Raw genomic sequence first — 127197 nt, forward strand, 5'->3', positions numbered from 1 at the left:
ATAATCCTATTTTTGTACTAAACAGCTTACCTATAAAATCCTTTTCTTTGAAGTACATCACGTGACACAGAGGCAGAGTAGTTACTATGTGGGTTATAGGCCACCTTCAGGTGATGGACACTGGCACGCCCTAAATTAAACGGTGCACTCCCTATATAACCCCTCCCACTGGTGGGAGTACATCAGTTTTGTAGCAAAGCAATACACGTATTTGTCAAGAAGAGAGGGACCTCTGTATCCCGTGATGTACTTTAACCACTTCCCGACCAGCGCACGACGATGTACGTCGACAGAATGGCACGGGCAGGCATATTGGCGTACAGGTAAGTCCAATATTCGATGGCGCGCTCCCGCGCTGGTCGGGACCCCCGTGAGTCCGTTCGCGGGACTCGATCGCCGCGGGCATCCCCGCGATCGTCTCACGGAGCGGCCGAATGGAGGAAATGCTGTGTAAACAACATTTTTCCATTCTGCCTAGCAACTAGTGACGCTGATCTCTGCTCCATGTGATTGGAGCAGAGATCAGTGTACACTAAATGAAAGCCCAACCCCCCCACAGTTAGTAACACACCCCTAGGAACACTTAACCCCTACACTGCCACCCACTGGTTAACCCTTTCACTGCCAGTGTCATTTACACAGGAATCACTGCATTTATATAGCAGTGATTACTGTATAAATGACAATGGTCCCAAAAATGTGTCAAAAATGTCCGATGGGTCCCCCACAATGTTGCAGTCACAATAAAAATCGCAGATCGCCACCATTACTAGTAAAAAAAAAAAAAAAATAATAAAAAATTATTAATAAAAATGCTATAAAACTATCCCTATTTTGTAAACGCTATAACTTTTGCGCAAACCAATCGCTTATCGCGATTTTTTTTTACCAAAAATATGTAGAAGAATACGTATCGGCCTAAACTGAGGGAAAAAAAATGTTTTTTTATATATTTTTGGGGGATATTTATTATAACAAAAAGTAAAAAATAATGCGTTTTTTTCAAAATTGTCGCTCTATTTTTGTTTATAGAGCAAAAACTAAAAACCGCAGGGGTGATCAAATACCACCAAAAGAAAGCTCTATTTGTGGGAAAAAAAGGACGTCAATTTTGTTTGGGAGCCACGTCGCACAACCGCGCAATTGTCAGTTAAAGCGACACAGTGCCGAATCGCAAAAAGTAGTCTGGTCTTTGACCAGCAAATTGGTCCGGTCTGAAAGTGGGTAAAGAAAAAGGATTTTACAGGTAAGCTGTTTTAAAAATCCTATTTTCTCATCATACATCACGGGACACAGAGCCATAGTAATTACTATGTGGGATGTCCCATGGCAATGCCAACTGAAGGGAGGGAGACAACAAAAGCAGGGCACCAAAAAACTAAAGGATTCATACTGCAACCTGCCTTTTACATCTATTTGATAGAATCTGGTAAATGTATGGACTAAAGACCAAGTTGCGGCCTTGCAGATTTAAGCCATGGAGGCTTGGTGATGCACTACCCAAGAAGCACCAACAGCCTTGGTGGAGTGCGCTTTAATATGAAAGAGGAGGAACTTTCCTCTCAAAACCATAATTTTGAACAATCACTTGATGAATCCATTTAGAAACAGTAGATTTCGATGCTGCCTGCCCTCTTTTAGGACCATCTGGCAACACAAACAAAACCTTTGTTTACGAATAGGAGCGGTCACTTTCAATAGACCCTGACCGCTCTCACCACATCAAGAAAATGTAGTGACTTTTTCCACAGAAACGAAGTTCTGGAAAAAAAAAAAAAAAAAAAAAGGCAGAATATCCTGGTTTAAATTGAAAATCTGATACTGCCTTCAGTACGCATCCTTATGAACAATCAATACAGCTCCTTACAAGAAAGAGCAGCCAACACCGATACTCTTCTTGCAGAATATATGGCAACCAAGAAAATAATTTTTCCTCCGTCAAGAGGACCAAAGGAATATCTCGCTCCGAAAAAAGACTGCTTCCATAAGGCGACAGGATTAAAATTAAGTCCCAAGGTTCAGGGGTGACCAAACTGGAGGATTAAGCCACGTTAGCGCCTGAATAAAGTTATGAACCAGAGAGAAGCAAGTGGTTGATGAAAAGATAGATGAGGCTGATCAGGCCATCGATGGTACTCAAGGCCAGCTTCAATTCTAATCCCATCTGTAGGAATTCAACGATCCTACCCATGACATATTTCCTGGGGTGCCAAGCCCTGGATCTACACCAGGCGACATATGCCTTCCAGATTCTTGACTCTGGAGGCTGGCTTCATAGCATTTACCAAATTAGAACTATTGAGGCCAATTGCCCACGCTCTTTCAGAATGTGGGTCTCAATAGCTGAATCGCTAAATTTTGCGTTTGAAAGGTAGGATGGAACAGTGGACCTAGCAAGAGAAGGTCTGGCCATAGTGGTAGGGTCCAAGGGTCCTCCATCGCCATCTTTCCAATCTCGGCAAACCAAGATCTTCTGGGCCACAAGAATCACCTCCTTCCCTTCTTGCTTGATCCTGTGAAGGCGCTGAAGCAGAACAGGAGGGAACGATGCTTTGGCATTGCCCTGCGTAGCTATAAATGTCAACGCATGGCTTGACAGGCTTTCGGGCCATGTCTTTAGAGGAAATAATTCCAAGGAAGTTATGGATTCTCTAGAAGTAATAAACAGGGCTGTAGCATATTTAGCTGATGCGACAGTGGAAGTGGTTAGGACCACTACTAACCACTTCCACTGTCCTGGCTTACATGTCGGAAGGCCCAAAATGTTCCGATTACCCTGGTGGAGAGGGCCGTGACCAGAAAGGGGGGCATGTGCCCCTTCAAGGCGTAGGCCTGTACTACACTGTCTGATCCACCTGGAAATGGTGGCTGAGACCGCCATGCCTTTTCTCGGACCAGCCACCGAAACCAACAAGGAGTCTGACTTCCGAAAGGGAGCCGAAGCAGAAAAACACACCCTCAGAACCTGAACCACGTCCAGGGAACGGAGGGCCACCTCCTTAGGATAAGTTGGTTTAGGACACAGATGGTAACACAATGTCTTCATTGATGTGGAATGCCGAAACCACCTTCAGCAGAAAAGGTTGCGAACGCAACACCACCTTTTCCTTATAGATAACCAGATAGAGCGACTTGCAAGCCAAGTTCGCCAGTTCTGAAACTCTCCTGGCCGGAGCAACTGCCACTAGAAAGACCACTTTCTGGAAAGAGTCAACAAGGGAATTTCCAGAATCTTCCTGGCCGATGTAACGGTCACTATAAAGACCACTGTCTGGAAGAGAGTCAACACCAGGATCAGATCCACGGGAGTAACGGTGGATGCACCAGAGGAATTCCGTGTCGGACCCCTTGAACAAAAGTGCTCACTCGAGAGTGAGACGCCAGGAGTCGCTGACAAAAAAGCAGCCTAGGCGGACATTTGGCCCTTAATGGTGCTTAAACCAGCCTCTGGTCTATTCCTCGCTGTAGAAACAGCAGGATCCTGGAAACTGAATAGGTGCACGGATGTCATCCTGTCTCCTTACACAGAGATGAATGCCTTCCAGGTACAACGGTATTTCTTCTGAGAAGAATTCCATGCTCTCAACCTAGTTGAGATCACCGAGTCCGATAGGTCTCGGTACCCTAGCACCTGGCTCACAGCAGCCACACCGAAAACCCAGCTATGGTAAAAAGATGGAGAATCAGACCTCGACACAGAAGGTCCTCTTGCAACAGCAATTGCCAGGGAGTCTTCGCAACCAGGCATACTAGGTCGGCGCGCCAGGGACGCCAAGACGATCCGGGGTATCAACATTACTGGAACCCCCTCGGCTTCCATTCTGCGGAACAGAAGTGGTAATAGCTTTTTTGGAGGAAACCGGAACTAATCCCATGAAGCCACCATCGCGATTGACACTTCCGTCTAAGGATCTCTTATCCTGGATACGATCTCGGCCCTCCCTGATAGAGATGGGAGCCAGGAGATCCACGTCTGGTGTGGCCGACAGGCACATAGCCTGAATATGTCTGGATGCAATGCCCATTCTCCAGGGCCCATCATCTGGCGACTTAGGTAGTCCACCTGCCAGATTCCTCCTCCCAAGATGAAATGGCCAACAAGGCTGGTACCTGCCTCTCTGTCCACTGAAGGACGTGAGCGACCTCCCGTGCTACAGCCAAGCTAATTGTTCCTTCTTGATGGTTGACATAGGCCATCACCGTGGCGTTGTCTGACTGGATCCAGATCGTACGCCCTCGTAGTCTCATTGACTGTGTGAAGAGGCAAGCCTAATTGCTCGGAGTTCGAGCACATGGATTGGCAACTTGGGCTCCTCACCCAACCAGAGACTCTGGGTCAACTGTACTCCCAGTACTCCACCCCAGCCAGTCAGGCTGGAGTCTGTTGTGATCACAGTCCAATGTAGCGATAGGAACGACTTAATGGACCGAAGTACTGGGGACCTCAGCCACCAGAGCAGGGGGTCCCTGACTGACTGGCTCACCTGAATCTGCTGATCCAGGGGTAACGGAGATATGTCCCATTGTGTCAATATCTCCTGCGAGACTCTGGTGGAATGTGGGCGTGCAGTACTGCCTCAAAGCAGGTCACGAGGTCCAGAACTTGCATGCAGAAACGCAGCGATGCCCACCTGCGGATCAGCGAAAGCTTTACTGCGGCTCAGAGTCTGCAGTTGTCTGAAGGAAGAAATTCTCGCTTCCATGGAGTCTAGCGATAAGCCTAGGAACTCCATCACTGAATTGGTAAGAACATCGACCTTTTAGGTGCAACAGTCACCCAATACCTGCAGGGTTGCATGGTGATCGGCACATCCTCAAATTCTGAGGCGGAACATGCTATCAGAAGGAAATCGCCCTAGTAGCTCACGAATGTGATCCCATGTTGTCCCAACAACGCCCAAATTGAAGTCAATACCTTGGTAAGGACTCGGGGTGCTGAAGTCAAACCAAAAAAGGGGGAGCCACAAACTGGTAGTAGGCTTCCCTGACTGCATTTCACAGAACCTCCTGATGCCAGAAGCATATGGGTATGTGTGGGTACGCATCCTGGATGTCCAAAGACGCCAAGGAGTCCCCCTGATGGAGTGCAGCGACAACTTGGCAAACTGGTTTCACACTGAGCCTTTGTACATAAAACAATTGAGGCTCTTTAGGCCCAAGATTGGATGTACTTCTTCCTTCTTTGGGGACTACAAACAGATTGGAGTAGAACCCCTGGCAACTTTCCGACACTGGAACAGACGCCATCACCCTGAGGTTTAGCAGGTCCCATACTGCCCCCATGGGGCCTCCCAGCGAGCCGGGAGTAAGGGTATGCTGGAAGGGAAGAATTGTTGTTGGCCAAGAGAGGAACTCTATTTTGCAGCCCAGGAAATCAGTTTGCAGACCCACTGGCCAGATAGCTGAGGCCCACTGGGCTGCAAACTCCTGAAGGCAACCTCCCCACCCGTATGACAGGCAGGGGCAAACCTTCACGCGGTAACACCTTTCTTGCAGGCATGTTAGGCTTGCGGTTCCAGGGACATTTCCACCTCCAAGGTTTGTCCTGCTGGACTGGGAGCGTTTTGCCGAAGTCCTGGACCGACGGAAAAACCTCTCCGAACGCAAAACGAGGGCCCTTGCCTGCCGCGTGGCTCCTCAGTCGTGCTGGTCTGTGGGAGCCAGGTACACTTCCCCTCTGTGACATTCTTAATAATGTCATTCAACGAGGTTCTAAAGAGCCGCTCACCGAAGGGTAAATCCGTCAAGGCTTTTTCCTAAAATGCCTGGTCTGCCGACCAGACTTTCAGCCAAATCCGGTGCCTCAGCACCACTGCTGACACTGAAACTCTGGATAACAGAGGACATGTATTCAGAGCCACCTTACAACGTATCTACGACAGTGCACTAACTGGTCTGCTAGTTCCACGCAGATGGGAGTAGCCTGCTGATTTGCAGTGCAAAATATTGCCCGTTCAGTAAGTGTCTGCGACACAAGTGCTGTGGTCAGTGCTGGTCGCATTGCTGACCCCCAAACTGTAAATAAGGAACAGGCCACTGCCTCGGTTCCTGCCCGTGGGGTCTTAAACACAGGAACCCCTTCTACCGTGATCGTGGTTACTTGTTTAACCTGGATACTGGGGGGTCCACGACCGGAGAAGCCGACCCTTATAAAAGGAAGGCTCTCCTCGAGGGGGAAAACACCGCCATGCATCTTGGGACCTAAAAATGTCCGGTGGTCCCCGTTTCTGTAAATGAACTTATCAAAATAAGTCAGATACGGAAACACCTTAGGTGTACGGCTGTCTTATGCTCCAACTAGCGCTTTGTCGCTCACGGACCTGGACGGGGACTCATCCACACTGTCCGATTGGTCCTGGTCAGCGTCGTCTGAAAGAAAGAACAGGGGTCACCAGCCTCAGCAGACCCAGAGTTTGCGTCAGAGCTCTACCCGGAGGACGGGGGGCAGGGGCCGTTTCTTTTACAACCTTACGCCCACGTGCCTCCATCTTGGCAACACACAATTAAGGACCGCCGCAAAGCGTCCAGAGGCACTGCACCGTCTGCAGATGAACGGTTGCAATTGCCTGGATTTCGGGGGAAGAAACATCAGTTTCTAAAGCCATGCTGACCCTACCGTCTGCCACCTGTTGGGGACTTTGGACAGTGATGGTCCCACCCTCCTAACTGCTGCTGGCTGAGGGGCTCCTCCCGCAGGACTCACCACCCTGAGTTCTGCACCGTCCATCTAGGTGTGCCTGTGTCAGCTCCCAGATGCATAAGAGACCAAACCACGCTGTGCTAAGCTGGTTTGAATAGCGCTGAAGCTGAAAAACTTGTTCAGGCTTCAAAAAAATGGCCACCAAGTGTCCAGTATAAAGGACATAATCACAGGGAATATGGCCGCCGGACTACAGGAAAATTGAGAGACCATGCTGCTCCCTGGTCACACCAAAATGGCCGCCGAGCACTGTATGCCATGGGGGACAGTGAAAAAACAGGCAGAGAAATGGCGATGAAACAGCGCTACAGCGATCAACAGACAGCCTCCAGACACCTCAGGGGAGAGACCTACAACACATCCAAGGCACAGCTATCCAGCGCAGTCCCCCCCAGGTGAAAGCCCCTGTCTACTGTACACTGCACAGCAGCCCATGCAGCATCCCCCACAGGGAAGGGGGAGGGAAGTTAGGGACAGGAAGAGAAGAGAGGGGAGGTGAGGGACCCCCCGAATTGACCTCCCAGGGAATGCTCAGCCCCACCGAGGCAGGGAGAGCTGTACTTAACAGTCCTGAAGAGCTGGGAGACATTCCATCACAGACCCACTCTCTGGTCAGTACGGGGTGGCTGCTGGACCGGCACATCGACACAGACATCTATAATAGGTGTGCCCAAAACTTAATGGATAGAGACCAACTTGCCCACATCTCTAATACATTGTGTAGAAAAACATTTTTCCTCTTGTGGGACTTTAAATAGGCAGTAGTCTCAAAAGAATTGTATTAAGTAGTAATAAGTAGTATTAAGTATAAATTTATTTCTACAAAAGTAAAGTAAAAAAATAAATAAAAAAAAAAATAAAAAAAACATAGATCACAGTAGTAACAAAAGGATGCACCATAGTTACCAGCTAATATGCACAAGATTACAGTACTATATACCAACAGCGAAAATTATTGCACCACATTTATAGATCCCAAATCAAGATTAGGACCAATAAGGCCCGACGCTTTTCAAGGCTATTAGCCAGTGGAACCTCTTCTTCAGGGGCTGATGGTGCATTCTATCCTCGTATGTAAACATTATAGAAAACAAACAACTATGAACAATATTCATATTTTTCCGATGTAAACAAATTATTGTATACTATAGTGGTATATAACCAACAGAGTATAAGGTATAGTGACTATACTATAGTCTAACCGTAAAATATTGTGTATCACTGTTCGAGGAGCATCCAAATAATAAAACATGTAGTGGAAGAATGTCTGCCCATAAAGATAAAATCCGTGAGCCCATGGGGAGAAACCAGGGAGATACTGCGGAGAAGACTTCCTAACTGCACACAAAGGGAGGGTCCTAACCAAAAAAATTCTACCCAGTATGATATCACCCAGTCGCTCTATATTCAAAGAAAAAAAGGAGATCAAAAAAATCGGTCAAAAAGGTCCTACTAGAAAAATATTGTTTAATATATATTAAAGGTGTAGCACTGAATAAACAGAAATTACAAATTGGGCAAAAAATATATCAAAATAGTAAGTATGATATAATATCCTGGCCACAGTGGCACATACCTATAATTCACTACATGCAGGCGTATTGCTTGACCAGCCGTACCACAGTTTGAAATGTGGTAAGACACCTGGGGGGGTGGCCTGGCACCAGAGGAAGATGGCAGCATAGTCTGAGAGCTACGCCGCCCAGGCATCCTACATAGCTATTATCAGCGGGAAGAACCTTCCTCTACATCTGAGAAAATGACCGGGAGAAGCTCCTCGACCTCCCGGTCGGCACAGGACCTGTCCACACAGCTCAGCTGCAACATCCCGGCAATGTTCCGCTCGCAAGCGGCGGACATGCAGGCCGCATCCCAGACCGAGGCAGGTACGCTCAACCCACTTGCACCCCCCCCTCTGAACCTAGCAGACCTACACCTGGTGGCCACGGACATTAAGAACACTCTCTTTGAGGCCATATCTGATCTCAGGTCAGACATCAGAGCAGTGGCTTCTAGAGTGGAGTGGGTGGAGGCCGCAGCCATGACACATGGAGCAGCCATACAAGTGCAGCAGGTCTCCAGTGTACATACCCAGCATCTCATGGACATGCATAGGCACATGGAAGACCTGGATAACAGGGAGCACAGGCGTAACCTACGTGTGCGAGGCATCCCTGAAACAGTGGAAGGACCCCAGTTGCAAGCTGCCATTTGGGCTATCTTTAACACATTACTGGGCAGGCCTCCTGATGCACCGGTGGAGATGGAGCAGTGCCACAGAGCGCTGAGGCCAAGGGGTAGGGATACGGACCCCCCCAGAGATGCGGTGTGCTGTTTAGTGAGTTTCACCCAAAAAGAAGACATACTGAGGCTCGCGCGCAACGATGATCGCCTGGAATACGAAGGGGCGCGCATACAGTTGTTCCAGGACTTATCAGCCATCACGCTACAACACAGGCGGGACCTTCGACCCTTGCTGCAAGCCCTGCGCGACAGACGCATTCCCTACAGGTGGAAGTTTTCCTTTTGCCTGCAAGCCTCAGCAGGAAATCGCACAGCTCACCTGAGTCTCCCGGCTGACTTGAGGCCTTTCTGCGATACCCTGGGCATCCCATTTGTGGAAGTCCCGGACTGGTACAGCGCTTTTTTGCAACCAGACCTATGGATACCTACCCAGCCTGACTCTACGCCACGTTCACAAAGACATCGACCGAGGAGAAGGAGAAATTCTACCACCTCCCCGCATAGGAGCCAAGGGGACATGGAAATGGAAGAAAGCCTGAGGGAATCCCCCTCATCTGTACGACGCAGAACCGACCATTGACTGAGTAATTGGGTGGGGGAGTAGTTTCATGCCACCCCTTTGTTGTTATCCTGATCATTGAACTTGACTGCATGCCTAGCCATCCGCGAGGGCCTTCTGGGCTGCGGTTTTCCCGGGAGATCTATATGGGACAGTGACCCTGTAAGAGCATAACATATCCTTAGATTGAGTTCACAGCAGAAGCAGACAGTAAGAACTTTCCCCCAGGCTTGGGGTTGAGAGCTGCAACATTACAATCTGACTGTCAGGGCATCTAAGGGACTCTTTGCTCAAAATGGATAGGCATGGCCCCTGGCTTTCAAGTTAGACCTTAAGTGCGCTGGGGTAAGTAGCCCCTCTCTGGTGGGAGCAACACTTTCTCAGACAGTGGACTGCGAACTGCTGACAGTGATTGCCCACTCTACCTGCCAGTGAGTGCCTTCAATGGATGATAGAGGGTCATAGCTGTGCTTCCCCAGCTGAGTTCATGGGTAACCCTGCCTATGCAGAGATGCCCTACACTGTTCTCATTGCAGTCCTGGCACCCGGCTTCTGCATCTTGAGCTGGCGCCTATGGCCTATATCCTCCTCGGGGGCCATTGGCGGCCCTCGAGATCGGCGGACAACACCACTTATACTAGAGGTCGACCGATATATCGGCCGATATTTGCCGTTTTTTAAATAATCGGCATCGGCCGATTTGAGCTGATAAAAAGCCGATTTAGAACTACAGCGGGACTTTTCTATTACAGAAGTCATTTCAGTCAGTGTAAGTTGCCTGAGTCGTCATAGCAACCCTTTCCTCCTCTCTGGGCAGGCTGCCAAGAAAAGAACTAAATGATACAATGTTTACACTTCAATGAATGAAGTCATCTCTGTGTGTAGAAGTTCTCAGTTTAACCATTTAAAGACTAAATCTTTTCTGACACTTGTTGCTTACAAGTAAAAATCCTGTATTTTCTGCCACAAAATCACTTAGACCCCCCAAAAATGATATATACTTTTTTAGCAGAGATCCTAGGGAATAAAATAGCGGTTGTTGCAATATTTTATGTCACACGGCATTTGCACAGAGGTCTTTCAAATGCATTTTTTTAGGAAAAAAATACACTATTTAAAAAATAAAAATAAAATAAAAACAGTAAAGTTAGCCCATTTTTTTTTTCGTCCAAAAGTTTTGACTACCTGTTTTTATTTAATATATAGTTTTTTTTTTTTTTATCTAAATCATACATACAAGTAAACTGATTGGGGGTTTTGTTTTGTTTAATAAATGTTTAAATGTAAGAAATTTTCTGTATCACTTATGAAGGCTGCTTTCACACTGGAGCGGGCAGGCATTGATGGTAAAACGCAAGTTTTAGCGGCTCTTTACCATCATTTTAGCGGTGCTATTTGGCTAGTGGGGCACATATAACCCAGCTAGCGGCCAAGGAAGAGGTTAAATGCGCCCATGAAGCACTGCTGCCAAATCGCATTGCATGCGCTTCGGCAGTGGTGCCCATTCATATCAATGGGCAGGAGTGGTGGAGGAGCGGTATACACCACTCCAAACGTGCTGCTTGCAGGACTTTTTTTTTAAGATCCTGCCAGCGCATCGCCTCAGTGTGAAAGCACTCTGTCTTTCACACAGACTGCAGGGGAGCCATTTTACAGGCGCTATTTTTAGCCCAAAAGCGCCTGAAAAACGCCCCAGTGGGAAAGGTGTGTTAGATCAAGGGGGATTAAAAAATAAAATAAAAAAGGAAAAAAATAAATAAATAAAATAAAATCGGCCTAACATATCGGCCCAAAAAAATCGGCATCATATATCGGCCGCCATGATTTCTAAATATCGGCATCGGCCAGAGAAAAACCCATATCGGTCGACCTCTAACTTATACATGCCTGCTGATCGGGAAGGCTACACAGGTTATCTTGTTAAACTGTTTATATTTCAGCATGTTTATGTTCCATGATTTGGATTGGTTGGTGTTCGGTTTAAGATGTGCTGATCTTCTGGTCCTTTACACATGTTTATTTTCGGGGACCGGGACTCCCTGGGCATTGCTTATTAAGTTTTTGCCCGGGGTTTCCCGGTAACCGAATTATTGCTCTCCGCTATGAGGGGACCTCGCTGTAGACTGCAGTGTCTTGCGTCCCCACTCTGACTCTTTAAATGTCTGGCCTATGGTCATGCAGTTTTGCAACCATCACTGGGACCGGTAACGCGGCTGGTTATGCATCACTGCTCTCCAGAGGCCGGGAACACTAGATTCGGGACCTTATAACTTGGTTTCTTTATTGTATGGTTTACCGTTTGTTCAATTTTAGATAAGGGTTACATCTAAGGATGAGGTGTGGAAAATTGTAACAGTTTTGCCTGTGGGCGCAGTTTTTCTCTCCCCCCCTTTATTATATGCAAGGCAGGAAAATGGCCCTACTGGAGCCTGGTTGGAGGGCCGAGTTGGGGTTAAGCGATTTCCAGCAGCCTTAGCCTCACAAGAGGGAGGTTCTTCCCATATTACTTGAGCCAGATAGGGAGTCTCCTGGCTGGGGATAGCTGTGTGACTCTCTCTAGTGTTAGAGCTTCGTTCTCACATCAAGGAGGCAGGTTTCCCCCTTGAACATACCCGGAAAAAGTTACCCTATTTTATTTACTCTTATCACGGAGTGCATAGGTGGGTTAGCAGGTCTATACCCATCTCTGGTGGTTCTATCCCTCGGGATACCCCTAGGGCACACGCCTTGCATCAGGTGGTGGTCCCAGCGACAGCTGGGACCCCTTCTGATAACTTCTAGGTAGAGGTTCCCCATCTCATTTGTTCTACTAGACCACATACTCTAAATTCCCCTTAATCCCCCCCTCTACCCGGGTTTACTCCCCTATTTGGATAACCCGCCCCCACTACCCCCCCTCTCTCCAGACCTGCCCTCTCCGTCTCGCTGTTGCAGGACTTGGGTAGGGAAGTATAATAGGTTAGCTGCATGACTATTGTGCTCTGCTCACGGTCTTCGCCTGCTTCTGAAGATGTCTTCCATAAAGCATATCTCAGCTCCTCTATCACTCAAAGTTTTCTTTCTGAATGCTAAGGGACTCAATGTACCGGAGAAACTGAGCAGTGTTTTGGCGGAAGCCCATCGGCATAGGGCGCAAATTATCTTTTTTTGAAAAAAACATTTTAAAACTGGTTCAGTTCCCCAGTTATCGGACAAACACTTTACGACAGTATTCCATGCGACCTCCCTTGACTCCAAAACTAAGGGTGTCTCCATCTTAGAAGCCAAGTCCCTGCAGTTTCTTTTGACTGATCAGCTAGCCGACCCTGAAGGCAGGTACCTTTTCCTGAAGGGAACCTGGAAAGACAAACCAGTGACACTGGCGAATGTGTACTGCCCCAACACTAATAGAATTCCATTCCTGAAAAACACACTCTTGAAGCTCACAACTTTCCAGGCAGGCCTCCTTATACTAGGGGGGGGGGGGGATTTCAACCTAGTGCTAGACCCTCTGCTAGATACCTCAACGGGAACATCCTCGCTTCCTTACTCGGCTTTGCGACAAGTTAAACTTCAACTAGCATCTCTCGCGCTTCACGATACGTGGCGTACGCTTCATCCCAGCGAGAAGGAATACACCACCTTTTCCCATCCACACAACCGCTACTCGCAGCTGGACTATCTTTTCATACAGCAGACTGACTTATCCCACCTAGCTAGCGCATCCATTGAAGCCATGACACTTTGACCATCACCCCATTACTCTGACTTTACAACTCCCCCAGAGAGAGAGAGAGACTAACAAGAATGTGGAGGCTGGATGCATCCACCTTGGTAGACTCCGTGGATTCAGACCGCATTAAACAGGCCATACGGGACTACTTTGACACGAATGATACACCGGATGTGACTCCCATGGTGCAATGGGAGGCACATAAGTGTGTGATTCGGGGACACCTTCTAGCGATCACAGCCAGGAAAAAAAAAGGGAACATCAAGAGCTGATAAGGACCCTTACCCAGAAAATCACCACTTTAGAATTACAGCACAAACGCACTGGAGCCAGGAATTGGCCGATACACAGGCTCTATTGGTGGAGGAACTTTTTAGGAGGGCACGTAAACGTCATATGCTATCGCAGAAATTGTTTTATGAACAAGGCAATAAACCTGGGAAGTTACTGGCGCGTTGCCTGCAGAAGCGCACCCTAGCCTCTACTGTCCACCATGTGACGGACAGTTCGGGACACTTCTTTGCAAAAAACAAGGATATTGCGCAACAATTTCTTCAATACTATAGCAAGCACTATAGTCTTGAGGGTGTCGTTCGTGACCCCGCAGAGGATAGGGCGCGCTCGACCTTAATTCGGGAGTTTTTAGACAAATATAACCCAAAAGCGTTGTCGGCTGACGATCGCATTGGTCTGGAGGCCCCTCTGTCCTCAGAGGAATGGGAGGCTGCCCTGAAGTCGATGAAGCCAGGTAAAAGCCCAGGTCCGGATGGCTTCACGGTACCATACTATAAAAATGATGCTGCTCTGCTGGCGCTACGATTCCTTAAAGCCTTCAACACGTTAGCTAAGGCCCCCAACCCCCCAGATACGCTTTTAGAAGCGTACATAACAGTGCTACCCAAAGACAACAAGGATCCTACCGATGTCACGAATTACCGGCCAATTTCACTCTTAAACGTAGACCTTAAGTTGTTTACGAAAATTATAGTGAACCGTCTGGCATACTACGTTCCCGCCTGGGTGGGGAAGGACCAAGTGGGCTTTGTCCGGGGGAGGGAAGCGAGGGACAATACTGTCAAGGCCTTAAACCTCCATCACTGGCTGACCTCCACCCAACAAGAGGGTTTCTTTTTAGCAATGGATGCGGAGAAGGCGTTCGACAGGGTGGCCTGGGACTACTTGCAGGCGGTGCTGAGAGCTCTGGGCCTGGGCAGCACCATGTGCGCCTTTATTGGGGCTTTATATTCCAACCCCAGGGCCAGGGTCAAGGTCAACGGCCACCTGTCGGACGCCTTCCCCATCCACAATGGTACCAGGCAGGGGTGCTCTCTTTCTCCCCTCCTGTACATCCTCACCCTGGAACCCCTTTTGCTCTGCATCAGACACAACCCGGACATTAAGAGCATCAGGGTGCGCCATAAGGAGTACAAGATCGCGGCCTTTGCGGATGACATCCTGCTTTTCCTCACATCCCCATTAACATCCCTAACAAATTTGATGCCAATATTAGAGCAATTTAAACGCATAGCCAATCTCAAAATTAATTATTCCAAATAGTTTGCGCTGAACGTCTCCCTGCCAAATTGTCTTGCACAGCAATGCCGAGCCAACTTTCCTTTTAATTGGAAGTCGGATTCTATCACATATCTTGGTATACAATTGCCTGGAAAGCTTAGTTCCCTTTATGAAAAAAACTTCCCCCTGAACTAAAAAGTATAAAACAGGAGCTACAGAGATGGGACGTCCCGACTATCTTGGTTTGGGCGGGCGGCTGCCCTTAAGATGACAGTTCTCCCATGACTCCTTTACAAAATGCAAACGCTCCCAATACGTTTACTGCCGACCTATTTTACGGCCTTTAAAAAGGAATGCAGATCCTTCCCCTGGGGCTCCAAATCAGCTTGTATCGGGTGGGCGACCCTAGTCCAAGGGAGGAATTGGTCTGCCAGACCTAAAGCGCTATTATTGGGCAGTGCACATGACCAGGGTAGTTGACTGGAAGATCCAAAGACTGGGTTGAACTAGAAAGGCTTACTGTGGGCCATGACTTGCAAGCGCTTCCCTGGTGTAACAAACAACCCAGTGGACCCCAGCTCTCTGTGCACCCTCTCGTTGGGGCGACCTTGCAAGAATTTACCAGGGCCTGCAAGGCGCTAGCTCTTTCCCACACGGAGTGCCCGATCACCCCTATTAGGGGTAACCCTGACTTCCCCCCGGGATTATCTGCCAGCTTTTTGGCTCGGGAATGGGCGTTTGCGGAGATGGTATCGAAACAGTTCTTTCAGAGGGGCAAATTTTTGAGCCATCGTGACTTGGCCACGTTATCCAACACAAAGGCTTTCCCGCACTGGTCCTATATGCAGCTGAAGCATTTCTTAGATGAGCCGAGGAGACCGGGGTACTTGACAAAGCCCACTGTGTTTGAAGCCCTGTGCTCCAGCACGACCTCCCAGAACCATGTGATCTCAACTTTGTATGCATCCATGTTTGGGACGCAGCATTCTGGCGTTTAGATCAGGCCTTCTGGGGGTCCGTGCTGGATCGAGAGGTAACGGATGGAGAGTGGGACCGCATACACTTATACATCCACAAAGGGTCCCTCAATGTAAGCACGCAAGAAAATAGATACAAACTGAAAATGAGATGGTACAAAACCCCAGATCTGCTCCATAGAATCTTTCTGGCAGTCTCTGATAAATGTTGGCGTTGTGGTGAGGAGCCAGGTACCCTTCTTCATATATGGTGGGGATGCTCTTTGATTCAGCCTTACTGGAGAGAAGTCCACGAGGTAACCACTGATATTTCGCCCCTAGCTTTGGAGTTCACCCCGGCACAATATCTACTACATCTATCTAAAGTTCCCCAAAAGTAGTATTTTAAGTCTCTGGCGATGCATACGATCAATGCCGCAAGGCTCTGCATTCCGGTATATTGGAAATCTATGTCCCCCCCCCCCCTCGATTAAAAGCTGGTTTCATCGCATTAACCACATAGAGGCAACGGAGGAGCTGATTCACACGGCACATGACAGGATAGCCAGCTTCTCGGCAGTCTGGGAAGCGTGGCTGACTTTCAAATCGTCCCAAAGATACCTTTGCTTTGATGCAAAATTAAGAAACAATAGAACCCTGGAAGAGGGATTTTCCCTGCCTGGCATTCCCCCAGTGGGCGGTGCATAAGGTACTGCCTATCTGGACATAGCTGATGCTCTGGAGTGTCCTGTTACTTCCCCCCTGGCTGCTTCATTGAGACGGAGAGGGTAGCTGGTGGGCGACCCCACCCCCATCCCGTCCGAGGGCTTTTCCAAGCCTTCCCCCCCTTTCCCCTAGCTCATTATCTTCCCCCTCTAAGTACCAGCTGGCCCCCCCTCCCCTTCTCACCTCCACCCCCCCGTCCTCTTTCCCCCCTTTTTTTCTCTCTCTTCTCTTCCCCCTCCCTCCCCTTCCTTTCTTACTATACAGCTCATATGCTGTACCAACCGCGTCCTAGGGTCATACAGGCATCCCTGATGGCGTTTACAGAGAGGTGGGTGGGGCTGGAGAGCCATGTCAGCGGGCATCACTCAAACCTGGGAGTCCTAGGGACAACTAACCGAATATTGTTGGAGCTCCCAGACCCCCCCCCCCCCCCCCCTCGCTATCTGGTAAGAGTTGCTAGCTAACATACGCGCCATTGACATCATGGGCGCAACGGATTGGAGCGCAAATAGGGTGCAATGCTACCTTAAGCAAGCTGGACTGAAGGCGTGTACCCAAGTGATACAATGTCTACAGTTACCTAACTGGAAACTTATTGTCTGTAATTTACTGTGTTTAATTGTTACAACTTTGGCTTGTTAATGAGAATATGTAAGGTCATGTTGACCGTTAAGTGTGCTCTGCACAGATTGAAGTTTTAATATTGCCTTGTATTTGCTTGCCGTTACTTTGAAAAAAATAAAAAATTTTGTGGAAAAAAACAAAAAACAAAAACACACCACCACATCCCCTAAAAAAAAAGGAAGACAAGGGAGTGTTAGAAATTTTTATCACATGGATACAGGGTGACCAATATCACTAAATATCCAAACAGGGTATAGGAGGAAGATTTTCAGACAGAGGCTGACTCTGAGGGACAGGCTCCCATCACACGGGTATTCTAAAAAATGCCTGAAGGAGGCCTTTAAACGAGCCAAGGCGAAAACCATACGGGAAATCTCGGCAAAATCAAACCAATCCAATTAGAATTATAACAAAATTCTCAAATCAGCAAAATGGTCTACAAAATATTGTGAAACGCTATTGGCATGTATTAAAAAAAGGGAATATTATATATATAATTAAAATATATATAACCCGTTAATCTCTTTATACTTTAAATGAGATTATTTGATATTTACCCTATACCCTGTTTGGATATTTAGTGATATTGATCACCCTGTATCCATGTGATAAATATTTCTAATGCTCCCCCTTTTTTTTTTGGATAACGTCAGCCATAAATACTCTGCACTCCCTCATCTTCCTTTTTTTTTTATAGGGGATGTGGCGTTTTACCACATTTCAAACTGTGGTACTGCTGGTCAAGCAATACGCCTGCATGTAGTGAATTACAGGTATGTTCGACTGTGGCCAGGATATTATATCATACTTTCTATTGTGATATATTTTTTAGTCATGGGCAATTTTTGCCCAATTTGTAATTTCTGTTATTCAGTGCTACACCTTTAATGTATATTATACAATATTGTTTTATTAGGACCTTTTTGACTGATTTCCTTTTGATCTCCTTTTTTTCTTTGAATATACAGCAACTGGGTGATATCACACTGGGTAGAATTTTTTTGGTTAGGACCCGCCCTTTGTGTGCAGTTGCGAAGTCTTCTCCGCAGTATCTCCCTGGTTTCTCCCCATGGGCTCACGGATTTGATCTTTATTGTCAGACATTCTTCCACTACAAGTTTTATTATTTGGATGCTCCTCGAACAGTGATGCACAGTATTTTACGGTTAGACTATACCTTATACTCTATTTGTTGGTTATATACCACTATAGTATACAATAATTTGTTTACATTACATCGGAAAATATGTATATTGTTCATAGTTGTTTGTTTTCTATAATGTTTGTTTATAGACGAGGATAGACTGCACCATCAGCCCCTGAAGAAGAGGTTCCACTCTCTAATAGCCTTGAAACTTGTCGGGCCTTATTGGTCCTAATCTTGATTTGGGATCTATAAATGTGGTGCAATGAGTTTCGCTGTTGTTGGTATATAGTACTGTAATCTTGTGCATATTAGCTGGTAACTATGGTGCATCCTTTTTTTCTTACTGTGATCTGTGGTTTATTTTCCCACAAATAATTTCATTTGACCCGAGAAGTAGCCAGTTTTTGACTTGCTTAAAAGAAGGTGTTTGGTCTCTTGGTGGTGAAGCGAGGCTTGAGCTGGCAACGCAGAACCCTATGTGGTAGAGGGATCTTGATCTTTGAGTCATGGAACTGCTTGATGGCAGGTCTGCAACACTTGTTGGCAGGAATCCCCTCAACCTTCATGATCTGAATAGCATGGGCATGAGCACGATGGCGTGCACCCATGTCACGGTAGCACTGTGTCACAGCTCCAGCTGTAGTCAAGTCTCTATACTCTCTGTACATATTGTGTGTAACACTACAGGAGTCATAGCGTAGCCAGATGCCAAAGTTCTTCACTTGAATACAATTCTTTGGAAACTACTGCCTATTTAAAGTCCCACAAGAGGAAAAAAAAATTTACGTGACACAGACATCAGTAGCCTGGTCATGTGTGCCCCGGAGCATTTACGCTCACCGACCACCCCTGGAGCTGGGGCATGTCATGGCCAACCCAGCGCGGAGCTCTGGTCTGCACACGCTCGGTGGGCAGGGTGGGGAGACTACAAGGATAAGAGTATTCAGCCTGTCACCCAGCCAGCTGTTGATAGCAGGTCACAGGATCCTAAATCTTGCACAAAAAGCAAAGCTTCTGCTGAAAAATGCATGGACCAATGGGCCCACAGGGTTCCTAGGTCCTTCTTCACTAGGCAGAAAAAAACTGGGGCTGCAGTAGCAGGCTTGGGGTTGTTACCTAAGGGACCGCTCCTTGGGCGAACTAGAAAGTTCTAATTTTATTATCGCATGTTATGCCTAGTCCTCTCCTGAAGATGGCGCAACAACCCAATGGTTTAAGAAAGGCGCTGTGTCAGTCAGTGAACGCAAGAGAAATATATATATATATATATATATATATAAAAAAAAAAAACTCCAACTTCTTATCTGTTGGACCCTTTAGAATAGGAGCATTGTCTACTGGACAAGTCAAATTTTTGTTTACAGAAGATATAGCAGCGTTAATCGCTGAAAAACCTTCCTCTGAAAAAAAAAAAAAAAGAACTTTTTCAGAGGAAAAAAAAAAAAAAAAAAAAAAGAAAACTGAGTGCTCTCACTCAGAATACATCATGCTTTTTCTATCCATTCATTGCTAAGAAAGCTGAACAGATTGGGGATTTTAGTGAACCCAAAGCAGAAGTGGGTCCATCGACTGACAGTAAAAATGTGGATCAGACCAATTCAATGAGTGACTGAAAACCTTTCCTGCGAGCTTGATACTTCGCATCAGGTTCTACGGAAGAAGAGGCATCAGACTTTTCCTTCTCCTAGAGAGAAAAATTTGCCATCTCTCGCTCCTTGATCCTCAATATGGAGGGTCCTGAGCAAGGGACCTGTTACGCTTAGTGCCACTCTGGGATGCGATTAAAGCATCAAACTTTTACTTTGAAGTTTTGGATCATGAAACAGGCATTCATTACATCTCCATAAGCGTGTCGTCGCAAAGGTTCTCCCGCTCTCCATCTGTATGACCACCGGAGCGTGGTCCGACCATGTTATGTCGTGTATGGTAGAGCGGGATATCCTCTGCAGCAGCACCTTGTCCACTAAAAACATGTCTAATCTAGAGTAAGAATTGTACCTTGGGGAATAATACGTGAACGATTTATCGTTAGCATTTAAACATCGCCAGACATCGTACAGTTCTTCTCTAACAAGTAAGTCCCTGAAATTCGGGCCACGTTGTTTTGTTCGAGAAGAAGTGTCCAAACCACTATCTATAATCATATTAAAGTCTCCACAAATTAATATACTCCCAACTCGCATGATTGTTATTTGCTTGATAACCTTAAGAAATTTAAGTTGATGCGAGTTGGGAGCATATAAACACGTTAAGGTGATCGGGAGTTTGTCAATTATACAGACCAGTATTATAAAGCGACCTTCTGGGTCTATGAATGAGTCTTTCATTTCAAACGACACAGTGTCTCTAATTGCCAACATTACCCCTCTCTTCTTCGCTGTGGTGGATGAAAGGAAAACATGTGGAAAACTTGGATGAGAACATTTAGGCGTGGCTGATTTATGAAAATGCGTCTCTTGAACCGCCAGGATATCCGCCTTGTGCTGGATTGCTTCCTTCCAGAGCGATCTCCTTTTGGCCGGGTGGTTAAGGCCTCTCGCATTTATTGTTAAAAACTTAACTGTCATTTATAGCAGTAGGGTGATGGGTTAGAAGATAACTTCGTTGGTTGGGTGGAATATGAGGTTTCATCCCTTTTTTTCGTGGAAATTGTGGGATCGTAAGAATGAGTTGATCAGAGCCCAAGTAGTGGGTTGAGTAAGGATCAATGTTGAGATAGAAAAGACTTTCTGTAACATCTATTGTAAGATGCGATTGCCAGGAATGGCAGGCAAGAGGTTGAACAGTTAGGTAGGCAGCAATGTCCATTTTCTTGGTCAAGGATCTTTCAGACAATTGGAGCCGTTGGGGATTAGCTCAGTTATCGGTTGAAGAGAAAACAAAAAAAAAAGAAAAAAACACAAAGTGTAAATATAAACAAACTTAAAAAACAGTAGAACAAAGAGTCCAAGTGGACCAGGCAGTGTTACTGCCCGACGGTAGGAGCTAAGGTACGGTGGACGGTACCATAAGCTCTAGGGGAATCCTAATGTCAACTTGTATTATAAGCCTATAGACATGAGTTCAGGTGCGGTGAGAGCTTGGGCGTCTTTGGTGATGGAATTGCCAGTCTGGTTGCAACTTGCCAGGCGGTGCTCTATGTTGAAGGTGTGCTTCCTGATTTGTATCTGGTAATAATATTTGCCATTGGTGCAGGAGCTGTAATCCTTCTTCCAACGTGTTGACTATGTGGTTGGCTCCTTGGTGGGAAACGATGAGTTTTGCAGGGTACTTCCATTTGTATACAATTTTGTGGTTACGCAGTGCCTTTGTAAAGGTCGCCATGTTGCGCCGCAATTGTAACGTATATTGCGAGAGATCTGGAAGCACTTGAATATTTGCTGCTTGTTCCGGGAGATTGTCCGCTTTGCGAATACTATCCAGGATAAGTTCCTTGGTTTGGAAAAAGTGGACCCTGAGTAAGACATCTCTAGGAGTCTCTTGTGGTAGAAAGGACGGTTTGGGCACCCGGTGGATTCTATCGATTTTTAAATCCAGGGCAGATAAGGAGGGTATAATGGCGTGGAACATGTCGGTGACGTACTTGTGGAGCTGTTGCGCTGCGACACTTTCCGGTATACCTCGGATCTTCAAATTGTTCCTGCGGGAACGGTCCTCGAGGTCAGCTAATTTGGTCTGAATTCTAGAAATGAAATCTTGCTGGGACATGTGGGAGTCTACCAGTGAGTTGAAGGATGCGGTAACGTCGCACATTCTGAGTTCAACTTGGTTCACCCTGTTCCCAAGATCAGTGATATCAGCCCTGCATTGTTGAAAACATGACATCATGTCGGTTTGTAATGATGATCTTAGCGACATGAGCATTTCTTTTAAAGTGGTATCCGACACTGATTGCCCCGTAGTTGGAAACATGGCAAACTGGTCCACCGGGGGATGTATATTTGTGTCGCTACCAGGTGCCCCACTCACCTCCATATCCAGTGCGGAGTATCTGTTGTCATGGGCGCTTATCTCAGGGTCCAGCCTTGGCTTGGATTTGACAGGGCTTCTAGTGGTAGGAGACTGATTGGGAGATGTGGATCCAGAACTGTTATGCCGGGTGTGTGGCATTCCCTGTTCGGCGGGGTTGTCTCTTCCGTTCTCCTCTCTCGTCGCTCTCTCTTGTGACGTTGGTGTTGGTGGCTGCGCTTGCGCTAGAGCACTGTGCGCTGGTCTGTTGGAATGTCTCCCGCCGCCATTTTCTTGGAGTCTGCGGGACGCGGCCGGGAAAAACTCCGTCAGTTTCTGCATATTCGCCGGTGCCTGGTGCTTCTTCCGCATCCTCCCGATGTGCAGGCTGACGGCGGCTAGGTGGTGGCTGACAGTGGCGGGCGTATCCAAGTCCGAACAGGCCATAATCCGGTGATTCCCCCAGAGCCGAGCGGAGCTCTAAAATTGTGCGGCCATCACAGTCGGCGGTCGCCACGCCCCCCCACCCAAACTTTTACTTTAAGCTTAAAATGGTTGTAGAAAAATCCTTCTTAGCAATATAAACAGGGCCTGCAGTATTTAAGAGCAGCTGCAACATTTGCTCACCATGACCAGTCATATTACTCTTGGGGTAGGATGCCATCTAGGCTTCCGTGTGACTAAATAAGTCTTTCTAGAGCTTTCTCGATGCACAAAGCACAGGTACTACAAGAAGGAATGCATATACTACTTGAGCTATAGTTCAGCACATTTGCTGCTATTAATGCTCAGTTTGATGCAGCAGTAACAATGTGTCAAAGGAAATGCCTGTGTCACCAAACCTGATAATACCACCTCTTTGCTTGTGTCCCTCCACAGCCTGCAGCAGTGTGCTTTTAAAAAATTGCCTCCCTGTGCACCTGGGGGGTGGGACATGGGGGTGGTAATCGCGCTTCCTGTCATTTTATTTTATTTTTTTTTAAACGAATCCGAGCACTTTTACCCCATGAAGGGGAGAGTATCAGCATAATAAGAATAAGCGGGGAGACAACCCCCCCCCTTTTAAGCTTACCGAAGGAGTTGCTGCTCTGCTGGAGGAGTAAGCATTTTGGCTCTCCGACACAGCGCTGTTTCCAGCATGAGGCAGTGAGTGCTCAATACAGCCCCCAGCAGTGACATATAGGCATGACAACATTTTTATGTTAAAGGAGACATAAGGAAAAAAAAAAAAAAGTCTTACCTTTCCCGCCGCAGTGTTTTCTGTGGTAAACCAACAGACCCAATCTTCACCCTTCACGGTGGGTTCCGTTAAACCTTCAGGAGCAGGGGATCCTAGAGGAAACCCACAATCCTGGACCTGCAACAGCACCCTGCCAGTAAAAACTTTTATGGCCTTACTACCAAAAATGTACTGGATCCCAGGGTCCAGCTCACTAAAAAGATAAGCATTTGCAGGCAAAAAACTAGTTTCTTCAGATACAAGGCCCAGGTACCATTCAATCTGGCCCAAAAAAAAGACACTTTAATGGATCCAGTCAGCATGGCTAGCCCCAGCAAGGATTGCTCCAGTGCAGCTCAGCACATCTTTACTCGTGACCAACATCTTAGACACTGGTGAAAAAACAGAGGTACTTCCACCAGTGGGAGGTGTTATATAGGGAGTGCACTTTTTAATTTAGGGCGTGCTGGTGTCCATCACCTGAAGGTGGCCTATAACCCACATAGTAACTACTATGGCTCTGTGTCCAGCGATGTACAATAAGAAAAGGAATCACGGAGTGGCACAGGGTAACAAGAGGAGTACCCATGGGGAGTGTCCTTTAAAGCTTTGCCAATATCCAATCACCTGAAGGTACATGCCTATATAATTCATTGTGTAGGAATACTCTGTTGCTCCCTGTATATTAAGAAATAACAGAGCCTTAATTAGATTGAAAATAATTTATTATAGTATATACACACACACACAACCATAAATATATGAAAAAAAAAAAAATAAAAAAAACACACACAAAAAAAAAAAAAAAAAAAAAACACTGCATGTCTAGTGTCAGGTCTATTTCAATAACACTCATACGAGATCGGTAAAGAGAGGGTGTAGCAATGCTTCTTCGGCTGTGATCCTTGTAGCTGGATTCATATCCAGCAATCTGTCCAATAGATGGTATGCCTCATCTGGTACTCTGTCCCAGCCATTTATGTTACATTGATTAGATTCTGTGCCCTCAGTCAAGAGTGTGTACTTTAAACCTTTATCTGTACCCTCAGCAGGTTTGACATCAGTCTGCTCAACAAACCAGCCATCTTGATTTTCCAGTATTTTTAGCTGCAGTGATGTTTGCTGTTTTTGAATTTCTGTTTCACTACCTGATGCAGGCACCATGCACACTCTTAGTCCTTCACATAATGTTCTTAAATCTTTTGGAGGAAGTGCTTTGCTACAAAGCACCATTTTACCTGGAGGAGAAAAAAAATAAATAAAAAAAGAAGTGTTAAAAAAATAATAATAATAATAATAATAATAATGTCTCCTGCTACTCAATAATAAATCATCATCAGTCCCATCTTTAACAGCCGTGATTTAAACTAAAAACAGACATTTTTGTGGTGTTAGCAACCTTAGAACAATTAAGAGCTAAACATTACTAGAATATAATAACAGACAGAAATACTTAAAGCCCAACTCTGGGAAACTTTAAAATAATTTTTCGCAGTTGTGCTGCGCTCACATTGCAAGGGATAATTACTCTTTTAGGTCTAGGGGACACAAAGGAATTTACTTGCAAATTTGTTATCTTAAAAGTACAGTAAATGACAGCCTGAGTATTCAGAATCTGATTGGACATGCCACCTGGGCACCTCACCTATAACCCTGTTCCACTCAGCAAGTCCTCAGTTTTGTAGAAACCTATTCTTTGTTTACTCTGCATTGAAGGAGGTGGGTGGCCCATGTCCTGTATTTTAAAGTGAAACTATACTCGCCTGTTTCCAGGCCTGTGATGCCTTGGAGCTGGCCCCCAGCCGCTGACCTCTTCAGCCCAGCGGCTTCCAGGTATCAATCCCTGGGCATTTCAACTGGCTGGCCCACAGTGACTGCATTCCCGTGCATTTGCAGAACAGTCAGCTCAGAATTACTGAAATTTCACATTAAACTACACATGTGCAGCTCAGTGTACAGTGCGGAGAGGCTTTTTATGCAACAGAGACTAAATCTGAAAAAACTTTTAATGCAGCAGAGACTAAAGCTGACCATGCACACCTATAGATTATCTGCAGATTTTCTATGGTTAGATGGAAAAGTGCAACAGATTTCTCCATGTATGCTAAACTGTGTGGACGGAGGAATCTTCAGTATCTTGCTAGTTGGCCCTGCTGGCTCTCAACCTAAACAATGCCTGCACCCAATCAGAATATTCAGGTATTGTGAGAGCCAGCGGGGCCGACTAGGAAGATATGGAAGCTTGGGCCAGTGGGAGATTCTTCCATCCACACAGTTCAGCGTAGATGGAGGAATCTGTTCCACTTTTTCCATCTGACCATAGAAAATCTGCAGATAATCTATAGGTGTATGGCTAGTCTTAGTACGCCTCTTCTGCATTAAAAATCCTGTCCACAATTTTATTCTTCATTAAAGTTCCACTTTAAAATATAAAATTTTAAAACAAAATTCCCCTAATTGTATAGTACAAGACACTGAGTATTCATAGACCCTGGGATGTCAGCAAGCAACAAAGAAGGGAAGGCACCAATTTGGCAAACAAAACTGTGCCAACAGGCCCAACACCAGAAGCGTTCACAGATGCATTTTCAGTGCTGCTGCCAAGTATCTTGCAGCTGAATGGACATCCGCCTGGTGGAATTTTGAAAATGAATGAACAGAGGAAGTGGCGGGTTCTGCTCATAGGATCTCGTTGCCCAATTTATTCTCCCTTTGAGACTTTTGCGTCTACAAGTTAACCCGTCTAAGGCAATGTCCATTCCGTAAACCTCCCCCCTCCAGAACTGACCTCTCTAAAAGCAGATTTCCCATTTCAATGGCTCCCCTCATTGCCCTATTTGGGTATATGTCTCGCCCCAAAATATGAAGGACTGTACTAGGCCAAAATTTTCCTCCTCTAAGAAAAAGCTCACCGACATGCCATCTTCCTGGGCCCACCGCCTCCCGCTATCCTAGTTTGCCATGATCTCTGCGGTTCGTATGACCTACCTCCGAAATGTTTGTATTTCTTTTGAGCATTACCAGTTCCGATTGCCTAATACATATTGCAAATTCACCAGCGCAAGCTCTTGAAATCCATCTAGAGATCCACATGACCCCCAATCAATAAGCAGACCTTGTACGTACAGGGGGTCTTTCGGTCCCCAATGTTCAAGCATACTGCACGGCAGCGAACACAGCCCCATTATCTCATCTTCATGACACATATCAAATGCCACTATTGATCTGGTTGAATCTCACCCTATTCCCATTTCCTCTGTACCCTGGCTCCCTCCCATAAAACACCTGCATGGGTTTGGACCATGTTTGACACTCTTCACCTATGAGACTGCGTTAAATTTGCAGCAGAACTATTATTCCCCCTTATTTAACTGCAGTTGTGAGAACCCTAAACAATTCTTGTGGTGGACGAATAATGAGTTCACTGACATTCATTCTCTGTTCACCCCTACGAGAATTTTAACATTTGATGCCCTTATATCTTCCCATGATACCCCCCTTTGGGAACATTACAGTTACCTTCAAATTAAACACATCCTCCAACAACTTATTAAACCTGACCTACCCCATACACCTTGAACCCCTCCCTTGAAAGCATCTGCAAGGCTAAACCTCATTCTCCAGGATTAATATCTTTACTCCTCAATCATTTCCTCTAGGAAACCCACAGTGAGGTTGTATCATCTCCAATGGGAGAAAGACTTGGGTAAACCATTGGATTCAGAAGACTGGCAGATCATGACAATAACCCTTACTAAGAGTTCTAGGAATGTCCTCATTATGAAAAATGCATACAAGTTTCTACAGATGGTATTCTACACCAGCCAGACTAGATCGTTTTATTCCCCTCTTTGTTTTGAGCTTGAAATTGAGCTTCCGATTTTGCAAGAAAAAAATGTCAACTTCACAATCTCAATAATGAAAAGGATTTTTTATAACGTAAATGCTAAACTACTTTAGTAGTGAGAAGTTAACATCCTGCACTCTCACGCCTCAGATCAGCCCCCCCCCCCCCCCCCCCCAATTCCTGAACCTCAGATCACTGGGCTCCCTGCACACCTGCCCCACCAATTTAAACCCCTGCACATCTGCCCAATCAATACACCTTTCACATCTGCCCCACTGCTTTTCTACCTCAACACTGAACCCCCTTGCTCATCTGGCCCAACACCAAACCCCCCTACTAATCTGTCCCACTGCTAAACCTCTCATCTCTTCCACCACTGTAACTCCCTCCACATATGCCCCACCGCTGTACCCTCCTGCTATTCTGTTCCATCTTTGAACCCCTTCTGCTAATTTTACCCACCGCTGTAGCCTCCTGCTCATCTCCTCCTCCGCTGTACCCTCGTCTCATCTATGATATACAGAGTCGTGAAAGGAAGCAGAGATGAGACATTACCTGTCCTGGGACACTCGTCCTGCTGATCCACCTCTCACATCCAGCCCACGTGCTTGTATGTGATGTCACATACAAGCATCTGGAATGGATGCACAATGATGAGCTCAGGTCAGGGGCATTTTCTGAAAGCAATGGGCCTGTGTGCAGGATCATAGGTTGGGCCCCTGCAGCTGAGAAAATGGTTGGGTATGATTTTCAGTGTGCTGAATAATGTCTGTGGCTTAAAAAGGTTCAGGAATAATTTCAACAAAGTTCCCAGATGCTCAACAGTAATTCCACAAACTGTTACAGAATTGTAGTTCTCTCAATCCCAGTGAAATCCCTTCTTTCTGAGATTGGCAGTGGCAGCAGAGTGATCTTCCTCTAGATCAGTGATTCTCAACCAGGGTTCCTCCAGAGGTTGCTAGGGGTTCCTTCAGCATTGGCCAATTTCTGCTTCTCAGATAAGTTTCCACTCACACCATTGATCTTTTTAGCTATCTGTAAGGAGGTAATTCTTTCCAATGACCACAAGTGTAAGGACCATTCTTCCCACTGACCACACTAATATATCATGAGTTGTAAATTTCTAATTTTTAGCAGGGGTTCCCCCGAGACCAGAGAACTATTTCAAGGGTTCCTTTGTGTTGAAAAGGTTGAGAAAGGCTGCTCTAGATGGTGGACGGGGCTAGCAGGACTGATTGACTTCAGCAATGCCCAAGACAGTCCTCCTGGAATCAGGGTCTGCTCCCCCCCCCCCCCCAGCAGAACTGCAGCCAATGCCTTCCCCATCACAAAAGCTGACAATTGTAACGTACAGCAAAGTTAGAGAACCAAACAATGTTTCAAATCTCTTACAATGTGTGGGGGCTCAGTACCCCCCCCCCCCCCTCAGTGCAGGTGTGGCACAGGGAATTCTGAAATGGGAATGCATTAGTGTCTCATTGACATTTCCCTGTGCTGCTCTGCTGATGGGGAGTCGAGTGCTGGCAAGAGGTTTTGCGTGCTGCTTGTGGTACCAGTGCTGGGGGTTGCCTACCCCTTGTCTATACCCTTCGTAATATGCTCCATTCCAACCTTAAGAGAGATCCCTATGAAGCCCATCTGTGTAAATCTATCCATGAACTCCTCTACCCTGAATGCCAATTGGCTCTGCACCTTTTTAATGCAACTAAGTTGACCATTGCGAGGGCATGGAAAACCTTTGTGCTGGGCTATGAAGCAGTTAAAAACTGCATGAACGACATGGTCAATGAGAAACTGGTGGCCCTTAGCTCTGACACTCACAATTTCTCAGGGTCTGGCAACCAACCCTCCAGGTTCAATAATCTACTGCTTTCAATTTAAGGGTGTCCTGATGCACCCCTCCCCGAATGGACTCTTCTAGCCCCCCCCCCTTCTCTTATGTCCCTTCTTATTTTCTACATCTTGTCTAACCATTTCCTCTCCTTTTCTGTATAATTTTCTCTGATACTCCTGGTTTCCAGGCGTCGGTCTAGTGAAGATGGTTACAGTGAAACTTTTTTTTTTTTATACATAATTAATATGCAGTTAATCTATGTAAGCACTCTTATTGCTTGGGCTAAAATACAGTATAATCTGGGGCACCTGGGGGGGGGGGGGGGGTTGGGGGGTGGGGTAACGCTGATGTTTTCTATTGTACTGATGAATATTGTACCATGTTTATAGCATCCATCACACTGTTGCAATAATCTGTTGAATTTACTTTTCTACCAATAAAGATTTTGTATGAAAAAACAAAAAATAAAAATAAAACACAGGAAATGACCACTGGCCTGCTGAACTGGTTGCATAGAAGTGCAGGAGGATTTTTTTTTCTTTCCTTTGGAGTGCAAGTTCTGGTGATGAGCTGTCTTATCCATCTAGTGTTGGTGGACTTTGAAACAGGTATGTCCCATGTGAGGTCAGGAGGGTGGAACAAAAATCGTGAGTTCGTCTTCCCGAAAGAAGCTGTTGCTTTGGAAGTAGACACTGATGGCTCTGACCATATGCAGGCAATGAAGAGCAATTTCTTTTGTTTTAATTTGTTTTTGTGAAGCGCGAGGAATGGGAGAACTGGCAGTATGGATTAGACACAATAACCAAGGTGGCCAGTTTGCAGGAGAGGTAAGCTAAGAGTTCAAAATTGAGGTTTCTGTAGGGCAGAGAACCAATGGTAAAGTCCAAAAAAAGAACAGGGTGCAGCAAAGTAGGCCTGATCCCAGGATACATTTTCATTAAAGGTTTTGACAAAGGGCAAGAAAATAGGATTTTTTTTGTACTCACCATAAAATCTCTCCGTAATTCACCGACTGACAGCTTCTCTCTTTAGATCATTGGGTTGTTATGCCACCTTCAGGAGAGGACTAGACATTACATGTTAACATGTGATAGTAAAATTAGAACTTTCTAGTTCCGCCCAAGGGGCGGTCTCTTAGGTAACAACCCCTCAGCATGCTACTGCAGCCTCAGTAAGTCAACAAGCAGTATAACGTAAAGAAAAATATGAGGGGCGGGGGCTGCGTCAGTCGGTGAATTACAGAGAAAGGGATTTTACGGCGAGTACAAAAAATCCTATATTCCCTTATATTCACCGTCTGACCGCTTCTCTCTTTAGACCATTTGGACGTCCCCAAGCAGTGCCAAAATGAGGGGTGGGAAAACTGCAAAAAACTTCATCCACCATGGCATGTGGGAGCTAGTACAAACTTCACCCCCAAAAAACAAAAAAAACAAAAAACCAAAAACCAAAAAACAAAAACCTACAGTGTGTGGAGTAAACACCACAAAAAACAGGGTGCTCCTCAACAGAGAAGCACTACCCTCAAACCGCACCAAAACTGCGGGAACAAATGCAACAGTGCATTAACTTGAAAGGTACTGTGTTTTTACCCAAAAAGAAATAGGAAACAAAAATTGTATGTGCAATTGCCATTATACAGCCGCCTGCAAAACTTTGCGGCCAAAACAGGCATCAGCCGATGCACTGACATCTACCTTGTAGAATTTTGTAAAAGTGTGAACAGGCGACCAAGTCGCCGCTTTACACACTTGATCGATAGGCAATTGATGTCGGAAGGCCCAAGACGTCCGATTGTCCTTGTAGCGTGGGCAGTGACCAGAAAGGGGGCACCTGCTCCTTCAAGGCATAGGTCTGTACAACGGGGGTAACGGTGGACGCACCGGAGGGACTAAATGTCACACCCCCTGAGCAAAGGTACTCACTGAGTGAGACGCAAGGGTGTCGCTGGGAAAAAAAAAAAAAAAAAAAAAGACAGCCAAGGCTGATATTTGCCCCTTAATGGTAATGAACGCCAATTTCTGGTCTACTCCTTGCTGAAGAAACAGCAGGATCCTGGATATAGAAAAGTAGCACGGATGCCATCCTTTCTCCTCACACCTGGAGATGTAGGCCTTCCAGGTACGATGATATATCTTCCAAGAAGAAGATTTTCGTGCTCTCAGCATAATTGGGATCACAGAGTCCGAAAGACCCTGGTTCATCAACACCTGGCTCTCAACAGCCCTGCCGTTAAAGCCAGCGATGGTAAGGCAGGATGGCCAATCGGACCATGAGACAGAAGGTCCTCTCGCAACGGCAGTCGCCAGGAAGTGTCTGCCACCAGGCGCACTAGGTCTGCGTACCAAGGATGCTGAGGCCAATCTGGGGCAATCAGTATTACTGGGATCCCCTCGGCTTCCACTCTGCGAAGCAGACGTGTTAACAGTTTTCGTGGAGGAAAGGCGTAGATCAGCTGGTACTGATCCCACAGAGCCACCAGCGCGTCTGCCCACGGATCCCTAGTCCTGGACACGAATCTCAGCACCTTCCGATTGAGACGGGAGGCCAGAAGATCCACATCTGGTGTGCCCCACCGCAGGCATGGTAGCCCTAACACCTCCGGATGCAACGCTCATTCTCCTGTGTCGAGCATGTGGCGACTTGAATAGTCCGCCTGCCAGTTCTCCACTCCCGGGATGCAAATGGCCGACAGGGCCGGTACATGTCACTCTACCCACCGAAATATGTGAGCGACCTCCTGTGCGGAGGCCCAGCTTCTTGTTCCTCCTTGGTGATTGATATATGCCACAGCCGTGGTGTTGTCTGACTGGATACTGATCAGACGCCCTCGCAGTCTCTTTGACCATGTGGAGAGGCATAGCCTGATCGCTCCCAGATCGAGCAGATTTAATCGGCAACTTGGATTCCCCTTTCGACCAGAGGCCCAGAGTCGACTGAACACCCATTATTCCACCCCAGCCGGATAGGCTGGCGTCTGTTGTGATCACTGTCCATTTCAGAGGTAGGAACGACTTCCCGGTCTGAAGTACAAAGGACCTCAGCCACCAGATCAGAGAATCCCTGACTAACTGGCTCTCCGTAATCTGTCGATCCAAGGACAACGGAGATTTGTCCCATTTTGTCAAAATCTCCTTCTGCAGAACTCTGGTCATATGGTACTGCCTCGAAGAAGGCCACCATGAGTCCCAGGACTTGCATGCCGAAGCGTAGCGACGACCACTTGCGGTTCATCAGCAGTTTTACCGTGGCTCAGAGTCTGCAGCTTGTCTGAAGGGAGAAACACTCTCGCTTCCATGGAGTCCAGCAGCAAGCCTAGGTACTCCAAAAGCCGGTCGGTACGATCACAGACTTCTTTAGGTTCAACATCTACCCAAATTCCTGCAGGGTCTGCATAGTGATCGCCACATCCTACTCTGAGGCAGAAGATGCTCTCAGGAGGAGATAGTCTAGGTAACCCACTATAGCAATCCCGCGTTGTCGCAGCAAATGCCAAAACAGGAGCCAATACCTTGGTAAAGACTCGGGGGACTGATACCAAACCAAAGGGAAGAGCCACAAACTAGTAGTGGGCTTCCCTAACTGCGAATCGCTGAAACCTCTGATGCCAAAGGCATAAGGGTATGTGCAGGTACGCATACTGGATGTCCAAAGATGCCAGGGAGTCCCCTTGATGGAGTGCAGTGACGGCTGAGCGAACTGATTCCATTCTGAACCCCTGCACTTTTACAAAGTAATTGAGGACTTTTAGGTCCAAGATTGGACATACCCCTTCCTTCTTGGGGACTACAGTTTGAGCAGAACTCCTGGAAACATTCAGATTCTGGAACAGGTACCATCACTCCATGATTCAGGAGCTCTTACCGCCCCGAAGAGGGCCTCCCAGCGAGCCGAGAGTACGGGTATGCTGGAGGGGAAGAATCTGTTTTGCAGCCAAGAGAGGAACTCCATCTTGTAGCCCGAGGAAATCAGATCGCAGACCCATTGGTCGGACAGCCGAGAGGTCCAGCGGGCTGCAAACTCCCGAAGGCGACCCTGCACCAGAGTTGCGGGTGGGGGGCAAACCTTCATGCGGTAGCACTTTTGCTCACAGGCTTGCAGTTCCAGGGACGCTTTTATCCTTCAGAAGCCGTCCTGTCGGGCTGGGGATGTTTGCCCGAAGCTCCGGGCGGACGAAAGCCGTTTGAGCGGAAAATGAGGGCCCTTGCCTACGGCGTGGCTCCTTTGCCTTCCTGGCCTGTGGGAGTAGTGTACTCTTACCACCTGTGGCATTTTTAATAATGTCATTTAAAAAGCCTCCAAAGAGCCGGTCTCCAAGAAAGGGTAGAGCAGTCAGGGCTTTCCTGGATGCCTGGTAAGCCGACCAGCATTTTAACCAAATCAGGTGGCTCAGCACCACTGCTGACACTGAAGCCCTGGATGACAGAGGGAGGGTATCCAGGGGCGCGTCACAAACGTACTTAAGGACTACACTAGGTGGTCTGCTAGTTCCACGCAGACAGGAGACGCATGTTCTCCCAATTCGCGGCGCAACAGTTTTGCCCACTCAGTGTCTGCGACACAAGTGCAGATGCCAGTACTGGTTGCATAGTTAAAGTGTAAAAAAGAGGGGGATAACACTGCGCTAAACCTGAAAGTGGGGAGTGAAAAAGAAAATAACTTTCTGTAGCAGCTAACACTCAAAGTCATACAGATATAAACAAAAAATATGTAGCGCTAAGGCATAAGATAACCATGTGCAATAATGAGTAAAACTCCTTGAATAAATAATAGTGTACAAATTAGAGTCCAGTGGCCAGTGTAAAACTGGTAGGTGAGAGTCTGCCTGGAAGATTTAAATCCAGATAGAAAATCGGCAATAATGTCTCAGAGGTGACTGCACGGGAATGCAATACTTGTGACACGGAGAACATCGATACTTCAGTAACTCAATGAGGTACTCTTACCAGCAATGGTGGACACATACCATATGGAGTCAAATGCACATAGATTGCTCTCTTTAGGTACGATGATTAAATCCTGGTCACTGGGATACACCTTAGGACTGTGGGTTCGTGGCCGAAGATAATCTTTTAGGCTCGTCCAAATCCTCGAAATCCAACTCGTCAGTGTTCACCGATGACGGAATGTCATAAAAATAAGGAAAAAGAAGTGCTCCGTAAAGTGCAAATCAGCCAATAATGTTTTATTGGAAAAATTTCTCACAATCAAGGACATATAAAAAGGAACACGGTAGTGTAATAAAATGGCGGCATAAAAAACGTTTAAAAAAGCAGTGTGGGAGTCTCATATAGCCATCCCTACGTGCTTTGTTTCAAACAGTCTTCGACAGGGGCATCGATGGTTGCATGGTTGACCCCACAACCGTAAACAAGGAACGAGCCACTGCCTCGGCCTTCCTGTCTGTGTGATCCTTAAATGCAGGAGTCCCCTCTACCGGGATCGTGGTCACTTTGTTTAACCTGGATACTGGGGGGTCCACGACCGGAGGAGCCGACCACTTCTTGAGAAGGCTTTCCTCAAAGGGGTAACTTCCCGCCTTATAATTGGGACCGAAAAGGTCCGTTGTGGTGGTCCCCATTCCCTGTAAATGAACTTGTCAAAATAAGTCAGATACGGGAACACCTTAGGTGAACGGGCTGGCTTACGGGACCCAAAAGGGACCGCTACATCAGCAGAGGGATCTGCTGGCTCCTGAATTTTCAGGGTATCATGCACAGCTGTGATAAGTGCTCCAACAAGCACTTTATCGCGCACGTGTACTCATTCTCACTGTCCGAACGGTCCTGGTCAGCGTCTGAAACTACAGAGTAGGGGTCACCAGCCTCAGCAGGGCCCAAGTCTGCGTCAGCTCTCAGAGGGCGCAGGGGCCGCTTTATAACACCTTGCGCCCACGCACCGCCTCCATCTTGGCAACGAACGAATTGAGGACCGCCATCAAAGCGCCCAGGTGCACTGCGCATTCTACCGGCGAACCGGTTGCAAATGCCTGGATTTCGGGGGAAGAAAAACCATGGAAGTGGCTTTTTTGCTTTCAGTAGAAGGAGTGAAAAATTCCCAGATCCCTTAAGACACAGTCTTCAACAGCCATGCAGTTAAAGTTAGTGGAATAGAAGCCTGAGGCCAGGGGTAATCTCTTAGTAGGTCTGTGTACCAGGTTTTTCTAGGCCAGTTTGGTGCAATGAGAATCACAGGTTTCTTCTCTAGCCCTGATTTGTGGAGAATTTGAGGTAGAATTCACACTGGATGGACGGCAAAGATTTGCCTCAAAAGACCGGGTAATTATCAAATCATCTGATGCAAGTGCTGGAGAGGACCCATGGACCTGGCCACAAATAGGAGGTAGCATGTTGAATCTGATATCCACATCAAGGGCAGGCATATTTTTTTTAAATGTCTTGTCAGACTAGCTTAGGGCTCTTCCAGATCAGTCAGATTTGCCGTAATAGGATCTGACCATCCAGCCTGCTTTGCAGTTTGCGACTTTGACAACATGGCGGTTGCAGCCTAAGTTCTGAGAGATCGAGATATTGGTTTATGTAATCCCTACCCTTCTCAATGCCAGAAAGTTAACCTTCAGGTGGTGTACCACTGTACATAGGAAGGCTTTTTTTTTGCCTGGTGTGAGGCTTACAAGTGTCATCTCAGACACCATGTTGCAAGGTGCATTTTGCCTTTTCTCCAATCTAGTGTGATGGTCTTTGGCTTTAAGTACCATTAAGTGGCAGATCTTGGACTTAGCTGCTCTGTTTCAAAGACTTTTTAGCTAAATTCTTCGTATAATCAAAAAAAAAAAAAAAACCAAACCCCCCCCAAAAAAAACGAGATGCCTTTGTCGCTTCTTATGTGCAATATTGTATTTTTGATTGCCGGTACTTCATCTCTCAAAATCTGAGTTGACCACGCTCACCTGCGAGGAGCGTTTCCTGATACGTCACCAGGAATAAAGATTGTGTTGAGATTGCAGTCTCGTCTTAGTTTCAGCTGAATCAGAACATTATATTGCAATCCTTTTGTCCTAAGCATACTAAAGCAAAGAGTACTTCATTTATTGAAGGTTTTTCAAATTCATCTGAAGTCTACTGCTTTAGATTGACAATTTGAGTCCCTGTTTGTTCCACCCGAGTGTTCTCGCAAGGGTCAAGCCACTGATTCAATATCTCTAGGTGGATTTGTCAGCTTATTTCTCAAGCTCATGATATTATCAAGAGCAGGGTTCTTCCTTTTCTGTTCAAGGCCCATTTCAACAGAAGTGCCAGTATCAAGCTTCTGTTCATGTTTGTTACACTGTCATCTGGTATTCTCTTCACACATTTACCAAGTTCTACCAGCAGGATATTCACACCTCTGCTGGCACAGATTTTGGGCAAAAGATCTTGCAGGTGGCTTTGTAGTAGAGTTTCTGTCCATCCCTCATGCTCAGTGCCTTTGGATGTCTTAAGCAGTTATGAATATGAAGTGCCCTGGGATGTATGATAGGAAATTATGCTTTTTGCTTTGGCATTTTCTTGCAGCCTCATGCCTGTTCTCACTGCTTGATAAAACACTGAGGCTTAGCTGAGCTTGAAGGGGAGCAGTGTCCATTCACCTGAAGGTGGCAGTATAATACAAGTTGTGATGAATATGAAGTGCCTTTTAGTCCTATAATGTACTCAAAGAAAAAGATTTTACACGTAAACCAAATATCCCAATTCTTGCTAGTCTATGGGGTCGATTTACTAAAAGGCAAATCCACTGTGCACTGAAAGTGCAGTCGCTGTATATCTGAGGGGAAGATCTGAAATGAGGGGAAGCTCTGACAATTTTATCATTCAATCATGTGCAAGCTAAAATGCTGTTTATTTTCCTTACGTGTTCCTCAGATGTACAGCGACTGCACTTCCAAGTGCACTTTCAATGCAAAGTGGATTTGACTTTAGTAAATAACCCCCTATGAATATTTTCTCAGTCAGCATAGCCTTAATAGTAATTCAAGTATCTGCTTTAACGAAAGCTCTCATTTTCCAACAAGTCAGGCACATTTTGCATGCCTTTCAGTTAGATTACAAAACAAAATTTAGATTGTAATATCTTACCAAACTGATATGACCTTAAGTATAAGCTGCACGTGTTCTAAAATTGGTTCTCCTCTGAATGCTTACCAAAGTGTTTAGCAGCTCTAATGGTTTCTTGTGAACCACGGATTGTTATGATTTGTGCCAAAGCATTCATATCATCACCAGCATTGAAGAAATGATATCTTCCACTAAGCAGGGATAGAAAGATGATGCCTGCAGACCACATGTCAATTGCTGAAATAAAAAGTAGAATTAGAATGGCCATCCTGCTTTTAAACACACAACCTAAAGCCCAGCACACAGAAGAAATATTTTAATAAAAGTACCTCAATTTTTTTTATCCAAAGACTACATAGTCAAGGGATCTGTGATAACTAGGGTTGCACAAATAGCACAAAAAAAATAAAAAATAATCGGTATCTGTACTCTGTCTTAACGCGGGAGTAACCCCGCTGACTTTTTTTTATTTTTTTTTAACACACCTGTAAGGGAAAAGGCATAATGAGCTTGTATGCACCGCATACTAGCTCATTTTGAAAATGCTTACCTTAGAACAAGGTGCCGGCATCTCACTCGGTCCACGCCGAGGCAGGTGACATGTTCCCTCGCTGTGTCTTTCGGGTATCGTGGCTCTGGCGCTGTGAGCGGCTGGAGCCGCGATGTCCCGCGCAGGAGTTTTCTTCCCGGCAGGGTCTGGCGTCTGCCGGACTTTCAGCTGAGAATCCCTGGTGTGCATGCGTCGCTGAAGTCAGCGGCTCATTGCTAGGGGAATATCTCCTAAACCGTACAGATTTAGGAGATTTTTTTTACCTACAGGTAAGCATTGTAGGCTTACCTGTAGGTCAAAGTTAAAAATGTAACTATAAAACCGCTTTAATGTCATGTGATAAGTTAATTTTAAAATGAATGTTTTTTTTTTGTACGTTTTTTTAATGCTTTTTTGGGGATGAGGTGGAGTGGAAGTGTCAGTGTTTTTTTTTTTTTTTTTTTACAATTTAACTTTGAAATATTAAAAGGTTTTCTTTTCTCAGCCCTGTTGGGGGTAGGGGGTTCTTTGGTGAGATAGACAGACCCCCGAAATCTCGCATTTGAGACAGGCTTGAGCCTAAGCTGCACTGAAAATGAACAGGAGACAGAAGCTCCTCTCCATTCATAAACTGAAGGATCGTAAACACAAGTTACCATGAATAGACAGGCAGTGATCACATCGGAAAAAGAAAGCCAGTAAATGACAGATTTACTGGCTCCCTTTTCTCTCCATCCCGAAAGATCCAGGGAAAAGGGGGAGACTGGAGGGAGGGAGGGGAGAAGACTGAAAGAGGATGAGGTAGGGGAGAAGGCTAAAAGAGGATGAGGGAGGGGGAGAGACTAAAAGAGGATGGAGGGGAGAGGCTGTAAGAAGATGGGGGGGCTTTTTCACCTTAATGCATATGCCCGAATCCCACCGTGTCAATGGACGCAGCAGCGGGACTCGGGAGCGAGCCTGCATAGGTGCCCCCAGAGAAATCAGCTTTCCGTGGGGGCACCCGATGAAGAGGAGGGGCCACCGGGTGCGCTGGCAGGGCACCCCATAGGAAGAGGAGCGGGGTTGCTTTGTACAAAACTATTGCACAGAGCAGGCAAGTATAGGCATGTTTGTCATTTAAAAAAAAAAATGAAAATTTAAAACACCCCTTCAACCTTGTACTGACAAGAATTTTGTGACACACCCTAAATACCGCTTGTATTAGAAAGATGCGTTACTGTTTAGATGTGCTGGCAGCACACGGTTGCACGCATTGCTTAGGTTTTCTTTATACCCGGCTCTTTTTTTATTTTATTTTTTACAAATTGCAGCAATACAAATTACACACAAATTACACACATTGTACCTTGTATGCCACAAGTGTATCAAATGAAGGTAGAAATAAAATGATACACAACAAATTCCTAACTCAAATACTGGTAACACCACCACCCGCTCCCCTCCATGCAGCTGTAGAGATAAACAGGATATGCAAACCACTAGGCCTGTGTAGAAAGAACCATCATCAAGGAAAAACAAATAGGATCACCCACCCATCGCATGGATTAAAAAACACAAGGATTACAAATGTCAAGAGCCTCACTTATTATTAACCCCTATGCCTCAATGAGAGCCTTGGGAAACAGATAAAAAAACTAAAACACCCCTAACCAACTGCAGACATTAGAGCCACTATGGGATGTTAAGCATTTGTGGTAGACGTGGGAACCCAGCTGCGCCTGACCTCAATTCTGCAACAGCCTCTACTCAGATAGGTGGCCTTAAATGAGGGGAATACTACCTTTATTAACCCCTTCCAAAAAAAAAGGAGTGGGAGCTTACAGATTTTTTTCCCCAATGCAAGATCACTACTTTAAAATGATAAAACAAGACAGTCAGGAAAGTTCTGTATGCCTTAAGGGGAACTAGCTCCTCGACCAGATGCAGCAGAAAAACCGGAACCGATACAATCAAAATCCGCTGAGGATTTCCCCCCACAAATAGAGCTTTCTTTTGGTGGTAGTTGATCACTTAAGCGGTTATTTTTTGTGCAAAAAAATAAATAAAAAATAGCAAAATTTTTACTAATATACCTATTATATATATATATATATATATATTTTACACACACACACACACACACACACACACACACATATATATATATATATATATATATATACACACACACACACACTAAGAAAATACGTCGACGTGCGTGCAGGGCATAGATGCGTCACAGTGGGGGCAGTGCTTAGTATCTACCGCTGCCCTCCGTGCCACCGCCCCCCTCTCTTATCCCCCTCTGTGCCACCATCCCCCTCCGTGCCGCCGTCCCTAGGGGTGCAACGGATCGGCACCGATCCGTGATCCGAGCGCACATGCCGCGATCTCAGCCTTAGGAGAGGCCGCGGCTTCGGCCTAGCTCCGAAGCAGCGGCCATCTTTCTACACCCAGGCGTTTACAATGTGATCGCTCCGATGGAGCGATCACTTGTAAACAAACCGGCGTCATGACATGACGCCGGTTTCTCTCTCCCCTCTCTGTACGGATCTGTGCAGTGGAGGGGAGAGGTCGGATGGAAGCAGCCATCCCTCCATACCCTGCCGATACTCTGCCAGCCTCTGCAATGCAATACTCTGCCAGCCAATGCAGTACAATACTCTCAAGGTTATCCAAAGGATTAATTAGCTAATCAAAAAAACCCCACTAGATTAATTAAAAAAATAAATCGGATAGTCGTTGACTAATCGAAAAAATAATCGATAGATTAGTCGACAGACAAATTAATCGTTAGTTGCAGTAATATATATATATATATATATATATATATATATATATATATATATATATATATATATATATATATATATATATATATATATATATATAAATATATAAAATTTTCTCCCTCAGTTTAGGCCGATATGTATTCTTACACATATTTTTAGCAAAAAATAAATAAAATAAAAATCGCAATAAGTGTATATTGATTGGTTTGTGCAAAAGTTATTAGTGTCTACAAAATAGAGGATAGTTTTATGGCATTTTTATTACTTATTTTCTTTACTAGTAATGGCTGTGATCCGCGATTTTTATCATGACTGCAACATCATGGCGGGTACGTCAGACAATTTTGACACATTTTTGGGACCATTGGCATTAATACAGCGATCAGTGCGATTAAAATTGCATTGATTACTGTTATTGATTACTGTAAAAATGTCACTGGCAGTGAAGGGGTTAACACTAGGGGCAATGAAGGGGCTAGGTGTGTCCTAGGGGCATGTTTCTAACTGAGGGTGTGGCTGTGTTTTACAGATCACTGACCTCTGCTCCAATCACAGGGAGCAGAGATCAGTGTCACTTGTTGCTAGGCAGAACTGTTTACATAGGCATCTCCCCATTCTTCCTCCCCATGAGACTATTGTGGGTATTTCTGCAGCGATAGAGTCCGTGGGATCCGCGATCGGACTCACGGGGTTCCCGACCGCTGCCGGCAGCGCACATGGAAAATTGGATAGAGCCACCGTTTTGAAAAAATTATCATGGAACATTGAGATATTCTTAGGTAAGATCAGGTATTGGGTTCCGTGCTACCTTTGCATCCGATTTATTTATAAAAAAAGCCCCTACCTTTAGAGATGTTTTAGTTCCAAGTGTGATAGATCCTCCAGCTATTAAAGAAAATATTTGCTTTCCTCACTGGGTTTTATGCATGTGGGAAATGTCCCCTGTGTAAACAGTGCACATTTAATATTAAAAGACAAAATGAGTTTACTACCCCCACCATGGGTAGGACTTAACTCCCATAGTATTACAAGTGATGAGATTTTTAATTGGTTGTGTACGTGCTTGAATGTGATTGTGGGCTGCAATATATAGGTCGAACTTCTAGGCCCCTTAGTGTCCGCATAGCTGAGCATGGCAACATTAAAAAAGGGCCTTTGGTCACATGTGTCTTAAACACTTCAGAAACTTTCATAACAGAGATCCCCGGTGCTTGAAATTCTGGGGTATTAAAAAGGGTTAAAAAGCACGGGGGGGTAATTTTATCCGTTCACTCAGTCAGCGTGAATCCTTGAATCCTTCTGGAGCCATAAGACTCAACATGGACTTGGATTTAAATTGTTTTATTTCCGACAAATAGGTTTTATCATGTTATAGATTTTATCACATATTGCATATGTATTGATGTTTTACAGTAGACTGCAGATGTAAGGACATTTTGTTATAATACCATTTGCTCCCTTGTACTGTATACAGTCTTATATTAGGAGTGGGTAGTGATTATTAATATCAAACTAAGAGCATATTAAATGACAGTTATCTGTATATAATTTTATATATGCAAAATTTTAACACTGTTTGGATATATTTATGCTGTGCATGCAGCCGGTATGTGTCCCCATGGGAGAAGTCTGATGATCTCAAGCGAAGATGGAGCCGTCTTTCCGGTTCCGGCCGTGGACGACTGTTTATCAGCTCTCCATGACTGGGCCGCTATTAATGGATCCCAGGTGACGCTGTAGCTCCACCCACCACTGACGAAGTCCGCTTTTGACGTAACATGCGTTGGGGGGGGGGGGGTGCTTTGCTGTGGACGTCACCCGCCATCTTACCGAGTTTATACCACAGTGGCACCTTGTAGCTGTGCTTTGGCATTTCGCTCCAACTCTGGATTTTCGATTTACATTCACTCTGATTGTTCAGTGACTTTTTCATATTTTATTGAGCCAATGAATTTTAACTGATTTTAGTAAATAAATATGATCAGCTACACTTAGATCACTTTCTTTCACATTGGGGATCTTTTAGCTGCTGGAGTGTCTGTTAAACAATCTGCCTTCTGGACTGTCTCAGCTATCCTTTGACCCTGTGAATATTAAAGTGCATCAATATATCAGAACACTGAGGGGTTTATTGGATGTCATGGTTCCATGCCGTTGGAAGTCTCATCTGATCACATCCTGTCCTCATCCATGGACTGATGCTGCTGGATCCATTTTCCACCAGACGTGTGAGATTAAGCTTAAGCTTATTTGACCATTTGAGTTTTCAGTGGTCCATCAGATCCGGTAAGTGTACCCTATATTGAAGGTGCAAGGATGTGTCACTCTGATTTTTTTTATTGGACGATCTCGTTCATCACGTGGTGGCCTCATTCTCTGACCCCCCCCCCCCCCACCCCCGTTTGTCTGCCCATTATTGGAATATATAGTGCACGAACGTTACTTTGCGCTGAACCATTTTCTTATTTGGTTTGTATTCGAAGGTGTTGCATTTGCTACTTTGTGTTGTACTGTTTTTTATTATTGCATAACTATACATACCCTGGCAGAATTTTTGATTTCTTGGCCATTTTTCAGAGAATATGAACAAACACACAAACTATTCACTCATAGTTAGTGTTTGGCTGAAGCCATTATCAACTGTTTACTCTTTAAATCATAATGGCAATAGAAAACTACTCAAAATTACCCCAATCTAAAGTTTGCATAGCCCAGTTTTTAATACCGTGTATTGCCCCCTTCAACATCAATGACATCTTGAAGTCTTTTGTGGTATTTGTGGATGTGGCTCTTCATCTTCTCACATGGTAAAGCTGCCCATTCCTCTTGGCAAAAACCCTCCAGTTCCTGTAAATTCTTGGGCTGTCTTGCATGAACTGCACGTTTGAAATCTCCCCAGAATGGCTCAAAGATATTGAGGTCAGGAGACAGGTGGCCACTCCAGAACCTTCACTTTATTCTGCTGTAGCCAATGACAGGCCGACTTAGCCTTGTCTTTTGAATCATTGTCATGTTGGAATGTCCAAATATGACCCATGCACAGCTTTCTGGCTGATGAATGCAAACGTTCCTCCCGTATTTTTTGATAACATACTGCATTCATCTTGCCATCAATTTTGGCCAAATTTCCTGTGCCTTTGTAGCTCACACATCCCCAAAACATCAGCAATCAATCTCAGTGTTTCACAGTAGGAATAGTGTACCTTTCATCACAGGCCTTGTTGACTCCTCTCCAAATTAAGCATTTATGGTTGTGGCCAAAAAGCTAAATTTTGGTCTCATCACTCCAAATGACTGTGCCAAGTGGTTTGAGGCTTTTTCTGTGCTGCTTGGCGTATTGTAAGCGGGATACTTTGTGGCATTTGCATAGTAATGGCTTTCTTCTGGGACTTGACCGTGCAACCCATCTTTCTTCAAGTACCTCCTTATTGTGCATCTTGAAACAGTCAGACCATATTTTCAGAGTCCTATATTTCACCTGAAGTCATTTGTGGCTTTTTCTTTGCATCTTGAACCATTTTCCTGGCAGTTGTGGCTGAAATTCTAGTTGGTCTACCCGACCATGGTTTGGTTTCAACAGAACCCCTAATTTTCCACTTAACGTTTGAACACTGCCGATTGGCGTTCTCAATTCCTTGGATATCTTTTCATATCCCTTTCCTGTTTTATACACTTCAACTACCTATTCCTGCAGATCCTTTGACAATTCTTTTGCTTTCCCCATGACTCAGAATCCAGAAACATCAGTGCAGCACGGGATGAAAGATGCAAGGGTCTGTCAGGAGTCCAGAAACTCATTGATCTTTTATATACACACACACACTAAATTACAAGTAAAGTAAACAGATCACCGGTGAGGATATTCACCTTTAATAGCCATTCAAACTCCTTTGTGTCAATGTTATCAGGTCAAAATTACCAGGGCAGGTAAACTTTTGATCAGGGTCATTTGGGTAGTTTGTCATCATTAGGATTTAAAGAGTAAAACGCAGTTGATTAATAAATGGCTTCAGCCAAACACTAACCACGAGTGAAAAATGTTTGTGTGTTATTCATATGAAAATGGCCAAGAAACCAAATTCTGCCAGGGTATATAAAAATGAGCACAATTGTATTTAAAAAAAAAAAAAAATACATAAATAAAAATATAGATGATATCTCATATATACAATTATCTCCCTCCCTCGCCTAACTTTTATTAATCTCTGGGGGATCAGTATGCTGGGTCCATACACCTGCTGTGCACATTATGAGGGGATCCCACTCTCCCTGGTGGAATGGTTTTTGATTGTATATTATAAAGCAACAGAACCTGATGAAACGCATGCAATATTAACTATAGCAGAGACACCTGGCTTTTTAATTATCGAAGACTCTAGGGGCAAGAATCATTCAAAAATCTAGGGGCTATCCTAGCTTATAAGCTTAAGTTATATTACTTTTAGGTGGACTAACAAGCAACCATCATTTACCTCAACACAGGGGAGTCGTTTGTTCATCATGCTCAAACCTATAATATGATTTTTAAAACTAGGCTTCCCACTTTAATCCTACACTTCAGGAGGAGAGTTTCTCACCCCCCCCCCCCCCCCTCCCAATTACCTAAGCAGATAAAAGATTTATTAAATGGAAAGGCTTCTTCATACAAATGAAGAATGCCAATGAAGTTGGTGGTTCTTTTACCCAAGTAAAATACGAAAACAGAATATTTACCAGTAGTTTGATTAGGACACTTTGTCAACACCTCTGGAGCACGAAACCCAGGAGTACCAGCTCTAGGAGCAACTTGTCTGGTTCTTTAAAAAAAAAAAAAAAAATATATATATATATATATATAAATAGATGAAGTCTCCACACTAGCAAATATTAAGATTGCAAAAAAAGCCAAGACAGTTTGTGAAGTCTAAATGAAAATGACAAAACATAACATGGATCGCAGAGCAGATTTGTGCACATACATACTGTTGCTACCAATCCAAGCATATTCTTAAGCTGAGCCAGCTGTGTACCAGAAGACAGCTAATAATTTTGCTACACAAAGTTCTGCGTGGTTTTATAACATCAAAATACATTACCTTGCAAGGCAAATACTGCAGACTTGATCTCTTGCGTAACAGTAACAGGTCAGGCTCACTGGGCAAGTGCTGGCAGTCTTCCTGACCACCCCCGTACTTGTATTTTTTGCAGGCACAGTCTTCCTAGCTGCCAATTTTTTGGCTGCAACATCTGATGTCTTGGGCTGAGTTAGGCTCTGTAAAAGTGCAGTTGTGGTATAAAACTTAATCCAATTATGCCTTGTATAGAAATGTTGTTCTAGAAAAATTTGCATACAACTACTTGAAGCAGAATTGAACTGAAGAAAAAAAAAAAAAACACACAACAAAAACAAAAACAAAAAGGAGGCTGATATTTGACAGACGAGACCCTGTTGGTCTCTTCAACCTGCCAGCATTTTTGTACACAGAGCTGCACATGCTCAGCATACATTTACAGCACTGCTCTGTGCCTCCCTTACACATGGCCCAGGAATGGCAGAAACACAGCTTTACCAATTTAATAGCTGAAGAATTTAAAACTGGAAGGAAGACCGGGAAAAGATGGAAGTGCCCCAGGCAGCAAAGATTGCTGACATCCCAGCAATGGAGGTCAAGGCTTGGCAGGCAAATCCGCTGCAATATGTTATTCTGGCATAAAGCTCCCAGGCCATATTTTAATGTGGAGGCTTAAAGCGGGAGTCCACCGGGACTCCGAGTTTTTTTTTTTTTTTTTTTTTTTAAAAGCCAGCAGCTACAAATACTGCAGCTGCTGACTTTTAAATAGTGACACTTACCTGTCCAGCGCGCCCGCGATGTCGGCACCCGAAGCCGATCGCTCGCTCGTGCCGCCGCCATCTTGGGTATGGGAATCAGGAAATGGAGCCTTTCGGCTTCATTTCCCGGTTCCCTACTGCGCATGCGCGAGCCGCGCGGCGCAATCCGGACGGTCCCCGCTGCCTCTGGGAGCTGTGTGTTTCCCAGCAGGCAGCGGGGCACTTGCTGAAGGGGGCGGGCGCTTGCGGAAAGGGGCGTAACGTACGCCCCTTTCCGCAGAGAGCTAGCCCGGAAGTGGGTGCAGTTACCTGGATTATCCAGGTAACTGCACCCCCCTCCCCCCTGAAAGGTGCCGATTGTGGCGCCGGAGGGGGGGGGGGGGATTCCGATGAGCGGAGGTCCATTTTAGGGTGGACCTCCGCTTTAATTCCACTTTAAAAGTCTATACAGTAAATACTGAAAGTTTCCAGGTGTCAACATCCACCTCGATAACAAGTGTGCCTGTAATTTCTAAACACATTTCTCTCATTTATATTATTCATCTATATTGTCTTGATTTGATTCTTTCCTCTAGCTAGTAGTAGTTTCATTCAACCAAACTTGCTCTATAAATGTTAGAGAGGTGTTCTAGGATAGCTAGATAGATAGATAGATAGATAGATAGATAGATAGATAGAGATATCTATATAGATATATCTATATAGATATCTGTATGTATATTAAAAAAAAAAAAAAAAAAAACACACATCTTAGTTACTTACCAGCAACGTTTTTTTTTTTTTTATAATTGCATTTTTATTAAATTTCAAAACAAGTACAAAATAATCAAGCAATGAAATGATCAGTAATCAGAGACAAACAGATTAAAACGTAAGCGTTAAAGCGGTTCTTCACCCTAAAGGGGAAGTTCCGCTAATCTTATCCCTCCGGTGCCACAATCGGCACCTTTCAGGGGGGAGGGGGGTGCAGTTACCTGGATAATCCAGGTAACTGCACCCACTTCCGGCCAGACCGCCGCAGACCCCCGCAGACGCTCCGCCCCCCCCCGTTGTGTTCTGGGAAACACACAGTTCCCAGAGACACAGCGGGGGACCATAAGAGACGCGCAGCGCGACTCGCGCATGCGCAGTAGGGAACCGGGCAGTGAAGCCGTCATGATTCACTTCCCGATTCCCTGACAGAGGATGGCGGCGGTGGCAGCAGCGAGACGAGCGATCGCTCGTCATCTGCCGCCGACATCGCTGGAACCTGGGACAGGTAAGTGTGATTTTATTAAAAGTCAGCAGCTGCAATATTAGTAGCTGCTGGCTTTTAATATTTTTTTTTTAGGTGCAGCTCCTCTTTAACTACAGAAGTCAGATAGTAATGTCCATAGATGCAGACACAAAAGTGAACTGCAAAAATGCTACAGTTAAAGTAAATAACATACAGTTTATGAAAAACGCAATTCAGTGCAAGAATAGGCCGGAGGCCAGAGATAGACAAAACAAAACAGCCATAACATCATGGTAAATCTCAGGGGAAGGGGAGAGAGTCGCTGGGCTAGTACATCAAGAAAGTTAATGGGAGGGGAAAGGATAAACTACCACTGGCAAATGCATCTGTTAAGGGTGTACAGGTAGGGGGGAACCAAATTCCGATCGATCCCAGGGCTCCCAGACTTAATCAAACTGGGAAACCAAGTCGTACACCGAAGCCGTCAGGTACTCCATTCTCCGTATTTCGGACACCGATGGGAGAAATCTAGGCCGGGGGTTGCGCCAGACAACCAGCATAACGGTATGAGCCTCTTAGCAGCTAATAGAATATACGAGATCAGCCGGTTGTTTTTTTGGGTAGGCCTGGGATAGGGAGACCCAACAAACAGTGTAGGGGATCGATCGGAAGGGACACCCCCGTAACGGTATTTCTATGAGCCTTTCAGGACAGCACCCTGGAGAGAGCGTAGCTCCACCCTTCACAGGAACCACTGCCATGACAACACCCTTTAAATGCAGCTGTTTCCACCATGCCAATAGTTGTCCGAGAATTCCTCTGACATGCTGGAAGATATAAGCATAGAAAACAACCACCACCAGAGATACTATATAAATGCATATAATAAGCAAGGGAGGGAAGTAGCTTCTGTCCTAAAAGGCTCATAGAAATACCGTTACCGGCAAGTAGCTAATGTTTTCTTCCCTCGCCTTTCAGGACAGCACCTTAGAGATAATCGAGTACTTCAGGGTGGGCCCACAGCTTATAAGACCTTCCTGCCAAATTGATCCAAGGCAGACAGCAGCTCTAACCTGTAGTGCCTTATAGATGGCAGGTAAGCTTTGGTGGCCTGCTTTTAGCCCTCTTCCCAAAGTACTTCTGTAAGCCTTCTCCCCTTTGTCTGCTCCTGTTGCCAGGATGAAACAGGACGGTAGGACCAAGGCATTTTTTTACATCAAGATATTTTAAAAACATGTCTTCAGACGTCTAGAATGTGAAAGGCCTCCTCTGCTGGGCTGTAGGGAGCTAGACAGAATGTGGGCAGTATAATTTTTTGCATACGGTGTAAAGCTGTAGAATTTTGGAAGAAAACTCAGATCTGTCCCTGAGATTATTCTGTCTAGAAAACATCTCAGGAAAGGCTCATCATCAGATTGGGCATGCAATTCGCTAATTATGCAGGCTGAAGTTACTGCTACCAGGAGGATTGTTTTCAACCTGCGCAACTCTGGAGATATCTTGCAAAGGTTAAAAAAAAAAAAAAAAAAAAAAAAGGGGGGGGGGGGGGGCTTTCGTGAGCCCTTGAAGTAAAGATAAATCCCACTTTGGGAATATTTTGACCGACACAGGTATACTCCTAGCCATCGCTCTTAAAACCAAAAAAATAAATAAATAAAAAATAATCAAATGGCTCTAGATAAGGTTTTCTCTAGAAACACAGACAGCGCTGCCACCTGCTAATCCCTTCCCCATTCCCTCATGGAGAAATTCTGAACAGAAATTAAACGATTGAAATCAACGTCAATTGTCCTGGTTACGTTTTTTCTGCTTAATAAAAGGGTGTTGAAAAGCTTTTGAGACAGGCCTCTGCGTCTTAGGAAGTCCGCCACAGAAAACAGGCCATCGGGTTGAGGCCGGGTCCGGATGAATGATGGACCCTTGACTCAAAATCCCTTCTGACTGGCAATCTCCAGGGAGCTTCGCTGATAGCCGAATACCAAGGTCTTTTTGCCAAAAGGACTGTTTAAAATCAGATCTGTGGGGTCCCATTTGTGAGCCAAGTCATTTAACCATTTGACCACTGGGCACTTAAACACCCTTAATAACCAGACCAATTTTCAGCTTTCGGTGCTCTCACATTTTGAATGACAATTACTCAGTCATGCAACACTGGACCTACATGAAATTTTTGTCCTTTTTTTCACACAAATGGAGCTTTCTTTTGGTGGTATTTAATCACCGCTGGGTTTTTTATTTTTTGTGCTATAAAAGAAAAAATACAGAAAATTCTGTAAAAAATGAATTTTTCTTTGTTTCTGTTATAAAATTTAGTAGATTAGTAATTTTTTCTTCATAAATTTTGGTCAAAATTTATACTACTACATATCTTTGGTAAAAATAAGTACAAATTGGTGGATATTATTTGGTCTTTGTGAAAGTTATAGAGTCCACAAGCTATGGTGCCAATATCTGAAAATTGATCACACCTGAAGTACTGATGGCCTATTTCAATTCTTGAGACCCTAACATGCCAGAAAAGTACAAATACCCCCCAAATGACCCCTTTTTGGAAAGAAGACATTCCAAGGTATTTAGTAAGAGGCATGATGAGTTTTTTGAAGTTGTCATTTTTTCCCACAATTCTTTGCAAAATCAAGATTTTTTCTTCTTTTTTTTTTCTTTCACAAAATTGTCATATTATCAGTTTATTTCTCACACAGCATATGAATACCACAAATTAAACCCCAAAAAACATTCTGCTATTACTCCCGAGTACGGCGATACCACATGTGTGAGACTTTTACACAGTATGGCCACATACAGAGGCCCAACATGCAGGGAGCGCCATCAGGCGTTCTGGAGCACCCAGGACAATTCTGACATTTCTCTCCTACATGTAAAAATCATCATTTATTTGCTAGAAAATTACATAGAATCCCAAAACATTATATATGTTTTTTTAGCAAACACCCTGGAGAATACAATGGTGGTCGTTGCAACTTTTTATCTCGCACGGTATTTGCGCAGCAATTTTTCGAAATTTTTTTTTTTTATGCAAAAAAAAAAAAAAAAAAAAAAAAAAAAAAAACAGTAAAGTTAGCCCAATTTTTGCATAATGTGAAAGATGAAGTTACACGAGTAAATAGATACCCAACATGTCACTCTTCAAAATTGCACAGGCTCGTGGAATGGCGCCAAACGTCGCTACTTAAAAATCCCCATAGGCGTTGATTTAATTTTTTTTTTACTGGTTATATGTTTTGAGTTACAGAGGAGGTCTAGGGCTAGAATTATTGCTCTCGCTCTAACGTTCGCAGCGATACCTCACATGTGTGGTTTGAACACCGTTTTCATATGTGGGCGGGACTTACGTATGCGTTCGCTTCTGCATGCGAGCACATGGGGACAGGGGCGCTTTAAAAAAAAATATATATATATTTTATTGTTCATTTTACTTTATGTATTTATTTTAGTTTGACATTTTTTCCCCCAAAAATAAATTTTTTGTTCACTTTTATTCCTATTACAAGGAATGTAAACATCCCTTGTAATAGGAATATGGCATGACAGGTCCTCTTTACAGTGAGATGTGGGGTCAATAAGACCCCGCATCTCACCTCTAAGCTGGGAAGCCTGAAAAAAAAAAAAAAAAAAAAAGATTCTGGATTTGATCATATTGGCGAGTCGGTAGAAGCAACGGAGGGCGGCGGGGGTGTGTCTATGGCTGGGTATTGCAGGGTATCACCGACTATGGCTGGGTATCTCAGAGTATGGCGTTGCAGAGTATTGCAGGATATTGGCGGGTGTTGCAGAGTATTGCAGAGTGTTGCAGGGTATTGGCGGGTGTTGCAGAGAATTGCAGAGCGTTGCAGGGTAATGCAGAGTATTGGCAGGGAATTGAGGGGTTAATTTTCGGTGAGCAGCGATGTGGTCACTGCAGATGCAGCCCACATCGCTGCTGACACCGATCTCTTCCCCCTCCGCTGTTCCGATCGGTACAGAGAGGGGGTGGGAGGAACCGGCGTCATAACATGACGCCGGTTTGTTTACAAGTGATCACTCCGTCATTTGACGGAGCGATCACGTGGTAAACGGCCGATATGAGCGGCCGTTTACCGTGATGCGCCGGGTCCTGTGGACCCGGCGGTCACGGATGCTCTTGAGTGCGCGCCCCAGGGGGCGCACGAGAGCGGAATTCTGGGAGGACGTCATATGACGGCCTCCCAGAGTTAAGAAACCGCCCTGTAGCCGTCATTCGGCTATAGGGCGGTTGTTAAAGTGGTTAACTCCATAACCTGACGCACTCTGTAGAGCACAAAGAAGGCAGGTGTCTCTCTGGTCCGCAAATAAATCTACTTGAGTGAGAAAGGCCCCACTTCTCGGAGATCATCCAAAAGATTTCCTGATTCAATGACCATTCGGACTCATTTATCCTGTTTCTGCTTAGAAGGTCCACTAGGACATTTTGTGTGCACTTCAAGTGCACTGCTGACAGCGAAGCTAGATTTTTATTTTGCGCAGGATAGGATCTGAGGTGTCAGCACCATCAGTCAACTTGCCCTGTTTTGTCAGGTATAAAACTGCTGGCATGTCTGACAGAACCTGAACATGCTGATTTTCTAAGGGCCGCATGAAGAACAAAATACTTGGTTGAATCGCCCTTCGTTCTCTCCCATTGAAGCAGCTTTCTTTTATAATTTAGGGAAGCCCGTGTCCGGAGTTATGTTTAAAAACATAGAAAGAACAGAATTTCTCTACATGAAGTGGCATGTGTGGGCTGCAAACCTAGAACCTCAGTGTTTGTAGGTGGAAATGCCAACCTCTAAGCCACTGTGCTGTCAGTTCTTGTAACAATCAATATTTTGTAACAATCAATATATTGGACTCCTGGTGCAACCACTTCTGGAGTTATGGCACAGGTGGGATTTTATATATATATATATATATATATATATATATATATTTATATTTAGTGAATAACATTTTGATCCACATTTATTTTGAGATTACCATACACTCATTTTTATTTAGCACTTTTTTGGTAGCGCCGCATTTTCATTTATCTAATTTTGGTGCAGAGAACACTTTTTTATGCTGGCTGCTTCCTAGATACACTACTTCCTCTCTGTAAGTTATCTTAGGTTGAGCGCACTAGCTTTCCCTATTTTATATAAGAATCTGTGTAGAGTCCCTCATGACCCAGGAATCTTACTTGCTGTGCCATTCCAAATTGTTTAGGTGCCGAGTCATCTGTAGATTGTTTGCCAACTGAATTTTTGAACTCTGCAAATAGTAGCAGATCATCCAAATATGGTACTATGGGGGCCCCTCTCTTAGGGGTTTTAAGGCTTACGCCATTCTCTGGTAAAACTCTGGGTGAGGAGAAAATACCTAGGAGGGTAGAGCCCCGATCTGCCCCATTTTGTTTCCCAGATTGACTACCAGCAGCTGAAACTCTTGAGACGAGCTTGCAATTGGGATGTGTAGATACGTGTCTCACAGGTCGATTGACACTACAAAACAACTGGAATGAGCAGATTTCTTAGAGAAAAGATCCACCCAAAAGCTTTTGTACCTGATGGATCAGTTTAGGATCTTCAAATTCAGGATCAGCCAAAATTTTCCTGAAGGTTTTTGGCTAGAAAGATGTGGGAATAGAAGCCTTCCACCTCCTGCTCCCTCTTGACCCCTGTTGAATCAGTTTTTTGTTTTTTTTAAATAAGAAGAACCATGGCCAGGGCTCTCTTTTGATGCTTTGGGAGACTGGTTATATAAAATCTGTTTGGGGGAAGTCTGGAATTTTTTTTAAATTGCCTCCTCCCACTGTGGTCAGAAGCCACTACTGTAAAGTGGCCATTATTACTAATTGTTCTGGAGGGCTGAAGAGCACACCCCCCTCTACCCCTTCCCCTCTTGAGGTACCCCGGTCTCCCCTGTTTTTGGTCTTTTTCCTTTGGAAACTGAAAAAGGAGAAAAACCTGTCTCAGTACGCTTTCTCTTTCTTAGTCGGAAAGGTCTTATCTGCTGTCCTGACTAGGATGGTTTCCAGAACTGAACCAAACAGCGAGTCTCCTGTAGAGAATTCCACACAATTCACCTTCAACGCCATGTCTCCAGACCACGCCTTCCAGGCTTAGTTTTATAAGAGCCAATGATCGATGACATCCTGGTGGATTCTGCTGAGACGTTCGCCATGTAGTTTACAGCTTTTAACAGCGTAGGAAAAAACTCTAGTATATACTTTGATGTAACAACCCTGCTTAACCCAGCATTTAAGGTTCCTAGCAACCACTGTAAAAACCATCGCTGGTTTTAAGTTGGACAGGGACTAGTCCGAGCTTTCTTTAGCAAGGAGTCTGCCCTCTTGTCCTTGGCATCTTTTGAGCATACCCGTGTCCTCACATGCCCGGTCTGTGCGTCTTAAGACCTGTGAGAAGGCAGCATCAATCCTCTAGCCCCCCCCAGTCAGGAGTTATGTTTAACAACATAGGAAGAGCAGAACTTCTCTACATGAAGTATTATGTTTGGGATACGAACCCAGAAAGTCAGTGCTAGTTGGCGGAAATGCTAAACTGTTAGCCTCTGCTTGAATATATCAAGGGTGGTATAAATTGCCTTTAGGAGATCGTTCACCTCTTCCCAGGACCATTTGTAATGGGAGGTCCTCACCTCCTCCGAGTTCAGCTTAGGAGGGATACTTTTAGCTTCCCTCGATTCACTCTCACCTTTTTGAAGTGGGTGGCAGAAGGTTGAAGCGAGAGAGCGCAAGAGCAAGAGCCAGGAAACGCCCCTTTCCTGTAACACAGATCTACCCCATTCTGCTGTAATGCTAAAAGAACATTAAACCTCTAGCAGATAGCACAGGCTTCTGTGGAAGGAACACACAACAAAGCAAACACTCAGTGAGTAAGATTAGAGGCACCTCTGTACCTCTTACCTGGTTCTGGCTGGTGCACTGGGTGCATGTATCCATCCCAACCGCTGTGGCAATACCTCCAAAAGCAGAGTGCACAGCAGCTGCTGCCGCTGCCATTCCATCTCTTTAAAAAGTATCCTTCAGGCGTCCTCTCCTTCTCCTTACTGTTTAAGGGCCAGAAGGACGCACCAGCCAATGACCTCCCTATTCCACCTGCGTTCCAATGGCCGGAACCACTTGCCGTACGCCCACCTCATAAGTCCTGCCTACCAGAATGACTTCACCTGCCCTCCGGGGCTTGGAACAGACATGTCGAGAGCTCTGTTAGCATGCACACTGCCTGTGCGCCCACTGAGCACACAGGCAGGTTCCCTCTGGGTGGCCATCACTACAATCACAATTTAGATTTGTACAAGACATTTCCGCCTCCATTTACAGTAGAAACAGTAATTGCAAGCAAAGTGGAAATCTAATGGCTTACATCATCAAGCCTTAAGTCACATTTCCATACTTTTTCTCAACTTTTAGGCTCCATTCACATTTGGCAATTTGGGATCTGCACTGTGCTTTAGGTGCCGCTGAAAAGAAACGGCAGCCGAGCATGCGTTTTGAGATTGCATGCAGATTTCTGCCCATGATCTCAAGTCACATTGCATTTGCATAAAAACGTTTGGCTGCCATTCATTTGCAGCTACACCTAAAAACGTGGCGCAGTTTTGCCACGATCATCAAGCAGGGATCGCAGCATTCTGCAACGAGTAAAGCTTGCCGCCTAAATAAGGAACTTCTTTTGGGGCAGCAAGCCTCACGCACTGCGGTTTGGCAAGATAATCATGGCAAAACCGCACAGCGGTGATGTCTCATGTGTTTTGACAAAGACTCCTGTTGGTACGTGATAGGACTCTGGTGAGAGATGACGTTCATCTCTCACCCCCATAGATACCTCAGCTCTCTTATTTCCAACCTTGAGCACAGGCTGCAATATTTTCATACAGCTTTGAAGACTGGTACATCCGATAGACCCAAAATAATAAAAAATATTTCTCATTTCTTCTCCATAGAGCACTGCAATGTGGACTGGCACAGAGCTAAAAAGTCATTCATTCATCATATGATATACCTCTCAACTAGCTAGCCCCTTCCCATGTTGTTGTACGTTTGATCTACCGGTTCACACAGACTTTGTTCATATCCTTAAAGCTCTGATGAAGAGCTTTTTCCTCGAAAAACACGTCAGCCAAGTTTTAATTACTTGCCCTTGCAAACCTGTCCTATTTTTAAACTTTTCAGTGCTTATTTTGTAACCTATTTCCTATGTCACGTAGTGTGTGTGATATATATATATATATATATATATATATATATATATATATTTTTTTTAAACATTTTATACATTATATATTCGATGTATATTCGATGTATTCCACTATACATGAATAAACTATACGAGTTTGATACAAGTGGTTGATCACGTGCCTTCCACCCATTTCTCCTACAGTTTTCTCCAGACCACCCCTGGTCAGTCTAGGCAGCGGGACACGCACGATCATTTTCTCCAGTCTTATTGTTTAAAATAGTACTACAACTTCACAACAACGCCTTCACCAGCGCAGGACCAATTTCTCTTTGTCCTGTCTTCAAGTTATTGCTTGTGGCGATTCTCAAGTGATAGTAATGATGAGAGGAGGGAGAATGATTAACTACTTTAAAGTGCTCTATCACTGCTCTCTCAATACCAAGAGAGATTCAGCACCCTTTTGGTCAGTGAGGGAACACCAGCATAAAAGCCAGGTGCATACTTTCATGACCACCCTTTTGCTGGTAATTACTTGCCAACAAGAGGATAGCTAGTGTGAAATGGCCCTAAAGATTTAATCAAACAAGCACATCAATGTTTGAAACTTGAAATTTAAAAAGGAGGAACTGCGGAACGCACTTGAGCGAGGGATCCAAGATGGCCACCAGTGCCTGATCCTCTACACCCCGCCAGACCAACGGAGCTCCCAGCGCGGCTCTGCTCAGCCTAGGAGAGCGGACATAGAGGCAATCCGCTGCCTGAAGCTCCGGTGACCCCCCCGCGGATGAACATGTCGGTCACACGCCACGATCTGGGGCCACAATTTGAGGCGTCCTCCCACAACGGGTGTACCAAGATGGCATGCAAGCAGCCTCATGCTTTCAGCGTTGACGGAGCCCTAGAACACAGGCAAGTCCTCACCCCAGCCACTCTGACATATACCCCTCTCATGCCTGGGAACTTTCTGCAAGTGAATACCCCCTCACCTACCTCTACAGAATCTCTCATAGGCCACACCATGGCAGAACAGGCCCTCTCCCCCACAGAGCCTAACAGGCCAGCATACTCTGGCTTTCCCACAGCAGGCCTGCATCCCTAAGAGCATGGCTTATCCACAGCAGATCTTTTTGACAAACTTTCTATATTCCTGGAAAGGAGATTAGCCACACTGGCTGCTAAAATAACAGGAGACATCAAATCTGACCTGCAAAACATAGGCTACAGAATGAATGCAATAGAAAAACTGGCACTTACTGCTGCAGTATCTAACCAGAATACTGACATGATCCAAAATCTACAGGATCAACTAGAAACCGCCTTATCACGCATTGACAACCTCGAAAACAGGTCCAGGCGATACAATTTCAGGATCAGGGGACTACCAGAGACAGTGAGGGATGTAGCTGCAGCAACCCAAGACCTGATTAAAAATCTACTACCAAACATCAACCCACAGCGTCTGGAACTGGACAGAGCCCTGGAAAGGACACGCTGCCCTCACAAGTTCTACTAAAAGACCACCACCTGTCAGCCCTTCGATCCCTCTATGGTCAAAGTCACAGTCGAGAAGATCAGGAGACAGCGGCCCTACATGAAGGTCATCTAAACTGATCCTGGTCACATCCACTCGCCGTAATGTTTATCAGGTTTACTGACCCCCGTAGGATGGCCTCCTGAAACAACAAAACTTTGAGCCTGCTCCCACATTGCAGTTGTTTGCACATAAGTGCACTGTGGGGGGTTCTAAATTACCCCTACTAAAAGTCTTTTTGCTTTTCCCTCCCTCTGCCGCCTCCCCCTCCTCCCTAAATAGGTCCCCATCATATCGGTTCTCAAATCCTCTCCAGATTCAAACTCTGACGCCAAGACACTCAAACTGTGAAACCGGAGCTCCCATAACATACTGCAATCTGAGCAGTAGCATATACAGCTCCCCATATACCAATGTCCCACCTCCCCCACCCACCCTTAGCCCCACTCCCTCTCCTCTCCCTTGTTTCACCCTTTGGTTCAAGAGACCTGGTATTTCTCAAATGTACTGAGGACTCTCCTTTTTGAATGTTCTGGTCACCTAGTGTGTCCATAAGTCCCCATTGTGGGACAAATGTCAGGTTTAATTGTTCATTACCAAGTTCGGTTCGAGAAATTTTACCCCCGTCTTCAGGTTCTCAGGCTGAAATGTTTTACCCTAGTAAAACACTTTTAACTAGGGAAAAATCTAGTCGGCACTAGGTTTACCCTAGTGCCGACCTATTATGTACTCACTTCCTTTTCTATGAGCCCCTTGGTCTGGGGTAGTACACATGTGCCTATCCCCTGAAACCCTCCCAGCTTCCAGGGGCTAGGACATCCGAGAAGATAAGCTCAGATATTTTCCAATATTTTTTTGGACATATTAGATCCCGGGGTTTCTCCCCCCCCCCCGGGCTCTATTACTTTTCTAGGGAGAAGACCTTTAGCTCTCTCCCCAGATATTCCCCCCCCTGCTGTCTATCATGACTCTACTAACAATCATATCTTCAGCAGATGCCCATGTACTTAGGACTCTGAACAAGCAACACTCTACCAGGCCCAAGGAGATTCCCATAGGAACACCCAAACATGGAAGAAGACTCTCAATGGTAAGTGATGGTAAATGTATCCGCAGTCCTCCCCTCTGCTCCCATGGCTAGTACCACACCAAATATATGGAGGTTTGCCCCTCAACGTACAAGGCCTGAACTCCACCCTGAAAAGCAAGAAAATCTTAAATTTCTATAAATCCCTCAAACTTGATATTGTTATGCTGCAGGAGACACTTCCTGGTTCGGTACAGTCCTAAATTCTTCCACGGCCAATACCCTAATTTCTACCTCGCAAATGCGGGGGGGGGGGGGGGGGGGGGCGGGGGAAGGGGTGGCCATCCTCTTCTCAAAACCCTGCAAATTTAACTGGGCCTCGGCCTAGAGAGACACGGAGGGTAGGTTCATACTAGTCAAAGGCATGATGGAGGGACAAATATATTCCCTAGTGTATTATTATGCTCCAAACAAAGGGAAAGCAAGATTTTTTGCCCGCCTTTTTCAAATCCTCAACCCCATTTTAGAAGGAACAGTCATTTTCGGAGGCGACTTGAACATCGCTTTTGATCAAGGGCTAGACCAGGGGTGGCCAACCAGTGGCCCAGGGGCCACATGTGCCCGCGACCCTCTGCTCTGGAGTGCCGGGTTAGCAAGCCCAGATCGCAGGTTGCCGACCTGTCGTACCACAGCATCGGTGTTGTGAATTAAGCTGGTGGTAGAGGAAGAAAACGGCTGCAGAGCAGAGACCATAAGCCGATGCTTCCTGTACAGCGCCGGCTTTTGCCACAGGCAGAGTCTATGGCAAAGTTCAGTTAACCCATAGCACTACCCTGCACCCGCGGTGTGGGTAATCATCAGTGTGAAAGCAGTTTAGGCCCTTTTCATGCGATCTGCCCTACCCAATCGGACCCTCAATTCACCTCTACAGAGCAGTAGATGTAAACAGACTTTTGTCCATTTACTCCCGCCTGCCTCAAATCCGGTCCTAAAAAATCTGATAAAAAAAAAAAAGGAGAGTTCGCCCTCTTCCATCTGGGTGGATCGGAGGGCCTATAGTGTAGCCATGACCTGTCATCCGCCCGCTCCGCTAATTGTGACCCGCAACTGGTTACCAAGTTGCTTAAGTGGCCCTCGCTCTTAAAAAGGTTGGGCACCCCTGGGCTAGACAGATCAAAGCCCCTAGGCCAACAGTTTACATGCCCTCTCAAAGCCAGCCACAGAATAGCCAAACTGATTCATGCGCAGGGACTGACAGACGTTTGGAGAGAACTAAACCCAGCTACAAGAGACTACACACACTATTCGGCCCCACACAATACATTCTCCAAAATCTACCACATTCTATTACATACTCATTCGATTCCTGCAGTGTCCCAATCCCGAATCAGACACGATTATCTCAGACCACACGCTAGTTTGCATGTCCATACGTGTCTCAATCCCAAAATCAGGATTAAAACCCTAGAGACTGAATAAATCCCTCCTAACGGAGCCAAATCAGAGTTACCATGCTAGAAAAGTCACTATCAGAATACTTCAAACTAAACACAACAAGAGACACCTCAAGGCACATAAGGCTTTTATTAGGGGAGAAATCATTCAAATGTCCACCCAAATAAAAAGGGAAAGAACCGCTGACATTGAAAGACTGGAAAGGGAGTACGCAGCATTAAGATCTCAACACAAAAAAAAAAAACCCTCGAAAGGTAACATTCCACAAATAGATAAAAATCTAACTGGAACTTAACTTAGTCCTCATAGCACAAGCTGAAAAAAAGCATACGATGGAGTAAAAATAATTATTATATACAAAAAGGATAGAATTGGCTCCATGCTACCTACCAAACTATCTCCCAGACTACAACTGCACACAATGCCCCAAATCAGAATTCCCAGATTAGGCCTAACGTCCAATCCGGAGAAAATATTACATGCTTTTCAAACCTTTTACACAAAACTATACACAGCATCCCTGCCAAAACACTGAGGCCATCAAATTAGCCATCCCACGCATATCCCAGGATCATAAGGAAGCATTAGAAGCTCCCTTCAAGGAAGAGGAGGTTCTCGACACCATCAAGGGACTAAAAAGTGTCTCTGCCCTGGGCCCAGACGGATTGTCCAACCCCTACTATAACTCTCTTGCGAATATCATCTCCACAGTTAGCCAAATTCTTCAATGCTAAGACCCAAGGAGAGCCACTTGTCCCGCATTCAACTCCACATTCATTGCGGTGATCCCCAAAATGAATAAAAACCCGGAAGAAGTAGGAAATTACTGTCCGATCTCACTTATTAACTGCGACCTTATTAATATTAACCAAAATTATAGCTAGATTTGCTTCCTTCATAACTAAATATATAAACAAAGGCCAAGTGGGATTCATCCCAGGCAGACAAGGCCCAGACCAAATCAGGAGGGCGATCAATATAATTTCTATTCCACAATTCAACTGGGAAGGGAGGCCCAAACAGTAACATACCTTCTTTTCTCTAGCCAAAAAAAAAAAAAAAAGCCTTCCCTCCACAGCCCCCAATCCATCTCCCGTTAGTACAGAGCCTTGAAGGCACTCTGCACATGCTCAGTATGGTGTGCATTGCTAGAAAGTCTTTTGTATTTGGGTGGCACAGGGCCAATCAGCACTGTCCAGACAGAGGGTCGGGGTCATGCAGTCTCATAGGACAGTCAGGAGGAAAATGAAAAATCCTTCTACAAGCTTTAAGCAGTGCTCAGCCAGACACTGACAGAAGTCACAAGACAAACTGCTGATGAGAAAAGGTATTTAGCAGTTAATATTTACTAAAAATAATTGCATTTCCATGCTCTGTGAGAGACCAGATATAGTGAATGAAGGGTCCTGGTTTAGGAACACTTTAAAAAGGCATCCACAGAGAAACTGCACAGACAAAATTCTCCAAGTATCTGCCCGACTCTATATCTCAACAACCAAACCAAACATTGAGGCTTCGACACATTCCTACAGCAGATCATAAGGCTGCCCCAATGACAGCAAAGGGGGCTTTAAAACAACCTCTAGACGATTTTCTGAAGCATCCTTGAACACCAATAAAAAATTTTAACTGGTTGTCACTCAACCACAGTACATTTACTGTAGATGGGTATCACAGGCAGGCTGGATCACTTACACGCAAGTCACGCAGCCAAGGGGCAGGCAGTGCTCTACTTCTGCAACTGCTGTGTCTGGAGGATCAAATGATTGTTAAGCGATCACAAAGTCAACACAGCTGTTCCGAAATAATGTTACACATATTATAGTGATGCTGTTCTTGGCCCACAACTATCCCATGGTACCTTGGCCAATTACAACACCCTGTACCACGTGATAGCTGTGGGCCAATCACAGCACAATAATAGTAAATCACAGGTATTTTTTCTTAAAAAAGCTTTTAAGAAAAGCTTTTTAGACCATACTTCTCCTGTCCAGGCTCTGAAAATATCCCAACCACATGGCTTGATGTAGTAGCTGCATTCGTTTTAAGGCTTGTTTTTACCACTTTTCACCTGGTAATTCTGAACTCTCTCTCTACCAACTGATTAACAATGTGTTCTAGAAACTAGTAACAATATGGCACAAAGCTGCTACTTTGAGGATAAAGAGGAAAATGTATTAGTAATCTTCACCATCACTGAGAATGATTGTAGAAGAAAAAAATATTATACAGACAGCTTCTAAGTTAATTATTTATTTCAGTGCATATTATCTTATTTTTGTGTGTTTCTTACTTTTGCAACTGTGACTTCAGGGGGGACAGTACTGTAAACATTAAAATTCTTCTCTCCAAACACAGACCTCTGTGTAGATCCGCCAAGTAATCCTTCCTAGAAAAGGCAACCAAATGGCGCACAATAAGGATTATATATCTGTCATTTACAACAGCAAATTACTGCATATTTAGGTAGTGAAATAAAGTGAGAACAGCTGCATGCATGATTTCAGGCATACAAACATATGCAGAAAGAACAGTCTAGACAGAGCAATAAACATAATAAGCATCACAACACCCATTGGAACACACAGTACTTGAGGTAAAGCAGACCAACTGCAGCGTGGAAAAAAAATAAAAATCCAATATCCAACAAAATTGCTGATCACACTGTTAAAGTGGAACTCAACATTTTTTCAATACTAAAAAAAAAGGGTTAAATTATGTCTAAACCATCCCCCCCATCCTTAAGCAGTGATGGAGAACCGTGGCACCCCAGATGTTTTGGAACTACATTTCCCATGATGCTCAACTACACTACAGGGTACATGAGCATCAGAGGAAGTGTAGTTCCAAAACATCTGGGGTGCCAAAGTTTGCCATCACAGGAGGCGTAGGGAATGATTAATTGGTTAATTTTCTTAGCCCTGTAGCACTTGTGCTCTGCTTTTGTCAACTGTGCTCTCTCCCACTTTGAAAAAATAAAAAGGGGGGGGGGGGGGGCTGGGGGAAGTATATATGTTTGGATATACGTTTGGATATACGTTTGGATGGAGTTCCACTTTAAGTGCACACCAGTGACATGTCTGTGCTGCATTGCATTCATAGATTTCTCATATAAGCTGGAAGAGTTCTACACAACAGCATTTAGTGGTTTTATAACAAACCTTTTCATTTACTTGTTCATCTTTTAGCATGTCAATGTGCTTGAAATGGATACTGCTCAGACTTTGTAAATCCCTATTAGGTCAGCCACCATCCTACAGTACAGTTGGACGAAGACCCACACTGGATATACACCATTCATTTTTCATACCATTGACTGTTTTCATCTGATTGTAATAAGTTTACCTATTCCATTGGAAACCCTCACTTGATTCAATCTAACTTTATGCAAACATCGATTTGATAGTTTTTATGATGAAAGTTTAATTTGAAAGTCATGCACTATAAAAGTCAGTTGGTGCGTTGAAAAGTTTGCTTGCTAGAGTAAAAAACAAAAAAAATAAACAAAAAACAAAAACAAACTTGGGACAAAACTATTAGTAATTGTTAATGAAAACAACCAGAATTCTAACTTATCCAGTTGTTTTCAACTTTAAATTACTGCAATGAAATTGGACAGGAAGGACCAAATAATGGATTAAAACCGATTAGTTTCCTGGATCTGACTATACTCATCAGCTTTGAGTGATCAGAACAATATACACACAGCCAGCAACATGGCACGGAAACACCACTCATGTGCACCCCTTTATATTGCAATTGGTTATAGTAATACTCGTTAAAGGATGGCAGCCATGCTTTGGTTTTTCAACATTAGTAGAGAAGAAAAAGACTTAAAACCTTTGCACTGTTTCCTGGATTTATCTGTGAAAGTGACCAATGTCTTTTAACAGACTGTTTTGTTGAGGTTGGTAGAACTACTTCTCTAGGTACTGGTATATTTCCTGAAATTGTGTGAGGTTTACTTTGTATACAACTCCCCTGTTTTTTGGAGTGAAGGACTTTGAGAAGTTCTATTTGTGTATCCGGCGTTCCTTGGGCCAAGCCAAAATCTACCAGGGCGTACCTGCAAAAAACAAACAAAAAAAAAAACACTGAAGGGTGAAGTGGCAAATTTTTAAAAAGTCAAAACTTTTCAGTTTTGGATAGTGTATGGGATTGTTAAAGCCCTCCATTTTTTTCCATAAGTGTGCGTAGACTTTAAAGTGAATACTGTTGCAAAAATTCTATAGATTGATCCAAAACCTTATGTAGTTACAAAAACAAGCTGAGCGCAGAAGAATGCCGTTTTGCCTGGACAGTCCACATACTTGGAGCAGTCAAAGTCTGGACCAAACCTTAATTATGAACTGTCAGGGCACATTCCAACTCCAAACTAGTCAGACGCTTCTTTACACATGCCAATATTGAAATAGGAAGAATGCCAGGATACACAGAATAATTCACCTTATTGTACGCCCAAACCCCTTTCCTGGCAATACTTGGCTATGGATGTATGTATAAAATACACGCACATACAATACACACACACACACATGCATGCATTACTATAGCTGGCAATTGCATGGGCGTGCACCGCTGAAACCTGAATACTTTGTTGGCATTTGATCACCTATGTGGTGGTTCATTTTTGCATTATATTAAAAAAAAAAAAAAAAAAAAAAAGAATTTTGAAAAAATATATTTTTTTAAATTTCTGCTATAAAACACATCCAATAAAAAATGTTAAAAAATAAAAAAAAAAAGATTTTTTTTGTACTCCCCGTAAAATCCTTTTCTCTAATTCACCGACCGACACAGCTCCTCTCTTAGCCATTGGGTTGTTATGCCCTATTAGTAGGAGATGCTAGGCATTAGTTGCATTAGTTGTAATACAACGCTCAGAACGCTTAGTTCCGCCCAGGGGGTGGTCCCTTGGGCAACAACCCTCCAGCCTGCCATGCAGCCATCAGTAGTAGCCATCAACGAGCAGTATAACGTAAAGAGAAAAAAGGAGGGGCGGGTGCTGTGTCAGTCGGTGAATTACAGAGAAAAGGATTTTACTGCGAGTATAATAAATCCTATTTTCTCTTATATTCACCGACCGACACAGCTCCTCTCTTAGCCATTGGGACGTCCCCAAGCAGTACCAAACGAGGGGTGGGAAAACAGCATTGAAACTTCATCCACCATGGCAAGTGGGAACTAGTGAAACGTTACCCACGAAAAACAGTGCGTTGAGAAATCCACCACAAAACCAGGGTACCCAACAGGAGTGACTACCCATAACCGCACAAAAAAAAACTGAGGAATGTAATGCAACAGCGCATTAATGTAACGGTACTGTGTTTTTATCTAAAAACCATGAAAAAAGATAATATATTGCATAATCAATTGCAAATATACGGCCACCTGCAAAACTTTGCGGCCAAAACAGGTATCAGCCGATGCGCTGACCTTGTAGAACTTGGTAAACGTGTGGACAGGTCGCCGCTTTACTCACCTGCGCGACAGACGCTTGTGTCGGAAGGCCCAAGAAGTTCTGATTGCCCTTGTGGAGTGGGCTGTGACCGGAAAAGGGGGGCACCTGCCCCTTCAAGGGACAGGCTTGCACTACAATCTGTCTGATCCACCTGGAAATGGTGGCTGACGAGACCGCCATGCCATTCTTTGGACCAGCCACCGAAACAAACGAGTCTGACTTCAGAAAGGGAGCAATGGCAGACAAATACACCTTAGGAGGCGGAACCACGTCCAGAGCGTGAAGGGCCACTTCCTTAGGATGTTTCGGCTTAGGACACAGAGATGGTAACACAATGTCCTCATTGATATGAAAAGCCGAGACCACTTTCGGCAGAAAAGACTGTTGCGGATGCAACACCACCTTATCCTTGTGGATAACCAGATAAGGCACTTGCAGGACAAAGCCAACAGTTCTGAAACCCTCCTGGCCGATGTGAAAGATGTGAAAGACCGCCGCTAACACCAGGTTCAAATCCCACGGGGGTAACTGTGGACGCACCGAAGGGACTACATGTCACATCCCCTGAACAAAGGTACTCACTAATGAGTGAGATGCCAGGGGTCGCTGGGAAAAAAAAAAAAAAGAGAAGGACAGCCAAGGCTGATATTTGCCCCTTAATGGCAATTAACGCCAATTTCTGGTCTACTCCTTGCTGAGGAAACAGCAGGATCCTGGATATAGAAAAGTAGCACGGATGTCATCCTTTCTCCTCACACATGGAGATGTAGGCCTTCCAGGTGTGATGATATATCTTCGAGAAGATTTGTGCGCTCAACATAGTTGGGATCACCGAGTCAGACAGACCCCAGTTCCTCAACACCTGGCTCTCAATAGCCATGCCATTAAAGCCAGCAATGGTAAAGCAGGGTGGAGACTAGGACCTTGAGACAGAAGGTCCTCTCGTAATGGCAGTTGCCATGGGGCATCCGCCACCAGGCGCACTAGGTCTGCGTACCAAGGATGTTGAGGCCAATCTGGGGCAAGCAGTATTACTGGGATCCCCTCGACTTCCACTCTGCGAAGCAGACGTGGTAAGTTTCAGTGGAGGAAAGGCGTAGATCAGCTGGTACTGATCCGACTCAGATAGTCGGCCAGTTTTCCACTCCCGGGATGTAAATTGCCGACAGGGCTGGCACGTGTCGCTCTGCCCACCAAAGTATGCAAGCAACCTCCCGTGGGGCGGCTGAGCTTCTTGTTCCCCCTTGGTGATTGATTTATGCCACAGCCATGGCGTTGTCTCACTGGATCCTGATTGGACACCCCTGAAGTCTCATCGACCACGTGGAGAGGCACAGCCTGATCACTCTTAGCCCTTGTACACACAGTCGGAGAATCAGTCGGAATGTGTCCTATCGGACCGCGTTGTCGGATAATCCGACTGTGTGGTATGCATCGGACTGATTCCTTCGGAAAATCTGTCGGACCCAATTTTCCAACTTGTTGGAAATATTTTCCGACCAACTGGTTCGATCGGACATACTCCGATCATGTGTAGAGAATTTTGATCGGACCAAGTGCCACACATGCTCAGATCAAATTCCTACATCAAAGCTATTGACTACTAGCCTGAATGTAGTCCCATCGTAACGAAATTACGTCATCACGTTCTGAATGATCAGATTTTTCGACAACTTAGTCCGACCGTGTGTATGCAACAGTTTCGGACAAGATCCGACGGACAAAATCAGACGGATTTGGTTGGCAGAATGTCCGACCGTGTGTACAGGGGCTTAGTTGGAGCGGATTGATCGGCAACTTTGATTCTTCCGCCGACCAGAGGCCCTGAGCTGACTGAACCCCCATCACTCCACCCCAGCCGAATAGGCTGGCGTCCGTTGTGATCACTGTCCACTTCAAAAAAGGTAGGAATGACTTCCTGGACTGAATCACCAGGGACCTGGTCGATCCAGGGACAACCAAGATTTCTACCATTTTGTCAAAATCTCCTTCTGCAGGACTCTGGTGTGGAACTGGGCATATGGTACTGCCTCGAAGGAGGCTACCATGAGCCCCAGGACTTGCATGCAGAAGCAGAGCGACGACCACTTGCGGTTCATCAGTAGTTGTACTGCGGATCTGAGAGCCTGCAGTTTATCTGAAGGGAGAAAAACTCTCGCTTCCCTGTTTTTTGCAGGTACGCCCTGGTAGATTTTGGCTTGGCCCAAGGAACGCCGGATACACAAATAGAACTTCTCAAAGTCCTTCACTCCAAAAAACAGGGGAGTTGTATACAAAGCGACTACTGAGCGAACCGATTCCATTCTGAACCTCTGCCCTTTTACAAAGTGATTGAGGGCTTTTAGGTCCAAGATTGTAGTTCCCAAGAAGGAAGGGGTATGTCCAAACAGATTTGAGTAGAATCCCTGGAAACGTTCCGATTTCGGAACCGATACATCCACCCTGCGACTCAGCAGGTCCCTTACTGCCCCCAAGAGGGCCCCCCGGCGAGGCCGGGGATACGGGTATGCTGGAGGGGAAGAATCTGTTTGGCGGCCAAGAGAGAAACTCCATCTTGTAGCCTGTGGAAATCAGATTGCAGATCCATTGCTCGGATAGTCGAGAAGACCACTGGGCTGCAAACTCCCGAAGGCGACCCCCACCTGAGACATGGGTGGGGGCAAACCTTCATGCGGTAGCACTTTTGTTCGCAGGCTTGCGGCTCCAGGGATGTTTTTGTCCGTCCATGGTCGTCCTGTCGGGCTGGGGACGTTTAGCCGAAGCTCCGGGCGGACGAAAAAGCCGTTTGAGCAGTAAAAGAGGGCCCTTGCCTACAGCGTGGCTCCTTAGCCTTCCTGGCCTGTGGGTGGGAGTAGGGTACTCTTACCACCAGTGGTATTTTTAATAATGTCATCCAAAGAGCCGGTCGCCAAGGAAGGGAAGATCCGTCAGGGCTTTTTTGGATGCTTTTTTTGACACTGAAGCCCTGGATAACAAAGGAAGAATATCCAGGGCCGCGTAACAAACGTACTCAAGACCTTGCACTAGTTGGTCTGCTAGTTCCACGCAGACAGGCGAAGCCTGTTGCGCTCTCAATTTTGCGGTGCAACAGTGTTGCCCACTCAGTGTCTGCGACACAAGTGTGGACGCCAGTACTGGTCACATGGCAGACCCCACGACCATAAACAAGGAACGAGCCACTGCCTCGGCGTTCCTATCCGTGGGATCCTTAAATGCAGGAGCCCCCTCTAGCGGGATCGTGGTTACTTTATTTAACCTGGATACTGGGGGGTCCAGGACCGGAGGAGCCGACCACTTTTTAAGAATGCTTTCCTCAAAAGGGTAACATCCCCATGGATTTGGGGACCGAAAAGGTCCCTTGCGGGTGACCCCATTCCTTGTAAATGAACTTGTCAAAATAAGTCAGATAGGGGAACACCTTAGGTGAACGGGCTGGCTAACGGGACCCAAAGGGGACTGCTATATCAGCAGAGGGATCTGCTGGCTCCAGAATCTTCAGGGTATCACGCACAGCTGTGATAAGTGCCCCAACAAGCACTTTGTTGCGCACGGACCCGGACTCATCCTCACTGTCCTGGTCAGTGTCATCTGACAAGACAGAGCAGGGGTCACCAGCCTCAGCAGAACCCGAGGGGGGGGGGGGTCGCTTCTTTGCACCCTTTTTCCCACGTGCCGCCTCCATCTGGGCAACGAACGAATTGAGGACCGCCGCCAGGTGTCCATAGGCACTGTGCAGTCCGCAGGCGATCTGGTTGCAACTGCTTGGATTTTGGGGGAAGAAAACTGGAGTTAGTACTTACCGGTAACTCCTTTTCCGGTGGTCTTCCAGGACAGCCCTTGAGAGATGGAGCTCCTCCCATCGACCCAGGAAACACATTGCCACAGTTCAAAAGGCGGTCCCTCAGGTCCCTGGTCAGTCATTCACCAAGAACCGAAGGATGGAACTGAAAAACATATAAACCATAACAGGTAATAACATTAGTACATCATTATAATCAAATAAAGGGTGGGATCGTGCTGTCCTGGAAGACCACCGGAAAAGGAGTTACCGGTAAGTACTAACTCCAGTTTTCCCAAGTGTTCTTCCAGGACAGCCCTTGAGAGGATCCCCAAGTACTTACCAGATTAGGGGGGGACCACGGCCTGGAGGACTTTCCTCCCAAAGGCCTGATCCTGACTAGACATTAAGTCCAGTCGGTAATGCCTTGTAAAGGTGGAAAAGCTTGACCATGTGGCTGCTTTACATACCTGCTCCGGGGTGGCACCAGCTCTTTCTGCCCAGGATGCAGACAACGCTCTTGTGGAGTGAGCTTTAACACCCTCAGGAGGATCTCTATTCAAGGCCTTATACCCCTCTGCTATAGCTAGCCTAATCCATCTAGCTATGGTTACTTTTGAAGCTTTCTGTCCCCTACGCTGTCCGGAGAAAAGGACAAAAAGGGAGTCTGAAATTCTGAATGGATTTGTTACTTTAAGGTATTCTAGAATACACCTCCTCACATCCAATAAATGAAAACGTTCCTCTTTCTCATTTGCTGCATTTTGACAAAATGAGGGAAGGACAATATCTTGGGACCTATGGAAGCTAGATGCTACCTTTGGTAAGAACCCAGGGTCTGTCTTTAGAATGACTCTGTCTTCTAGGATCTGTAGAAAAGGTTCCCTGATGGAAAGGGCTTGGATTTCACTGACCCTACGGGCTGAAGTGATTGCCACCAGGAGTACTGTCTTAAATGTAACAAGCCTTAAGGAGGCCTCCGAGATAGGCTCAAAGGGTGACCCCAAGAAAGCTTTTAGTACAACTGCTAAATCCCAGGATGGGACTTTGGTGACTCTGACTGGCTTGCGTCTAGCGACTGCCTTACAGAATCTAGCGACAAAAGGATTTTCCTGTAAACGTTCATCTAGGTACACACTTAAGGCAGCTATCTGTACCTTAATGGTACTTAGGGTTAAACCCTTGTTTACACCTTCCTGTAAAAACTGTAGAATATTAGCCGTGTTTATGTCACGGCTATTCAACCAGCTATTAAATTTTTTCCAGACTTTTTTGTAAATAGCCCTCGTGACTGGTTTGCGACTCTGTAGTAAGGTCGCAATTACCTCATCTGTCAGGCCCTTACTCTTTAAGATTTCCTCCTCAGTAACCACGCCGAAAGCTTCAGTGTGGCGACCTGTGGATGGTAAAGAGGTCCCTGCGACAGGAGGTCCTGTCTGTAGGGAAGCCTTAGAGGTGGATAATCTGTCAATTGTAGCAACGTTGTGAACCATGGTCTCCTGGGCCAAAACGGTGCTACTAGAATCAAACAGGTTTTTTCCTTGAGGAATCTTGCTAGGACCCTCGGAATGAGATGAAGAGGGGGAAAAGCATACGCCAGACTGAAAGACCATGGAGCTTGCAAGGCATCTACAGCCAGGGGCCGATCTCCTGGGTTTAGCGAGAAAAAATTTGGAACCTTTGCATTGTTTTTGTTCGCAAAAAGGTCTACCTCTGGTTTTCCCCAGTGATTTGTTATGAGATTGAATGCCTCTGGGTGTAAGGACCATTCTTGGTTCGAAATCTTTTGTCGACTCAAGAAGTCCGCCGTGTTGTTCAGCTCTCCTTTCAGGTGGACTGCAGAAATGGATTCCAGATTGGCTTCTGCCCACTGGAAAATGCGTCTGGCTACTACCATCAAACGAGGACTTTTGGTACCTCCCTGTTTGTTTATGTATGCTACAGCCGTCATATTGTCTGAACGGACTTGTAGATGGTGACCCTGTATTGTGGGGTGAAAGGCTAAGACCGCTCTCAGGATTGCTGTTAGCTCTTTCCAGTTGGAAGAGAAACATTTCTCTTCCGGGGTCCACTTGTCCTGGACCCAGCTTGAGCCGAGGTGGGCTCCCCAGCCCCAACTGCTCGCATCTGTTGTCAGTGTTGAAGTGATAGGAAGGACCCAATGAACCCCTTTGTTCAGGTTCTCCCTGTCCTTCCACCACCAGAGGGAGCGTTTTATCCTTGAGGGGATCAAAACTTCCTCCTCCAGATCTCTGCCCCTTAATTGTTCTAGCAGAAACCCCTGAAGGTCTCTTTGGTGGAACCTGGCCCATTGTACGGCTGGAATGGCTGCTGTCATAAGACCTAAGACCGACATTACTTCCCTCACTGTACATTTGGGGCTGCATTGAAGAAAAGATATTCTCTGCCACAGATTCAAAATCTTTTCTTCCGGCAGTATAATTTTTTGATCTACTGACTTGATCCAGTAACCCAGATACAGGATCTCCTGTGTTGGGGTTGTCTTGGATTTCTCCTGGCTGACAATCCACCCTAACCGACTCAGGCTGAGTTGAGTCAACTCCAGATCCTGAGAAAGACGACTCTCCGAGCGTGCTGTTAGGAGTAGATCGTCTAGGTAGGGAATAATTGAGACTGACTGAAGCCTCAGTGGAACTAAAGCCTCTCCGAGAACTTTGGTAAAGATTCTTGGGGAGGATGACAGACCGAAGGGAAGCGCTCGGCACTGAAAGTGGTAAACCCTTGTGTCTATCTGTACTGCCATTCGAAGGAATTTCTGGCATTCCTCCTTTATTGGAATATGCAGATAAGCATCCCTTAAATCCAGGGTAGCCATAAACATCTCTTTCTGCAGGAGATTCTTTATGGAGTAAATGGACTCCATCCGAAATCTCTTGTAACGGATGGAGCGATTCAATGGTCGGAGATTCATAATTAATCTGAATCTTCCTGACGGCTTTTTTACTACAAAAATGTGAGAGTAAAAACCGTCTCCTTGTTCCTGTATAGGGACTGGTGTCAATACTTCTTGATCCACCATCTCCCCTATCAGTAAGGGTAAGGCCCTGGCCTTTTCTGAGTGACTTGGAAGTTTTGTCACTACAAACTTTGAAGGAGGGCGGCTGTGAAACTCCAGCGCATGACCCCTTTTTATTATGTTTAAGACAAATTCGTTTGAAGTTGTCTCTTCCCATTGTGGAAGGAATTGGCTTAATCTTCCTCCCACAGGGACCCTGGCATCACTGGGGTTTGGGATCCTGATTGGGGCGGCTAAACAGTATGCCCCCTTTTCCTTTCCCTTTATGCCCCGACCAATGTTTTTTGGGGATTGAACTCTTCTCTGGTTTAGAGGGTTCTTTAAAGGGACGAAAAATTTTTCTTTGAAAATTTTTCTTTTTTGCGGGAAAGGTTTTCTTTTTATCCGCCGTCCTTTCTAAGGCGGAGTCTAATTCAGGCCCGAAGACTAAGTCTCCTGTAAAAGGGACGCTGCACAGGCGGGTCTTAGACGCCGTGTCTCCCCCCCAGGTTTTCATCCATACTGACCTCCTTGCTGCCACTGAAAGTGCTGCTGACTTAGCCGCAAATTTTACGGAGTCCGTGGAGGCGTCAGAGATGAAACTGGTGGCCTTAAAAAGCATAGGGAAGGATTTCAGAAGCTCCCCCCTAGGAGTGCCTGCTTTTAAATGTTCTTGAAGTTGCGACAACCAGAACTCCAGGTTTCTAGCTACACAAGAAGTGGCTAGAGCTGGTTTTAAGCCTGCCATAGAGGCATCCCAGGCCCTCTTTAAGACAATGTCAGTTCTCCTGTCCATTGGATCTTTCAGGTGACCCATATCTTCAAAAGCCAGATCAGCTTGTCTTGAGATTTTGGACAAAGGGGCGTCTAGTTTAGGATTTTTATTCCAGACCGCCTCTGGGCTCTCATCAAAAGGGAACCTTCTCTTAAGGGATTTAGGAAAGAAAACCTTTTTATCTGGTTCAGACCACTCCTTAAGGACAAGGTCAGAAAGCACCTTATGTATAGGGAAAACCCTTGCTTTCTTTTTCCCCAGAGCCTCATACATTTGATCATGTCTAGATAACTGAGTTTCTTCCTCCTCAATTTCCAGCGTATCATAGATAGCCCCCATTAGCTCATCTACTTCCTCAAGAGACAATCTATACTTTGAGGCTTTGGATGTTACTTGATCCTCTTCCTGACCCGAGTCAGTGTCAGAGGAATCGGGGCTAATCAACGTGGGGCTAGGCTCCCTGATCATACGGGGCTCCCCTGAGCTGGGTGTTGTAAGGCATGGTGAGGAAGAGATTATAGTTGCTTTACTCGTGGAGGCAGCTGCAGCTGATCCCACGTCAGTGATTAACTCCCGGAGGGACTTAAAGGTCGACGCCATTTCCTCTTTAAAGGAGCCCAAAAACTTTGCTAAAGGGGAATCTGCCTCAGATTTAAGCAAGCTTGCAATGCATTGCTTGCATAGGGCTTTGTTAGAGCCAGAGGACAACCTATTCCCACAATTAGGACACTTTTTGCGGCCTGTCTTGTCTTCCCTTGGGATATCTTTAGCTTGAAATAAGAAGACAAAGGATTTCTTAGCGTCAGCCCCATGTCCCTCCTTCAATCACCAAGTGCAAACAATCTCACTGTGAGTAAACCGCCACCGTGGGGCACTACAGGACCCAGCCTACAAACACCACCACTCCACCAGAGTAATAGCATGCCCAGCAGCCTACCTGGGATTGGCTGGTGCCTGTCTCCGCCGGAGTATCCTGGGGAATAGCCTCCATGGTCCCCCTCTGATGCTCCCGATCCCGCCGCTAGTCCGGTATTGCTGGACGCTGGTCGGGCTTCACAGGCACAGCGCTGGCTCTCCCTCTCCTCCTTGTACCTTTAGAGACCCGGAACCGGAAGTCTCGGCACGCAGTGATGACGCGGTTCCGCCGGAAGTGACGCTCGGCGTCTCCGACCCCACCGCAACAAGGAGCTGAGATGGAGGTTCCACTCACCGCTCCCGGGGGAAACCAGCGCCATTCTGCCCCTGGCCACCTCGGCACTGGAAGGAGGAGGGTAACGGGTCTGCTCCGAATCAGCTGGACGGTACCCGAGCCGTTTAAAAAAGGTATGGACCCAAAACTGCAGCCAAGGAATAGGACCCGGTCCCTCATGGCTACAGGTTCTCAGGCAGCCCCTGAGAGGGGCCTTCAGGTTCCTGGCAACATGTTCCTCCGACGGAGGAAACACAAATGACTGACCAGGGACCTGAGGGACCGCCTTTTGAACTGTGGCAATGTGTTTCCTGGGTCGATGGGAGGAGCTCCATCTCTCAAGGGCTGTCCTGGAAGAACACTTGGGAAACACCAGTTTCTGAAGCCATGCTGACCCTACCCTGTCTGCCACCCGAAGGGGACTTAGGACAGTCCCACCCTCCTTACTGCCGCTGGCTGAGGGGCTCTTTCCCGCTGGACTCACCACCCTAAGGAGTTCTGCGCTATTCAGCAGGTAGTTCCTGTAGTCCCTGTTGTCTCCCAGGTGCTGTCTCGGTGGAAGCAGCTGCAAATGGCACTAAAACCGCTCTGAAGTTTGCTCAGGCTTCAATAAAATGGCCGCCCAGCAAAAGGACATAAAACACAGGGAAAATGGCTGTGAGGGCACAGGAGCACATGCTGCCGCTAGAGAACACTAAAAAACTATTTCAGGCTTCAAGAAAATGGCCGCTGGTGTTCTGAATAGGAAATCACCAGGAAAATGGCCACTGAAGCCAAGGAGAGCCTTTGCCCACACCTAAAATGGCCACCAAAAGCAGCTCCATGAGTACAGGGAAAAAAATCAATAGCGGTGAGCACAGGGCAACGCAGGACAGCAGCATGGCCTCATAGACACCTTCCAGGGGCATGAAAAACAGGACCCAGGACAAATCTAGTCAGCGTACCCCCCCCCCAGGTGAGAGCCCCCCGGAGAGCCCCTGCATAGACACATACACATCGCTCAGCAGCCACATGCAGCATCCCCCTCGGGGAAGGCAGGGGGGAGGGAAGATAAGGAGAGAAGAGAGGGAGGTGAGGGACCCGCCGAATCGACCTCCCAGGGAATGCCCAGCTGTTCAGCCCCGCCGAGGCAGGGAGAGTTGTACTTACCAATCCTGAAGAGCTGGGAGACATTCCATCACAGACCCACTCACTGATCAGTACAGGGTGGCTGCTGGCCCGGCATACTGTGACACAGATATCAGTAGTCCGGTCATAGGTATACCCCGGAGCATAAAAGCTCACCGACTACCTCTAGTGCTGAGGTTTCCTTGTGGCCTGCCTAGTGCGTAGCTGCGGCCTGTGCACGCTCGATGGCCGGACTGGGGAGACTACAAGGATAAGCGTATCCAGCCTGTCACCCAGCTGGCTGTTGATAGTAGATCACAGGATTAATCACCTTGTGCAAAAAGCCACGGTTCTGCAAAAAAAAACACACACACACACACACACACACACACACAACAGGGACCGACGGGCCCGCAGGGTTCCTAGGTCCTTCTTCACTAGGCAAAATAAAACTGATGGCTGCATGGCAGGCTGGAGGGTTGTTGCCCAAGGGACTGCCCCCTGGGCGGAACTAAAAGTTCTGAGTGTTGTATTACAACTAAAGCCTAGTATCTCCTAGTAATAGGGCATAACATCCCAATAGCTAAGAGGAGCTGTGTCGGGCGGTGAATAAGAGAAAATCAAATTTCTTTCTCAATTTAGGCCAGTATGTATTCCGCTACATATTGGTCTCGGCTTTTCATATCAATGAGGACATTGTGTTATCTCTGTGTCCTAAGCTGAAACATCCTAAGGAGGTGGCCCCGGCTCTTAAGGTGTATTTGTCTGCCACTGCTCCCTTTCGGAAGTCAGACTCATTGTTTGTTTCGGGGGCTGGACCAAAGAAAGGCATGGCGGTCTCGTCGGCAACCATTTCCAGGTGGATTAGACAGATTGTAGTGCAAGCCTACACCTTGAAGGGGCAGGTGCCCCCCTTTTCCGGCCACTCCACAAGGGCAATCGGAACGTGTTGAGCCTTCCGACACCAAGTGCATGTCGCACAGGTGTGTAAAGCGGCAACCTGGTAGTCTGTCCACACGTTTACCAAGTTCTACAAGGTAGAAGTCAGTGCATCGGCTGATGCCTGTTTTGGCCGCAACGTTTTGCAGGCGGCCGTATAGTTGCAATTGATTATGCAATATATTTTTTCCTGGTTTTTAGATAAAAACACAGTACCGTTACGTTAATGCGCTGTTGCATTACATTCCTCAGTTTTTTTGTGCTGTTGTGGGTGGTCACTCCCGTTGAGGGTACCCTGGTTTTGTGGTGGATTTCTCCACGCACTGTTTTTTGTGGGTAAAATTTCACTAGTTCCCACTTGCCATGGTGGATGAAGTTTCTATGCCGTTTTCCCACCCCTCTTTTGGCACTGCTTGGGGATGTCCCAATGGCTAAGAGGAGCTGTGTCGGTCGGTGAATATAAGAGAAAATAGGACTTATTGTACTCACCATAAAATCCTTTTCTCTGCAATTCACTGACTGACAGCACCCGCCTCTCCTTTTTCTCTTTACGTTATACTGCTCGTTGATGTACTGATGGCTGCATGGCAGGCTGGAGGGTTGTTGCCCAAGGGAACACCCCCTGGGTGGAACTAAGAGTTCCAAGTGTTGTATTACAACTAATGCCTAGTATCTCATAGTAATAGGGCATAACAACCCAATGGCTAAGAGAGGAACTGTGTCGGTCGGTGAATATAAGAGAAATCAAATTTCTCTCTCAATTTAGGCCAATGTGTATTCCGCTACATATTTTTGGTAAAAAAACAAAAACCAATAAGTGTATATTGATTGATTTGCGCAAAAGTTATAGCATCTACAAAATAGGGGATATATTTATGGCATTTTTATTTTTTGCTAGTAATGGCGGTGATCAGTGATTTTTAGCAGGACAGACATTGCAGCAGACAGATCGGACTTCTGACATTTTTGGGAACCAGTGACATTACAGTGATCAGTGCTAAAACTATGCACAGACATTGTACTAATGACACTGGCAAGGAAGGGGTTAAAACTAGGGCTCTAGGGCAACTGTTCTCCTTGGGTGTGTTTACTAACTGTATGGGACAAGGGCTGCCCGGGATAACACACAGATCCGTCATCCGTCAGAAAGGAAATCCCGCTTGTTTACTCTGGCAGATCCTCCATTCTGTTCGCGGGGAACGATCGTTGGTGGCCACAGAGTCCACTGGACCCACTAACCAATCTGCACGTGTGCCCAGACAGGACTGTCAATTTGCGTAGCCGAGCCAGCTTGCCACATAACTGCGGCATCTGGTCTGCCAGCGGATAAAGTTATTTTTTTCTCGGTTGCTTAAAACAAAAACTGCTTTTTTAGCCTAGGGACAGAGGATTAACCACTTAACAACCGCCCTATAGCCGAATGACGGCTACAGGGCGGTTTCTTAACTCTGGGAGGCCGTCATATGACGTCCTCCCAGATTTCCGCTCTCGCGCACCCCCTGGGGCGCACACTCGAGAGCATCCGTGACTGCTGGGTCCACAGGACCACGCGCATCACGGATCACGGTAAACAGCCGCTCATAGCGGCCGTTTACCACGTGATCGCTCCGTCAAATGACGGAGTGATCACTTGTAAACAAACCGGCATCATGTTATGATGCCGGTTCCTCCCTCCCCCTCTCTGTACCGATCGGAACAGCGGAGGGGGAAGAGATCGGTGTCAGCAGCGATGTGGGCTGCATCTGCAGTGCCCACATCGCTGCTCACCGAAAATTAACCCTGCAACACTCTGCAACGCCCTGCAATGCTCTGCAACACCCTCTAATATCCTGCAACGCTCTGCAACGCCATACTCTGAGATACCCAGCCATAGTCGGTGATACCCTGCAATACCCAGCCATAGACACCCCCCCCCCCCCTCCAGCTTCCGGTGCTTCTACCGACTCGCCAATACGATCAAATCCAGAATCTTTTTTTTTTTTTTTCAGGCTTCCCAGCTTAGAGGTGAGATGCGGGGTCTTATTGACCCCATATCTCACTGTAAAGAGGACCTGTCATGCCATATTCCTATTACAAGGGATGTTTACATTCCTTGTAATAGGAATAAAAGTGATCAAAAAATTTATTTTTGGGGAAAAAAAAATGTCAAACTAAAATAAAGTAAAATGAACAATACATTTTTTTTTTTTAAAGCGCCCCTGTCCCCATGTGCTCGCATGCAGAAGCGAACGCATACGTAAGTCCCGCCCACATATGAAAACGGTGTTCAAACCACACGTGAGGTATCACCGCGAACGTTAGAGCGAGAGCAATAATTCTAGCCCTAGACCTACTCTAACTCAAAACATATAACCAGTAAAAAAAAATTAAATGGTCGCCTACAGGGATTTTTAAGTAGCGACGTTTGGCGCCATTGCAATTTTGAAGAGTGACATGTTGGGTATCGATTTACTCGGTGTAACTTCATCTTTCACATTATGCAAAAATTGGGCTAACTTTACTGTGTTTTTTTTTTTAAGCACAAAACTGTTTTTTTCCCAAAAAAAAGCATTCGAAAAATTGCTGCGCAAATACCGTGCGAGATAAAAAGTTGCAACGACCACCATTGTATTCTCCAGGGTGTTTGCTAAAAAAACATATATATAATGTTTTGGGATTCTATGTAATTTTCTAGCAAATAAATGATGATTTTTACATGTAGGAGAGAAATGTCAGAATTGTCCTGGGTGCTCCAGAACGCCTGATGGCGCTCCCTGCATGTTGGGCCTCTGTATATGGGCACACTGTGTAAAAGTCTCACACATGTGGTATCGCCGTACTCGGGAGTAATAGTAGAATGTGTTTTGGGGTGTAATTTGTGGTATGCATATGCTGTGTGAGAAATAAACTGATATGACAATTTTGTTAAAAAAAAAAAAAGTGAAAAAAAAAATCTTGATTTTGCAAAGAATTGTGGGAAAAATGACAACTTCAAAAAACTCATCATGCCTCTTACTAAATACCTTGGAATGTCTTCTTTCCAAAAAGGGGTAATTTGGGGGGGTAATTGTACTTTTCTGGCATGTTAGGGTCTCAAGAATTCAAATAGGCCAGTCAGTACTTCAGGTGTGATCAATTTTCAGATATTGGCACCATAGCTTGTGGACTCTAACTTTCACAAAGACCAAATAATATCCACCAATTTGTACTTATTTTTACCAAAGATATGTAGTAGTATAAATTTTGGCCAAAATTTATCAAGAAAAAATGACTAATCTGCTAAATTTTATAACAGAAACAAAGAAAAATTCATTTTTTACAGAATTTTCTGTATTTTTTCTTTTATAGCACAAAAAATAAAAAACCCAGCGGTGATTAAATACCACCAAAAGAAAGCTCCATTTGTGTGAAAAAAAGGACAAAAATTTCATGTAGGTCCAGTGTTGCATGACTGAGTAATTGTCATTCAAAATGTGAGAGCACCGAAAGCTGAAAATTTGTCTGGTTATTAAGGCCCAGTGGTCAAGTGGTTAAGGATACTTAACTTACTCCTCATGGCTGCAAACTCCGCCCAGACCAGAGACTGGTCCCCTGCAGCTGCTCTGGCTCCAGTTACACTATAGTCTCCTATGTGTACAATACAAGGTAACTGACCCTGTATTGTAAAAGACACAGAGGTTCTTCATAAAGACTGAAGCTTTGGGCAGAGTGTGTGCTGGAGCTAGGAATCAAGTGTTTGGAGCCAGTTCTGCAATCCTCTGGATATAATACATATAAATTACTCCTAACAGGAAAAGCAGTACATGAGCCTTTTTTTTTATAGATAAACACTTTATGCTAGCCAATCACATACATTATGTACATATAACATGACCTATATAATAAAGTGCCCAAACGTACCGCTTCACTTTCCTGTTATACAAGAAGTTGCTTGGTTTAACATCCCGGTGAACGATCCCAAAGTAGTGGATACGTTTAAGTGCTTTAAATAGGTTAAACATGTATTCCTTTGCTTCTTGAAAGCTTAGAGAATGTAAAATATCCTATTAAAAAAATAATAAAATACAGACATGTCAGCAGAACAAAGAAAGCCGTTTGCAAATGAGCGATAAGTTAGGAATTTGAAGTAACAAGTAGGACAAAAAATATGATATGTAGCATAACGAGTAAACAAAATTCACAGAATTTTTAAAGACCGTGTGGGTACTCTGTGTTGGATGGACAGAACTGCACAAAACAGCAGCGCCTGAGTCGTTAATGATGCCCCTTCCTCTGCTAGTATGATTAATGCTGTAAAAGGGATTGTACACTTTCAAGTTTGTTGTTTTAACTAGGTATTAGCGTAGCTTTCTTGTGTAGTGTCTGCAATATATGGATGGGCTCACATGTTATGGCTGCAGTTTGTAGGGTCATGGCTAATTCCCCTGCGACCAAAAGTGTGCACCATTTCTTCATATACAAGCCATGAACCAGTTTAGGAGGTTTAATAATTCAGTCTTCACGTCCTCCCTGTGTGGCTGTGCGCCCATCCCCCCCCCCCCCCCCCCCCAGAGCATGACATTTTGATTTTACACATTTCCTTTTGGAGGTTTCACGGCTGATGCCCGTTGCACCCACCACAAGGCCTTCTCAAAAGATGCTAACCATGTGCACGCAGAGTCCCAGCAGAGTATAGAAACAAGTCAGTGCTGCAAGCCAGGGAACTACCCCCACCAGAGGTACCCACCCTTCGAGGGGTGAGAATATGCCAGCTTATGTCTCTGCATATAAACTAAACATACTTGTTCCAGCAGCAAGTGATGGGAAGAAACCTGAAGTAGCCCCTTACCAACCCCACTTTCCTACCTTAGCTCTGGTCTCCACTTGCTCAGTCAAATCTGGCATGGCCACTTCCTTTGATACCAGACTTCAGGCACTCTCCCCAGAATTTTATACCGTTGTAGGCTCTGCCCACAGCATGGCACTGTGGATCAGGCACCCTCTAGTAAAAGGCCACCAGTTCTGGGCTTCGCTGTGCATTGCGGCATCCACCACCCATAGCCAGGATGGCTGCCTGCAACTTCCACCACACACAGACATTACGTCACACTCCAAGCACCAGAAGTCATGTTCTACTGAAGCCTCCAGTGTCATTGGCCACACCATCTACACAGGTACTTTACAGCAGCACATTCTGGAGTTCAACATTGTTTGGGAACAGATCCACCAACCTCTGCAGCCCACATGGACAGGTGAATCCTCCAACCCTGGAGGTATCACCTGGACAATTTAAAAAGGGAGGGGGTCCCTAAATCTTCTATTTGCCACCAGCAGAATGCTGATCCAAAGATTCAGGCAATAGCACCTCCCAGGGATGCATGCTCCTGTTAAGGGAAGACCATGTTTGGGAGACCCTTGCCACCTAGTAGAGTGGCCTGCAGGAAAAAAAAAAAAGTTGCGGTCCTGTAAGGCTGGAAGAAAACCAACTGAAGGACTGCAGGGTGTAGGGTCTTTGTATTAATATGGAGCACGTATTCCCTGTCTAGGTGGGAGAGGCCACCCTCGTGAAGCTGTCTTGGAAGAGGGCTTGGGAAAGAAGGGGGGGGGGGGGGGGGGAACACCACACACACAACAAGTGCAGCCACCCTATTTAAGTGAAGTTCCAGCCTAATGCTAAAGGTACGTATTATGACTTACCCGTGTATTAAAAATAAATAATATATAATATATATACATATACACACACACACACACACACACACACATATACAGTACAGACCAAAAGTTTGGACACACCTTCTCATTCAAAGAGTTTTCTTTATTTTCATGACTATGAAAATTGTAGATTCACACTGAAGGCATCAAAACTATGAATTAACACACGTCCAATTATATACTGAACAAAAAAGTGTGAAACAACTGAAAATATGTCTTATATTCTAGGTTCTTCAAAGTAGTCACCTTTTGCTTTGATTACTGCTCCACACACTCTTGGCATTCTGTTGATGAGCTTCAAGAGGTAGTCACCTGAAATGGCTTTCCAACAGTCTTGAAGGAGTTCCCAGAGATGCTTAGCACTCGTTGGCCCTTTTGCCTTCACTCTGCTGTCCAGCACACCCCAAACCATCTCGATTGGGTTCAGGTCCGTTGACTGTGGAGGCCAGGTCCTCTGGCGCAGCACCCCATCACTCTCCTTCTTGGTCAAATAGCCCTTACACAGCCTGGAGGTGTGTTTGGGCTCATTGTCCTATTTGAAAAATAAATGATGGTCCAACTAAACGCAAACCGGATGGAATAGCATGCCGCTGCAAGATGCTGTGGTAGCCATGCTGGTTCAGTATGCTTTCAATTTTGAATAAATCCCCAACAGTGTCACCAGCAAAGCACCCCAACACATCACACCTCCTCCATGCTTCACGGTGGGAACCAGGCATGTAGAGTCCATCCGTTCACCTCTTCTGCGTCGCACAAAGACACGGTGGTTGGAACCAAAGATTTCAAACTTGTACTCATCAGACCAAAGCACAGATTTCCACTGGTCTAATGTCCATTCCTTGTGTTCTTTAGCCCAAACAAGTCACTTCTGCTTGTTGCCTGTCCTCAGCAGTGGTTTCCTAGCAGCTATTTTACTATGAAGGCCTGATTCACACAGTCTCCTCTTAACAGTTGTTCTAGAGATGTGTCTGCTGCTAGAACTCTGTGTGGCATTGACCTGTTCTCTAATCTGAGCTGCTGTTAACCTGCGATTTCTGAGGCTGGTGACTCGGATGAACTTATCGTCCGCAGCAGAGGTGACTCTTGGTCTTCCTTTCCTGGGGCGGTCCTCATGTCAGTCAGTTTCTTTGTAGTGCTTGATGGTTTTTGCCACTGCACTTGGGGACACTTTCAAAGTTTTCCCAATTGTTCGGACCGACTGACCTTAATTTCTTAAAGTAATGATGGCCACTCGTTTTTCTTTACTTGGCTGCTTTTTTCTTGCCATAATACAAAGTCTAACAGTCTATTCAGTAGGACTATCAGCTGTGTACTGTATCCACCTCCTGCACAACACAACTGATGGTCCCAACCCCATTTATAAGGCTTGAAATCCCACTTATTAAACCTGACAGGACATACCTGTGAAGTGAAAACCATTTCAGGTGACTACCTCTTGAATATAAGACAAATTTTCAGTTGTTTCACACTTTTTTTGTTCAGTATATAATTGGACATGTGTTAATTCATAGTTTTGATGCCTTCAGTGTGAATCTACAATTTTCATAGTCATGAAAATAAAGAAAACTCTTTGAATGAGAAGGTGTACTGTTTCTAGGAGTCGTCCAGGACAGCACTAGAGAGATGGGTTCCACCTCTGGAGGAAGGAAACACATAACCAGATCTTTAAATGGAGGCTTCCAATCCCTCTTCCTCAGTCTAACCGAGAACTTCCCAGAACGGCTTCAGAAACAAAAACGCTCGTAAAGCGCCGCTTAAACTAGCAGCACTTTACCAGCGTTTTTCGAGCGTTATTGGGGCACTTTTAACCCCTGCTAGTGGCCAAATAAAGGGTTAAAAGCGCCCACAAAACGCTGCTGCCAATAGCGTTTTTCAGGCGTTTTACAGGCGCGTCCCATGGTGGTATTCACCGCTCCAAAAGCGCTGCAAAGAAGCTGCTTGCAGGACTTTTTTTTTGACGCCCTGCCAGCGCAGCGCCTTGGTGTGAAAGCACTCGGGCTTTTACATTGGGATTGCAGTTGCGGCTTCTTTCAGGCGTATTTTTTAACGCTAAAGCGCATGAAAAACGCCCCAGTGTGAAAGGGGTCTAACTCTAGTTTTCTCTAGTCTGTCCAGGACAGCACTAGAGAGGATCAATGAGAACTTGCCAGATTTTTTTGGGGGGGGGGGGGGGGGATGGGGTGTTGTACTACCATTTGGAGGACTTTTCTCCCAAACACTTGGTCTTGCGCTGAGATAAGGTCCAATCTACAATGTTTCATGAAAGTCGAGTAGTTTCACCATGTTGCTGCTCGACAGATTTGTTCTGGTGTCGCTCCAGCTTGCTCTGCCCAAGAAGCGGAGTGAATGTGTAGTGAGCCATGGGGGAAAAGGGACTTTTTTTTCTAAATGTTAGAAGCTTCCACAACAGCTTGTTTAATCCATCTTGCAACTGTTTTTTTGAAGCTTGGGCCCCCAATTTATTTCCCCGACAGCGAATAGAGAATTGGAATTTCTTTTTATATATTCTTTATTTAAACTTCAAGGAGGTTACATAGTCCAGTTACATACATTTTCATAAATACATACAAACATTCGTCGGTGCTCAGTCCCTTTTAATCTCTACCAAAAATACAATTTCCCTGGTTTACATAACTGAGAGCCCATTTCTTATTTATCTCTACTGTTTTTACGTATTCCACTTTCCCTCCTTTTATTTTAGTTTTTTTTTTCCCCCCCTTCCCTCCCACCCTCCGGAATTGGAATTTCTAATGCTTTTCGACAATTCCAGATAACGCAAGACACAGGCTCTCGCATCCAGTTGGAACTCTATTTGCGTCGGATTGGTGGGGGACCCACAGAATTAAGGTAAAACAATTTCCTGAGTTCTATGGAATTTTGTCACGACTTTAGGCAAAAAAAAAAAAACTGGGTTTGTGCATAGCACCAGCCCGTCTTCAAAAACGTAAAAAAAAAAAGTCTCTTATGGAAATTGCTTGCTGCTTGCTAATGCGTCTAGTTGCGACTATGGCCACTAAAAAGACAACTTTGAGCGTGACCCATTTAGCCATGTGATCCTGCAGCTCCACCTCCCATGTCAGTGAGCAGGGAAGGTAGAGCTCCACTCACCGATACAGGTTTATGTGACCTGTATCGGGTGTTATGTGGAGAGAAGTTAGGCTGAAATTACACTTTAAAAAAGGTCTGGTAGGCTGCAATATATTCAGTTTTTGGGGCGTTTAATAGTTCAACACTAAATTAACATTCACCAAAAATCTTTTACTCCCCCTCCCTAGCATTCCTGAATTTGTATCGTAACTAGAGGTCGACCGATCCATCGGCTGATATTTGGCTGTTTTTATGAAATCGGCAACGGCCGATTATTGTGCAAACCATGCCGATTCGCGGGTAACACTGTACCCGGCCGCCTGCAGTACAGACCTGTGTCCCAGCTGCAGCAGCATGTAAAAATCAACCCACGATCCTTCACCCGTGCTGCCGGCCACTATAGAAAGGAAGGATTTCACTGGTTTCACTGGCACCGTACCGCCTAGCCCTATCAGGGGCAGGTGGTACGGTGCCAGTGAAACCAGTAGCGCCTAGCCCTATTAGGTGCAAGCAGATAGATACCAGCATGTATGGCGGGTTAGTCACAAAAATGGAGTGCGTGTTACTGTGCTCCCCTGCAGACTTTATTTAATCTCCTTTTAAAAAGGGATACCTGGCTGAGGCTGACATTGAGAAAATGGATGACCCTCCTCCACAGTCACCTCTCTCTACCCCCCCCCCCCCCTCCGCCACAGCCACCTCTCTCTACCCACCCCCTCCTCCACAGCCACCTCTCTCTACCCACCCCCTCCTCCACAGCCACCTCTCTCTACCCACCCCCTCCTCCACAGCCACCTCTCTCTACCCACCCCCTCCTCCACAGCCACCTCTCTCTACCCACCCCCTCCTCCACAGCCACCTCTCTCTACCCACCCCCTCCTCCACAGCCACCTCTCTACCCACCCCTCCTCCACAGCCACCTCTCTCTACCCACCCCTCTCCCCACCCCCTCCTCCACAGCCACCTCTCTACCCACCCCTCTCCCCACCCCCTCCTCCACAGCCACCTCTCTCTACCCACCCCCTCCCCCACAGCCACCTCTCTCTACCCACCCTCTCCTCCACAGCCACTTCTCTCTACCCACCCTCTCCTCCACAGCCACTTCTCTCTACCCACCCTCTCCTCCACAGCCACTTCTCTCTACCCACCCTCCTCTCTCTACCCACCCTTTCTCGCCAGCCACCTCTCTGTACCCCGCCTATCTTAACATTTTGTTAATTTAAGCTATTTTCTGCATCCCTTCTTTATTGTTTAACTGTTAGATTTAATGAAATGAAGGCAAAAATAAAATATCGGCCATCGGCTGCTCCGATTTCTAAATATCGGCCAGAGAAAAACCCATATCGGTCAACCTCTAATCATAACCTTATACTTGAGGGCGTTCCAATTATTAAGACTTCTGCAGTTAAGAACGTTTTCCAATAAAAACTTTAAAAACTCTTGCAAATCTTTTAAAAAAGCCAATTGCTGATATCGGACAGGATAGAGTAATTACAGAAAAAAAAAAAAAAAAAAAAAAATCTAGGCTGACTTAGTATAGCCAGGTGTTATATAATGCTGAGTCAAGCTGTATTGTAACCCTGTATACCTACTAATAAAATAGTTAAAAAAATAAAAATAAATAGCCCAACTTACAGTATTACTATTCAGCGAAAGTCTTTGGAAGAGGGACATCGGAAAGAAGGAAACTTCCATAGCTAATGCAAGGCAAATCTTGAAACATTAAAAGAAAACCTGCAGTGAGAAATTGGGACTTCCACTGCAGACCTGTGCCTATGAATACTAGTGGCATGGCTTTAAATGTGCAAGGTTACTTCCCAGGACAAGAAAGCATCTTGTGAAGTCAGAATTCCTGACTTGTATACTTGTTCCAGATTAGAGCTTCAAACTTCTGAAAGTAATTCTAAAAAAATATAGCACCAGTTTTGCACAGAGCTTTATAATGGTAGGGCAGACAGTACATTTACAGTGAGGGAAAAAAAGTATTTTAACCCCTGCTGATTTTGTACATTTGCCCACTGACAGAGAAATGATCAGCCTATAATTTTAAAGTTTCCCAGTGGGGATTGTGTTCTTGGGGCCATAGGCAGCATTCCTCCTCCTCTAAACACAGTTGTTGATGCCAAAGAGCCAGATTTTGATTTCATCTGACCACACCACTTCACACAGTTCTCCTCTGAATCATTTAGAAGTTTATTAGCAAAACTCCAGATAGGCCTTTACAACCTTGCGGGTTCTTCCGGATTTCAGTCCTTCATGACGTAGTAACAATTGTTTTACTTTGTGACCATGTTCCCAGCTGCCTTGAGATCACTGACTCTCCCCTGTAGTTCTGGGCTGACTCCTCACCGTTCTCATGATCATTGAAACTCCACAAGGGGAGATCTTGCATGGAGCCCCAGACAGAGGGATATTGAAAGTTCGTTTGTGTTAATTTATTTGTAAATGTAAGAATCACACCAACTATTTCAGCCTCCAACCAAGCTGCTTGGTGATGGTCTCGTAGTCCATTCCAGCCTTGTGTAGGTCTACAATCTTGTCCCTGACATCCTTAGACAGCTCTTTGATCTTATTAGAGAGATTGGAATCTGATTGCTTCTGTGGACAGGTGTCTTTTATACAGGTAACAAGCTGAGATTCAGAGCACTCCCTTTAAGAGAGTGCCCATAATCTCAGCTTGTTACTTCTATAGAAGACACCTGGGAGGCAGAAATCTTGCTGATTGATAGGGGATCAAATGCTTATTTCACTCATTTAGGCTTGATTTACACTAAATACATTTTTTGATGCATTTTTCAGAAATGCAGGGAAATTTTAACATGGGTTCCTATGGAACATGTTCACATCAATGCATTTTAGTGCCCCTGTGTTTTTGGAAAGGGTTGGGGACTTTTTTTTCCCGCAAGATGAAGCGTTTTGCATGTAATAGAATTCAATGGACCTGATTCTGATAAGCCCCCTAAAAATGAGCTTTATTTGAATCCAAAAAAAAAAAAAAAGAAAAAAAAAGTGACTTTATTGGCGTGTGGCCATCGAGACATCACTTTATTCCTACTTTAGCCACCTGGGACTCTCCCGAGAGAGAGAGATTGATCCTTTAAAGAAAAAAAATAAATAAATCACACACGAGACTTTAGTATCACTTGGAGCCACTGGAACAATGATAGCCACGTAGTGCTAGATGTTAGCAATTATAACATACACATTTTCTTTATGGGTCTTCACAGGGGATCTTTCAAACTGTTCTCTATGAAGTGATATTAAAGTTTCTTTTTTTGTATTAAAAAAGGGTTATCTTGCGGGCATGATCCGGAGTCCAGCATTCATAGCTGGTCATTGGATTTGATAGCAGCGCAGCCATTGGCACCCACTGCTGTCAATCTATCCAATCAAGTGCTGAGAACCCCGGGCAGAGGCACAGCGCATCCTCGCCATTTGAAATTCCAGGGCCCAGTCGAGGGGGGGTGGGAGGGACACATGACAATGACTGGGATTGGGGCGGTCACCACCAGGTGTTTCACCTAAAATGCGTTACGGTGCAAAAAACACAAGGGTTTACAACCACTTTAATATGGTCAAAGGTGAAGGATCCACTTATGTTGCCCTTATGCTTCAATATATGCACACATACATGTAGAAATCCTATTACATAAATGGGAAAAACCATACAACAAATCTGATGCTCGTTCTCCGTTTCATTCCCCCTCATTGGCTCTTACCCTTTTCTGTAACTTCTTCTCATCAACAACTATGTGGTCTTCATTTGGATTCCTTGCACAACATCTACCTGTTATTTTCTTTCCTTAATTCTCATACTTTGCATTGACCCAGGAATGCTAGTTAACTAAACTTTAAATGTTTAACCAATTAAATAAAATTGGGAAATGCCAAAACCACTAAATAAAACCAACATTAAACACCTCCCAAGCTTAAAATGACAAGGAAACCAAATATGTAGGACAAAAATAACAAAACCTTGGGGTTGATTTGCTAAAACTGGAGGGTGGGATGTCCCATAGCAATGCCAACTGAAGGGAGGGTGACGCAACAAAAAGTAGGGCACCAAGAGATTAGGACTTATACTGCAGCCTGCAGTATACTGCTCCCAAAGGCGATATCCTCATGACCTTTTACATCTATTCTATTCGTCTTCCTGGCAGATCCTTGAGGACTGCAGAAGAATCTCCCCTATTGAGTGAGCGGGGCTCAGCATCTTGTAGGTTTCCTCCTCCAAGACCTCTTGTCCCTGGGTTAAATCGGATTACCTTTTAAACCTGACGGCGAAAGCCATGACTGCCTGGAGACTAATACTCCTGGCACAAAAGAAGGAGCTTTAAAAATGAAAATATATTTACCCCTTTACTTTAATGGCAAAAGGGGGTACTTTATCCAAAACATTCCCAAATAGCCGTTTCGCTGCAAAATGAAGACTAGCCAGGAGCTTCTGATGGGTGAAAGTTTATCCTCTGCTGACGTGCGTTCCCACACATGCATTTAGCGGTTTGTGTTAGCAACAATGTGTACAGAACTGCGTATAGCACCTGGTATTCCCAGGCGGTCTCCAATACAGGTAATAACCAGGCCTGACCCTGCTTAGCCTCTGAGATCAGATGAGATCGGGCGCTTTCAGGGTGATGTGGCACTAGGCATCTCAGAAGTTGTGCATTTAGCTAGTTTATAAGCAAGCACCTGCATGAGGACCTTGTCAAGGTTTTACAAACAGAAACTCACAAAGCAATTATTGAAAATATAAAGCTGCCAGATCCTGGCCCTGGATATAGCAGCGTTAATTGCTGGTATAATCTACTTAGTGAATTTCCTCCTCCATAGGATGAAGTGTAAAAAACTTTTAGGAGGGGAAAAAGAATATATAAAAACGTTTATCTGGGAGATCCTCTCAGATACAAAAAAAAAAAGCAACCCCAAACACTAAGTTAAGGGAGCATAAATGTGGAGTGGACCATACAAGAAATTGAACCAATCTTAAGATTGAAACCAGCTGATTCTCCCACATTTGGCACCTCAGAAGAGGAATCATCAGCCTCACCATGGTCCCCTGAGGGGATTAGCCTTCTTCCGGGCAGGAAGTGGTTCCTCAGTTTGAAGGTCCTGGGCAAGGGAAGAGAACCTGTGTGATTAAATTTGCTAAACTTTTTTTTTTTTTTTAAACCCATCATGGCTGAGGGAAAAAAAATATCTTGAGGGGAACCTTTTTAGCTCTATTTTGGGGGTGTTTTAACCCCCTTTCTGACCTTAGCCCGATGCACAAAGCAGAGGTACCAACAGAAGAAATCACATCCACTGCTTGAGCAATAGTCCAGCCACTGCTATTAATGCTCAACCTCATGCAAATAGTAAATGTGTTAAGCATGAAATGCCTGTGTCCCTAAAACCTCTTTCATGCTCCCTTTGCTCTCACGTCTGACAAATTTTTCTGCCAATATAAATGGATTATTATTTTTTTATTATTATTTAAAAACACACTCCCGCGTTGGAGCACGCCAACGCCACATTAAGCCTCACCCCCACCTTGCATTGCGACCCCCTCCTTTCAAAACGCTTTCCCGCACATGCACCAGCCTCCGATCTGAAGGGATCAGCTTGCGAGTGAGGGAGGGATGGCGTGGAGGAGACCCGGAAGCCGCCTGTGAAGGGACGGTGAAAGAAAAAAAAAAATGGCATTGACGATTGTTTTCAGTTCTCCCTTATACTCAGCCTCATGAAGAGGGGAAGAGTTCAGCCCAGGTGGGGGTGTCTGGAGGAAGCAAAAACCCTCCAAACTTACCAGAGGTCTGCCTGCTGGCTGGAGAAAGTCTGCTGCTTCTGTGACACAGCGTGATCTCTGAGCAAAGCATGAGAAGGTACATGCTCCATACAGCCCCCAGTGGTGACACATAGGCATAGCATTTACTTTAAAGGAGACAATTCATAAGAAAATGTTAAATTTCTTAGAAAAACTCCACTTACCTTTCCTGCCACAAGGTTTTCTGTGGTAAACCAACAGACCCAATCTTCACCCAATCTTCAGGAACAAAACACACACACACACACACACACACACACACACACAAGGGTTTACAACCCTTTTAATGCCTGTGTGTTGTGTTAATTTTGAAGGGACAGCAAATTTACACTGTTACACAAGCTGTACACACCACTACTTTATATTGTAGCAAAGTGTAATTTCATCAGTGTTGTCACATGAAAAAGATATAATAAAATGTGAGGGGTGTACTCACTTTTGTGAGATACTATATACCCAAACAAAAAAAAATCCACAAAACAAGTTAAAGAGGAAGTAAACTCTCCCACTCTGATAATTACTTATTATTATGGACTAAATGAAAAGAAGTATCAGACTATAGCCACTGTAATCCAGCCCAAATCGCATATTACTTCCTGTTTAAAGGAACTTTAAAAAACTTGTTTGCAGGGGTTAGGCAGCACCATCTTAAGTATTGTTTTCTGAGTCCACAGTGGAGTGTATTTCCGCCCTTACATTGAGCACTTCCTGTACTGTTAACCAAGCCTCCTCCTTAATCCGTTTCTATGGCAACCCTGCTTCCCTGTTCATAGCTTACTTGTGCAGATGTCTAATGTTTGCCTTTGTCAGAATTATCAGCTTCAGCTGATAAGACTGCAGTATTGGCTAAGTTTAGACTGTATTTCATGTCACATAATCACATGGTGTGTAGGAGGAAGCTCTGAGTGATTAGCAGAGTTCAGTGTTGTGATGTAGGAAGTCCTGATAACAGATAGATAAGACAGAGAGTGTGCCTTAAATCAGGGGAGATCTGGGCATGCTCAGTGACTTCATTCTACAGAACAACAAGGATTACAACAATATTAAGCAAGTAAGGAGATATCTACAAGCAGTGTTCATTAGGGTTTTTTATGCTGATTTACATGGGACAAAGTTGTGGGGGAGGGTTTACAACCACTTTAACTGCCATTAAGGGAGTTAAATACACCCTCCTGGGAATTTTCCAGTGCCAGTTCAAAGCGTAGAAGTAAAAATGGATTATAGAAGTATATTTCTTTCTAGTAAACAAAAACAAGCGCACCATAACTTATTTTGTTTCACAAGCACTGGATTTTTGAAACACTGGTATACAATTGGCAAATGTTCTAAGAATGCAATAGGTCTTCTCCCACATAATACACAATACATTGGTGTGAATAAAACAAGCAGATTTTCCCATTACACCTGCACTGGAGAACAGCGGGTGCATCTGGTGTGGACAAACCCATAAGTCAAAAGTCAACTGGGCAACTGTGTACTTTTACAATACTATTTTTCAGAGAAACCTACCTTTAACATTGAGTTTCTATGTTCTATACAGAAAAGTACTCAATGCAAGCAATTAAAGATGCAAAAAATAAACACTTACCACAAAACATTCATGCTCCAAATACGGCATAACTATAACCACATGATCATTTTTTCTAAAACAATATTTTACACCCATGACGTTGTCATCTCCGCTAGAAAAAAAAAAATCATACAAATTTAAAAATACTTGTCAGATACTGGAGATAGACAAAATACACAAGCAGCTGAGCAGTTTATTGTATTGTTACCAGGAAATCGTCACAAGGGAAATACACTACAAATTAACATTTTATAGTGAATAGTTGATGGCTCCAAAGGCATCTGGAGTTACTATGCACTCTGATAAGAAAATATAATATATATATATATATATATATATATATATATATATATATATATATATATATATATATATATATATATATATATATATATATATATATTTTTTTTTTTAAGGGTCCTTTCACACGGGGCGGATCAGCGATCTCCGCTGAGCAGGAAGATAACAGGTCTGTCTCTGCACACTGCGCAGGGACGGACCTGTCACAGCGCCGCTCTCCCCTATGGGAGATCGGGCGACGACGGTCTGCAGTGTCCATCATCACCCGATCCGATGACAGATGGGAAAATAGCTTTTTCCTCTGTCACACTTTTTCGGATCGGAGCGGGTCAGATGTCAGCGGACTTGTCACCACTCACATCCGACGCTCCATAGACCTCTATGGAGCATCCGTTCAGGTCCGCCTGAAAAACTGACAGGCGGACCTGGACGGATCGTCCGTGTGAAAGGGGCCTTAATTGTAACAAAAAATAAAAACCAAAGAGGTGATCAAATGCCACCAAAAGAATCTATATTTGTGGGGGGAAAAAAAAATAAAAATTTCACTTGGGTACAGTGTTGTATGACCACGCAATTGTCAAAGTGCATCAGCGCTGAAAGCTGAAAATTGTTCTGGACAGGAGGGTGGTTTAAGTGCCCAGTAAGTGGTTAAAGTCTCCTTGTTATCCAGAGCACCCCATTCTCCACACTCCTTGAAAGAAAGATATAGGCTACAGTTTGAACCTTCTGAAAACAACTGCCCAAAGGTCTGATATTAGGGCTGAAACAACTAATTGATTAACAACTAATCGATTATGAAATTAATCGATTACTATTTTCATAATCGATTAATCGGTCAGTAACATAATGGGGTTAAAAAAACTAAAATGAACGCCTTATAGTACAAAAAGAGCAAATAATCGCTACTGTAAATATTAGTTTCACTGGTCTACAGTACAAAAAAAAAAAAGGGCTAATTTTAGTTTAACCCCATTATGTTACTAAAAACTTAGTCTAAGCCCCGTTCACACCTAAGCGAATAAAATGCGGCTTACACCGCATCCAATTTGCAGGACATTTTAAAATACATTCAAATGAATGCATCTTATTCACATATGTGCGTTGCATTTGCACTGCGCATTGCACAAAAAATGTGTGCGTTTTCTGGGCATTGCGTTGCCAATTACAAGAACATCCTCTATGGGAACACATCTGATTCGCAGATGCATTGTGTTCTGAACAAGAAATCTTTCCTTCTTCTCACTACACCTCCCCCTCCTCAGCTGATGCGCAGAGAGAACGGCGCGGCACCACTGAACAGCTGCCTTTTCTCTTCACAGAAAAAATGTAGCTGGAATTTGCACCACACTGGTGTAAACCCAGGCTTAGACCTGGTTCACATCTATGTGATTTTTGCAGAAATGCACTACAGTTCATTTGCATGGTTTCCTATGGGACACTTTCTCATCTGAAAGGGTCAGGGACTTTTAACGCAAAATGGTGCTTTATTGGTTCAATATACTTCAATGGAGAAGCTGCAGAAAAGCATGTAATGCGTTTTGCAGCAATTTGTGTTTTTTAATCTGCCCACAAAAAAAAAAAAAAAAAAAAGCAAATTGCAGTAAAATCACGTGCGCAAAAATCAAAAAACGTACAGCAAAAAGCACTGCAGAAACAGATCAAAAGCAAACTGCCTAGGTGTGTACCGAGCCTTATGCTGGTCACACGGATCCATTTTCAGATGAGAATATTCAGATGAAAAATCTTTGTACATTCGCTGAAAGAATTTTGTTTGAAATATTCACTTGTTTTTAAAATGAATGTAATTTCTGAATGAAAATCAGATACATTTGCTGAAAATTCCTGTGACCAAGAAGTTTTTTATTATTTCCAAATTGTACCATCACTGTGGTTGAAAATGAACGTCAATTTGACCCACTTTTTTTTTTATTTTTTTTAAAGGTTATTAACCGATTAATTGAAACAATAAAATCGGCCAACTAATCGATTATGAAAATAATAGTTAGTTGCAGCCCTGATATCACTACTTTCAGAGACACCAACCTGAAACAAGTAAATCAGAACAGTTGATGTGCATACTTGATTACTGAAGCCAGTTGATCAGAAGGACCGCCGTAATATCCAGCATTCTTAACAGGAAAAGTCAGAACAAGTATCACATAATTATGTAGTTTCCTTTAAAATGTACTTACCCAGCTACTGTAAGACACTGCAGTTCTGCTGCTATTCGAGTGGGGTGACTTGTAGGGATTAAATGTTTCAGAGCAAATTTCATATCCTCTCCTGACCTTAATCTTGCAATAGCCAAATACACAGAACTAAAAGTACCTAAAAAAGATAAATATTCAGTTATTTCTTGGAAACAACAAAAAAACAAAACAAAAAAAAACAAATACAATGGTCTGTCAGCAGTCAGGTAAGCAATGTACCCAACTTTTTTTTTTTTTTTTAAAGGATATGTGCATGTTAAACATTACCCAAGAAACAAAGAGCTATAAAAACATGCAATAAACGTTTGCATGCATACTAGCAAATTTCCAAACATCCCACAGAGGAATTTGAGAGCAGTCAGTTCTGTATTGTTTCTTGAAGGTAAAGACCATACAGAGGCGCTTTCCCTTGCTTTGCTACCAAGCAACGGACTTCAAACAAGCAGGTTTTGGACAATTTGCGCGCGTGCGCACACACACACACACACACACACACTTGATCTATGTCAGCAGCTTACCATATGGGGATGTTCAGAGAAGAATGATGGCTCTGAAACCTGCAGACAAAAATCAGCAAATACAGTTCCAATGATTTTCCTTGACAGGTTTAATTTAACCACTTCAGCCCGAACCATTTTGCTGGCCAAAGACCAGACCGCTTTTTGCGATTTGGCACTGCGTCGCTTTAATTGACAATTGCGCGGTCGTGCGACGTGGCTCCCAAACGAAATTGACGTCCTTTTTTTCCCCCACAAATAGAGCTTTCTTTTGGTGGTAATTGATCACCCCTGCGGATTTTATTTTTTGCGCTATAAACAAAAATAAAAATAAAAAAAGCGCATTATTATTTTTTTGTTATAATAAATAATATCCCCCAAAAATATTATAAAACAAACATTTTTTTCCCTCAGTTTAGGCCGATACGTTAAAAAAAAAAATAATAATTTGCAATAAGCGATTGATCGGTTTGTGCAAAAGTTATAGCGTTAACAAAATAGGGGATAGTTTTATGGCATGTTTATTCATTTTTTTTTTTACTAGTAATGGCGGCGATCAGCGATTTTTATTGTGACTGCAACATCATGGCGGACACATTGGACATTTTTGGGACCAGCTATATAAATGCAGCGATTCCTGTGTAAATGACACTGGCAGTGAAGGGGTTAACCAGTGGGTGGCAGTGTAGGGGTTAAGTGTTCCTAGGGGTGTGTTACTGTTGGGGGCTGGGCTTTCTTTTAGTGAACTCTGATCTCTGCTCCAATCACATGGAGCAGAAATCAGCGTCACTTGTTGCTAGGCAGAACGGGGAGATGCGGTTTACAACGGCCGCCCCGTGAGACGATCGCGGGTATGGCTGCGGTGATCGAGTCCACAAGACCCGCGACTGGACTCACGGTGGTCCCGACCAGCACTCGCTTGCGATGGCAGGGCGGCATTTAAGATTGGATGTAACCTGTATGCCAATATGCTTGCACGTGCCATTCTGCTGATGTACATCGCCGCGCACTGGTCGGGAAGTGGTTAAAGTGAACGAGTTTCTCACATGCATGGCAAGCAAGTTCACTTTAATAGGGCCATACCAACAGCTTAGATTTGCTGTTGATTTATTTGGCTCTCCGCCAAAAAAAAAAACATTTTTAAAAGCCAGCAGCTACACATACTGCATCTGCTGGCTTTTAACAATAGGACATTTTACCTGTCCTGGAGTCCCACGATGTGAGCACCGCAGCTGATGTTTCCATCAGCTGTCGGGTGCTGCCACCACCATTCCGGGTAAGCGAACCTGGCAGCGTAGCCTTATGGCATCACGCTGGGAAACAAACGGCGCATGTGCGAGGGCCCCGCTCCTCTCTCCTACCGGCCCGGCGACATGGAGAGGAGGCAGGAGCCCCGCGGTGATGTCACGGGCCACAGCCCAGACTCCCAGAAGTGGAAACAGGATACCTGTCAAAGACAGGTACCCTGTCCCCCCTCCCCCCGAAAAGTGACAATTGTGGCACCAGAGGGGGAGAGAAGACAAATGATCAGAAGTTCCACTTTTGGGTGGAACTCCGCTTTAACTCTTGGTGTCTCCTTGAGGAATTACGTACACCGCTACCATGGTGTTGGGTCAACTGGACCTTACAGGAAGGCCCTTCAGCTGCACCTTACAGGAAGGCCCTTCAGCAATCAATGCAAGGGAAATCCCCGTCAATCCCAGATGCTGATGGGCAGCAACCTCTCCTGTGGTGACAAAGCTCCCTGGATGAGAATAAGTAATCCAGAATGCCACCACAGCCCATCACGCTGGTGTTCATCTTCAGGAACCTCCGGGATAGAGTAATGGTTTTCCCCACCTCCAGCATCTGAGAAAATCCACCAGTGTTGGAATTATAGTCTTAAGAAGGTCTACCTGAGCCCTCAGAGCAAGAGCCCTCATCCAAGTTTCCAGGAGCAGGATGAAAAATTCAAACCTCTGAGTGTACACCACGTGAGGCACACTGATTTCCAGTAGAGGTGTAAATGGATATCTTAGAAGTCATTAATTTATCCTATAACAGGGATACTCCAAGTACAAGGAGACCCAGAACTAGGCCAAAGCCTTGGTGAACACTCTGGGAGCCGTTGCGGGCTAAACAGCAGGGCCACAAACCAAAAGAACAGAATTTGCAGGTAAGCATCTTTGATATCCACTGATGCCAAGAAAACTCCGTCAGAGAGGTCATCACTGAACGCACCAATTCCATCCAGAACTTCTGAGCTCATATAGAAACTTGGAGATCCTTGAAATTTAAGATGCGATAAACATTGCCATGAACAGGTTTTAGTAGAAACCATGAAGCATTTCACCTTCTGGAACTGGAATGATCACTTCTTGAGAAAGGATGATCGATGAACTTGCAGAAAGGAGCAAACTCTTGTAGATTCAAAGAAACTTTAAAGCATAAAGCAAGGAGGGGAAAAGCACTGAAAACTGAAGCATGTAGCCATGAGCTATTATACTGTGCATCCACTTGTTTGTGCTTCCAGATGTAATCATCTAAAGCAGGACAAAACAAAATGATCCCCTAGAAAAGGTAAATATTGTACATGCTTCTTTCAAGACAATACAACACTTTGGCCAAATAAACCTGTGCAAGAGTATGGCTAAGACCCCAAGATATAAAACATTGCTTATAGGGGTAGTTCTTTAACCACTACCCATGTGGTTTCACCCCCTTCCTGACCAGGCCATTTTTTTTTTACGATACTGCACTGCGTTACCGTATTTGCTGCCGTAGACTAGTGGGCGTAAAAGACGACCCCCTATTTTTCCAGTGAAAACTTTGGGTTTTGGGCTATACTCGCTGTATAAAAAAAAAAAAAAAAAAAAAAAAAAAAAAAAAAAAAGACTACTCCGCTTCCGAGGCAACACCATTAAAAAACAAAAACAACAAACAAAAAAACACACACAATTTGATTTAAATACGGTAATTTTGATCCTCATGGCTGAGCGAAATCGGTTCTTTATGAAACTAGCGGTTTAGGAGGAAGGGGAGCAGATGGGCCGCCTACTGGCCAAAATAGCAAGATCCCAACAACACTCCCCAGCCATTGGTGCTATACGCGCCTCTAACGGTAGGGTGGTTAACTCTCCCGAGGCCATTATACAAGAGCCTGCATCCTTCTATAAAAACTTCTATGGATCGAGGGATGCCTACACGGATGAGGACCCGGGAACATGTGTCTAGCATTGATCTACCCTCATTTTCAGAAGTAGCTAGAGAACAACTCAATTCCCCTCTTACTTTAGAGGAGCTCCAGGTGGCGGCCTGCTCTTTCCCCACCTGTAAGGCACCCGGGGAGGACAGCCTGCCTATGGTGGTGTACACTAAACATGGAACAATTACTGCCCGAATTACTGAAGGTTTTCTCCCTGGATGTTGGTCAGCTACCAGAATCCATGGCCAGGGCAAACATAATGCTATTGCTGAAACGGGGAAGGACCCAATTGACCCTGGCTCCTACAGACCTCTCTCACTACTTCAGAGTGATATGAAAATCCTTGCCAAGGTCCTGGCGCGTAGTGTCAATGGGATAATATCCAGCATCATCCATCAGTATCAGGCTGGCTTCATGCCGCAGAAGTCCACGGCCACCAACCTAAGACGCTTATTTTTAAATATGCAATTACAGGAAGATAATGGGGGCCGCAGGGCTCTCTTGTCTCTCCATGCCAACAAGGCATTTGACAGTGTCAGTTGGAGATTTCTCTGGGAAATATTGGAAACATTTGGTTTTGGGGAAAGATTCATCGCCTGGGTCAAGTTGTTGTATGCCTCTCCCCAGGCGACCATTAGGATAACTGACAGGATGTCACCGGCCTTCACTCTCAGCAGGGGGGACAAGGCAGGGCTGCCCACTGTCCCCTTTGCTCTTTGCGAATGCAATAAAGCCACTGGCGCCCCTGGTGCGGGGTAGCACTCAAGTCCAGGGGTTCCAATATGACACATTACAGGAAAAGATCATGTTGTATGCAGACGACATGCTACTTTTTCTGGGGGACCCAACACACTCCCTGGAAGGGGTTAGGTCTATTATGACACAGTTTGGACACTGCTCTGGTTTGACCATTAACTGGTCAAAGTCAGCCCTGATGATGCTAGATGAGGATCGGGTGGTGACCCTCCCCGACTCTTGTCCCACCCCGGTGGTGTCCAGTTTTAAATATTTGGGGATGCAGACATCGCCCAGGCTTGGGGATTACTGCTCCCTTAACCTTCCCTGGCGGTATGATTCAGTCTGGAATTAGGTGCTGAAAGCGGTACAATTATTTTGCATGGAAATCTAGCGTTTTATTTTGTAGTCCTGTAATTCTTTTGAATAACGCTCTTAAATCTCTTCAAACTAGAGTCTAGCAGACATCCCGGGTATGATAAAGTTTATAATATAATAAAGAATAAAAATTATTCAATAATGTAATCAAATCCTAAAAAACTAAAAAAAGGGACACGTTTTGGTTGCTATGGACAATCTCCAAATTCCAGGCAGAAAAAAAAAAAAAACAGTATTTATAAAATATAAAAGTGCATGCAGGGCATTGCACAGACCACTAGGGACAAAGGGGGTGTGTATTTTTTAATACAGCACTGTAATCTGTAAGATTACAGTGCTGTTTGTTTTGTGTTTTTACTTTTTTGAATTTCCCGCCGTCCTCCGCTGCCGTAACGCTGCAGGAAACGGAACTCGGCGGCATTCGGCACTGTGAATCAAGCGGAGGACAGCTCGATCACACATCGCGGCGGACATCGCTGGATCCAGGGGACAAGGTAAGTAAGTCTCACTGCGTCCTCCCCTGCATCGAGCGAAGCGTTCCCGAGTCTGGCTCGGGGTTACCGCTCCTGCTAGTAAATGCCCAACCAGAGCCAGACTTGGGATTACCGCTAGGGAGGTTAATGTGCACCCATTGCTCTCCCGATTTAGGGATAAAAATCAACACTTGAAATGCTCTTAAAATGTCACTTGCAGGCAAGGCCGATCTAAAAATGATATTAATGCTTTAATTTTCTCCACAACTCGCCAGTTGTAATACACCTGAAAATATTTAGAGTGGTGAACACCCTATTCAGAAGGCTTTTGTGGCATACTAGGTCCCCTCGAATTAGAATGGAGCAGTTGCAACAACCCAAAGACAGTGTAGGGTTGGCGGTACCCAACCCTTGGCTGTACTATATAGCTGCCCAGTTACATTTGATTGGCTCTATGTCCCAGGATCTGGGGAGCTCGGTGGCATGGCTGATGTTGCTAGCCACCAGGGCCGAGTCCACCCCGACAGGACTGGAGGTGCAAATATTTTTTTGAAGTCCAAACAAATCAACACTTTTGCTTATACAAAAGATCTGGAATAAGAGCAGACAACTCCAAGGGGTGCAGGGATTCACAGAATATAGCCCGATCTGGGACAACAACAAGTCGTATGTGGAGCTGGCCAAGCTGCAGCATGGGCCCAGACGGCATGCCCATGGTGTGACTCTGCCATCTCACATATTTGCAAATGGCAGGCTGCTAACCTTCCATGAATTGCGAGCCAAGTTTGCCTGCTAATATGCAATATTACTACCCTCAACTCCAACATGCAGTCATGGCATAGGGAAGCGCGGTGGAGTGGGCACAGTCGACCCGACACCGTGTTTCATGTGCTGCATACCAGCACTGAAATTAAAGGGTTAATTTCCCAATTCTACCAAATGCTGCTGGCGAAACACCTGCAAGCATTTCCATGTAAGGCGGAGGCCATTTGGGAAAGGGATCTAGGCCAACTCACAGGAGATCAGTGGGAAGAAGCCATGCAATCTGTAACCCTATGCTCTCTGAACGTAGCGCAGAAAGTATCCCAAGTATATATTTCATTGAGAGCTCACTACACCCCAACGAAACTCAATGAGATGGGCAGGCTGCAGGACCCATTATGCTGCCGATGACGGCGGCACGTCTCATGTGGAGGTTTCCAAAGCTCCAGAGGTATTGGAGCGAGGTTGTAGGTACACTTAACTAAGTAAGTATTTCAAACAATCCCCATAGACCCTCTATGCTGTTTGTTGGGGGTCCTGGAGGGTGTGATTTCCGAGGAACTGACCAGAATCGCAGTCTCAAGAGCACTATTTCAGGCCAGGAAGACGATAGTGATGGGATGGAAGTCAACTTTACCACCCAACACCACCTCCTGTATAGCCCACATGGGGAATACCCTCATTATGGAAGAGATATATATATATATATATATATATATATATATATATATATATATATATATATATATATATATATATATATATATATATATATATATATATATATAAAGCCCGGGCAGGTTTGAAAGAATATGGTCCAAATGGTTGGATACTCCCGGTCTGAGCCCCAGGGAGCTAGTTATGTCCAGAATTTTACAATGTCCATAAAAGTGACCTTTATATGAACGTAGAAATGCAATGTTGTAGTGCTACACTTAGGCATTCCTTTGATATATATTTGTGGAGTGTAATCTGATAGATTGCGTACAATGGAAACTGCTGTGATATATAAAATGTTCAATAAAAAAACCTTTGATAAAAAAAAAAAAAAAAAAAAAAAACAGTAATTTTAAATGAACATTGGTTCACTTTCTGGTACGGTGCTTAAAATCCTTCAAAATCCTCTTCATGTTCATCAATGACATCTTGTGTTACATTTGTAAGACAGTCATCATATGGATCTAATTCCACATCAGATGGTGTGGCTTCAGCTTCCCCTTCATCTTGCAAAGTACTCGCCCTCCATACCATCCAATTAATTAGCTATGCCACACTTCTTGAAAAGACTTACTTTTTCTGCATCAATATCATTCCAGGCTTTTATGACAAAGTTGCACAAATCATCCAACTGTGGAGCACGCATGTTTCCTCCTTTTGTGAATGACTTTTCACCGCTAATCATCCACTCATTCCACTGTTCTCAAATGCAATCTTTAAATGGCTTGTTTAGTGGCTGTACCAATGATGTCAATCCTGCAGGAATAACCGCTGCATCTGTGTTTATTCTTGTCAGCCTTTCCTTTGTGCTGGTAGTTAAATGAGCCCAGAACATATCCCACACCAGTAGGCTACATTCTCGACGAAGTCCACCTGGTCGTCTACTCCATACATTTTTAAGCCATCGCTTTACCCCTTCTTCATACATCCAGACTTTTTCATTCACATGTACAAAAACTCCAACAGGAAACTTGATTTTCGGCATCGTTTTTCTTTTGAAGATAATCATGGGTCTTAGTTTGGCACCATCAACTGTACATGCTAGTACCACTGTAAAACAGGACGTCTCACGTCCCGTTTTAATTAACACGATTTTTGCACCTTTTGAGTTGACCATTTTATTTCCAACCATTCATGGGCGTTTCATCCTTATTTCCAGTCTGACTTAACGCATAGAGGTGTTTCTTGCGCTGTTGTATTACATATGGATGGAAATTACTTACTTTTCCTTCAAGATCTGCAGGTAATATGGTCTTTTACCTCAGTACCAGATCATGCCTTTCCAAGAACCTAGAACACCAGGATATAGTGGAAGTAAATCCTTTGCTGTGATCCGGGTTAGATTTGGCCCACTGAACTGCAAAAATCCATGTTTTGTGTCACTACAAAACCATTGTGAGGATGCTCATGCACCATGTCTGCTACATGGGGCGTGGCCAGGCTGCAGTTGTAGCCGGACGCACACTCAGACAGCTCCACCAAATCTCTGTGATATTATCCTGGGAGCCCGCTCCATTCAGCCCGGAAACCCGCCAAACGGTACCCATCTGCTTCGCTAATCCTGACCGAGCCGCCCAATGCCATCTGGGAGTCAGACAGCCGCCATGAAGCGGCTAAATCCATCCCGCGCGACGGACCTCATGGGGCCAAAATGGCGCCGCCTCGCAGCGCTCCGCGAAGGACATTCATAGGGAGGCGGCTGCAAAGCTGTTCTCCAAACCGCTCTCCTCGGACCTGGCAGCCTTCCCCAGCAGGAAGGAGGAGCTCAATGGAGGGACACTGGATGCGGATGATACCATGCTGCTGGAGGACTCGCATAGCGCCACACTACCTTGGGACACAGTGAGTACTCCAAAAAATGCCTCGATTGGGCCCTTATCCCAGAGAAGCCCTGACAACGAGGGGGAACCTACGTTAAGGGACATTTTCACGGCAGTAAACTCCTGTAATGTTTCCATAACAGCCCTCACCACTGAGATCAAGGGGTTAAAGCTGAGATTACTTTTCTGCACCATGATGCGCAGAAGCTCAGGGAGAGGACATCTGCACTAGAGGGGAGAGTGAGCTCCCTGGAGGATGACATGGTGCCCATGCAGAATGACCTTACCTACAACAACCATCTGCTCATGCAACATGCCGCCCGTTTAGATGACAGGGAGAATAGAATGAGAAGAAATAATATAAGGGCCATAGGCATCCCGGAACGCATGGAGGGGAAAAACCCGGTGGAATTTATTGAAAGATGGCTGATCAATGCCTTTGGCAGGGAGGTGTTCTCCCCCATGTTTTCGGTTGAACGTGCACACAGAGTCCCAGCCAGACCACCACCACAGGGAGCTCCGCCTAGACCATTCCTTTTCAAACTCCTTAATTATAAAGACAGAGATGTGATTCTCCTCAATGCCAGGATAAAGCCCACCGCCCTGAAGATGGAAAAATGCCAAGATCTCTCCATTCCCTGATTTCTCCGCTGATCTACAAAAGAAACGTACTAAATTTCCAGATGTCAAGCGTCGGCTTAGAGAGCTCAATCTTAAGTATGCTATGTTATACCCCTCTCTGGGCTCTGTGCAGTTCTTTGATACTCCATCTTTAGCAGTGCAATGGTTGGACCGCGAGGAACAGTCTATTCGTGCTGCCCACGCCAGGCGCGGCGCACCCCCATGAGGAACTTATCTTGCAAGCCGTCATATGGGTCTCATTGCACTTTTTCTCCCTACTTACATCATGCCAAGGTGGAGGTAACTTGCTATCTGTCTGTGTTTTCGTGTCTGGAAATGCGTATAGCTACAGTTCTTGCTGTTGAGAAGTTTGGGACACTTCAGTGCACTTCCTCTGTTGCCCCCAGGATGGACTGGACAAGATCCCCATCCGGAAAGTTATTATGGCCCTGTTGGCCTACTGTTTTTGGTTCATTTTTTAATTTTTATTATCTTTGATTTCCTCATCTTTCTCCTACCGCGCAGTTTGCCTTGACTTCCTCAACAATTGCCCTGACATTGGGGACACTCCCCTCTCACTATGTTATTGCCCCACGTCTATTTTTGGAGTTGCTGCTACTGGACTTATTGCACCCTCCTAGGGGCAATTTGCTGAACTGGCCATACCCCATCCTAGGGGGTGGCCTGCACACTATGGGGGTCATATGTATATGCTTTGCTTGTACCGATACTCTTTGCCGATTATGTGCTCTTACCCCAATGTCTATAGCAACAAGAGTTGTCCTGGAATGTCAGGGGTCTGAATAACCCGATCAAGCGCTTGGCGGTGCTGCGGACGGTCAGGCGCTTGAATGCTGATGTGGTGTGCCTACAGGAGACTCACCTCCCCCCGACCATCACTCCAGTGTTGGCGAGGAGACAGTTTAGTCATCAATACCATGCTACCTGCTCGGTGTAGTCGAGGGGGGCGAGTATCCTGGTTAAAAGTGGCACACAATTCTCCCCGCTGAATACCAAAATCGACCCAGTGGGCTGCTATATTTTTTTTATTATGCTCTCTTTTTGGGACTAAATGTATTATTGTGGGGTTGTACATTCCTCCTCCGTTCTCGGCCACCCGCCTCAACTTACTGGCGGACTATATGTCCCACTTCCTGGGTGTACCCTTTTTGGTTGTAGGGGATTTTAACAATTACCTTGACGTAGAACTGGACAAATTGGGTGTCGGAGGAGGGGTTGGGCCCCAGATCAAGCAACGGGCTACGCCGTTTGCACGCCTTCTCCAGGAGATGGGCCTCACGGACGTGTGGAGGATGCATAACCCTGAGGCTAGGGTGTTTTCCTGTCAATCAGCCTCTGTGTCTATCTCGCATTGATATGGGATTGGAGAATGAAAGTATGTTACCTTTGATTGTCTCCTCAGAATATCATGCCAGACGCATCTCTGACCATTCTCCGCTATCTGTGGACATTGGCTTGGGAGCGGTTAGGAGGGGGGGGGGGGCCTCCTGGAAGCTGAATCCATTCTGGCTGTCCCTCTTACCACACCCAGACCCGATACAGTCTCTCCTGGCCTCCTTTTTTCAACAGAATATAGGCTCCACAGATTTACCTATTGTCTGGGAGGCAACCATGTCCGCTACATGCTTTGTGCATTAAGAGTCACCCCACATTGACCAGAACTCACTTTCCCCTTGCATACTCTTTAATGCATCTTCCTTTGCTTTCCAGTCTTCGACCATCATTTCTGTTACTTCATATTGTCTTGCAATGTCTTGGCAAAGTTTACAACTTTGAGCTTGAAATTGGCTTCATGTTTCCTTCTCCTTGCAGGAGCCTTGTCTATCAGCCATTTTACACTAATCTGAAATCTGTCAGGTATTACCACTGTATTATCACTTATGAAATCAAAAAGGAAACTGGTGAACTACAAGTCCCAGAGATATCACAATTGGTAGGCAGCAACAATGAAACCTCTCCTTCAAAGCACCATAAATCATACCAGTATTATATATGATGGGGTGATCTGGAACTGGATGTGCAGTACAGGATGTTGGCAACACAGTATATTATGCTTTATGTACAGTAGCACTGGGTACACACAGTATATGATGATTTGTTAATATGTAGAGCGCTAGGTACACACAGTATACGATGCTGTGTTAGTACAGTTGTGCCAGGTACACTGCAAAATACAGTGTGCATACAGTGTGCTCCACTGAGCCAATCATGGCAGGCAATATATTTTACTAATCTGTTGATGGATACAAAGCCTGCTCGGATTAGCAGGGGCTGTCACATCAGCCCGCGCCACTCTGACTCACTGTAATGTATCCTGCTCGGATTGGCAGAGGTTGTTACTCCAATCCGAGCAGGCTTAGCAGGTTCTGCATTCATCAACAGAACACCTGGCGGGATGAAATCCACCTTGCGGCCACTTCATACCCGGCATAAAAAAAAAAAAAAAAAAAACAAAAAAAACACGACCACCGCTTTTTGGCTGTGTAATTTAGGTGTAAAAGGTAGTCTTATACACCGGAAAATACGGTACTTTAAAAACTGACAATTGCATGGTTGTGCGACACTGCCTCAAGAAAATTGATGTCTTTTCCCCCACAAATAGAGCTTTCTTTTGGTGGTATTTGATCACCTTGGTTTTTGTGCTATAAACAAAAAACCCAGACAATGGTTGGGGGAAAAAAAAAAAAAAAAATCCAATTTCTTCATCAATTTAGGCCAATATGCATTTAGCTACATGTTTTTGGGAAAAAAAATCCCAATCCCAAGCGTAAAATTAATTGGTTTGTGCAAAAAGTTAACACTTCTATAAATATTTATGGCATTTTTATTCGCAATGGCGGCGATCAGTAATTTTAACCACTTCAATACCGGGCCTATTCTGGCACTTCTCTCCATGTAAAAATCATCATCTTTTTTGCTAGAAAATTACTCAGAACCCCCAAACATTATACAGTGCCTTGCGAAAGTATTTGGCCCCCTTGAACTTTTCAACCTTTTGCCGCATTTCAGGCTTCAAACATAAAGATATAAAATTTTTATTTTTTGTGAAGAATCACCAACAAGTGGGACACAATTGTGAAGTGGAACGAAATCTATTGGATTTTTGAAACCTTTTTAATAAAAAAAATGAAAAGTGGGGCGTGCAAAATTATTCGGCCCCCTTGCGTTAATACTTTGTAGAGCCACCTTTTGCTGCGATTACAGCTGCAAGTCACTTGGGGTATGTCTCTATCAGTTTTGCACATCGAGAGACTGAAATTCTTGCCCATTCTTCCTTGCAAAACAGCTCAAGCTCAGTGAGGTTGGATGGAGAGCGTTTGTGGAAAGAGCTGAAAACTTCTGTTCACAGATTCTCGATTGGCTTCAGGTCTGGACTTTGACTTGGCCATTCTAACACCTGGATACGTTTATTTGTGAACCATTCCTTTGTAGATTTTGCTGTAAGTTTGGGATCATTGTCTTGTTGGAAGATAAATCTCCGTCCCAGTTTCAGGTCTTTTGCAGACTCCAACAGGTTTTCATCCAGAATGGTCCTGTATTTGGCTGCATCCTCTTCCCCTCAATTTTAACCATCTTCCCTGTCCCTGCTGAAGAAAAGCAGGCCCAAACCATGATGCTGCCACCACCATGTTTGACAGTGGGGATGGTGTGTTGAGGGTGATGAGCTGTGTTGCTTTTACGCCAAACATATCGTTTTGCATTGTGGGCAAAAAGTTCGATTTTGGTTTCATCTGACCAGAGCACCTTCTTCCACATGTTTGGTGTGTCTCCCAGGTGGCTTGTGGCAAACTTTAGACGAGACTTTTTATGGATTTCTTTGAGAAATGGCTTTCTTCTTGCCACTCTTCCATTAAGTACAGATTTGTGCAGTGCACGACTGATTGTTGTCCTATGGACAGACTCTCCCACCTCAGCTGTAGTTCTCTGCAGTTCATCCAGAGTGATCATTGGCCTCTTGGCTGCATCTCTGATCAGTCTTCTCCTTGTCTGAGCTGAAAGTTTAGAGGGACGGCCAGGTCTTGGTAGATTTGCAGTGGTCTGATACTCCTTCCATTTCAAAATGATCGCTTGCACAGTGCTCCTTGGGATGTTTAAAGCTTGTGAAATCTTTTTGTATCCAAATCCGGCTTTAAACTTCTCCACAACAGTATTAGGGACCTGCTTGGTGTGTTCCTTGGTCTTCATGATGCTCTCTGTGCTTTCAACAGAACCCTGAGACTATCACAGAGCAGGTGCATTTATACAGAGACTTGATTACACACAGGTGGATTCTATTTATCACCATAAGTCATTTAGGACAACATTGGAACATTGGATCATTCAGAGATCCTCGCTGAACTTCTGGAGTGAGTTTGCTGCACTGAAAGTAAAGGGGCCGAATAATTTTGCACGCACCACTTTTCAGTTTATTTGCTAAAAAAAGTTAATATCCAATAGATTTCGTTCCACTTTACAATTGTGTCCCACTTGTCGGTGATTCTTCACAAAAAATAAAAATTTTATATCTATGTTTGAAGCCTGAAATATGGCAAAAGGTTGAAAAGTTCAAGGGGGTCGAATACTTTCGCAAGGCACTGTGTATATTTTTTTTAGCAGACACCCTAGGGCAGTGATGGTGAACCTTGGCACCCCAGATGTTTTGGAACTACATTTCCCATGATGCTCAACTACACTGCAGAGTGCATGAGTATCATGGGAAATTTAGTTCCAAAACATCTGGAGTGCCAAGGTTTGCCATCACTGCCCTAGGGAATGAAATGGCAGTCATTGCAACTTTTTATCTCACACAGTATTTAGGCAATAATTTTTTATTTATTTTTTTGAAAAAACAAACACACACACACACACAACAGTAAAGTTAGCCCAATTTTTTTATTTAATGTGAAAGATGCTACGCCGAGTAAATAGATACCAAACATGTCACGCTTTAAAATTGTGCACATGTAATGGCGCCAAACTTCGGTACATAAAAATCTCCATAGGCGACGCTTTAACATTTTTTTTTACAGGTTACCAGTTTAGAGTTACAGAAAAGGCCTAGTGCTAGAATTGTTGCACGCGCTCTAACGCACATGGCGATACCTCACATGAGTGGTTTGAGCAGCGTTTACATATGTGGGCGGGACTTACGTCGGCGTTCGCTTCTGAGCGTGAGCTACCGGGGACAGGGGTGTTTTACTTTTTTTTACATTTTCTTTTTGATCACTTTTATTCCCATTACAAGGAATGTAAATATCCCTTGTAATAGGAATCTATGTGAAAGGTCCTCTTTATGGAGAGATATGGGGTCAATAAGACCACACATCTCTCCTCCAGGCTGGAAAGCATAAGATCGAAAAAAAAAAAAAAAAAAAAAAAAAAAAAAAAAAAAAAAAGAAGAAGGGGGAAATGTATAATGTTTAGGGGTCATTTTCAGGCAAAAAAAATAAAAAAAAATAGTATTTTTATATTCACCGTGAAATCCTTTTCTCTGACGTTAATCGACTGGCACAGCTCCAGTAATCTTGACCGTAGGGTTATTACGCCACCTTCAGGAAAGGACTAGGCAGAACATGTAATACATGTGAAAAACAACTTTACAGTTTTCACCCAGGGAGCGGTCCCTATGGTAATAACCCCTCAGCCTGCTTCCTGCAGCTCAGTACGTCCACAAGTAGTATAACAAACCAATAGGAGTGTAGGGTGCTGTGTCAGTCAATGAACGTCAGAGAAAAGGATTTTACGGCGAGTAAAAAAAAAAAAAAAAATACTATTTTCTCTTTCGTGCATTGACTGACACAGCTCCAGTAATCTTGACTGTAGGGACATCCCCAAGCAGTGTCATAATGAGGGGTGGGAACAGCAACATAACTTCACCCACAACCACGGTGCTACCTAACAGGGGAGTCACCATCTGAACCAACCGTATCAGAACTCGGTCAACAAATGCAGCAAGTGCATTAATATTCAAAAAGTAACTTTTTCTTAACAGAAGAAAGAGTGTAAAATTGCAACATTACACAGTCGCCTGCAAAACTTTGCGGCCAAAGCAGGCATCAAATGATGCGCTTACATTCACTTTGTAGAACTTTGTAAAGGTGTGAACGGACAACCAAGTCGCCGCCTTACACACTTGAGCCACCGACTCTTGATGTTGGAAAGCTCAAGGGAGGTCCCAATTGCCCTGGTGGAATTGGCCATGACAGGAAAGGGGGGCACCTGCCCCTTCAAGGCGCAAGCCTGGACCACAATCTGTCTGATCCACCTGGAAATGGTGGCTGACGAGACCGCCTTTTTTTTTCAGACCAGCTACCGAAACGAGTGACTTCCGGAAGAGAGCAGTGGCAGGCAAATAACCCTCAGAGTCCGGACCACATCCAGGGAATGGAGGGCCACCTCCTTAGGATGTGTCGGTTTAGGACACAGATGGTAACACAATGTCTTCATTGATGTGAAAAGCCGAAACTACCTTCGGTAGAAAAGGTTGCGGATGCAACACTACCTTATCCTCGTGGATAACAAGATAGGGCGACTTGCAAGACAAGGCCGCCAGTCCGGAAACCCTCCTGGCCGATGTAATGGCCACTAGGAAGACCACTTTTTGAGTAAGTCAACAAGGGAATTTCCCTGATGTTCTCAAACGGCGGTTTCTGAATCCCCTCAGCCTCCACTCTGCGGAGCAGACGTGGTAACAGTTTTTACATGATTGTGCACAATTTTAAAGCGTGACATGTTGGGTATCTATTTACTCGGCGTAACATCTTTCACATTATATAAAAAAATTGGGCTAACTTTACTGTTGTGTGTGTTTTTTTTTTTTTTTAGAAAAAAAAAAAAAAGGGTTTGAAAAATTATTGCCTAAATACTGTGTGAGATAAAAAGTTGCAATGACCGCCATTTCATTCCCTAGGGCAGGGCTCGACAAACCCCGGTCGCCAGGTCGCATTTGCGCCTAGATTTCGTGTCCTGGCGACTGGGGCAACGCTGCTGGGGTATCCTGTCTCCATTTGGACCCCGAACTCCGCCGCGCAATTCCATCGTGCCGCGCCGGCCAGTAATTGAGGCCGTGGCTTTGCGGCCTACTAAAATCTTTCGGTAGTCTGGCGCCATCTTGTGGTGGATGTAGAAATTACACCCTATTCCAATAATGATAATTCCTAATGGAGTGAAGCTCCCTGACTGTTTTTCACTGCCCGCCCATTTCCTTCCCCTAATTAAAATAATTTTTTTTACTTTTTACAAAAAAAAAAAAAAATAATAATAATTAAATATTATATATATATATATATATATATATATATATATATATATATATATATAATTTTTTTTTTTTTTGTAAAAAGTAAAAAAAATTATTTTAATTAAGGGAAAAAAAAAATATTATTTGTAATCCTCCCTGCTTGACCCCTTTCACAAGGGCTGTCTGATCAGGTTCACCTGTCAGTTTTTCAGGCGGACCTGATCTAACCCTTAGCGGGGATATGACGTTAAGAAGCGGGAACATGGCGGAAATAAAAGTCACATTCTTTTGTTAACCACTTCGTGCCCGCGCTATAGACAAAAGATGTCTACAGCACGGACACCAATTGCCGGGAGGGCGTCCCTGGACATCCTCCTGTTTACTTCCCCTCTGAACGCCGCCATGGGCGCACATCGGGGAAGTTCTGTGTTGGCCGTGTCCCTTGGATACAGCAAATCACAGATCATGCTAAATGGCCAATCACAGCGGCCATTTAGCACTCAAGCGGTGTGTCCAATGAGAGGTGATCTCATATGGGGGGGGGCTGGAGGCTATCTTCCCCTCACTTGTCTCCATGTCAGGCCAGGGACAGGTCCAGATCGCCGTCACGGACCTGGCTCCTAACTTTTTTAGCTGGCTCCCAGATTCCAAACAAATTTGTCAACCCCTGCCCTAGGGTGTCTGCTAAAAAAAATATATACAGTATATACACACACATACATTTTTAGCATTGAATATCTTAGCATTTTATATGTAATATGACTGAAATATTCCATCAACTCCCCCTTAGTGGCACCTGCTATTGAGGAGCAATGTACGGTTTGACCATTTTGTTCTATTTTTCCATTGATTTTAAGTTCCTGTTCTTATATGTACTTTTGTAATGTCCTGCTGTATTTGTCTTGCCGTTTTTCGCGTGTGGGCTGTATCCCACGCTGTCTTTATGTTTATTGTGCAGTTCTATGCCCATGGATCATACTACTTCCTGGGCTGCTGCAGCATTGTTTTTCTTCCCTCATCACCGCCCATAGCCCCACCTACAGCTTCGTCCATAGACTATAAGAAGCTTAGCTTCTACAAACCTGTTGTCATTGGCTTGAAGAAGGAACCAATCAGTATTTCCGAAACGCGGCCTATTTTGATGAAATATTCCCTGTTTGCGGTCCATGCTGGTTGTCGTCCCCTCCCGCTGACGCCATTTCCGGGATTCATGCTCCACGCTGACTCAGACGGCACGATTGCTTCACCAGTGTTCCCAGAGCCTGGGGTGTTCACCTGCTGGTTATCCTGGGACCTTCTGCTGCTGCATATTGTTACCCCTGGAAAGCTGCGATACACTGGGACTTCCTGATGCCGGGTCACCTGCTTCATACATCCATGTTATGCCTCTTATCCTTGATTCTGTAAGTGTTTTTAATCTTGTTTGGGGATATTAAAAGTTTTAATTATGCACTTAAAGGCGCCTTTTTCTTTCATCTGTTTTCTATTAGAGATTGCTTACCTCTTTGAGTGCAGCCCTAAGTGTTTGAAGACCACTTCATCCATCCAATAAAGACACGATTTGCTTGGTCCTGACATTCTGAACGCCCTTGACATACGTTTTATCCGGTAGTCCGGTCATGTGTGTGGCCCGGAGCGTTGCGCTCACCGGCCACCCCTGGAGCCTGAAGGGCATGTCGTGGCCGACCCAGCACGTAGCTAGGGTCTGCACACTTGCTGGTCAGGCTAGGGAGACTACAAGGATCTAGATTATCCAGCCTGTCACCCAGCCGGCTGTTAATAGCAGATCACAGGATCTTAAAATCTTGCGCAAAAGGCAAAAATCCAGAGATCCCCAGGACCGATGGTCCCACAGGGAGCCTAGGTCCTTCTCCACTAGGCAGAAGAAAAAAAATAAAAACTGGGAGGTGCAGGAAGCAGGATGAGGGGTTATTTCCAGAGGGACCACCCCCTGGGCGGAACTGTAAAGCTGTGTTTTTTCACATGTATTACATGTTCTGCTAGTCCTCTCCTCAAGGTGGCGCAATAACCCTACGGTCAAGATTACTGGAGCTGTGTCGGTCAATGAACGAAAGGGAAAACTGTTTTTAACTTGTAAACAAACGTCAAAAAGAGGCTTGGTCCTTAACCGGTTCCCGACCAGTGCACGCCGATGCAAGTCGGCAGAATGGCATACCTAAATTTGCCGCTAAGCCATCGTGTGCACGCCGCTATCACCTCATGGGGAGATGCCAATGTAAACAAGCATCTCCCCGTTCTGCCTAGCGTCAGTGTCATTGATCTCTGCTCCCTGTGACCGGGAGCAGAGATCAGTGACATGTCACATGTAGCCATGAACCCCCCAGTTAGAAACACTCTCCAGGGCACATTTAACCCTTACACTGCCCCCTAGTGGTCAAACTCTTCATTTACACAGGAATCTGTGCATTTTTATAATGCCATAAAACTATCCCCTATTTTGTAAATGCTATAACTTTTGCACAAACCAATCAAACATTTTATCGTAATTTTTTTCAAAAAATTGTTGCTTTTTTTATATCGCAAAAAATAAAAACTGCAGGGGTGATCAAATACCACCAAAAGAAAGCTCTATTTGTGGGAAAAAAAAATAAAAAAAAAATAAATGGATGATAATTTTGTTTGGGAGCCACGTTGCACAATTGTCAGTTAAGGCGATGCAGTGCAGAAACGCTGGTGCTCTGGTCTTTGGCCAGCAAAATGGTCTGGGGCTTAAGTGGTTAACAATGGCAGGTATGAATCCTGTTATATGAAGGAATTTCATATGAGAATAGATATAAAGATGAAGGGTATTTGAGACCCTTCACCCCCTCCTCTCTGGCATTGAGACCTTGTCTGCCGAAATGTATATAGGACCCTTGCTGGAAACAGATCCCAGTCAGCCAAGAAGACACTGGGCTAATAGGCACCAGTGCACCGATTACCCTAGGAGATTTCCCACTAATTTTGAATTGTCTCAACTCCAGGTGGAACTGTTGAAACATTTTCATGAAGTACACACATTGTCATAACCTACGTATAGTACTATAATTTTTTTAAATAAATAATAATTATATATATTCTCCTAATGGAGGGAAAGGTTATGCCTGCAAGGCGCTTCCCATTTTTTTAAATCACCTGAAAGAGGAAGTAAACCCCAATACTTCCTCTTTTTCCCCTGCAAAGTAAAAGCAAAATGGCATTATGTGGCACTTACCTGCAAACGAAGCCCACGATGCCCCTGCATCCATCCGGGCCACGGACTCCAGTTCTGACTGGCCAGAGTCCTGTGATATCACTCCCACGCATAAGCACGGGAGCCATCAGTCAGAGCCTTTGTTAGTGAAGAAAAGGCACAGAGCATACGTTTCTTCACAACCTATGCGCCAATGAGGTTGATGCAAGTGTATATATGGTAAATATCTCCTAAACCTGCACGGGTTAGGAGATATTTACAGTACCTAGAGGTAAGCGTTATTATAGGCTTACCTGTAGGTACAAGTGGCGTAACTAGGTCTAAAACCACTTGAAGCATAATCCTATCAATGGATATGAAGACTGTCTCTATCCTGTGAAGTACAATAGCAAAGAAAAATGTGTGCTGGCTTTTAATCTAATAGGCCATCTGTTATTTTGTTTTCTCTTTAAAGTACCACAGCAAATGCGCTGAAACTTACCCTCTCCAATTTTCCCCATTACATAGAAGATATTGCGAATCTGTGGAACAGCTGCATACAGCTTCTCAATTTCTGCTGGCAAGAAAGAAGCAGTTACATAAACACATTTAGACATAAATACCACATGCTAAATAGAAGTGTGATAAAAGGAGAATTTATATATGAATTTCTCAACTTGCACATACTAAAGTACCCCAAAACACAGATATTTTGTTTCAGCAGCTAGAGGAGGAATACATTTCCACATTCTTTAGTAAGCCCAGTGGAAAAAATAAATACTTAATTTGAGTTTTCCGATCTGCATATTTATTGCAGACATTGAGGTCCCAAACATCTTATGAGATATGCAATGATAGGTTATATTATGCAAAAGCAGCAATAGGTCACTCAAATAACAGCTTTCTAGGAGCATGTGGAAGAAGGCAGGCGGAACTAGGTGGAAAGCCAATAGTAAGGTGTGGCATGTATAAAATGCTCAAGCCAGAGCCAAGCAGCTTCACATGTTCCTAGTTTCAAGACTGGCATCACTTGGCAGCATTGGTCTCACACTGACCGTTTCCCCAATTATGCTAATCAGGTGTTTACATGCAAACAAACATGGCAGCTTAGCAATCACCTTGCTTCATGCAGAGAGGGCAGGGGCAATAGGTTACATTGTGAATTAAGTGGTTTGTCGCATGTAAACTGATACATTCTACTTAAGAACATGTGCTTCTTAAAAAACAAAACAAGCCAACAAAAAGAAAAAAAAGAAAAAAAGAAACCCAATACAGCCATCACATCAGAATGCCACCCTTAAAGTCTGTTAAAAATAAACCACCGAGATCCTGGTCCCTTAACCACTTAAGCCCCGCACCATTTGGCAGCCTAAAAGACCAAAAGGACTTCTAACAATTTGGCACTGCGCTGTTTTAACTGGTAATTGCGCGGTCATGCAATGTTGTAACCCAACAAAATTTGCGTCCTTTTTCCCCCACAAATAGAGCTCTTTTGATGGTATTTGATTGCCTCTGCGATTTTTATTTTTTGCAATATAAAAAACGGAAAAAGCTAAAATTTTGAAAAAAATATAAATAAAAAATAAATTTAAAAAAATAAGATATTTTCTACTTTTTGTTATAAGAAAAATCCAATAAACTCAAATTGTAGTCATACATTTAGGCAAATATGTATTCAGCCACGTCTTTGGTAAGAAAATTGTCAACAAGTGTATATTTATTGGTTTGTGCAAAAGTTATAGCGTCTACAAACTAGGGTACATTTTCTGGAATTTACACAGCTTTCAGTTTATGAATGAATGAACTATAACTTGTATAGTGCTACATAGGCAAACTGGAGCTTTTGCTGCCACTGTCCGTCTGGGTTTTCAGAAGAGATGTGGCTTGAGCTTCTTCCTGAAGGCCAGATAGTTTTCCTCCGAGCGGATGTCCGTGGGTAGAGCATTCCATAGCTGTGGTCATTGTACTGCAAACCTTCGCTCGCCTTTAATTTGTAACGGGTCCTGGGGATGTGGAGGAGGTTCTGGTTAGTTGACAGGAGTGCGACCTAGGTTTATTTTGTTGCAGAGGTATTGCGGGGCTTTTCCTTGTGTACATTTGTGGGTGAGGTTCTTGAATGTAATTTATGTATTTATGTTTGTCTTCCTTCTTTTACAATAGATAAAAACCTTCTGAAGAAGACCCCCGAGAGGGTCGAAACGCGTAAAGGGTCCACATTATCTATTTTTTATTGTATCTACAGTGGTATTATGGTCTAGGCATTATAATTGTATTCTGTTTATCCATGTAATATCATATATTTTTATTCACATAGTGGAGCTCAGTCCCTGACCACTGTGTCACCTGTTCAATCCTCTTTTTTACTAATAAACATTTGTATTATTAGTTTCTTGCCACATGTCAGTATTTATTTCCATATATGCATAAACTAGTCTCCACAGGTAATTTACGCTGTTAAAAAACCCCACTTTGGGGATACTTTCGTTTTTTGTTTTCAACATACCAGGGGTGATCAGCGCCCTCTGACCCTGCATTGGGGTGTTACCGTCCATTTTTTCTTGAATGTAACTTACCTTCACGGCTAGCCAATGGAGGGTCCTCATGGACGGGGCGATTGATTCCCATGTTTTTTTTTTCCAGTTACCAGCCTGGCTGCTGTGTTCTGGATGGTTTGTAGACGTGAAATTTGATATTTTGGAAGTCCTAGGTAGCGGGAATTTGCGTAGTCGAGTCGGGAATTGATGATTGTTCCAACTACTGCTGCTGTATCTCCTTCTGGGATGAAGAGGATGAGTCTACGCAGTAGGCGAAGGTGGTAGTGGGATCCACTGACTACTGATCCTATTTTTGCATCCATCGTCACGTTTGAGTCAAAGATGACTCCGAGGCTTTTGGCTTTAGTGCTGGGGGAGATGGGTTGTCCAAGGATGCTGAGTGGTGTGGACATTGTGGCAGGGTTTTTGTTTCGGTTTGCGTGAAGGAAGAGGAGTTCCGTTTTTGATCCATTGAGTTGAGTTTATGACTCCCTATCTCATTTCTTGAGGTGCTGAAATGGTAGGGCAGTACACACCACCCCCCCCCCCCCCCCAAATGACCCCATTTTGGAAAGTAGAAACCCCAAGGAAATTGCTGAGAGACATGTTGAGCCCATTGAATATTTTTTTTTGTCCCAAGTGATTGAATGAAAAAAATAAAAAAAAATAAAAAAAAGTTGAGCCTAGCTGCTTACGGGCCCCGAAAACCAATCACCGCCTTCAGGATTTCTAAGGGTTTCAATTTTGTATTTTACTCCTCACTACCCATCACAGTCTTGAAGGCCATAAAATACTAAGATGGCACCCCCCCCCCACCCCCAATGACCCTATTTGCCGAGAGCCATGGTGAGCATTTTGCAGCTCTCATTTGTTTTTTTCCCCCATTTGTTTTCTTTTTTCATTTTCAAAACTGACAAAAAGCGAGATCTGCAAAATACTCACTATACCTCTCAGCAAATAGCTTGGGGTGTCTACTTTCCAAAATGGGGTCATTGGGGGATTTGAACTTATGTCACACACCACCCACTCTAACCACTTGAAGACGAAGCCATTTCTGACCCTTTTTGTTTACATGAAAAAAATACATTTTGCAAGAAAAATTACTTTGAACCCCCAAAACTTTTTTTTTTTTCTTTTTTTCAAAGCAAAGGCCCTACAGATTAAAATAGCGGGTGTTGCTATTTTTTTCACACAGTATTTGCACAGCGATTTTTTCAAACTCCTTTTTTTTGTTTGTAAAAAACACTTTAAATTTGAATGCACTAAAACACACTATATTGCCCAAATGTTTGATGAAATAAAAGATGATCTTAGGCCGAGTACATAGATACCAAACACGACATTTAAAATTGCGGACAAGCGTGCAGCGGCGACAAACTACATAGGTTTTTAAAAGTTACAGGTTACCACTTTAGATTTACAGAGGAGGTCTACTGCTAAAATTACTGCCCCCGCTCTGACATTCGCGGCGATACCTCACATGCATGGTGCAATTGCTGTTTACATATGATGCCAGACTGAAGCTTGCGTTCGCCTTTGCGCAAGAACAGGGGTGCTTTTAATTTGTTTATTATTTTAGAACTATTCCTTTCATTTTTTTAATTTTTTTTTATCAATTATTGCAGGGAATGTAGATATCCCCTAGTCACAGGTACTTTTTTTTTTTTTTAAATTGGGGTATTAGACCCTAGATCTCTCCTCTGCCCTCAAAGCATCTGACCCCACACCAAAATTGGTATGATAAAATGCTTACCCAATGGTGCCGTTTACATCCGGCAAAGTCTAAGTCATGAAATGCTTGTAACTGCCGGTTTCTTAGGCCATAGAGATGATTGGAGCCGTTCTGGGGGGGGCAAGCCACTGCTTGTAAAAGAAGTCTAGAGTTTAATTAGCTGCTAGGATTGCTTTTACATGAAAGCTGACCGCTGGCTGAAAAGAATGATACCAAGATGATACCTAGACCCGCAGGCATCATTCTGGTATAACCACTCAAAGTCCAGCAACATACCAGTACGGCATATAATTTAATCTTTTTTCATGCAGCCTGTTGGCTGAACTAAAAAAATAGGATTGATTGGTGTGCCCACCATTAGAATTCCTCCCTTCATCTATCCACTTCTAATGATGGGCATACATGCACCATTTTTTTTTTTTTTTTTTTTTTAACTGTGGTGGTTGGGAGCAAACGGCGTTGCTGTCAAGATAAATAAATCCACACTAAAAAAAAAAGAAAAAAAAATATGACATACCCGAAAAGCAATCTTGATAAAACAATTAAACATTGTAGAATATAATACAGAGGGAAAAAAAAAAAGAAAAGAAAAAAAGGGGGGGGGGGGTATATATATATATGTGTGTGTGTGTGTGTGTGTGTGTGTGTGTGTGTGTGTGTGTGTGTGTGTGTGTGTGTGTGTGTGTGTGTGTGTGTGTGTGTGTGTGTGTGTTAGTACAAAAAGAGCACATAATCACTACTGTAAATATTACTTTCACTGTTCTACAGTAAAAAAAAAAATTAACCCCTTCCAGTAGTGATTATCTGCTTTTTTTTCCTACTATAAAAAGGGATAATTTTAGCTTTTTTAACCACATTAGGTTACTAAACATCTTATGCCTTGTACACACAGTCGGACATTCCGACAACAAAATCCGTCTGATTTTTTCCGATGGATTTTGTCCTAAACTGGTGTTGCATACACACGGTATATTTTTACACTTTTATTTGTACCTGTTTCGGTTCCAGGTTAGTCTCTCTCAAAATGCGATGGCATCTTGGGTGACCCTGTGAAAGGGTGTCCTAGTCTGTGCAGTGCTGTACCCTATGCTAAAACTCCACTAGTGTATGGTAGCATTCAAAACATTCACCAATGCAAAGACCAAGATTGTCAGGACAGGAGGGAGGATAATAGCAGGTGTCACGCTTATATCCGCGCTTGCTACAGACACGTTATCTTTGGAGGGCTCGTTGGGTAGGGGTACTAGGGGGGGACATATGGAAAATGCCTCTCATGTGGCCGGCTTACTGCATTTGGATTCGGAAGGTGAGGTGGAGCACCGTCTGGAAACAGAAGGTGCTCTGACAATCTCTTCCTGGAATTTAAGGAAGGACCCAGTTTGTCCTGAAGCTCTGTATAGCACATGAGCGTTCAAAGCCAAATTGAAATAAGTATAAAGACACTTTTTTGTACCAGCCTCTGGTCTTACGGGCAACTAGGTACTGCACCAACCACTGGTCTTCGAGGTCCACCCCTTCCATATTTTTGTTATATTCGTGGATACAGAGAGGTTTCTCTGATTTTATAACGTGAACTCCAAAAAGCCTGACATGTTTAAGGAAAACATTCCCTTCTTCAGAGGCATATCTTATGAGAAGAAATGGCTGTAATCATGTATTTGTAAATTAACAAAAGTACTGAGAATAAATCTCATATCAAGAGTAAATAGTTGTGTGTGTTGATAGAGAATATAAATGGTGTACAGAACGCGGTGGATGAAAATCTTTGTTTTTGCTGCTGTAAAGCTATTTAAGTTCAATAAACCTCCCTTTGAGTGAAAAGCCTGTGTCCTGCGATCTAGCTGGTCCCCCGAACTTTACAAGTGGTGGAGAATGCGGGCAGGACAAAGTAATAGGTGTTTTTCTTGCTATTTATTTTTTTTGCATTGGACTTAAACTGACATATAATAAAAAAGGGACAGTACAGTGAATTTATGTCCTGGCTTAAAGCCGCACAACTGCTGAAAGCTGAAACAATGGAGGAGCCAATTAAACAGCTGTCCTTGGCTAACATGCAAGGGCAGACTCCCCATGAGGAAGCTAATCAGTGCTTAGCAACCCACCTCAGAGGTACAACAAATGCACCACAACGAGGAGCCGGCTCTGCAGCAAGAAAATACTTGCCTGTTGGTGGCCCAGTTGGCAGCCCAGCAAGCAACCCAAGGGGTTATGCAGGCTCAGGTGACTGCCTTAAAAGAAGCAGTGCAGCAGCTTTCTCAGGGCCATGAACAAGCGGCCGTTGCCCCCTGGCAACCAGGTGAGTGTAAGGGCAAGCCATTTTCTGCAGAAGTTGTCCCTGAGTGATGATGTAGAGGCGTTTCTGGCTACATTTGAGAGGACGGCAGAGAAAGAGAAGGGTGGCCCCAGGACCAGTGGGCCGGCTTAATTGCTCCTTTCCTCACCGGAGATCCTCAAAAAACCTATTTCGACCTACCACCAGAAGATACTAAAGATGATCAAAAACTAAAGGCAGAAATACTGGCTCGGTTGGGGGTGACTACAGCTGTTCGGGCCCAACGAGTGCACCAATTGAAGTATTGTCGAGATCAGCCACCACGGTCTCAAAAGCATGACCTGGTGCAACTAGTAAAAAAAATGGCTGCAGCCAGAAGGGTTGTTTGGCCCCCCAAATTGTGGAGCGGGTCGTGCTGGACCGATACTTAAGGTCACTGCCAGATGACCTTCAATAGTGGGTTAGCCATGGAGACCCCAAAACTGAACCTCCTCGTCGGGATGGTGGAATGATACAGCGGTGGAGGATCTGCTTGGCCCTACCAAGTGTCTGCCATGGCCTTTCCGATAGACTGCCGCTCTTCAAAAGGACGTCCCCCAGGAGCCCTGGAACAGACACCCCGCAAGGCCAAGAGTCACTCCTGTTACCCCCTCAGTGATCTGTTCGGAGGAGGGGATGTACAATGTTGGCGATGTCATGCCTGGGGCCATAACCGGGCCCACTGCCCATTGCAAGAGCCCATGGAATGCGGGGTTCCTCGGAGGGGGTCTTTTTATGCCCATAAAGCGTGTACAACACATCTTGACCTTGGAGAGTGGGAAATTTGAGTGTGAAGTCCAAGTGAGCCACCACTCTGCTGGGCTTTGCTGGACTCCGGAAGCATGGTAACCCTGGTTCATCCTAGAGTAATTGGGAAGATCGGTCCGGTAAGCAAAACTATGGGTTGTGTGCATTCATGGGGACACTAGAGAGTACCCACTCATCTCGGTGTCCATCTCCACAGCATGTGGCACTGGTACTCAAGAGGTGGAGGTGGTAAAGAACTTAGTACATGACATTATCATAGGATGAGACTGTCCGTTATTTGCAAAACTGTGGGGACAAGGAGCACTATCTGAATGGTCCAGAGACTGGGCAGAAACTAGCCCCTCTGTTCCTGCTGTTGAGGGCAACAACCCTGAGATGTCATATGTTCCTAATATGGATCCGGTTGATAAAAATGCCAATGATTTGGTTAATGGTGATAAAAATAGCGCTGATACTATTAAGGATGTCAAATGGGGGGTTCACAGACCTACCTGAACACTGGGGGGGGGAACCTTCCCCACTTCAGGTAATTCTGGGGGAAGAGGATGAGGAAGCGGCCTCCACCCCTGCCTTGCCAGATTTGGGTGTTCCCCAGGGGGCATTTGGTACTGCCCAGATGCAGGACCCCACTTTGGGCGGGGCACAGGAACAAGTTGTAGTAATAAATGGGGATCACCAAGAGCCAGGTGAAAAAGAGCGGTGGCCACTAGAGCTGCACGATTCTGGCTACAATGAGAATCACAATTTTTTTGCTTAGAAGATAGATCACGATTCTCGCAGCGTATCATCTTTCACATTAAAACAAAAAAAAAAAAATTTGCTAACTTTACCGTTTCGTTTTTTTATTTTATTTATTGAAGTGTATTTTTTCCCCAAAGAATTGCATTTAAAAGACTGCTGGGCAAATACAGTGCAACATAAAATATTGCAGCAATTGGGGGTAGGGAACCTCGGCTCTCCAGCTGTTTTGAAACTACAAGTCCCATGAGAATTTGCAAGACCCTAACAATCACAGGCATGATTCCTAGAGTCAGAGGCATGATGGGATTTGTAGTTTCAAAACAGCTGGAGAGCCGAGGTTCCCTACCCCTGCCCTAGGGTCTCTGATAGATATATAATGTTTGGGGGGTCCAAGTAATTTTCTAGCTAAAAATATTGATTTTAACTTAAAGAAGTGTCAGAAAAAGATTTAAAACTTTAAGTGGTTAAACTTCCTGCATTTACATGTGGTTGAAAGTTTGGCAGTCTGCCCAGATTATCTGTTTACACAAGAAGTTCTTTCCCTTTGATCTAAGTAAGCTTTAGTTAAAATGTTTCAAGTTCTACACTTGGCAGATTGCCCAGGATGCTTTCTTTTGACAGCTGAGTGAGCAGATAATCTCTACTTGTTTATATGAAAGAATCGCCTACTCTCAGCGGGAGGTGAATCGAGAGTTTTTTTAGTTATTAATCATGCAGCTCTAGTGGCCACACTTTGCAATATGTAAATGAATTGCTTTATCGGGTTACCAAAGTGAGAGAAAATGTGGTAGAACAATTTTTGGTACCCCAAGAGTATAGATGCAAGGTCCTGGGCCTGGCCCATGATGATGTGTTAGGGGGACACCTGGGAGTTGAAAAGATGGAGGCACAGATCGCCAACCGGTTTTACTGGCCAGGCCTGAAAGCAGAGGTAAATAGATACTGTACCTCTTGTCCCACCTGTCAATTGACCACTCCGGCGACCCACTTTAGGAAGCCCGTTGGTCCCTCTGCCCATAATTGAGGTCCCATTCGAGAGGATAGCCATGGATATAGTGGGTCCCTTGGTAAAGTCGGCTCAAGGTCACTTACATACTGGTGATCCTCAACTATGCCACTCGATATCCTGAGTTGCTACCCTTGTGGAATACCTCCTCAAAGGCTATTGCCCGGGAACTATTCCAGTTGTTTACACGGACTGGTTTTCCCAAGGAAATACTCACGGACCAAGTTACCCAGTTTATGTCAAAAGTTATGGCTGATGTATGCAAACTGTTCCGGATTAAACAGCTGCCCACATCGGTCTACCATCCCCAAACAGATGGATTGGTAGAACATTTTAATAAGACCTTTAAGTCTATGCTCAAGAGAGTGGTACAAAGGGATGGGAAAGACTGGGACTGCCTGTTACCAGCTCTCCAGTTTGCTATCCGGGAAGTGCCCCAGGCCTCCACTGAGTTTTAGCACTTTGAATTGGTATATGGGCGGAGACCTCGCAGACTACTGGACTTTGTTAAAGAAGAATGGGAAAGTGAACCAATTCAGCATAAGCGTGTTCTTGAATATGTCTTCCAAATGCAGGAGAGGATCTGAACTGTGATGCCACTAGTTAAGGAACATTTACAAAAAGCCCAGGAGGCTCAACAGCGGGTCTATAATAGAGATGCCAAGTAGCAAATACCCTGTCTAAAATCCAAAGTCAGCAGGCAAAAAAGTCCTTGCAGAATAAAACATTTTTAGACTTGCTAGGGCTTACTAGCGTCATAGGGCTGATATTATCACGGAACCAGGAGTCAAAGTTTTAGTCCGGCCCTACCGCATCCCAGAGGCTCAAAAGGAAGTCAGTTTCAGAGGAAGTGAAGATGTTAGACCTGGGGATTATTGAAGAATCGCATAGTGAGTGGTCAAGCCCGATTGTGTAGGTACCGAAGCCCAACGGGAACTCTGATTCTGCAATGATTTCCAGAAACGTAATGAAGTTTCACGGTTTGATGCCTACCCCATGCCCCGGGTAGATGAGCTTATTGAGAGACTAGGTCCAGCCAGGTACATCACTGCATTAGACCTCACCAAGGGGTATTGGCAAATCCCATTGACTAAGGCTGCTAGAGAGAAAACTGCTTTTTCTACCCCAGAGGGGAGTTTTCAGTACAAAAGAACGCCTTTTGGATTGCATCTACTCCAGCCACATTCCAGAGAGCAATGGATAGGATTTTACAACCTCACCGGGAGTATGCCTCAGTGTACTTGGACAAAATAGTCATTTTGTAGCAAAGACTGGGAATCACATTTGCCCAAAGTTCAGGCAGTGCTGGACTCTCTTTGGAAGGAGGGGTTTACAATAAACCCCGAAAAATGTGCTTTGGGAATGGAGGAGGTGAAATACCTGGGCTATATCATGGGTAGAGGGGGTAGTGAAACCTCAGATCAACAAGATAGAGGCTATACAGAATTGGCCCCCGCCCCCTCACAAAAAAGCAGGTAGTGCATTCCTGGGCATGGTGGGATACTACAGGAGGTTTGTACCCAACACATTGGCGGCTCCAGTGACCGATTTGACTAAGGGTCGGAAATCAATCATGGTGGAGTGGAATGCAGGATGGTGGAAAGGAACGTTGTCCAGACTGATGCTTCCAATATAGGATTGGGAGCGCTATTGTCACTGGTTATTCATGGCGAGGAACACCCGGTAGTCTTCCTCAGCAGGAAGTTGACACCAGCGGAGAAAAACTACGCTATAATGGAACGAGAGTGTCTGGCCATTAAGTGGGCTCGGGAATCCCTCAGATATTACCATTTTGGGGAGGAAGTTTAGGCTGATTTCTGATCATGCCCCTTTAACATGGCTGAGACAAGGAAAAGGGACTAATGCCAGGGTTACTCGGTGGTTCCTGGCACTCCAGGAATTAAAATTTGTAGTGGAGCATAGGCCCGGGAGACTGCATCAAAATGCAGATGCCCTCTCCCCAGTCAATTGCTTGAGCTCCACTGTTGCCTCCACCTCCTTGGTGTTGGGGCACAGGGTGGGGGGGGGGGGGGGATATGTACAAGACTCCGTGGCTGGGTCCTGGAAGGACGCTATGTTTCCCCTCTGTTTGGACTGTGGTCCATTTAAGGGAACAAAAGTGATTAACTCACCTGTCAGAGGAAGTGGGTTTAAAACACGACAGGAAGTTGTAGATGGGTGGGGAGGAGTATAGAGGAGATGGTGGATGGTGTTTTGTGTTTGGTCTGCAGCAACAAAAGTGGACAGCGGTGTCCTGCCTTGAAGCCTCCTGGCAGAGGAAGCTACCTGCAACAGAAACCAAGGACTGTTTGATTGAGATGGCAATTCTGGACTTTGCAAATCAGTGAGACTGAAATCGTTTTCTTTTGTTTTTGCTGCTGTAAAAGCTATTTAAGTTCAATAAACCTCCTTTTGAGTGAAAAGCCTTTGTCCTGCGATCTAGCTGAACCCCCGAACTTTACAGTTGTTAAATCAGAATACTTCCAGCGCTACATAGTGTAAGGGCATATGCCCCATCCCAAAATGGCAGATTATATAGAGGGACACCAGGAGCTCAGAGCTGGGTGTTTCCTTTCTTGTTTGTGGTGTACATATGGCGGTGAGTCAGTGCGCCACCCGTGCCCCTGGAAGACTTCATCTATGACAAAACAGTGAAGGGAGGAGAGCCATGCTGACGTCACCATAAACCATGCTTGTCGCAGAAGCAACATGCAGTGATTGAGAGCCGGCCGGTTCGAGTACTATTTTGAGACGCTTTTAGACCCACAGCAAAACTAAGTGCAATATTGTATTTAATTAATAAATGGTTTTTAAAGAATTACACTATAGAAGCCTATCCTTACATGGGGAATGAGCGAACACCATTCACACTGAGGATATCCTGAGTGGAGTGTCTGGGAACATCTATGCATCTATCCAAGCATAGAGACCCCGGGGCTGGGGAAAAAAGCCACAGACATATGTGATCTCCTAAACGAGAGATCTAGCAAGCTGGAAAGCAGCAGTATTAATGGTGGAGGATCTTTCCTGTTATACCCCGTCACATCTTCTTGGGTGTTGTGGTTTCATGTCACTACAGAATAGAGGGTTGAGGAATCATTGTTTGAACTGTCTTTTTTTAACTATATATTTTGTGGAAGTTTCTCAGCAATCCATTGGAGTTAATTGGACACTTAGAGAGTTCTTTCAGCCTTTATTGTTTTGTTTCACACCTGTCTCAATAGTGTTGTGTTTCACTATTGATGCAACATTGGGCTACACGGAGAATTCATAATCTTTATTATGTCTGATGAACCGTTAATATTCATATGTCACTATAGTTTGAGCACATCATTTATTCAGTGCAACTTTTTTATTTTTGTTTATTGTGCGTCTCACATTAAAGAGGAAGTAAACTCTGCCACTCTGATAATTACTATAAATTATAATTGACTAAATGAAAAGAAGCATCAAACTATAGCCACCCTAATCCAGCCCAAATTGCATATTACAAGAAACTTTAAAAAAAACTTGTTTCCAGGGGTAAGGCCACGCCATCTTAGGTATTGTTTTCTGAGTCCATAGTTGAGTGCATTTCCGCCCTTACATTGAGCACTTCCTGTACTGTTAACCAAGCCTCCTTCTCAATCCAATGTTTCTATGGCAACCCTGCATCCCTGTTCATAGCCGACTTGTTTTATTTCATAGTATTTACTTGTGCTGATTATCTAGTGTTTGCCTGTGTGAGTCTTATCAGCTTCATTGATGGTGTTAGGTTCTAACATTTAGTGTTATAACCACTATAGATTTAATTTGTCTGAAGCCTGATGTATATTATAGCGCCGAGTAAGGCCGCGTACACACGGGCGGACTGTCTGCCCAACTTAGTCCGCCGAAACACATTTGAGCGGACAGTCCGCTCGTGTGTGGGCTTCAGCGGACTGTCTGACGAACAAAGTCTTACGGAATTTCCGTAAAACTGTCCGTCCAAACTTGGTTTG

General features: G+C 44.8%; 1 protein-coding gene across 2 annotated transcripts; it reads right to left on the minus strand.

The window, feature by feature from the left end:
- Positions 1–24140: 24140 nt before the first annotated feature.
- On the minus strand, positions 24141–114705 carry CDC7 (cell division cycle 7). Of its 2 annotated transcripts, XM_077452934.1 has the most exons (11): positions 114628–114705; positions 95045–95083; positions 94509–94644; positions 92035–92128; positions 79763–79905; positions 63459–63684; positions 61912–62007; positions 45461–45636; positions 45099–45181; positions 37173–37322; positions 24141–24588 (listed from the first exon to the last, which is right to left on the minus strand). In XM_077452934.1, exons 3-11 carry the CDS (start codon positions 94589–94591, stop codon positions 24203–24205), a joined length of 1437 nt encoding a protein of 478 aa, XP_077309060.1. In that variant the 5' UTR covers positions 94592–94644; positions 95045–95083; positions 114628–114705; the 3' UTR covers positions 24141–24202. The 2 variants fall into 2 exon arrangements, with proteins under 2 accessions (XP_077309060.1, XP_077309059.1); XM_077452933.1 differs by lacking the exon at positions 95045–95083 and having other exon boundaries at positions 114628–114699.
- Positions 114706–127197: the final 12492 nt, after the last annotated feature.

This window comes from Lithobates pipiens, unplaced genomic scaffold (genome assembly GCF_037356315.1).
Source record: "Lithobates pipiens isolate NorthernLeopardFrog02 unplaced genomic scaffold, aLitPip1_a1.2 Scaffold_23, whole genome shotgun sequence".
NCBI lineage: Eukaryota > Metazoa > Chordata > Amphibia > Anura > Ranidae > Lithobates > Lithobates pipiens.

Coding starts and splice junctions, on each gene's coding strand:
- CDC7 (XM_077452933.1), bottom strand. Junction 79,906..92,034: donor TGGAGCATGAATGTTTTGTG/GTAAGTGTTTAT, acceptor TTTTTTTAATAG/GATATTTTACATTCTCTAAG. Junction 37,323..45,098: donor GTGTCCTAATCAAACTACTG/GTAAATATTCTG, acceptor TTTTTATTTCAG/CAATTGACATGTGGTCTGCA.